This window comes from Aricia agestis, chromosome 13, assembly GCF_905147365.1.
Source record: "Aricia agestis chromosome 13, ilAriAges1.1, whole genome shotgun sequence".
In the NCBI taxonomy this organism is placed as follows: Eukaryota; Metazoa; Arthropoda; class Insecta; order Lepidoptera; family Lycaenidae; genus Aricia; species Aricia agestis.
In genome coordinates, this window is record NC_056418.1 from 1,993,121 (window position 1) to 2,137,299 (window position 144,179).

A 144,179-nucleotide genomic window follows, 5' to 3' on the forward strand; every position below is an offset into this window, starting at 1 on the left:
CTGTATCCTGTATCCTCCTTCGGATCCTCTTTGTAGGTAACCGAAAAAAGCGACCTTTCTTTGGATGATTATATTCAGCGGTATATTTTCGACGATATCCTAGACGTTATATTTACCTAGATTTACTTCATATCCTTAATCCCTTTCTCAAACCGCACCTGCTCTGGAATCTCCTTTTTTGATGAAAATTGGTATGGAAAAAGGTTTAAATCCTGGAAAAGGACCAAGGGTTTGCCCTGGAATATTGTGGGCCGTAATAAACTAAGATACGAGCAACGTTGCAATATTCTTAACTTTATATCGTCAGCCCTGGTTGTAATACGTAACACACAGGGCTGGTATGATGAGCGATTCACAGTGACCTCCTTACCCCGGTATGGCAGCAAATGTCACAGCTTGGTCATCAATAACGAGGTAATTGATGCACTTGGAGTTTTTTTTATTTAAACGGGCTTTGGCCCACCACACATTCCCACCACTGTATCTCCTGTGTCGCCAGGATCGACAGCGGTATCCAACCACGAAAACCCTTTCATATGATCTGAGGGAGCCCGAGGGACATGCTAAAGCTGCCTTGGGACACGCAACGAAATTAATCAGAAGAAGATAGGAGGAGTAGGAAGTATACAGTTTTCCCTCCCCATAAAAAGGGGGAGACAGCACAAAGTTGCAATGGCCGAAAGTCAATGAACTAAAGGGAAAGCACCACGGGATTGGAGACTACCTTACAACTGAAATTCGTATCGATTTTCTGCAATGGACCCACGATGGACCAACCACGAACCTGCAAACATTCTTCGGTCATTGCCCATCATCGACGTATTTTGACCACTAGCATTATTATTATAGTAGAAATTTTGTGTTGTTTTGTTGGTTTCGTTTTGTATTATTTGTATGTATTGTTTTACGTGCTAATAAAAGGTTCATAAATAGACATTAACACCTGCTTGAAAAATATGTAGTGTCCAAACTCGAAAACAACATACCTATGTATTTTTAACTCGACTCGCAGGACGGACCCGAGACTCGTGAGCTCAGGTAAATATAATTTTACCACACACCCCACAAGCCACACTGTATCTCCAGTGTTGCTAGATCGACAGCGGTATCCAACCACGAAAACTATTTGATATGGTCTCGCGGAGCCCAAGGGACACGCTAAAGCTGTCTTGGGCCCGCAAAGAAGTTCTAATTTTTTACAGATTAGGTATGTATATTATGTCTGTTGCCGCTATAGAAACAAATACTAAAAAATCTAAAAATAAAATACATTACATAAAATAAAATTAAAATAAATGAAATAATTAATAAAACCATACAAAAACATAATTGTTGCTCTATAATGAGTTAATGAACTCGTGCTTGGCCGATTTTTAATATACTCCATGGATTTGGCGATAGTTTGCTAATCTGAATTTTGTTTAGCTAACGCCATATAGTACACATGGACCTTGTACGTCACAGGAGTTAGCGGCACGGAGCGGCCTTCGCGCCTCGCTGCTACAAGCACCGGTGCTCCTTGCCACTTCTATGGAAAACGACCTTCAGCATATGAACATGTTTTGATGCAAAAGCAAGTATTAGCCTTTCAGTTGACTCTGAATTTTAAAATGAAGGTTACTGTTTAGACAACTTATGCATTTCTGAGGTTTTCTGGCTAACATCAAAAAGCTAAATGACCAAAATTGAAAAGACACTAATCCTGTCTTAAATACTGGAGTGGACATTTGACTCACTTGCGCCAGATTAATGCCCGTTTCTGGTTCCTCTTGTTTACGATTAGCAATAATTCAGATCAAGGCGCAAGTGGGCATAAAACCTTATAAGTATTTTATAGTGGTTTGGATCCAATTAGCTTTATTCGCATATTCGCAATTTGCTGTTTGCAAAGTGCATATGGCTTCTTTTTGGGGGAATATAACGACAACATAAGACGCAACGAAGAAGAGCCAACGCTTTATGTTTATTGCATTATTTATGTCACCTAGGAGCTTCCATGTCTTATGGAAGCTCCTAGGTCCTTTTGTTTTTGGCATGAAAGTCTAAGTGGTAAAAGTTCTTGAACGGACTCATAAATTGAGTAAGTACGATAATATCTAACATTAGTTATTTCACATTTACGCAAGGCATTCGTGATTCGGATAAACGACATGTTTATTCTGAATATGGCTCGCTCGTGACAGCCAGCCTTACCGGGCTGAGCGACCATATTATGGTGACCATTTTTTTGCCACTACTTTGAAGCAATAATATTGCCAAGTAGTGAGCTACTTGGCAATATTATTGCTTCAAAGGAATCATTATCATCGACCTCAGACCGGCGATTTTAACGTCCAAATAATCTATACTAATATTATAAATGCGAAAGTATCTCTGTCTGTCTGTCTGTCTGTCTGTCTGTCTCGCTTTCACGCCAAAACTATTGAACCGATTGCAATGAAATTTTGTACACAGTTATTCTAGAGTCTGAGAAAGGACATAGGCTACATTTTGATGTGGGAAAATATCTTATTTCCATGAAAATATCGATGAAAATTACTTCGCATTGCGCGTGGCCAGCGCTCATCCCGGGGGTCCTGGGTTCGAGTCCCGCAGGCGGAACAAAAAGTTTTCAATGTTCCTGGGTCTTGGATGTGTATTAAAATAATATTTCAAAAATCTTAAATATATTTGATGTATAATATTATAAAAAATCCAGAAATATATCGACGCGATGCAATGAACATTTTAGTTCTAATACGATTCAACAGATGGCGCTTTTTTTTACTTCGTTGTTACATAGAACTAATAATACTTATTAGTTATTATGTTTTTGTTTATAGTTTTTAATACGTTAGAATATTATGTTTAATAATATTATCACTTGCTATAATAATAATCAATCTATCTTATCTTATAGAACTCCTACTGCATTTCTAAGGAGTTCGAGTGTGTTGTGTTGGCCTATATTCCATCCAGAAAATATATCAATGCAATCAGCAATCAACATTTTAATTCTAATATTTGAAAACAGATGGCGCTTTATTTTTTTACTTCATTATTATAACAGAACTAATCATACCTACTTTATTATATATTATTGTTTTTATTCATAACTAGCTGTTGCCCGCGACTTATAAATACTGCGAAATATACTGCGAAAGTATCTCTGTCTGTCTGTCTGCCTGTCTGTCTCGCTTTCACGCCAAAACTACTGAATAGATTGCAATGAAATTTTGTACACAGTTATTCTAGAGTCTGAGAAAGGACATAGGCTACATTTTGATGTGGGAAAATATCTTATTTCCATGAAAATATCGATGAAAATTACTTCGCATTGCGCGTGACCAGCGCTCATCCCGGGGGTCCTGGGTTCGAGTCCCGCAGGCGGAACAAAAAGTTTTTAATGTTCCTGGGTCTTGGATGTGTATTAAAATAATATTTCAAAAATCTTAAATATATTTTATGTGTAATATTATAAAAATTCCAGAAATATATCGACGCGATGCAATGAACATTTTAGTTCTAATACGATTCAACAGATGGCGCTTTATTTTTTTACTTCGTTGTAACATAGAACTAATCATACTTATTAGTTGTTATGTTTTTGTTTATAGTTTTTAATACGTTAGAATATTATGTTTATTAATGTTATCACTTGCTATAATAATAATCAATCTATCTTATCTTATAGAACTCCTACTGCATTTCTAAGGAGTTCGAGTGTGTTGTGTTGGCCTATATTCCATCCAGAAAATATATCAATGCAATCAGCAATCAACATTTTAATTCTAATATATGAAAACAGATGGCGCTTTATTTTTTTACTTCATTATTATAACAGAACTAATCATACCTACTTTATTTTTGTTTTTATTCATAACTAGCTGTTGCCCGCGACTTCGTCCGCGTGGACTTTAGTTTATAGCGCGCGGTGTCAACAAAATTTGTGTCAAATTTAAAAACTTTTTAAAACCCTGGTAAGTGGTACCCCTCTTAGGGCCGCGCAGCGCGCTACACCGGAATGGCAGCGCTGAAAGTGCTTGCCTCGCCGCTGCCATTCCGGTGTAGCGCGCTGCGCGGCCCTAAGAGGGGTACCACTTACCAGGGTTTTAAAAAGTTTTTAAATTTGACACAAATTTTGTTGACACCGCGCGCTATAAACTAAAGTCCACGCGGACGAAGTCGCGGGCAACAGCTAGTTATACAATATACAACATAAAATCACCGCTTACATATATCTATATATTAATACGTGAGCCAAAAACTTTGTATCCCTTTTGACGAGAAATGGGGAAACGTAGGTGAATTAGATTTTGCACAGTTATAGTTTATATGGTGAAGGAATGCATCGAGCTAATATTATTTTAAAATTATGCTTATATCACACATTTTTTTAACAAATAAAACATTACACATACTACAACACACACACTAGGAAAAATGACAGATTTTTGAGTGCATACGAATTATACTCTTTTATTTATGGTTGAAATCTGTTGACAACAAGGTGATAAATTGAAAATGGATTATAGTTTTTTTTATTTAATCTGAGATACTATTAGACAATGCTTACATGACCAGGCTGAGATCAGCTGAGTCCTAGAGGCAAGAGTTGAAAATATATAAGCAAGTCAATATTTATTTACAAAATATAGTAATCCTAATGTCGTTGAAACTAAGGTCGAATGTCGACCATAGGGTGATCTCTAGTAATAATAATTAAGTCTGAGAGATCACAGTAATCGACTTCTTAACGCAGACTTAAGGAGAGTCGAGAGAGCGTCAAAAGCAACGCACTCGAAAACACTAGAAGTGTCAGTGTTTTGACACCTTCTCAAATCTCTACCGCTCATAGCGACGAATTCGACGAAGCCTGTCTACTAGAGATACCTCTCCACGAATTCTTCTATGACGTCTACCTGTCTGTCACGATAGTAGGAGCAGCGACGCGCGTGCGCGATCACCGGCTCCGAGCGATCCTCCAAATATTTCACGTATGTTTTAGGGTCATCAAACGTTGCCTGCGCAGTGCAAGGGTCCATAAGCGTGTACGGGAAGATGGCGATCGTGTGCACCATGCCGAACTTTCGCGCCATCTCGCACAGGCGAAGAAAAGTGGCGAGATCGTACTGCAAATCTTGGAGACGCATCCTCGTGAGATAATCCAGCCGCTCCGTGAACACGGAGAAGTAGTATTCCATAAGTTTGGCCTCGTTCTCCTCCCGGAAGGTCTTGGACGTGGTGAGGTACAGCAGGCTCATGAGGTCGAAGGCGGGCGGCCCGTAGCGGATGCACTGGTAGTCGATGAGGATGGCGTTGACCGGCGCGCCATCCTGATACTTGAACATGATGTTGTTTACCCATAGGTCCTTGTGGATTATAGTGTTTAGCGTGTCGGGATTCTCTCTCAAGTCCGCGCACCCCTCGAGGAATTGTTTATAGATGTCCTCCTCGAAATTCTTCGTCACTTTATCTCGATTCAGGGAGAACTCTGTAAAAATGTTCGCCGTTAGCTTGGCAGACGCGCGGAGCCAGGGGGAGTCTTTGAAGGTGGGATCCGCTGTCGTATATTCGAGGTCAGCCAGGAGACTCTCTCGCTGCGATTTGATCTGGAGTTTGCGCGTGAACAGGTTGGCTAGGGTGGCGTGGAAGTTGGCCAGCGATCTCACGGTGACCAGGACGTGGTCGAGATCGAGGCACTCGTAGAAGGGCTGCACCCTGTAGCCCTCCACCGACAGGTCGGGCATCACCAGAATATGCTCGTTGTAGATGTACGCTTTCGCGCACCATGGGCTCTCGTCTGCAGAAAAAAAAAATGATGAGCATTCTAAACCAAATATTCTCTCATGATAACAAAAAAAAGGATATGGACGAACAGTCCATAGACGGCCCCAATTTTATAATAATAAAAAAAAACAAATATTCTCTAAGGAAAATAAGCTATGGGTTGTAAGTCTACAGGAATTCACAATCTAAGAAGCCATTCAAATATACAAAAGGAGATGAATATAGGATGTCACCGCTGGATTTGCACTAACTACATAAGATGCAAAAGTTTTACTATAGCTATTCTCATTTCTTTCATACACTCACCATCAGCAGCGCCCGATTCCGCGATATACTTGAACATGATAGACTCCCGTAGGTTGAACTTGTACTTGTGTATGAACTCCGCTTTGGGCGCGTTGAGGCGGGGTACCATCTTGACAAAGATCCTCAACTCCCGGGTCTTGCGACCCTCACGCAGCACCAGCTTCACCCGGTAGTGTTCCCCAAGGAACCCCGACAGGCCTTCGCTGGCCGGCGCGATATCGTATCCGACCACCCGACAACCCGACGACAGAGTTTCATCCAGAATGTTGCCAACCTGCTTCTCCGACAGGATATCGCTCAAGGGCCTGGCGCACTCCATTTTGGATGTAGAAACTGTAGTACCGCTCCATCGACGGCGGCGGTTTTATAGCGGGAGGATGTAAATATTGATCCATCAGATCACTTATCTGTTACATTTCGAATGGAATCTATTTTGAGGTATTGTAAATCAGATTGCGCTATTTGGTTTTTGATAAGTTCGATAGCTTTTGTCGTTTCATTGTTCTCTTGTTTGTAGTGGGGTTAACCACGTGGGAACTTGTAAATAATTATGGTATCACCTCCTTTGCGTATACAAACAAATTGTGTTTACAAACATTATACTGTCAGCGATATCGCTTTCTGCAGGTCTAGACGGGAGAGTGTTAACTACCTATCGGATAAATAGTTCGCTGCTTTAGGTCCTATAGCATAGGTCCTAAGGTCAAACCTTATGGGGGCTTTAACTTAGCCTTGCGAAAATTTAACCGTTCGATAACTTAATCGTTCAATATCTGGCCGTTCGATAACATAGACCACGAATAACTGACCGTTCGATAACTTAAGCGATGAACAAATTAAACGTTTGATTACTTAACCCTTCGATAACATAAACAAAAGACACCTTAATCGTTCGATTATTTAACTGTTCCATAATTTGGCTCTTTCGACAACTTGACCCATTGATGTCATAGCATTATCACGGCTTAACGACCCCCACGGAGTCGTTAAGTGGTCTAGTAGCTTAGAGATTGTCTCTCGGCTCAGAGGTCAGGAGTTCCATACTAAAATCTTGAATAATTTATGTATTCCACAATCATTATGAAAGTTCTGACTGAATTTCAATACCTTCGGTTACAAGGCAGGGGTCAGACATACAAAAAGAATCGATGATTATTATAATATTAATTTAATATTTAAACAGTCGTTAAACGCTTAAAGATACTCTCATATAAATTATAGCTAATGTATAAAGCTTGGAAGATTCTCAGGAAGACATTTGAAGACGTAAGTGGATGAAGTGGATAACTAATATTTCATAATTTATAACATACGGACAATTAGGGCCGATTCACACCGGAATGACAGCGCAGCGGCGAGCATTTTCAGTGTCGTACGATTTTAAACTTTATCTTCATTATTGTAATACATAGTATCGCTTGAGAAACTTGGAAAGTCTCGCGGCCGCGATTTCTCAAGCGATACTTTGTATTACAATAATGAAGATAAAGTTTAAAATCATAATAATATGTCACTGAAAATGCTCGCCGTTGCATTGCCATTCCGGTGTGCTCGGCTCTTACTCTTTTTTCCCTTATAATTTTAATACACTTTATAACTTACCTACTCCATTATCTGGATAGTAATATATCTGGCTATGCATATTGCATACAATCCACAACTTTTTATTTCAAATCATTTCAAATCAATCCCGGTTGGCCCCCATTTATGCAAAAAACGTACATTTTCAAATTGCCAGTTACCCACTTTATCTACTTACGTTTTCATTTATAACTAAATCGTTGGTACCAACTATCTATAATAATTATATTTTAAAGTTAGTTAAAATAGCAGAATGAGTTTTTTTTTATTTGTCGTGACAAAAAAAAATCTATGGTTTTTTAATTTATTTTATGTTAAAATAATTGTAAAAGGAAAAGCAAATATCGTGTAGTATAGCACGATATGACTTTTTAATAAAAAAAAATACGTGTGGCACTCGAGGGCTGCCGCGGTAAAGCTATTGCATAGCATTTTTTATCAACTTATGCAATTATAATTCGCATACGTCTAGTCGCACTCAAACACAGTGCCGAAGCCTGCCGAACTGAAACGATGTTAGACGATGCACGGCAACGCCGCACCGACCGCGAGGGTGTTAGGTTTATTTTCATTACGGAATTTCTTGATTTTTCGGAATTTTTTGATAAGTTCGATAGCTTTTGTCGTTTCATTGTTCTCTTGTTTGTAGTGGGGTTAACCACGTGGGAACTTGTAAATAATTATGGTATCACCTCCTTTGCGTATACAAACAAATTGTGTTTACAAACATTATACTGTCAGCGATATCGCTTTCTGCAGGTCTAGACGGGAGAGTGTTAACTACCTATCGGATAAATAGTTCGCTGCTTTAGGTCCTATAGCATAGGTCCTAAGGTCAAACCTTATGGGGGCTTTAACTTAGCCTTGCGAAAATTTAACCGTTCGATAACTTAATCGTTCAATATCTGGCCGTTCGATAACATAGACCACGAATAACTGACCGTTCGATAACTTAAGCGATGAACAAATTAAACGTTTGATTACTTAACCCTTCGATAACATAAACAAAAGACACCTTAATCGTTCGATTATTTAACTGTTCCATAATTTGGCTCTTTCGACAACTTGACCCATTGATGTCATAGCATTATCACGGCTTAACGACCCCCACGGAGTCGTTAAGTGGTCTAGTAGCTTAGAGATTGTCTCTCGGCTCAGAGGTCAGGAGTTCCATACTAAAATCTTGAATAATTTATGTATTCCACAATCATTATGAAAGTTCTGACTGAATTTCAATACCTTCGGTTACAAGGCAGGGGTCAGACATACAAAAAGAATCGATGATTATTATAATATTAATTTAATATTTAAACAGTCGTTAAACGCTTAAAGATACTCTCATATAAATTATAGCTAATGTATAAAGCTTGGAAGATTCTCAGGAAGACATTTGAAGACGTAAGTGGATGAAGTGGATAACTAATATTTCATAATTTATAACATACGGACAATTAGGGCCGATTCACACCGGAATGACAGCGCAGCGGCGAGCATTTTCAGTGTCGTACGATTTTAAACTTTATCTTCATTATTGTAATACATAGTATCGCTTGAGAAACTTGGAAAGTCTCGCGGCCGCGATTTCTCAAGCGATACTTTGTATTACAATAATGAAGATAAAGTTTAAAATCATAATAATATGTCACTGAAAATGCTCGCCGTTGCATTGCCATTCCGGTGTGCTCGGCTCTTACTCTTTTTTCCCTTATAATTTTAATACACTTTATAACTTACCTACTCCATTATCTGGATAGTAATATATCTGGCTATGCATATTGCATACAATCCACAACTTTTTATTTCAAATCATTTCAAATCAATCCCGGTTGGCCCCCATTTATGCAAAAAACGTACATTTTCAAATTGCCAGTTACCCACTTTATCTACTTACGTTTTCATTTATAACTAAATCGTTGGTACCAACTATCTATAATAATTATATTTTAAAGTTAGTTAAAATAGCAGAATGAGTTTTTTTTTATTTGTCGTGACAAAAAAAAATCTATGGTTTTTTAATTTATTTTATGTTAAAATAATTGTAAAAGGAAAAGCAAATATCGTGTAGTATAGCACGATATGACTTTTTAATAAAAAAAAATACGTGTGGCACTCGAGGGCTGCCGCGGTAAAGCTATTGCATAGCATTTTTTATCAACTTATGCAATTATAATTCGCATACGTCTAGTCGCACTCAAACACAGTGCCGAAGCCTGCCGAACTGAAACGATGTTAGACGATGCACGGCAACGCCGCACCGACCGCGAGGGTGTTAGGTTTATTTTCATTACGGAATTTCTTGATTCAGTCGCCGCGCTCAAATTCCGCGATTAAAGCTATGTAATAACTTAAAAAAACTCACTCTGGATTTTAAAAACCTGTAAGTATAACTACACTATTTTCATAAATAAATATACATTTAAAATATTACCATTTCAATATGAGGTACTATTTCATTATAGGGAGATCGCAGACGGCACACTTTTTGTGTGATCGAGTCTGCGGCGCTCATACAGTCGGCATGGAGCGGCCATGCAGATTGTATGTGCGCCGCAGACTCGATCACACAAAAAGTGTGCGATCTCCCATATTATGATTTATGGCATTGTTCAGAAGTCCCGCATATTACATATAGTTAGCGTACTAAGTTTAGTTTTAAGTTTGTGTCGTTGTCTGAAACATGTTTGGCTTCGATTTTTTTACTTTTGAAATTCCATACAAATTGTAGTTAACTGTTTCATGGCGAGCACCGACAAAATCTCGGTCTGTTTCACAACTTACTGCTAAGTGCCGGATAGGCTATCCACAAGTTATCTGACAGATAGAGTATAGAGTATCTGTCAGACAAGTTCTAGATAGCCTATCCGAAACTTATTAGTAAGTTATGAAAAAGCCCCTTAGTACTGTAATCAATAGAGACATATAAACTACCTATATGAAATCTAATCTAAATAATAATATGATATAAATATTGTTAATATACAAACATAATAGTCTGTCTTACACTACTTAAGGCACATACTGGCAAGTCTAATATGATCTAAATTCTAAACCATCGAGCATTTAACCACAATAGAGGTGTGATGTAAAGTCGACTTTCTGATCTTTGCCGCAAGCGACTGCGAGTGACAAAAATTCAAATAAAACGCCACTTTATGACATAAGCAAGCAAGGTTTCATTTTTGGCGCAGCGTTGGCATGAGTCGCTAGACCAATCTCGATAGAAAAAGAAAGCTATAAACATAGGTCATAAGTGGCATTTTATTTGATTTTGATGGTCGATTTGTGGTTGCCGTATTTTACCAAAAATAAATCCGATAAATAACGAATCACCATCGTGCTGGAGTATTGCACCAATGTCTGCGCGAATCCGCAAATATTGGCCAATCAGAGCGAGTAACCACTGCGGGGTTTAGAGGAATTTGTTTACATTACAACTCTAATGAGTAACATCCTCGAAGTAAACTATAATAATCATAATATACTTAAATATAATTTCTAATCCCAAAAAAATACATTTCTATAATATACTTTACAATACTTTTCTTTTCACTTTGAACGAAATAACATGTCTGAGATTAAAGAAAAAGTGACATAATATTTTTTATCTACAACCACTTCACTACTACAATAATTTCGTTACAAAAAAATCTTAAAATACATAAATGCATGATTATAACAATATCGCTATTCGATGTGTAAATATTGTAAAACTTTCGTGATTTAAAATAATAAATGTCACATAGAATAGTCTATAAACTATAATAATATTTAAATATTAAATTATTACGCAATACACAAGTAAAGCTTATTTGGAATTATTTAAGCTAATTAGTTAGCCTCAAAAAGATTATATCTCTTTCTCGCGTAGCATCATTTAATATGAATGAAAGAGACACTATACAAAACTTTAGTACTATACCCAAGAATGTGGAAGACATACATCACGAGAGAGCAGATATAACTCCCTAATAAAATGTATATAAAGGAATGTCATGTTATACTTATACTAAGTTCGGAAGACAATATCAAAATTAGATTATAATTAACTAAAGTTGATTTGAAGATTAAAAAAGAGAGAAACGAGTGAGATCAAAGAAGGGTAAAAAAATACGATCACTAGTAAGGAAAAGGCTGGCAAGATTCGAAACATAATATTGGTTAGTATATGTACGGACCAACTTACTAAAGCCATAATGATCTTGGCTTTAGACGAAAAAATATAATCAAATTACCTTTCTCGATAAGCGTCATCGTATTCATTGAATCTGGCCAAAGAATAGTAATAAAGATCAATGAAATCCTTGCCTAAACACTGGTCAAGACGAGCCCGCAGCGATCACGTGACGAGCCCGCAGCGATCACGTGATTAACACGCAGCGATCACATGCTGCACGCAGCGGTGACGTCACGCGGCTCTTAGCAGCTGGGTCAGGTCGGCGAGCGTGGCTTGCAGCGCGGCGGGGCTGGCGGCGGCGGCGGAGGGGGGCGGGGGCACGCGCCACGAAATCACGTGCTCGCGCCCGGTCGTCACAGACGCGCTTACCTGCAGAGTTAGAAATGAGTCGTCAACATACATAAAACTTGCGGCACCGCACTGTCAAGAGCGGCGGCAAAAAATTCTATAAAATAAATAAAATAATAAAATAAAAAGCCTTTTATTTCTTGCTATGATACAAAGTGATGGAGCTATTATTATAGTTAAAGTTAACACACAATGGTAATGATGAAATGTAAACTACTCTTAATTACTTACTACATACTATTAACTACTATATTACTACTCTACTACTATTCTTACTTTATTAATATTAATATATTTTTTTCCTTTTGCAAGAACCCCTCTCAGTTGAAGGTGAAGGCCTCCTCTAAAGAGTTCCATTTTTCTCTATCTCGAGCAACTTTTGGCCAGGAGCGGCCGGCTATTTTTATTATTTCGTCTTCCCATCTCGCATATGGTCTACCTTGAAGTCGTTTTCCATACGGGCCAGCCCATTTAGTTATCCTGCTAGTCCATCGGTCGTCCTCTAGCCTCGCTACGTGTCCTGCCCACTTCCACTTTAGTTTTTTAGCGTAGGTTAAGGCATCTTTCGCTTTTGTCATTTTTCTTATGTTGGAGTGGCGGATTTTTTGTATTTTTTTGATGCTGAGCATACTTCTTTCTATGCCGCGTTGGCAGGTGGTAATCTTATTTTTAATTTTATTAGAAAATTTCCAAGTTTGACACGCGTAGGTCAGGCAGGGTAGGAGGCAGGTATTCATCGCTTTTGTTTTTATACTTATGGACAAGTTGCTTTTAAATATCTCGCTAAGCGACCAGTATTTGTTCCACGTATTTTGCGCTCTTCGCTATACTTCCAATTCGTTTAGTTTTCTGTCGAATCCAACTAGTTTTCCTAGGTATGTGTACGTATCAGTGTATTGTAGAGTTTCGTTGTCTATTGATATTTTTCTGTATTTTGAGCTGTTTGTCATGATCATTGTTTTTGTTAAATTCATCTCTAGCCCCACGTGTTTTCTAGCCGTGTTTAAGGAGTCGATCAAGGATTGGGGTTGTGTGCTCGTTTCCGATAATAGAACCAAGTCATCTGCGAAACGTAGGTGACTTAAATAACTCCCTTAGATGTTAAGCCCCATTTTTTCCCATTTTAATATCTTTACTATTTATTCTAGGACCGATATAAATAATTTTGGGGAAAGAGGGTCCCCTTGTTTTACTCCTCTTTTTACAGCAAATGTAGGTCCAGTGGTTTCCAACTTTATTCTCGCTACGCTGTTTTTATAAATATTTTTGATTAATTTTATATATTTTGGGTTTACTTCCTGGTCCTGTAGAGCAGTCCATATACTAGAGTGTGATATGGAATCAAATACCTTTTTATAATCAATGAACGCTATGTAGAAACTTCTTTGTTTTTCCTGGTATTTTTCCATTATTAGTTCTAACGTATGTATGTGGTCAATCGTTGAGAAACTTTTTCGAAAGCCAGCTTGTTCGATCGGTTGCATTGCTTCCAGCGTCCTGCTAATTCTATTGTTTATATTGTTTATAATTGTAGCGAAGAGTTTGTAGAGACAAGAAAGAAGGCTTATCGGTCTGTAATCTTTAGCATTTCCTTTTTTGTAAATCAAAATAATCTCTGACTCTTTCCACTGCGACGGTATTTCAGCAGTTTCTAATATTTTGTTAAAAAGGTAAGTTAAGGGTGGAGTAAGATGTTGGCAAGCAATCTTTATGGCCTCGTTGGTGATGCCGTCCGGCCCTGGACTTTTGTCTACTTTTAACCTTTTAATTGTCTCGGTCACTTCGTTTTCTGATATAGGTATAATATTTTCAAAGTCAGTTTCGTTTGTACAGTTTTCGTGGTTACTGTATTCGTTTGTTCTTGCACTATATAGATTTTTGTAAAACTCTGTTGCTGTTTGAATAATATCTTTTCGATTTTTAACCAATGTGCCACTGCTGTTCAAGCTATCTATCCAACCTCTATTTGTTCGTAGCTCTTTTAGAGGTTTTTTTGAGCTTCCTGTTTGTTTCAAATGGAATTCAAACATCTTTAATCTGTAATTTCTGTAGTCGAGTTTTATGTATTTGCTTATTAATTTGTATAAGGCTGTTTTATTTTCTTATCTTTTGTTTTATTTTTCATACGATGCAATTCCTGCCTTCTCTTTATGAGAGCCATTGTGCGTTCATGCAATATTTTATGTGTCGGTTTTGCTGTTTCTGTAGGTGTTCTGGCGTCTTGTATGCTTAAGGATATAGATTTTAGTAACATATTGTAATATGCTTGTACTGATGTGTTTTCTTCGTAAAGAGTCAAATTTTGTGAGTGATCTAAGATGTTTTGTTTGTATCTTGCTATTTCTTGTTCAGTTTTTAGTGATAAGTGTCTTTTATTACTGTAGCCCGCGCGCCTCTTTTTTTTGTGTTGTACTCATTAATATAGTAATATAATAATCTAAACTCATATAAAAAAACTTAAAGAAATCGCCAATTTTGGCGTTATGGTTACGGTTAAAAAGGACAGCACGACAACCCATTTATATGTATTGCCAAAGTTATCAATCATCAATCGTTAATGCATTTTTTTTTAATGAAATAAGGAGGCAAACGAGCAAACGGTTCACATGATGGAAAGCAACTTCCGTCGCCCATGGACACTCGCAGCAGCATTGCAGAAGAGCTGCAAGTGCGTTGCCGGCCTTTTAAGAGGGAATAGGGTAATAGGGGAGGGTAGGGAAGGGAATAGGGTAGGGTTTAGGGGATTGGGCCTCCGGTTAACTCACTCACTCGGCGAAACACAGCGCAAGCGCTGTTTCACGCCGGTTTTCTGTGAGAACGTGGTATTTATGCCGAAGCATGGCTCTCCCACGTATAAAAAAAAAACTCCACAGCGTCGTTCAGCGCGTGTGTATCTCTCTCTGTCTTTGTATTTCAATCTCTCTTTCTGTGATGTGTGTGTGTGTGCCTGTGAGTGCGTGGCGCGTGCGTGCGTGCGTGTATGTATGTGTGTACCGTAAAGAGCACGCGGCGCTCCCAGGCCAAACGCAGCGCGGCGAGCACGCGGCGGCCGAGGGGCGTGTCAGGCAGCAGCGAATGCCGCGGGAACCCTACGGCGTAGTACGGCGCTCCCGGCACCGGGTGACCCGCACCTTGACGACCTGACTGGAAACTGAAGAACGAAATTAAATAAATAAAATTTTATTGCAGACTAATGTTGTTCATATTTTTGTTGGAAACAATAAATTTATACAGGGTGTAACAATACTAAGTGATAATACTTTGGGGGTGAATGGGTTTCCTTCATAGAGTTCACTGTGAAAATAGCAGAGGTGGAAGAGTGAAATAACGCTTCAGTAGAAATAGGCCGGATACAAGCTTCCAGCCAAGATGCAATTTATGAGCTCCCTCTTTACACGGATATGAAAGATCTACATTATAATATTTATTGAATTTTCTCCCTGTTCGTTGAACAGACTGTAGTTAGACATCGATAGCATGTGCAGTTTACCTTTACTGACCAGGCCGTCAAGCCATGACTTTTTCGTTGTCGCTTCGTTTTCGCTGACGAGTCGAACATCGTCAATTCCATACATTTATCAAAATGTATGGAATTGACGATGTTCGACTCGTCTTATCACTTATGTTAACTCCATACATTTTGATCGGCGATTCTTTACGAGGGCTGCTATTTATGTATCCGGAATTAAAAAAAGAAACAAACATATATCATTTAATATGGTTTTATTGCTTTTCAAAATATTCGCCGCGATGATCGACACACTTTTGTGGAACCAATTTTCATAGCACTTTTTCCATTCTGATTGAGGTATCTCCAAAACGTGCATTTTGAACGCATCAACAGCCTCTTCGCGGCTCGAAAAACGTTGACCACGTAATTTGTTCTTCGCGTATGGAAATAAAAAGAAATCGTTAGGTGCCAAATCAGGGCTGTACGGCGGATGACCAGTCAATTCGATCTTTTGACCCTCCAAAAACTGAGTTGTTTCAGCTGAGGTGTGACAGCTAGCATTGTCGTGATGTAATATGATTCTGCGTTGTCGGTTGTCCTTTCTTATTTCTTCAAAGACTTCTGGTAAACAAATGGTCGTATACCATTCAGAATTAACCGTTTTACGATTCTCTAATGGCACTGTAGCCACATGTCCATTAATTCCAAAAAAACAGGCGACCATTTGCTTCAAAGTACTTTTTGCACGAGTAACTTTTGTTGGTTTCGGCTCATCTTGGAACACCCACACCGTTGACTGTTGTTTAGTTTCGGGGTCATATGCATAGATCCAAGATTCATCACCTGTGTAGATATTATAAACGGCTTTTGACGTACCACGGTTGTATTTTTTTATCATTTTTTTGCACCAATCGACACGAGCCCGTTTTTGATCGATTGTCAAGTTGTGCGGAATCCAACGCAAACATATTTTTTTTTACAGCCAAATGTTCGTGTAATATCTTATGTATGCTCGTCATACTTATGCCTAAGGACGCCTCTATCTCGCGATATGTAACATGACGATCACGCATTATTAGTTCCCGCACAGCATCTATATTTTGTGGGACAACAGCTGTTTTTGGGCGACCTTCTTTATTTTCATCCGTGAGCATAGACCGCCCACGATTAAACTCACTGTACCAGTGATAAACAGTGGTTTTTGATGGTGCTTCATCTCCAAAAGTTGCGGTGAGTTGAATAAAGCACTGTTGTTGATTTAGCCCACGCCGAAAATCGTAGTAAATCATTGCACGAAAATGTTCACGCGTTAAATCCATCGCAAACGAAGACACGCAATTTTCAAAATGACGCCACAATGGAAAAATAATTGACAGTCACATGAAACAAAATGTATTCTTCAACCAAAGAGTTCTATTTTCAAATGTTGTAATTACTTTTTAAATATTGTTCTTGTAAGTGGCCAGTTCCGGATACATAAATAGCAGCCCTCGTATAGAAGCCATAAAGAAAACGTCTCGGCTACAGGCTCTGGCTTTACTTACTTATACGTGACGAGTATAGAAGCAGTGTGGGGCGGGTGTCCCGGCAACGCGGCTGGCTGTAGCCGCCACGCCATCGAACCAGCTGGCTGCTCGCCGTACTGAATAGGGGCGGGGGCGTCGTATTGCGCGGCGGGCGGGGCGGGAGCGGGGGGCGGGGCCGGGGGACGCCCCTCCACGCCCTCCACCCACCGCCACACGCACGCGGAGTCGCGCTCCGACCACTCGCCCGCGGAGTCGTTGACTTGATGGCCTGTGTTTATCAATAATAAGATGACGCCTGTAACTCCTTTGCACCGAAATTGGTTGCGAAAAAATGTACGGTTCCTGCGACCGTACGTTTTTTCGCAACAGAAAAAAATATATATAATACTCCCACGCCCGCGCCGGTTTCAGTGACGGTGGCCGATTTCATTGAAACGCAGGAGTAATTTTATAGTTCCCAAGCGTGAGCAGCAGTCACAACACAAGAGCACTCTCTAGTTCTTTACTCTCATAACACAGTGGGACGGAAGACCGACACGACTGGCGAAAGATCAGGCGCAGGGCCGACCTTTTACATGCCCATCCGACGCATGGATCGTCTTACTTGTCAGACAATCAGGTGATCAGCCTGCATCATCTTTACCAAACTTGGACGTAACATGTTTCCAACGCGGGAATCGGACCCACGACCTCCGAGTCAAGAGCCGCGCTCTTTACCACAGAGGTGAACAGAAAAAATAGTTTTTGAGCCAATTAAACGTTTTCTTACTGCTATATTATAAGAGGGTTTTTACCTGTGACTGGCGCGGGTGCATCAAACACGTCGTCGCTGCCGCCGCTGCAGTTTAACAGCGACCCCACGGCCGCCGCTTGACCCTGCTCACGCGCATTATTGAAATTATATTTTAACACAAACACGTACTTATTTCCATCAAAAAAAAAATGTTTCCTTTTACAAAGCGTCGAAATTTTTACAAAATAATCTTTAATAAGCATCAAACACATTATACAATGGCGGTTAATATCTGCCATGATATTATGTTGTTTTATATTTTACTAGATGACGCCCGCAACTCCGTTGCGCCAAGATTCGTTTATCGCGCGGGGACTTTACATTTTTCCGGGATAAAAAGTATATTATGTCCTTTCCCGGGAATCAAAGTATCTTCATACCAAATTTCAGCAAAATTGGTTTAGCGGTTTAGGCGTGAAGAGGACAGACAGACAGTCAGACGGACAGACAGACAAGACAAACTTTCGCATTTATAATATTATTAGTAATTAGTATGATAAGTATGGATAGTATGGATTAGCAGTCTTAACTTTTTACAAAGCGTAAAAAGTTGTACATACATAATTAAGAATATATTTTGCAACTTTTCTGCTACTATTGCGCTTTGTAATTGTAAACAATTAACTTTCATAAAAGTTAAACAATAATGGATATTTTTAATCCCCAATCAAAAAGCGGCTTTTTAGCTAAGTTTGAAGCGTCTGTGTCTCTGTGTGTGCTTGTGTGTGTGTGTTAGTTCCCGAACCGGTGGTGGGCACCATGTAGAACATTCTGAAAACATTTATTTTAAATTTATTCAGAAATAAAACAAATTTGATTTGTGTGTGTGTGTGCGTGTATGTGCGTGTGTGTGTGCATATCTGATCATGGCATAAACGCGCGTTAAACGCGCGCATGCATGTGTACGCTTCAATAGAATCCGGGGTTCTCAAAACGCGCGTTAGCAAAGCGCGCGCCTAACGCGCGCTTCAAAACGCCCAATGTGTACCCGCTCTAAATGTTACTCCTCCTCACGTCATATAGACTAACTATAACATACCTGGCTATCCTTACTCTCATGGCTGAGGTATGTGGACACTGTGTCGACGCTGTGCCGCCGCCCCCGCTCCCCGCCCTCCCCGCTGTCGCCCGCCCCGCCACCGCCGCCCGCGCACTTGTTCGCCGTACCTGTGAGATTGTTCATTGAGTTATAAAATTATCCTTAATAACATTTTAACAAAAGAAGATCTTCCGACCGAGCGTGGTGGTATGCTCGGTCAGGCCGAAGCCCACCATTTCACACGTTATATCTTGTCGTTCTCCGAAACTTCGATAGCGCGATAGGATTGTGAGGCTAATTGTGGGTACAGGCACAACATTTACGTACTGTAAATCACACAGACATAGATCATGACAGATACTACATGTGTATGTACTTCGCGTGCCATATCGCGCTCCCAAACGACGAGCAATGCTCGTCTTTCGAAAGTCTGTTCTTTAGTCTGCTATCGAAATCGGATGTCAATCGGAATTGTAAAAATGCCTAAATGGCTAAGAGTACTGTATTGAGCTGTAGAATACGTTGGCCTAGGCCCTAGACAATGAACACTTTTCTTATCATCGGTACGTCGCAGTAGCTATAAAAAGTGGCACGCTCATTTTCATACAAATAGAGCGACATGCGATATCTATCTTGATCTATGTCTGTGGTATAACTGTAATGTTAATTAATATCGAACAATGATTGATAAGATATTCAAATTATAGATAACGAAATAGAAGTATGTATATTAAAGTTTGATTGGAATGTATATCAAGATGTAGATGTTACATCTAATATATAAAATTCTCGTGTCACGGGGTGCGTGGTTGAACACCTCTGAAACGGCTCGACCGATTTTCGTGAAGCGAGCGAGCATATCGGCTAGGGTTGAGAATCGGACAACATCTACTTTTTAAATTGATAAGTGCATTTTTTGAATAAATAATAGTAAATTATTACCATGATTGACGACGATCATTGTTTGTGTGACGGGATAGCGATGGACGTTGCCATGGTGACATACTTATTTAGTCACTTCAATAAAATAATATGGGCGAAATACTTTATAATATGGCAAAACAACATTTGCCGGAACAGCTAGTTATTATATAATAATTAATTCGCAATCTTAATTTTTATAAAAAATGTTAATATTATGATATTAGATATACATGTATTATAATTGACTCACTAAATATATTCAAGTTATGGAGCAGCTGCCTCGCCAGATTATGTTTGCGTTCGCGCGGCGACGCACTGCGTGCGCCCTCCGTCCCACGCGTCTCCGGCCGGCCCCGCCCACTCGGCGCGGACTGCACTGACGTCACTGACTGTACTGACTGTACTGATTGTACTGACTGCACTGACTGTAGAGATTGTACGCTGCTACCCGTATGCTGTTGCGGGATGCGCGTGCGCCGAACTGAAACACGGGATTTATGTTGACTTTATGTTTACGTACTGAAAAGATAAATGTTAAGAATGCGCAACAAACAAACAAAAAACTAATATTATGTCGTGATGAGGTTACAATTTAAATATTTACCATAAATGAGGACATGTGTGGATGAAGCAGGTAACTAACAATTTAAAAACTGACGTTTTTTTGCACAAACGGAGGCTTTAGTACCAGGTCAAGTGATTTGAATTAAAAAAAAAGTGGATTCTATGTACAGCTGCTCTTATGATCTAAAATGTTACTTACCCACTTCATCCACTCATGTCTTTAAAAGTGTTATAAAAAGGGCCAACCCATATGTACCACAACCACACCACGTGGTCGGGCGCATATTTCGTATTGTAATTTGTACCACATTTTGCAGTCATAGTCAACCACTTGTATGATACCGACCACATCGAAACCACAACGTTGCGTCAATGCAATAACAGTGCGCGCACACCGCCCGCGCTCTTACCCCCTCCGTTTCATTCACTTTCGTACGTAACCACATCGCAACTACTGGCGACAACGCAACCGTTTGTCAGTAGCGACAGCGACAGTGACGCCATTCACACGTAACCACTGCTTGACGGCATTTTGTCGTTGCGACGAGGTGTGGTTGTGGTATGTGTGGATTGGCCCTTATTTGAATATCAATTTGAAACTCATATTGTTAGTATTTTTCGTGTCTTTGTTTATTTAGTATACTCGCAGCTGACCTTAATACTCTCGAAATTATATGTTCTACAAACTACTGCTGCAGAACGGGTATACTGCAAAATTATACCTATAACAATACTATTATCATGATCTCACCGTCAACAGGCGTTCGGTCCGGCGGGGCGGGGGGCGCGGGGGCGGAGCGCGTGAGCGGGTAGGGGGGATGCGGTGCGCGGCGAAGCAGGCGCACGCTGCCAGCCGCCGCCGTCATGCGCGCTAGCGACAGCGACCACCCGCCCCACGACACGACGTCCACGCCAGCACAGTACGCCTCCTCTAGACGACACTGGACCTGTTAAACAAGCGGTTATTTTATTATTATTACTATTTTAATTTTTAAGCTATTTATTTTAATATTTAAGGGCGACCGAATCAAGAAATTCCATAACTTGTGTAATGTGTTGAGCCAGCGGCCGGTCGCGCTCCACGTTATGCACACGCAGCAAATATTATTAATTTTATTAATTAATATTATTGAGGATCTATCTTGGGACCTTACCTATTTCTCCTTTTCTTAAACGACATACCTATTCAGCCTCATACTCTCTTAGCTTGCTATGCTGATGATACCGCAGCTTTAGCCTCGGACCGCGATATAGATGTTGTGCTAGACCGATTGCAGCTTGCACTTAATCAGTTATTGAGTTATTTCAATCGATGAGTTATTTCAATCGATGGAAACTTAAATTAAATGAAACTAAAACGGAAGCTATACTATTTACTAGAAAGCGTAAACCTCCTGTGCGTACTATTAAAATTAATGACTTTTCCATACCGTGGAGTACTAGTCTAAAATATCTTGGATTAACTCTTGATAAAAAACTAAATTGGACAAAACATATTGAATCAACCAGTACAAAAGGTCTAAAAGCTATGGGAATGTTAAAACCAATTTTTAATCGTAAATCGAAACTAAGCAGTAAAATAAAACTTTTCTTATATAGTACATATATACTATACTATACTCACCTATTCTTGTCCAGTGTGGAGTAGCACTTGTAAATCTAATATGAAAAAACTACAAATAGTTCAAAATTGTTAAGAAGGTCGCATAATATATAGTTTTGAACTATTGTCTATTATTCTTATGTATCCTAGCAACTGTTATTATTGTGTTGTAAAAAAATAGACTCGAATAAATAAAACGATTGTCGTAAGCAGAAATAAGTTCCTCCTTTCTTTCTAATATCTTAAAGTGGTAGCAGAACGTGAAATAATAATGGAACAAGCATTAAATGCGAGCAAGATTCAAATTGGAAAATTAGATTCCAAGAATTACAAAACATGGAGGTTCAAAATTTTCATTGTCCTCAAAGCAATGCCGGGTGGCTTAGATATCCTCGAAGGTAAGAAAATAAGACCATCCTTGGCGCTTACGGCAACTAGCGATGAAAAGGCTAGATATGAAAATGAACTTCAAAGTTTTGAAAATTTGAACAGCGCCATTTTAATTTTGCTAACGACAAACATGTCCGATGATGTTTTGCAAAAGTTTCTGCGATTTGATGCTGCTAAAGACATGTGGGATGAACTTGAGCGCATCTATGGAGGTACGTGTGTAGACAAGACATACGACCTATGCCTGAAATTCTTCAGCTACAAAAAGGACCCAGATCATGACATAATTACACATGTGTCAATTTTAAAGAACATCTGGAGTGAATTGTGTTTAGAACTACAGAACGAGGCAAAATTACCAGAAATTCTCCTTGTATGTAAAATATTAGACACATTACCTCCTGAATATCTTGGATTTAGGGCCAGTTGGCTATTGATTTCAAAGAAGGAACGCTCAGTCGAGAATCTGACAAGTCAGCTATGCGCACATGAGAGAGTGTTGCGTCAGACAGACACGCAAGTTACTGACGACACATCTGCAGAAGCATTGTACGCGAAAACCAAGAGGGGTGATAAGAAAAAGAATAATTTCAAAGATCTCAAATGCAACTACTGCAAGGATAAGGGTCACAGGGTAAACACTTGCAAGCGGTGGATCCAGGATGGAAAACCTCCAAAACCTCCCAAGGAATCCAAGACCGCAGAGGCAATGTCAATACAGCCAGATTTTGGTGATAAGAAGGATTTAAATTGGTACGTTGATAATGGGGCGACCAGTCACGTGACCAATCGGAGTGACTTCTTCCTGACCTTTAAATATTTCGAGAGCCGTCATACAGTGACTGGCCAATGTATTGAAGCCCTGGGCATCGGAAATATTCTCGCAGAGGCTGATATAAACGGTAAACCAGTATCAATATTACTAAAAAATGTATGGTACGTACCCGGCATTAGCAAGAATTTATTCTCAGTCCTCGCCACCCATGATATTTCGGACAAAAGCGTTTTTGAGTCTACCACACAAAAATGCACAATAAAGATTGATGGACAGCTGAAACTGATTGGTACTCGCAGCAAGTTTGGAGGACTATATAAACTAAATTTAAGATGTCTACAACCAACTGTACGAGTTAATCATGTGTCCACAACCTCTAATCTGTTACAGCTATATCACGAAAGATTTGGACATCAAAATAAGAGTCACGTTAAGAAAGTGATAGAGAAGGAATTTGCCATAAAAGTACCAGCAACTAAAGAACTCTGTGAAGGATGCATCTATGGAAAATCCCACCGTCTAAAGTTTGGGACCAGAGATAAAGCGACAAAACCCGGAGAACTGGTATATGCAGACGTATGCGGGCCCTTCCCATATTCTATCACAAACTTACGATACTTCGTCCTCTTCAAAGATGCATATACTAAGTACAGATTTGTATATTTTATGAAACAGAAAGCTGAAGTACACGCAAAGTTGCTGCTCATGCTCGCTGAAGTCAAAGCATCTGGAGTTGTTATTAAAGAACTACTGAGCGACAATGGCGGAGAGTTTGTCAACGCGAAAGTACAAGCTACTCTCAAGAAGGAAGGAATTGTACAACGATTGACTATGCCCTATACGCCACAACAGAACCCAACTGAAAGGGACAACAGGACAGTTGTGGAAATGGCACGAAGTCTAATGTACGCACATGCTGAAATTCCTCCTGCATTATGGGCTGAAATGGTATCTGCAGCGGTGTACATTTTAAACAGGACAGGTCCTACCACTGTAGGTGATAGATCACCGTATGAGCTATGGCACCAGAAGAAGCCCAGAATACACCACTTAAGAATAATAGGATCCCACTGTTATCCACATGTTCCGAAACAAAGACGAAAGAAGTTAGACAAGAAGGCACAGAAGGGTATACTTATCGGCTATGATGCTGATGATGGCTACCGTATATGGGACAGCAGCACCTTCAAATTGATTCGTTCGAGAGATGTGATTTTTGATGAGAATCCTCTAATCGGTCATCCAGAAGAATCTGACGAGCCCATAGCCACACCGAACAGTACTGCTGATAAAAGACCTGACACCACATTCGACTTCGTCATACCTCGTGAAATTGAAAGTTTTAGACCGGCCGTCATAGAAAACCAGCAGCCATTGACAAGCCACGATGAAGGTATAGCACCGCCCTCTCAGCAAGTAGAGCGTGCTACTGAACCATCGCGTGCAGAGAATGGAGCTGCTTTTGAAGATGACATGGCTATGGCAGAACAGACATTTCCTGAGACGGAACAATCCTTTGATGAAGATGTTCACGATGACATCGAAGCAGACTATGAAGTCAACGATGCAAGTGAGTCAAGGGCAGACACCCCACTGACTGCATCTGAGGTTGAAGCTGAAGGTAGGATGATGCTAAGAGAGCGATCAAATCTTAAGCCACCGGCTAAATATCAAGACTTTGTCTGCACCGTTTGTATGAATTCAATTAACGATGAACAACTGATAGAGCCGAACACATTTAAGGAAGCAATAACATGTAAGGATTCAAATGAGTGGAAAAAGGCAATGGATAATGAGATTAATTCTCTGAAAGAAAATGAGACATGGGAGATGGTAGATTTACCTAAAGGCAGAAAAGCAATCTCAAGCAAGTGGATTTTTAAGATCAAGACGAATCCAGATGGGTCGATTGATAAATATAAAGCCCGACTTGTAATTAGAGGTTTTTCACAGAAAAAAGGTTTGGATTATTATGAAACCTTCAGCCCTGTTGCAAAAACAAGCACCATAAGAGCACTACTAAGTGTAGCTGCACAAGAAAACCTGTCTCTATCCCAGTTTGATGTCTCAACCGCCTTTCTGTATGGCACATTAAAAGAGGAGATTTATATGAAGCCTCCTGAAGGATACTCAAACAATGATGGTAAGGTTTGCAAGCTTAAAAGGAGTCTTTATGGACTTAAACAAGCTCCGCGATGCTGGAACTCCACCATTACTGAACACATCCTCAAACTTGGTTTCAAACAGAGTCAGAGCGACCCCTGCTTGTTTAAAAGAGGAGAGGGAAAGAGAAAGCTACTGATAGCGTTATACGTTGATGATGGATTAATAGCTTCAGCGAGTTCAATAGAAACTGAGGTGTTTCTGAACGAAATGCGGCAAAGATTTAAAATCACGACGAGTAACGGTTCCTATTTCTTAGGTTTAGAAATAAACCGGAAATCAGATGGCTCAATAAAAATTGATCAGAAAAGTTACGCAAAGAAGCTTTTACAACGGTTTGGAATGCAGGATTGCAAAGCCGCAGTAACCCCGATCGTAAAAGACAGCGTGCCAGCTTCAAAAGATCAAAATGATTATCATGACTTTCCATATAGACAAGTAGTTGGAGCACTCTCATACTTGATGGTTGGCACTAGACCAGATATTGTCTATGCGGTTGGAATAGTGTCACGCAAGCTAGATAGCCCAACACCAGAAGACGTAGCGAGAGTAAAGCGAATCCTACGCTATGTTAAAGGCACCATAGAGTACGGTATCACGTACAAGTCTTCCACTGCGGGCCAAGGCATAGAATGCTACAGTGATGCTGATCACGGTGGTGATCAATCGACTGGACGCTCCACCAGCGGCATGATTTGCCTCAACGCCAATGGTGCTATAGGATGGCAAAGTAAACGTCAGACTACTGTCGCTATATCGTCTACAGAGGCAGAAATAATAGCAGCTAGCGAAGCCGCCAGAGAGATTATTTGGATTAGACGGATCGTCAAATTTATGCAGGCTAACACTCTGGTAGAGAGCACGCCATTGTACATAGATAACGAATCCGCCATAAGATTGGCTTATGATCCACCTTATGAAACGCACCAGCGCACAAAGCACATAAAGCTGAGACATTTTTTCATAAGGCAGTGTGTCCTAGAAAAGGACATAAGAGTTGAGAAGGTTGATACAAATGATCAACTAGCAGACTTTTTGACAAAGCCGCTATTCAAGCCGAGGCTTTCGGAGCTGTGCAAGCTAGCTGGAATATACAGATAACGAACAGTTGCTTCAGAGGAGAGGGAATGTTAAGAAGGTCGCATATATAGTTTTGAACTATTGTCTATTATTCTTATGTATCCTAGCAACTGTTATTATTGTGTTGTAAAAAAATAGACTCGAATAAATAAAACGATTGTCGTAAGCAGAAATAAGTTCCTCCTTTCTTTCTAATATCTTAAAGAAAATAAGGCTCTAAAAATAGCTTTAAATACTAGGCTTAAAGAAAATCTTAAAATATTGCATAAAAACATTAATTATCCTTATTTAAGTGATTATATCCTGAATATCTCAAAAAGTTTCTATTTATTTAAAAATAAGAATCATAAAAATAGTCTGGTTTCGTCAGTCGGTCGTAGTAGACTACGTAATCTGCCATACGCTCATCGATATCGTACTTATCGACTACCGCACCACACTATTCTCGGCGAGTAAGCCCCTCCCACCGGCCACCGATAATACCGGTCCTCACAATATCGGCGCGCGCGCACCGCGCAGCGCGCTGCAAGTTTTGTATCGATGCGATGACTTGACGTGTTGTCTTAATATCACAATTAAAGAGTGGTAATTCAATATGTAGGTCACCGGATGCCGCGTTCGTCACTCGCCGACGTGGTGCGCAGGCGATCACGTTCAGCCCGTCAGCACTTTCAGACGGGTCAACGTACGAGCACGTCATCGCCGCCGCTGCCGCTGCCCCCGCCGCCCGCACCCCGCCTGTAACGGAGCCGCAGCCGAACTACGCAAGTGTCGCCGCTTGCCATCCGCCTCCTACCCCGCGTTCCAAAAACAAAGGGAAAAAGGAGGCCCCGGCAAAGAAGTGTCCTCCCTCCGAAAAGGACCGACAGTGCGATGATGACGGGTTTATAAGAGTAGAGATGAAGAAAAAGAAACTCGTCGTCCGCAACCATCGCGGCACCGCACCCGAAGGACCCGAGCAGCTGTTGCGGCGTGAGACTCCCGCGACGCCGCTGTACGTGTCCAGGCTGCACTGGTCCACGACGGTCGAGCAGGTCGTGGACTACATCAGGAGCAAGACCCACTTCGTCTTGAGGGACGAGCGCTTGGAGTCCCGCCACAAAGTGAATTTTAGCTCCCTTGTGGTGAGAGTCCCGACGCACCATCTACCGACCTTCGATAAGGAGGAGTTCTGGCCGATTGGAGTCGTCTACAGGAGGTTCCGAGGACGACTTCCGAACACGTCGCGCCCCACGTCGCAGACAATACGTGTTTAGTGTTTTAGTGTTAGTGTTAGTTTTTAGTATAATTGTATGTATGTTAGTCTATAAGGTATTTATAATATGGGCCAAGATTCCTGAGTTAAATAAATAAATAAAAAAATAATATAAATAACGAAAAAAACCTAACACACCCCATAAAGTTAATATACCTAATGGAATAGAGCAACAATGTCGAGCTGTCAAATGTAACCGAAATTGGTTTCATCTGTGTGTAAAAATATGTGTACATATACACTTACGCAAGCATGATTGAACATGATTTCTATGAGATTAAATTGTCAATGTGTGGCACGTGCCGACTTGACGTCAAAAAAAGAGTACTGCCGTCATGTATCACATGTCTCTTTTTACCACGCAGTGTTACTGATAGTGACATCTCTCTTGCTCAGGCCTTAATTTCTCTATTCCGCTAGGTATATTAACTTTATGACACATCCCACTCCGACTGGCATGTCGGTTGGTGCGGCAGTTTGCTACACATAGCTAATTAGCTGTCATATTTATAGAAACAGAAAAAAAACAAGGTAAACACAAAAATTAATTGATAAGTACCTATAATTTTTGTATAAAGTAAAACTAAAACTACAACTACTACTTTATAGTTTTATATTTAAAGTTTGTATATATAATATATCTGTATATTTTAGATAGTATTTTAGTGTTTACATTTCTATCATATATGGACAATAATATTATGTTTTATTTAAACTACAAAAGATATAGCATAATAATTATGTTATTGTTCTAAAACTACTAAACCATAATTTGTCAAATTTGAGTCAGGCGGCTAGGCATAACATATAATTATTGTAGTGCCTAGCCTACGGCTTGCCTTCACCCAATTCGGGATTACAGATACATAATAATGTGTTGAATTAAATGTTTTTGAAAATTTACCTCCATTGGCAGGGGTTCATAGTTAAGGTTGGCTCGAGCAGGGGGCTCAGCTAGACGGGCCCACTCCCAACGTATCCCTCGAGCACCTGCAGACTGTACGCTATAACAGGCTCTCCGCACTGCACACTCCTCTACTCCTGATAAAGAATGTTGATATTTACTTTAAAGATAAATTACTAATGAACAATTTTCTATTGTTTATAAGTACATTCTCGACTTATTGTTAATTTTATAAAGATTTTTTATTATTCATTTTAACTGAATTTTAATTAGGTTCTAGGCATTGTTGGTTTGCACAAGGCAGGTTAAAAATATATACAGAAATGTCACTACAGATTGCTAGAACTATAATTTACCTGGGGTATCAGAGCTCTGTGTAAGAGTGCGTAGGTTTACATAGTGTCCTTTAAGAGCAGGATCTGCATCGGAGAGCACCACTCTGGTAAGTTTCTTGGCATGGGCCCTCTCCAGTGTCCGAGTCACACCTGGGGAGTGCGGTAGCCACTGGCCCTCGTGCTGCCATTCCCACACCACCACACAGTGTACTGATGACATTGTTATATCATATTGCCTGTAAAATAACACAATATAATCCCACTATCAATTTCAACAACGAAATCTCACATAATATACGTCAAAAGGAGTACAGAATGTTACAATACACGTGAGAATATCCATAAATTTTGGGTATAATAAAGTATTGAAATAGTTAATAGCTGCAAAAGTAGTTGTTACCTGCTACCTCTAAATTCCTTGCCTGCTGGCTGCTACCAACCTGCTACTGGCTTACGACAAGTTTTCATCAACAGGCAACAGCTGTAAATAGAACATATTCTATCCTTGACTTCTTAATACCAGCAAAGTTTACCTTACAAAGATAATATAAATTAAATATTTCGTGTAAAATTAAGTTTTAAATTGGAAAATAAAGCTGTTTGCTGTCGTAAAAATGAAAACTTCAAAAGTCAAACTTTTTAAACTGTATTCCGATATCTTTATCAGTTACGATTTTGCACTATGGTCATAATAATAATATTATCATTTAACCATTTATTATAGTTAAAATTGGGTTATATAGATTTTTTACAATAGTTTTATCACAATTATTGTCGAGTAAAATTTTATAAGACAAAATTAAATCAGAAAAACACACAACATACAGCCATCGGTACTAAAAGTTAAAACTGGTATTGCAATAGGAATACAGTCCAGTTATATTTTGTCAAAAGCATAGAGAGTAGAAAAAAGTCGCCGCTGTCATTGTCACTTACGAAGTTACGAGCAGTGTTGCCAACTTAGTGGAATTTCCACTAGATCTGGTGGTTTAGACGTACCTTTCGGCGGGAAAAATTTGGTTTTAGTGGCTAGTGGATTTCTTAGTGGATTAGATTATTTAAGTTAGTGGTAGCTTCGACGTTAAACCACTAGAAGAACTGAACAAGTGAATGACAATGATTCCTCTGAAGACGTTCATCTTTACTCTTTAGTTAAGTATCTACTTATACTAAATATATATAAAAAGGAAAACTTTAGTTACCTATGTACCTATGTACATTGTACATAGGTAACTAAAGTTTTCCTTTTTGTAGTAACAAAAATAATTATTTAATCATAATAATAATAACATTGTTGTTGTATTATCTTCAAATTATATTCAGATAGGTTGTTGTTGTCTTTACTTTATTTAGTAGAATTCTGGTGGTTTGAGAGGCCATTTATGATTTAGCTTTTAGCGGTTTCTGGTGGTTTACGCTGCTGAATTTGGTGGGTTAGTAAAAAAAAGTTGGCAACACTGGTTACGAGCGTCCGCGGTCGCCTGCCATTGCTGTACCTACGAAAAGGTTCTTGTGGCGACTACAGCTGCTAGTTTATTGGTAAAAATCTTTAACAGAACGTGAAACGTGAAATTTATAAATATTTCAACATGTCCTACAATAAATGTAAGTATTTTGATCTTACAATAAATTTTTCTTCATTCAATATCCAAAGAACGAAGCCAACGTCGCCCGCCATTAAGCCGGACAAACCTAATAAATCAATAAAAGCATATTTTGTTGATTAGGACTGAGTTTTCGTAATAATGATTTGAACAATAGCCAATATATTATGTCTAATTTACACCCTCTCCTTTAACAAAACGCAGAAAATTACATCCAACAATCTAGACGGGCATTGACCTAACCAAAAACCTAACTTAGACACTTCCTTTTCGCCTCAGGGCCCGCATCCGGCAAAAATAAGAAATTCACTGTATTACACCACCCAAAATATGGCTCCAAATAACTAGATCAAGTACAAGGACATATCTAGCTAAGCAGCAATTTGAATTTTGAAGTAACATTTTGAGGTGGTGTACCACCACCACAAAATGTTACTACAGTGAGTGTCATGGGCGCCGGCAGGGGGGTGCCAGGTGGTGCACTTGCACCCCTTGGGAATCTCGGGATCAACAGGAATTACTGAAATAAAAAGCCGTCCGTAACCTTATACCATGCCGTACTAAGATAGTTCGTAATGATTCTGAACTAAATGTATTATGTTGACGTAAATAGACAGTCACTGTTGTTCGTAAAAAGAAAAGAAGGAAAACTAAAATCTGCACACCTTGGAAACTATTTCTGCTGGCGCCCAAGGTGAGTGTGTGTGGTAGGCATGCACTATATACATGGGCGTACCCAGGTTCTGGGCCAGGGGGGGGCAAATTACCCAGGTTCTGGTGCGGGGGGGGGGGGCAAATTACCCAGGTTCTGGGCCAGGGGGGGGCAAATCAGATTTTTCATTAGCTAGGTGCTTATAAAGAATAAAAAATTCATAATTTTTAATTGTAAAAATATTGTATTGCAAACAAATGGCAAAAATTAGTTTTCTTAATTTTTATAGATAAAAGTACTTAGTAGGGACGTCAACATGATCCAGGGGGGGGCAGCTGCCCCCCGCCTGCCCCCGCCCCCCCTGCCCCCCCCCCCCCCCCCCCCCCCCGTTACGCCCATGACTATATACAAAACTTTATATTTAATTCCAGACAACACTCGTCAATCTGGAGGACGCTACAATACTCCCGGCCGCTTTGTCCCTGCTGGCCAGGTAGGAAAATATCTTTTTCATAATATTTAAAATAGCCCGGCTTTCCTTACAAAAAAAGTTCATTACAATATGACTATACTTTGCTGAATTTTTTATGACAGTTTTCATAGATTTAAAACGATTTTCAGTTGTTTCATTGCTTTACTCCTACTTTCTAAACAAGTAAGAAGAGTATTATTAATAGTTGGGGAGGGGAAGAGGGGATTTTGGGAGTAGCTCGAGCGTGTCAGATTAAGCTTGCATAGGCTTCTGGCATGTGTCTAGTTATCATGGTATAGAAATCAGATTTCTCAAGTGGTGGGTAAATTTTTTTTTTTTTTTTATATATTGAAATGCGTATCTGTCAGATTAAGATAGGGGATGTTTAGTATACCCCAAAGAAGCTTCCATATGAAGCACTGACGATTCACTGGTTAGGTAAGCCTGTAGGGACATTTTAAAATAATATAAAAAAATAAAGCTTCATATTTTCTTAACTAAGCTTTGCAGATGTTTTATTTTGCTCTAAACTAAATGATTTAGTCCTTGTTGTCTAAAATATATTTATAATTTACCTAAATAAGCAATTATCTGAATATATTTTCTTTTTAAAAACTTTAAAATGGCTGCAGTTTCTGAACCCACCGCTAAAATAAAAGAAACACTCTTTTTTTTTTTTTATCAGCTTTACCTAATATACAAAACCTACTAGGTCTCCATGACGCTCGAGTGACTACAAAAATAGCACCCTCCCCTCCTCTACTATTATACTCCAACCACATCCACAAAAATCTTACAATAGACAAACTGTCTAATCGTATTTGCATTATACAGCACAGGAGAGCCCATATTCCGGAGCTGGCTGCCAGTCCTCTGATTAGTTACCAGTCTTCCTCTGGGTGTGCCAAACTATGCCTGACAAGTTGTACAAGGTGCAAACACAAGTTTGACATCTTATATGACATGTACCTACCGAATAGGTCAAATTAGACATTATATTCATTAACAATAACCAAAACACATACCTCAAAAAGATTATATAATGTGAAATAATGGCTTGATTGGGTATGTTAAGTGGCACTGTGTCGGCCGTCCAGAGGGAGTCTGAGGGCCGAGAATACACTATGGCCGTGAGCCCAAACACTCGCGGACATACAGGCTTCTCTAGACTTAAGTAGACAGTAAGCTGCCACACTTGCCTCCCGTGCCCACGGCCTGCCGTAATTGCAACAGAACTGAAATATGGTTTATAATATCTGCCAGTAAAATTACCTTATTCATATCTCTTTTATGTCATTAGTAGAAGAGCTATGACACGGATGTCATTTTACTGACTGAGATTAAAAATCTGAATAGAAATGAGCATCCATATAATGTTACAATTTTGGTAGTGCTGGGTCATTTGAGGGATTTGTCGGTTTATGTTGGTGTGTACACATTCTTGTTGTGTGAAAGTTGTATGAAAGGCATCTGTCAATTCTACTATTCATACAATCTTAATTTTACCACAGTGTTTTGCCTACACTGCCTAACAACATAATTCATGTTGGTAGGCAGTGCATTACGGCTCCCAAATAACATTGTAGTATAATTTAGACTTCGTAAAAAACTTTTTAATTTGGATATAGACCTGGTACAATGTTGTAGGATTTAGATTCTTTCACACTAAGTTAAATGGTTTCAAAAAAAGTTTTAAACAGCTATCGTCACAGTATTAATCTTAAAAGAATTACACGTCAGTGTGTATGGTGTATGAATGTGTGTGTTTGTTGTGAGTGTGTGCGCACCACCAACTCGGCTGCTGTCGCCAGCTGGGGACGCCGCCAGCCAAGAGCTACGAGGTCCCGGAGACGCCGCAGCAGAACTTCGACAACACACAGTTCAGCACTCAGTTCAACAACGTCGTCTCTGTGAGCAACGTAAGTACCACAGGATAAAATTCTTACTATACTCCACTCGGGCTAGCTTGTCGCAAGCGGTCGTTGACTCCCTGTCAAAAACTTGTCATTTTCCATATAAAACCACAATTATTGTGGTTTTATATGGAAAATGACAAGTTAGATAATGTTTATTATAAACAATATCTGACACTTCATTGTCGATTGCGGTTTAAGGAAAATGACAAGTTTTTGACAGGGAGTCAATGACCGCTAGCACAGTATAGCAATATGACATATCCCTACAGTAGTGAAACGAATGTACTTGCGCAGAGCAACGGAGGGGTACCCGCGGGGAAGCGGGCGGCGCGGGCCCGCGTACACAAACTCGCGGAGTTTGTGTACCTGCGCCCACAGGGGTTACGTTGGCGCGTTGTCTACGAATTTTGTGTTGTAAAACGAGAACTTATCTTATAAACAATGGGATATTATAATAAATGTTCAGTGTACGGATGTAAATCTGATTCAAAAAACAAAAAGGGTTTAAATTTTCATAAATATCGGCTCACAGTTTACACTAATATTGTGTTGGCCTTGGCGGCATGTATTTGCATCTCTGTTTTATTGTTTACGTTGTAAGAAGTGTAACAAGGAGAGAAACAATATAGAATAAATTAAAAATCTGTCAAATACCCTGTTACGTATGTTTTCATAATTTATGGGATAAATTAATATTTATAATATTTTTAGCATCATCATTGATCAACTATACAGGGTGTCAAAAGACCGATTCCGATAACTTCGTGGGGTTATTATAGGGCATGAGATATATCCATTGGTGCAAGAAATTTTCATGTAATCGCCAGTTTTTAAAATAGTCAAAATTTTCAACACGCAATGTATAATGCGTGCAGTTAATGCGCGATAATATCGCCCGCCGCCGATGAATGAAACCCCGGGCCGAGCCGGCCCCCCCGCGCCGCCCGCGCCGAATACCGCGCGCGCGGCTCTGCGCTACTCGTAGTCATGAGTTAAGACAAAACAGCTGATCGTGGTGTGTCCTATACCCTAGCCCGTAGGTAGTGAATAAACTACCAATATTGTAATGATTATTAAATTACAATAGTTTTCACGATTTAACAAAATGTTACAATTTATTAATTACCGTTTCTCAGGTTTTTACTCAAAAATACTCAGTTTTTACTTCCGGCCAAAAAGGAAAAGAAATCATAATTCACATCCGATCATCATCCGATTTACACATCTGTAAAAATACATACACAGTTACCTACTGCACCTCTCAATACCTATCAATGGAAAACATACGTGATAACATGTTCACTGACCTGTGATCAGCTGTCTGCTTTTATGAAATGCAGTTCGAACTGTGTTCCATGATCCATCTAACTCGATGTAGATTGCAGAGTTATTCAACACTTAACAAAAGTAATTACAGGAGACATTCCAATTCTTTAAACACTTTTTATTGCACTGTTTAAACCGCACTATCGTCTATCGACGACGATGTTCACCTGTTCCTTAAAGCATCGCACATTCATCGGACGTATCTTGTCACGGCCCGTTATTAATTACAAACATAAAAAAAAATTGTTAACAATACACAAAACAAGCAATAATATGACATCTAAACGTAAAATTACAAAACTTAAACAAAAACGTCACAGTACCTACACCAGCACGGCGCGTGTTAGACAGCCGACTGAACAAAATTGAAGAAAAAACTTTGTAAAATAATAGGGATGTATCCCTGTGCAATGTGAATATTTTGAGTAATCGATAATTTTTTTATCGATAAATCGTATTAATTGTTTTACATACGAGTACGTATTGATTACTGTCAAACTAAAAATAAACAAATACCTACTCAATATTAAGAAAAGCGACAATAATTAAAAGTTATTTAATTAATTAGGTATTAAAGTATTTTAGACGCGCATAACGCGTACCACGGTATAACAATCACTTTATCACGGTAATGTAGGTATCGAATTTAAAAAAATGAGATGAGATCTACTAAATAATAGTTATAATTTTTATTATTTAATGGTAATTTAAATATCGACTAAATAGTATTGAATTTATAGGGTACAACACTTAGATTGTCCTTGAAATGGATTAGCGACACGTGCGTCGGGCACCTGCAGAGCGGCGCGCTTTGTCGGCGCCGCGATCAAAGCAAGCCGCCGTTCGGTGTCTTTTGACTACTTCCGAAAGTCGATACACGACGAACATTATTTCAAAAATTAAAATAGATTTTTTAATTTAGTAGCCATTTGAGCATTGAGGTAATAGGTTGTTAGAGTTGTTAGGAGATAAGTTTGATTTTTTAACAATTACTTCAAGTATCAAAACGTGGTAGTAGGGTATTGTGTAAAGTGTTAATAATTGATTATTATTTCAGTTGTAATAAAATACTTTGTGGTGTGTGTTTTTGACGTTCTTGGTGGTGACTGGTCTTATTGCTTGGTGTTAAGGACTATTTTCAAAATGCATTAAGAAGTAAGAACACTTGAACTCAACATTTTTCACGTAAGTTAATTGCCAGTTTTATGTATGAGGTTTTTTCGTGTATCATCTGTTATTTCGAGTGATAAGTGACGATTGCGGATAAACAGTTCATCCGCATAGGTTTCGTTACTTACGATGAACTTTTTAACTAGTCTAATAATCTTAGAAGTTTGCCATACTGTCGTAAGTTGTTACACATGCACAGACAGTTACTTACAGTTTTCTACATGAGCTACCATTAAACTCTTAACACTGCAAGTAGCTTAGATGAGAGGTTTCATGGGTTTGAAATTGAAAAGACATACATTAGGGTTTCTGTGTGTTCTGTCGTAAGTCGTAACTCGTAGTGTATCGTCATTCGTCGCATACGACCTTTCGACTTAGCGTGCGTAGGGCGGAGCTAACAGCTGATTAACGCGGTCAACGTTCTCGGGTTTGTACTCGGAACACGAGAACGTTGACCGCGCGCTTGCAAAGGCTTATTGGGGTAAAAATAATAAAATTTAAAAAAATATTTTAAAATATTTTTCTATGTGGTTTATTATCATGTTTAAAGGGTTTTAATTATAAAACAATAAAGAATAAAAAATTAAAAAAATTAAAAAAAAATTAAAAAAAAATACATATTCGTAATCAGAAAATGTAGTATAATCATACCCCAAAGTTATCGGAAGTGGTCTTATTACACCCTGTATATTATTACTAGCTGTTGCCCGCGACTTCGTCCGCGTTAGCATAGTAGATCACATCCCAACTCCCTATTATTTATTATACAAAAATATTTAATGTACAGAATTAACTTTCCTACGATTTTATTATACATATATACTTAGATGTTCCGCGTAGGAATTTTACGCTACCGTTCATTTTTCCGCAAAAAATAGCCTATGTCCCTTCACGTAGCCTATTCTTCATGTTTGCCAAATAACATAAAAATTGCTCCAGTAGTTCTTAAGCCCTTTCAAATGATTTCCCCCGTTTTTTTCATATTTTCCACTATTTCTTTGCTCTTGTTAGTTATAGCGTGATGAAATATAGCCTGCTAGTTGTTGCCCGCGACTTCGTCCGCGTGGACTTCAGTTTATAACGCGCGATGTCAACAAAATTGGTGTCAAAAGCTTTTATAAAAAAAACCCTGGTACCCCTTAAATCAAAACAGCTGTGCAGTGTGCACATAATATTTCATTTTTAAAATTAAACTTTATAATATTTTATGCCAAATTTTAAAGCTTATTTAGCCCCCCCAATTACACAACCTTACCCATAAACTATTTATCATTGATAGGTTTAAGGTTACGTCACAAAATACTGACTTATTAAATAACGTAAAAAAGAAATAACAATCGAAAAAAATCGAAACTCGAACGTATTATGATACCACCTCTTATAGAAAGATGTTGGGCAAGCGTTAGCGCGATGTAAGAGACGCACGGCGCCATCTAGTATGAATTTTTGGAACTAACTTAATTTGAACAAATTTTCGTATTTTCACCCCCTTACAACCCTTTTTTCCAGTAAAAAAGTAGCCTATGTCCTTTCTCAGGCTTTAGACTATCTGTATACAAAATTTCATTACAATCGGTTCGGTATTTTTGGCGTGAAAGCGAGACAGACAGACAGACAGAGATACTTTCGCATTTATAATATTAGTATAGATAGCCTTTCTCGATAAATGGGCTATCTAACACTGAAAGAATTTTTCAAATCGGATTAGTAGTTCCTGAGATTAGCGCGTTCAAATAAGCCCTTTCATATAATTTCCCCCGTTTTTTCCACATTTTCCTCTATTTTTTCACTCCTATTAGTCTTAGCGTGATAAAATATAGCCTATAGCCTTCCTCGATAAATGGGCTATCCAACAGTAAAATAATTTTTCAGATCGGACCAGTAGTTCCTGAGATTAGCGCGTTCAAACAAACAAACAAACTCTGCAGAATTATAATATTAGTATAGATAATATAGTTATATATATATATATATATATATATATATATATATATATATATATATATATATATATATATATATATATATTTAAATCGCCGAAGACTTGTTGCGTCTTTTCAAAGTCGAACCCTATGGCGTCTACCATTTCCAATGACTTTTTAATTGTTATTCGTGCGAATATAGTTACATTGCTGTCATGTGAATTCTATTGTCGACGAGAAATTTTGTTTACGTACGAAAATTAGATATTCAATTTGAAATAATTCTCGCTGGTTTGTTGCTTCCGTTCTCGATGGAAATCATGTGACACATTGTATATTTTTGTATTCGTTCCATGCATTTAATCGTTTTTCCTACATCCATTTAAATGTATGGTTATATTGATACCGTATATTGTACTATATTAATTCCATGCATTCTACTAATTAAATGACTCCTTCCTATATTTGAGATTATATCGGTACCGTATATTATTTTTGTATGTACGCTATAAACTGTTGAGTTTGTTGCTTCCTCCTAACCTTATATGTTATATCGATACATACATAGGTACCTATATAATAGATCCCAATAAATTCATTGCGTGATGTGGTCTCTGTCTACCCCAATGAGGGACAGGAGTGACGATATGTATGTATAAATAGAGAATCATCCCTCTTTATGAAGTCGATTAAAATGAAATACTTATTTCTATAACTTGGAGTACATAACAGACATTAAAAACAAGTTATCCCTATATTACATAGATTAATTAAATTTTAAATTATAATTAGGTAAGTCCGCTAGGCTAACTAAAAAATATTAAGGATAATTATGATAGATATGATCATTTTATTTATGTGAGCGTGTTTCTTCTGAACTTAAGTATGAACACAAAATAAAACAATTGTTTCGGTAGTAGGTATTTTTAAGTTTTATTGTTTAAAATTAAGTAGGTACAATAATAAACCCATAGTCATAATAATCAAAGTGTCGGACAAATCAAATACACCGAAATAGGAACATAAAAGTAATTTAAGAAATTAACAATTTTAAGAACGACCAGTTGAGAGGCTAATTTACTGTGACATTGACTATAGTTAACTTGTGTTTGTAAGCAATACTAGTTTTCAATCGTGGCTCTGCCCACGTGACAAGTTGATAAAATTTAACAAATTGAAATTCGTTATTAGCCGCTTAGGCGTTAAAAAAATAAAACAAAAATGCTTAGAAAAATATTAACCTGAAGAATCACATATCAGACATACCTATCAGTACAAAGTCTCAAAAAAAGGCCCTTTAGGCGTCGAAAAGAAAAATAAAAACGTTTAAAAAATTATTAACGTACCTATCAAAAATAAGATAAAACAGTCCAAAATCTCAAAAAATTACACAACTACACAAAAATTACACAACAATATATATACTTTGTTTGTAAATTTAAATTATGGTTATTATCTATAATAGTACCTATTATTTCTGTTTATTTGTTTTGTACAAAAAGAGGACGGTATTTGATTATAATACAAGTTCACAATAATAATAAATTTTTTCGTAAGTAGTAGGTTAACGCGCGCGCGTAAACAAACACGACGCGACGTTGCGTTCTGTGCTGTGATAGTCATAGTCAATCATGGTTGTCGTGATTGATGTAGATCGTTTCGATCGTTTTTTGTATTGTTTATTGTATCTTCTTCTTCCTAGTCGTATCCTCATGGCTGAGGAACGTGACCACCAAAATTTGCTTTCTGGGATAGGGCTCTCCACTTGTCTCTATTTTTGGCCTGATGAAATGCCTCCTGGAACGTGCAGTCAGCAGCCTTGACAATCGCGTCTGTCCATCGTGTAGCCACTCTGCCTCTGCCTCTTTTCCCCTCTAATTGCCCAACTAGTATGAGACTCTCAAGATTATTAGGCTCCCGGCGGGCTATGTGGCCAAAAAAGGCAAGTGATCGTTGTAGACAAAGCGTGGACAGGCGGGTGGTAATTTTGAGTTGCTGAAGTATAGACGTGTTGGTCCGGTGTGCGGTCCAAGGGATGCCGAGCATTTTACGCCAGCACCACATTTCAAAAGCGTCAATCTTAGCTCGAGTACGTGCTTTTAGTGTCCATGTCTCGGAGGCATATAAAAATATTGAAAAGATTAGGGAACGCATTAGTGTTATTTTTGTGCTACGATAGATGTTCTTATTCTTCCATATCTTTTCTAAGCGCCCAACCGCAGATTTAGCCATCTGAGCCCGTCGGACAACCTCCCTCTCGCAGTTACCATTGTTGCTAATCAACGATCCCAGGTAGACAAACTCCTCTACGGGTTGGAGATCTTGTAGTAAGGATGTCTTTTGTATTTGGTTCAGCTTATCAGTTTGGTTTTATTGCGATTGATTTGGAGGCCAAAGTCTCGACTAATCTTTTCGAGCCGCGCTAGAAGTTCAGCAAGTTTCACTTCGCAAGTACTTATAAGCGTGGTGTCGTCAGCGAACCTTAGGCTGTTGAGAAGGTATCCGTTAATTTTAATACCATCCTCCCAATCTTCCAACACTCGACGCATTATATATTCGCCTACGAGGTTGAACAGCTGTGGAGAGAGGATGCAACCCTGTCTGACACCACGCTCTGTAGCAAACGGCTCTGACAGATCATTGTCTAATCGCACCCTTGATCGACCTTCCAGATAGAGGTTTTGTACCAAAAATATGAGATGATCGGGGACGCCCAACTCTCTCATCACCTCCAGCATTTTGGACCAGACGATGCAGTCAAAGGTCTTAGCGTAATCCACAAAACAGAGTACTATTGGGACATTGAATTCTCTGCTCTTTTCTATCAGCTGACGGATGTTTAGGATTTGTTCTCGGGTACCCCTGCCCTTTACGAATCCCGCCTGCTCTTTGGATATCTGTCTAGTTATATAGTGTGCCAATCTGTTATTTATAACATGGAGAAGAATCTTACTGGCGTGTGAAATAAGTGAGATGGTCCGATAATTTCCACACTTTTTAGTCGACCCTTTCTTATGTAGTGGTATCACGAGAGATTCTGTCCAATCGTCTGGCCATTGTCCTGTTCTCCATACTTTAAGACATATTGAATGCATTACTCTGATTCCAGACTTACCCAAGCTCTTAAGCACTTGTGCCTGTATACCATCTCCACCGCAAGCTTTTGTTTTGAGCTTATTTATAGCTGCTTCTACTTCATGGAGAACGATGTCGGGTTCTTTATCTGTAAAATCTAATCTAGTGTCAGGTTCATCAGCGTCATATTTGTACAGGTCTTGGCAGTAGTTCCTCCATCTTGTCATCACTTGGTTCTTGTCTAAAATCAGGTTACCCTTTTCATCTTCTATGTTCCAAGATTTTGATTTTCGTTCCCGTGTGAGAATTTTTACCTTTTGGAACATGTCTCTTGGATGTAGGGTATCAGAGTGTGTTTGTATATCTCTACATATGGAATTGATATATGCATTCTTGTCATGTCTACAGAGACGCTGTACTAGTGAGTCAAGTTCAGAGTATCGCTGATGTTCTTCCTTTGAACGAATTCCTCCAGTCTTTAGAGCCTTTCTTTGTGCGATTGCCTCCCAAGTGGTCATCCACTCAGATCTAGGGTGTTTTACTTTCCGTCCATTTGTGATTGTTCTAGTTGTCTCTTCTAATGCGGCCTTAAGCTGATTCCATGATGTATTGGCTGAGTCAAATGGGCAATACGTTTCACTGTCCAGTCGAGTTTGTAGTGTGTCCTCAAAAGCTTTCGCTTCTTGTGTTAGAAGAATATTTTTGGATGGTGGAGGCTTTGAAACTACTTTGAGGCGGACTCTGTATTGAGCTATTAACAGCTGATGGTCGCTGCCACAATCTGCACCCGGAAAAGTCTTTGAGAGAGTTATGCACGACTTCCATCTGCTGCTGATTAATATGAAGTCAATCTGATTTTTATGACCTGTTGGCGATCGCCATGTCCATAAGCGTCTTGGATGTTGTTTATATGCCGTGTTAGTTACGAATAGCCCTTTTTCAATGCAAAACTCTAACAACATCTCACCTCGACTGTTGGGGGCTCCTAAGCCGTATTCCCCAATAACATTCCTTAGGTGTTGATCATTATCAGTGTGCCCTATCTTAGCATTAAAGTCTCCCAGGATGATAGTACATTCCTTCTTTGGTAACGCTTTGCAGGTTAATTCTAGCTCGTGGTAAAATTCCTCCATCTCTTCTTCGGTGGCTGCAGTGGTCGGCGCATAGACCTGTACAAAGTTAATTGGGTGTGGATGGGCTGAAATTTTTAAGGATATAATTCTATTGTTGATGGTATTATACCCCAATACCTTGTCTCGTAGCCAGCTAGCAACTATGAAGCCCACACCACTAAAACTATTGTCTTGCCTGTCAGAGTAGATTACCATATTTCCTTCAGGTGTGATGTGGTATCCGTTATCTTTGACATGGGTCTCACTCAATCCTAGTATAGCCAGATTATAGCGCTCCATCTCCGCTTCAACAACTTCGATTTTTCCTGGCCTTAAAAGTCGACGGACATTCCAGGTTCCTATTGTTATTGCCCTTCCCTTGGGTGTTAGTTTGCTAGAGTAAGATGTTATGTTTCCAACAGTAGCAGAGTTTCTGCAAGCAGCCTGCTGGTTAACTGACCTGCAGCCGGTAGCCAATTTCACACCAGTCGGCCCGGAACCAAGCTGGCGCCGAGCGTTAGTCGGGTCGCATGACATCATATTATCTCTGGTGGCGTTCTTAATCATGGTGGTTTTCTTGGGATTATAGTCGCGGTAGTTTCCCGTTGCTTTCCGCGCTAGACTTTTTGAGGGTATTTAGTCCTCAAGGCCACTACTGCCTAGGAGTCAGGTTATCATATCCGCCGCCTGAGACTCGGCGTTGTTACTCGTTTAGCACCACCCGGGGGACACGTGTAGGGTAGTAAAAGGTAATTCCTACGGACGCGAGTAACCACCGCCCCCGTTTATTGTATCAAGTTTGATTAATTTTAAACATTGATTTGATTTGTAATCTAATTTTAATTGCCTGAAATGTAAAATCAGCGATATGCGATCAAAGGGTCCGGTGGCTTTAACACAGGTTATACTGTAACCTAGCTAAGCTGCCAGTTGCGATCTTAACATTCTAATATAAAAAACCATTGAAAATAAAATAATTTGCATGTTGTAATTGTCTAGATTAAGGTTTTTATGTTATCGAGCTGAATAAAAGTACATTATTATTATTATAAGTATGCCATCACAGTTACTATAAATCTTGTCAAGGGTGTCGATTTATGAATGAAGAAAGTCAAGATTAAAAAAAAATCTCAGAACACTGTACAGTGTACAGCCTAGCCCATGACCCGGTAACCACTTGACGTTGAGTTTCGATGCACTTGTTTGGGCTATTTCACTTCTCATTACCGTGGCTTTCTAATAGCGAAAGAATTATTTAAATTGGTTCAGTAGTCTCGTAACTCGTAAGTTAAATAGTAATAAGCAAACGATTAAATATTTCGTCTCTACAATATTAGTAAGTATAGATATTTAAAAATACATTAGTCCCAACCCAATTCGCAGTCTAAACTCAGTCACTGATGGGCTTTTGTTTAAAATATACAATAGGTAAGTACTTATCAAAGAAAATCATATAGGTAGGTATGTAGGTAGGGACATAGTAGTTAATACAATCGATCCAAAATACTTTTAGACAGGTAAGTATATAAACAGTTCAACAACAAACAGGACACTGGACGTCAGGATAATGATCGTAAATTGCATATTTATTTGTAAATAAATATGCTGCACCAGAAAAATGAAGATTTATAAAGCGATTTTATGTTCTTTCGTTTCATAGGTAGAACAAAATGATTTGTAATAATATTGATATTATTCTTGGTCGTTGCACCACAGTTAAAACATTTTTTTTTTTTGTATTACAAAATGGGTCGATGGCCAAGGCCTTATTTTGTCTTTAAAATAGTTTTTAAAATCACTTCTTTTAAAAAAAAACGATCTACATCAATCACGACAACCATTGACACGACAATCTAACACTGAAAGAATTTTTCAAATCGGACCAGTAGTTCCTGAGATAAGCGCGTTCAAATAAGCCCTTTCAAATAATTTCCCTCCGTTTTTTCCACATTTTCCTCTATTTCTTCGCTCCTATTATTCTTAGCGTGATAAAATATTGCTTATAGCCTTCCTCGATAAATGGGCTATCTAACACTGAAATAATTTTTCAAATCGGACTAGTAGTTCCTGAGATTACGGCGTTCAAACAAACAAACAACCTCTCCTGCTTTATAATATTGAAGTGTAGATAACATTTTTACTACTTTTCTTACTATTCTACTACTATTTTTCGAAAATGTGTCAAATAACTACCTAATTGTAATATCGACATTGCATCGATTCGATATATTTGTTCCTGTTTTCCTGAAATACAGTTACAGATTTGATCATTATTCTGAATGATCGTCATTATGTTTTTAGGGCTATTCAGGAAAAAGACGTTCAGGAAAATGAGGAATTCACTAAATTCGTTTATAATTAAGTATTGATATAAAGAAAATTATTAAGAACTTAGAAATGTTGCGGGCCTTTATAACTTGGTATAAAAAAAGTAGTGAAAAACAGACAAATGTTGGCACACATCGAGAAATGTAAATGACGTCTTATTTGGAAATTTTTGTACAACGTATTTCAAAGAGAGAGAGAGAGAGCATATTACGAAGACCTCTATCCACACCAAAGCACTGCGATCAAATAAAGTGAGCCAGCAGATTTTATCGCAAAATAGGTTTCAACCCGTCACGTTGAGTATATCGGCAAGGCATTCAAAACAAACAATGCGCAGGACAATGACGCGAATTTTATGAACATTTTAAAAATATAATTTTTAGTTATTTAATGTAAGTTGATGTGTTATTTGTTGGTATCGGATTCTTCTCTTCTTTATCTTCAAATTAACATTAAAATTTTAATCCTTGCTAGCTCATTTTTTTTTATAAATAATAAATTGTAAGCGGCAGTATCGAAACGACACGCAAAAATTTCATAATTTGGTACTTTTTTTTATAATAACTTTTGAAATATTAACTCTACTTTCAAATAGTTTTAGCAGCATTTTTGTAAGTTAATTAGACATTGAAATGTGTAATGTTACATCAAATTTACGAAGGCGTTGTGAACCCAACTTTGAAGACATGAATTTAGTCTCTCTCAAATATTCGCCCCACTACACAATATTTATACTACAAGCGTCATTACGTCCGCGCTGGCCGGCAAAAAATATAAACAAAAACATGCCCTTGCATGTCGCGTGCGAACTCCGCCCCCTCGCCTCTGTCACCCCCGCGTCTCCTCTGGGACGATGTCGTTTTGTGGGACGTAATTAAATCACACATTAGAATTGATAAAAACTTTATTATATACAGGAATCCACATTATCGGCGTGTTATACGTAAACAAAGTATCGAATATACGCCACCGATATACGGCGCACAGTAGCGACCTCCAAAATTCGCGCGCCAAATAGCGGAACTAAGAAATACGCCGAAAAGCACTCCGGTGACAAAACAACGTCCATGCCAATATTTCACCCAGCCATTGTACTAACCTTAACACTACTTCTGGCTGAATTTGAGAGATGGTCAATCTTGCGTCCGTATACAGGATGCAACAAGTCAGTCGGACGCAATATCATCGGTAAAAACCGCCATGTAGGACGTAATATCAACTCCGGGGTGGAAATATATATATATATATATATATATATATATATATATATATATATATATATATATATATATATATATACTAGCTGTTGCCCGCGACTTCGTCCGCGTGGACTTCAGTTTATAGCGCGCGATGTCAACAAAATTGGTGTCAAAAGCTTTTATAAAAAAACCCTGGTACCCCTTAAATCAATACAGCTGTGCAGTGTGCAAACAATAAGTACTTCATTTTTGTATGTTAAACTTTATATATTATGCCAAATTTTAAAGCTTATTTAGCCCCCCAATTACACAACTTTACCCATAAACTATTTATCATTGATAGGTTTAGCCCCAATTTCACCAACGTCTGTTAGTGTTAACAGCTTGTTAAAATATCCTGTCTTCTCTTTCATTCATATGAAAAACGAAACAGCTAACGTGATACTAATTCGAGCATTAACTTTAACAGTCGTTGGTGAAATTTGGTCTTAAGGTTACGTCACTGCCTGCACAGATAAAGTACTGAGTTATTTAATACCGTAGAATAGATATGACAATCGAAAAAAATCGAGACTTAAATGTAAGATGATACCACCTCTTATAAAAAGACTTTTGAGCAAGCGTCAGCGCGATGTAGAAGACGCACGGCGCCATCTATTATGAATTTTTTGAACAAATTTACGACCCTTACAACCCTTTTTTCCAGTAAAAAAGTAGCCTATGTCCTTTCTCAGGCTTTAGACTATCAGTATACAAAATTTCATTACAATCGGTTCGGTAGTTTTGGAGTTTGGCGTGAAAGCGAGACTGACAGACAGACAGACAGACAGAGATACTTTCGCATTCATAATATTAGTACAGATTATGTGCACACTGCACAGCTGTTTTTGGGTATTTTGATTAATTAAGGGCCGCGCTACACCGGAATGGCAGCGGCGAGGCGAGCACTTTCAGCGCTGCCATTCCGGTGTAGCGCGCTGCGCGGCCCTAAGAGGGGTACCACTTACCAGGGTTTTAAAAAGTTTTTAAATTTGACACAAATTTTGTTGACACCGCGCGCTATAAACTAAAGTCCACGCGGACGAAGTCGCGGGCAACAGCTAGTTATGAATAAAAACAATAATATATAATAAAGTAGGTATGATTAGTTCTGTTATAATAATGAAGTAAAAATAAAGCGCCATCTGTTTTCATATATTAGAATTAAAATGTAAAATATTTTCTGGATGGAATATAGGCCAACACAACACACTCGAACTCCTTAGAAATGCAGTAGGAGTTCTATAAGATCAGATAGATTGATTATTATTATAGCAAGTGATAATATTATTAAACATAATATTCTAACGTATTAAAAACTATAAACAAAAACATAATAACTAATAAGTATGATTAGTTCTATGTTACAACGAAGTAAAAAAAAAGCGCCATCTGTTGAATCGTATTAGAACTAAAATGTTCATTGCATCGCGTCGATATATTTCTGGATTTTTTATAATATTATACATAAAATATATTTAAGATTTTTGAAATATTATTTTAATACACATCCAAGACCCAGGAACATTGAAAACTTTTTGTTCCGCCTGCGGGACTCGAACCCAGGACCCCCGGGATGAGCGCTGGCCACGCGCAATGCGAAGTAATTTTCATCGATATTTTCATGGAAATAAGATATTTTCCCACATCAAAATGTAGCCTATGTCCTTTCTCAGACTCTAGAATAACTGTGTACAAAATTTCATTGCAATCGGTTCAGTAGTTTTGGCGTGAAAGCGAGACAGACAGACAGACAGAGAGACAGACAGACAGAGATACTTTCGCATTTATAATATTAGTATAGATATATATATATATATATATATATATATATATATATATATATATATATTTAAATCGCCGAAGACTTGTTGCGTCTTTTCAAAGTCGAACCCTATGGCGTCTACCATTTCCAATGACTTTTTAATTGTTATTCGTGCGAATATAGTTACATTGCTGTCATGTGAATTCTATTGTCGACGAGAAATTTTGTTTACGTACGAAAATTAGATATTCAATTTGAAATAATTCTCGCTGGTTTTTTGCTTCCGTTCGCGATGGAAATCATGTGACACATTGTATATTTTTGTATTCGTTCCATGCATTTAATCGTTTTTCCTACATCCATTTAAATGTATGGTTATATTGATACCGTATATTGTACTATATTAATTCCATGCATTCTACTAATTAAATGACTCCTTACTATATTTGAGATTATATCGGTACCGTATATTATTTTTGTATGTATGCCATAAACTGTTGAGTTTGTTGCTTCCTCCTAACCTTATATGTTATATCGATACATACATAGGTACCTATATAATAGATCCCAATAAATTCATTGCGTGATGTGGTCTCTGTCTACCCCAATGAGGAACAGAAGTGACGATATGTATGTATAAATAGAGAATCATCCCTCTTTATGAAGTCGATTAAAATGAAATACTTATTTCTATAACTTGGAGTACATAACAGACATTAAAAACAAGTTATCCCTATATTACATAGATTAATTAAATTTTAAATTATAATTAGGTAAGTCCGCTAGGCTAACTAAAAAATATTAAGGATAATTATGATAGATATGATCATTTTATTTATTTATTTATTTATAAATTCTTTATTTGCATTATAAACTATATAAAATAACAAAAACAACATTAGGCAAGGAACATAGCAAATAGGCGGCCTTACCGCTTTCAGCGGTTTCTTCCAGGCAACCAAAATATGGTGGCAGAAAATAATGTTAAAGTACTAAACTTAAACAAAGAAAAAAAAATACACACATACATACATACATATACACACATATATACACATACACTAAATACAATATATTACACATAATAAAATAGCCAAATGAACTACACAAATTTACACAGATATAATAAGGTTAAAAAAGACATGTTGATATAATTACCTACATTACATTAAAACCTACATTATAAAAAATAAAAGAACATTAAAATAATTGTACAAAAAACACCAAGAGTTTTACAAGGACTGAGCCTGATCTAGGTAGTGTGCTTTCAAACGTTTCTTAAAGATGTTAATTGATTCCGATTTTTTTATAAAATCGGGCAAGGAATTCCAGAGACGAATAGCGGAGATGGTGAAAGAAGAATCGTAGAATGAAGTATTGTGAGAAGGAAACGCAAGAGTCAGTTTGTTTGCAGAGCGAAGTATAGGATTGTCATGACCGAGGAAATTGAATTTTACTTTGAGGTAGTTAGGAGTAGAAGGACTAAAAAGGATGTTGTACAGTAAGTGAAGTATGTGAGAGTTTCGACGCAACTTGATCGGGAGCCATTCGAGCTGAGATCGATAATTAGAAACATGGTCAAACTTTCGAAGGCCAAAAATAAAACGAATACATAAGTTTTTAAGGCGTTGAAGGGAAGAAAGAAGATTTTCGTTTATGTCACTGTAGCAGACATCATGTGAGCGTGTTTCTTCTGAACTTAAGTATGAACACAAAATAAAACAATTGTTTCGGTAGTAGGTATTTTTAAGTTTTATTGTTTAAAATCAAGTAGGTACAATAATAAACCCATAGTCATAATAATCAAAGTGTCGGACAAATCAAATACAACGAAATAGGAACATAAAAGTAATTTAAGAAATTAACAATTTTAAGAACGACCAGTTGAGAGGCTAATTTACTGTGACATTGACTATAGTTAACTTGTGTATGTAAGCAATACTAGTTTTCAATCGTGGCTCTGCCCACGTGACAAGTTGATAAAATTTAACAAATTGAAATTCGTTATTAGCCGTTTAGGCGTTAAAAAAAATAAAACAAAAATGCTTAGAAAAATATTAACCTGAAGAATCACATATCAGACATACCTATCAGTACAAAGTCTCAAAAAAAGGCCCTTTAGGCGTCGAAAAGAAAAATAAAAACGTTTAAAAAACTATTAACGTACCTATCAAAAATAAGATAAAACAGTCCAAAATCTCAAAAAATTACACAACTACACAAAAATTACACAACAATATATATACTTTGTTTGTAAATTTAAATTATGGTTATTATCTATAATAGTACCTATTATTTCTGTTTATTTGTTTTGTACAAAAAGAGGACGGTATTTGATTATAATACAAGTTCACAATAATAATACATTTTTTCGTAAGTAGTTGGTTAACGCGCGCGCGTAAACAAACACGACGCGACGTTGCGTTCTCTGCTGTGATAGTCATAGTCAATCATGGTTGTCGTGATTGATGTAGATCGTTTCGATCGTTTTTTGTATTGTTTATTGTATCTTCTTCTTCCTAGTCGTATCCTCATGGCTGAGGGACGTGACCACCAAAATTTGCTTTTTGGGATAGGGCTCTCCACTTGTCTCTAGTTTTGGCCTGATGAAATGCCTCCTGGAACGTGCAGTCAGCAGCCTTGACAATCGCGTCTGTCCATCGTGTAGCCACTCTGCCTCTGGAGGCAGAGGCTGGGCAATTAGAGGGGAAAAGAGGTTTTCCCCTCTAATTGCCCAGCTAGTATGAGACTCTCAAGATTATTAGGCTCCCGGCGGGCTATGTGGCCAAATAAGGCAAGTGATCGTTGTAGACAAAGCGTGGACAGGTGGGTGGTAATTTTGAGTTGCTGAAGTATAGACGTGTTGGTCCGGTGTGCGGTCCAAGGGATGCCGAGCATTTTACGCCAGCACCACATTTCAAAAGCGTCAATCTTAGCTCGAGTACGTGCTTTTAGTGTCCATGTCTCGGAGGCATATAAAAATATTGAAAAGATTAGGGAACGCATTAGTGTTATTTTTGTGCTACGATAGATGTTCTTATTCTTCCATATCTTTTCTAAGCGCCCAACCGCAGATTTAGCCATCTGAGCCCGTCGGACTGAGCCTCTCGCAGTTAACATTGTTGCTAATCAACGATCCCAGGTAGACAAACTCCTCTACGGGTTGGAGATCTTGTAGTAAGGATGTCTTTTGTATTTGGTTCAGCTTATCGACGTACATCAGTTTGGTTTTATTGCGATTGATTTGGAGGCCAAAGTCTCGACTAATCTTTTCGAGCCGCGCTAGAAGTTCAGCAAGTTTCACTTCGCAAGTACTTATAAGCGTGGTGTCGTCAGCGAACCTTAGGTTGTTGAGAAGGTATCCGTTAATTTTAATACCATCCTCCCAATCTTCCAACACTCGACGCATTATATATTCGCCTACGAGGTTGAACAGCTGTGGAGAGAGGATGCAACCCTGTCTGACACCACGCTCTGTAGCAAATGGCTCTGACAGATCATTGTCTAATCGCACCCTTGATCGACCTTCCAGATAGAGGTTTTGTACCAAAAATATGAGATGATCGGGGACGCCCAACTCTCTCATCACCTCCAGCATTTTGGACCAGACGATGCAGTCAAAGGCCTTAGCGTAATCCACAAAACAGAGTACTATTGAGACATTGAATTCTCTGCTCTTTTCTATCAGCTGACGGATGTTTAGGATTTGTTCTCGGGTACCCCTGCCCTTTACGAATCCCGCCTACTCTTTGGATATCTGTCTAGTTATATAGTGTGCCAATCTGTTGTTTATAACATGGAGAAGAATCTTACTGGCGTGTGAAATTAGTGAGATGGTCCGATAATTTCCACACTTTTTAGTCAACCTTTTCTTATGTAGTGGTATCACGAGAGATTCTGTCCAATCGTCTGGCCACTGTCCTGTTCTCCATACTTTAAGACATATTGAATGCATTACTCTGATTCCAGACTTACCCAAGCTCTTAAGCACTTGTGCCTGTATACCATCTCCACCGCAAGCTTTTGTTTTGAGCTTATTTATAGCTGCTTCTACTTCATGGAGAACGATGTCGGGTTCTTTATCTGTAAAATCTAATCTAGTGTCAGGTTCATCAACGTCATATTTGTACAGGTCTTGGCAGTAGTTCCTCCATCTTGTCATCACTTGTTTCTTGTCTAAAATCAGGTTACCCTTTTCATCTTCTATGTTCCAAGATTTTGATTTTCGTTCCCGGGTGAGAATTTTCACCTTTTGGAACATGTCTCTTGGATGTAGGGTATCAGAGTGTGTTTGTATATCTCTACATATGGAATTGATATATGCATTCTTGTCATGTCTACAGAGACGCTGTACTAGTGAGTCAAGTTCAGAGTATCGCTGTTGTTCTTCCTTTGAACGAATTCCTCCAGTCTTTAGAGCCTTTCTTTGTGCGATTGCCTCCCAAGTGGTCATCCACTCAGATCTAGGGTGTTTTACTTTCCGTCCATTTGTGATTGTTCTAGTTGTCTCTTCTAATGCGGCCTTAAGCTGATTCCATGATGTATTGGCTGAGTCAAATGGGCAATACGTTTTACTGTCCAGTCAAGTTTGTAGTGTGTCCTCAAAAGCTTTCGCTTCTTGTGTTAGAAGAATATTTTTGGATGGTGGAGGCTTTGAAACTACTTTGAGGCGGACTCTGTATTGAGCTATTAACAGCTGATGGTCGCTGCCACAATCTGCACCCGGAAAAGTCTTTGAGATAGTTATGCACGACTTCCATCTGCTGCTGATTAATATGAAGTCAATCTGATTTTTATGACCTGTTGGCGATCGCCATGTCCATAAGCGTCTTGGATGTTGTTTATATGCCGTGTTAGTTACGAATAGTCCTTTTTCAATGCAAAACTCTAACAACATCTCACCTCGACTGTTGCGGGCTCCTAAGCCGTATTCCCCAATAACATTCCTTAGGTGTTGATCATTATCAGTGTGCCCTATCTTAGCATTAAAGTCTCCCAGGATGATAGTACATTCCTTCTTTGGTAACGCTTTGCAGGTTAATTCTAGCTCGTGGTAAAATTCCTCCATCTCTTCTTCGGTGGCTACAGTGGTCGGCGCATAGACCTGTACAAAGTTAATTGGGTGTGGATGGGCTGAAATTTTTAAGGATATAATTCTATTGTTGATGGTATTATACCCCAATACCTTGTCTCGTAGCCAGCTAGCAACTATGAAGCCCACACCACTAAAACTATTGTCTTGCCTGTCAGAGTAGATTACCGTATTTCCTTCAGGTGTGATGTGGTATCCGTTATCTTTGACATGGGTCTCACTCAATCCTAGTATAGCCAGATTATAGCGCTCCATCTTCGCTTCAACAACTTCGGTTTTTCCTGGCCTTAAAAGTCCACGGACATTCCAGGTTCCTATTGTTATTGCCCTTCCCTTGGGTGTTAGTTTGCTAGAGTACGAGTAAGATGTTATGTTTCCAACAGTAGCAGAGTTTCTGCAAGCAGCCTGCTGGTTAACTGACCTGCAGCCGGTAGCCAATTTCACACCAGTCGGCCCGGAACTAAGCTGGCGCCGAGCGTTAGTCGGGTCGCATGACATCATATTATCTCTGGTGGCGTTCTTAATCATGGTGGTTTTCTTGGGATTATAGTCGCGGTAGTTTCCCGTTGCTTTCCGCGCTAGACTTTTTGAGGGTATTTAATCCTCAAGGCCACTACTGCCACACGTTTAGCACCACCCGGGGGACACGTGTAGGGTAGTAAAAGGTAATTCCTACGGACGCGAGTAACCACCGCCCCCGTTTATTGTTTCAAGTTTGATTAATTTTAAACATTGATTTAATTTGTAATCTAATTTTAATTGCCTGATATGTAAAATCAGTGATATGCGATCAGTAGTTGGGAAAGGGTCCGGTGGCTTTAACACAGGTTATACTGTAACCTAGCTAAGCTGCCGGTTGCGATCTTAACATTCTAATATAAAAAACCATTGAAAATAAAATAATTTGCATGTTGTAATTGTCTAGATTAAGGTTTTTATGTTATCGAGCTGAATAAAAGTACATTATTATTATTATTATAAGTATGCCATCACAGTTACTATAAATCTTGTCAAGGGTGTCGATTTATGAATGAAGAAAGTCACCAAGTCAAGATTAAAAAAAAATCTCAGAACACTGTACAGTGTACAGCCTAGCCCATGACCCGGTAACCACTTGACGTTGAGTTTCGATGCACTTGTTTGGGCTATTTTCTCATTACCGTGGCTTTCTAATAGCGAAAGAATTATTTAAATTGGTTCAGTAGTCTCGTAACTCGTAAGTTAAATAGTAATAAGCAAACGATTAAATATTTCGTCTCTACAATATTAGTAAGTATAGATATTTAAAAATACATTAGTCCCAACCCAATTCGCAGTCTAAACTCAGTCACTGATGGGCTTTTGTTTAAAATATACAATAGGTAAGTACTTATCAAAGAAAATCATATACGTAGGTATGTAGGTAGGGACATAGTAGTTAATACAATCGATCCAAACTACTTTTAGACAGGTAAGTATATAAACAGTTCAACAACAAACAGGACACAAATGTATGATTCCAGCTCGATAAACGAATTTTGGCACAACGGAGTTACCGGTGCATACGTTTTCTGTAAAGTGTTGATTCAATTAAAGTTAAGTAATCATTTAATGTCTCTGAGTGTGACGTTTAAGTTCCTAACCCTCTTACAAAAGAAATATGTAGTCAGTAAATTACTCAGGAATTATGCCTCTGTGTGCTATTCGACGGAGAGCTGGCAACCAAATTGTGCATGTGGCTTCAGCTGTATTAAAACTCCCTTTAGCTATTTCCCTGAACAACCTTTGTTGATAATCTGTGTGTATGTAATCCCAAAAAAGCCAACACAGCTGAGCCCACATGAAATAATAATAATTTTGCTACTTTTAATTAACGCTGGCAACCCCTTGTGGTGGGACCACCCGATCGATTTTAAATTTTTTTTGGGTGCACAGGAAGTACAGAGCAGCTGTTTGGAAAAAAATATAAGCCACTGAACCTACATTTTTTTCCCCACCCCACTACACCCACATCCATCGCCCACGGCCTACCAGCACACAGATTATCAGAAAAGGCTGTTCAGGGAAGTAGCTAAAGGAAGTTTTAATACAGCTGGAAGCCACATGACTGATTTGGTTGCCAGCTCTTAGTCGATAGTTATTATAGTAAGGGCCTGTTTCATCACTTCCTGATAAGTCTATCCACCAATTAACTTGACAGTTCAAGTATGGAGAATCTGTCAAAAAAGTTGTGAATAGCCTATTACGCACTTTATCAGAAAGTGGTGTTACAGGCCCTAAGTTTTTATAAGGGAGATCGCAGAATCTCCCTAATTGTTTTACTCAATTAAGTTTTATAATGATTTTATGTATATAGCAGCAGCAACCACAAACACCGCAAACACCGAAGCCTTTCAACAACGGAAACTTGACTGAAATTAAACAAGATGTGAGTACAATAATAATTAATAAGTAACAATAAACTACTTCATAAACATTCAAGACAGATTTCAAAGACCTTTGACTTAAAATGGCTTTGCAATCATGTGGCTTAAATAAAATCAAAGATTTCAGCTTTGTATACAGTATATGTAAAACTAAGGGTTATGCTTTACATTTTAACCAGCACATTATCAGACATTAATTTTAAGCCAACATATCGGTCTCATAGAAACTTAATTAAACAGACGTAATTTTCATTGGCAGACATCTGAAATGGATACATCAGGCAGCGGCGAGCAGCAACAAGTGTCTATGGAGGAGGACGCCGCCTCCAGGCCCCACTGGATGAAACCCAAGCTGCAGGGAGGTAATATCATCTTACACCCTGTGATATTTGTTTCCTCAAGATTACCACGAGTCACGACTCGACTCATTTTTAATCGTCTAGAACAGGGGTCACCAAATGGCGCATCCGGATTCCGGACCGCCGACCCATTGTGTGCGGACTGCGGACCAAGCATGTTCAAAGATGAACTTGTTAAAAATAAATTTAGGTCTCTACTTACTGATCTCCAGGATTTAATGTCAATAGCTTGCACCAATTTCACTCCAAACAAGCAACGAAAAATTGTCACTTTTCTCATTGATAAGTATGTAAATAAATGCCTTTGTAATTTCCGTTCATTATTTTTTTATGTGCGGACCGTGAAGGTCATTTTATTTCTTAAAATGGACCCCGAGCGAAACTAATTGGTGACCCCTGGTCTAGAATGACGTTTTGTTGAACAAATGACATAACTTTTGGGGATTAAGAGGATTCCACACCGCCCTTTTTTCCATACAAACGTTGTCCCCTGTTTCCTCCCTGGATAATGCTAGTAGAGTTATAATTTTTTTCCTGAATATCTACGGCCACTAATACAATGTCTCTATGTTTTCTTTTTTTTCATAATTTAATTATTAAATAAGATATGAACGTTCAAAAACCCAAAAAAATGGCCAGATTTTCCGCTGTGTTCAAACGTCCAGAAAACAGATTTGGCTAGATTATACAAAAAAAGCAAAACATAGGAACACAGCTCAAGCCTTTTTTTAATCTTTAATGAAAAAAGTACTTAAATCGGTTAAGTTTTGGAGAAGGAATCAGGGGACAACGAATCGTTGATTTTCTGGATTTTCTGCAGTTGTCTCTATCGCGTTCTGCGGTATAGGCTTGAGGTAAGGGAGACAGCTATAGATATTACACGTACTTTTTTTTCATTTCTCTAGCCCCTGTTGTATCCTCTTAAGGTACAAGTTGGAAGCCGGCTACATGAAGTTGCAGCGGACGACGTGTCGTCGTGACACTATTACGGTTTCTATATATTTCTATGAATAAGTGTCACTAGCTTCGTGTCGCCAGCTGCGGACTGCGGAGGGTATTTCATAGAAATAAATACAAACCAGTAGTGTCGCTGCGACACGTCGTCTGCGGTACGTCGTCTGCGGTTGCTTCATGTCAACCGGCACCTTTAAGGTTGAGTCGAGTGGAGGAAATCTCGAGGGAACAAATAATAATATGGGCGTTGTAGAACTGACATGACATGTGCTGCCAGTTGCCACCTATTGCTGATCGCATATTTGTCAGCACCGTACGCGTCGAACGCACCGTATAGTACCCGAAATGGGGCGCGTACGGTGCGGACGAATGTGTGAGGTTTTAACATAATTTACAACGTTCGTCTCCAACGTTCATACGCGGGAGAGCCATGCTTCGGCACGAATGGACCGGCTCGATCGGAGAAATACCACGTTCTCACAGAAAACCGACGTGAAACAGCGCTTGCGCTGTGTTTCGCCGAGTGAGTGAGTTTACCGGAGGCCCAATCCCCTACCCTATTCCCTTCCATACCCTCCCCTATTAACATATTCCCTCTTAAAAGGCCGGCAACGCACTTGCAGCTCTTCTGATGCCGCGAGTGTCCATGGGCGACGGAAGTTGCTTTCCATCAGGTGACCCGTTTGCTCGTTTGCCCCCTTATTTCATAAAAAAAACAACGAATTTTAAAATGCGGCGCGTTCGGCGCGTGCTTGCTGATAATGTGCGATCACCTTATATAGCAGCACATGTCAAGTAAATTCTCAACTATGTGTTGTACAAGCGACACCAGTTGGCAGCACCGTCGTTGCGCAGGGATCATTCGAAATCTTGTTTAAATCTTGCGCTTTACTGGGAAGTCGAACTGCTAAACTATAGCTTCTGAACTTGTTGCAGTTCGCAAGATCTCGAACAAGGAGCGTCGTCGGCGGCAGAACGAGACGCTGCGGCGGCTGCTGTCGCCCAAGAACGCGCTCATGACGCTCAACGAGATATACAAGTGTGAGAATGTATGTATTTGTCGTTCAAATTTCGTTACATTAAGGGCCTGTTACACCACTTTCTGATAAAGTGCCGAATAGGCTATCCACCACTTAACTTGACAAATCAAGTATGGAGAATCTGTCAAAAACTTGTGAATAGCCCATTCGCCACTTTATCAGAAAGTGGTGAAACAGGGCCTAAGAGCCATGTCATTAAAAATATTTTTTGACTTGTACAATTTTATTTGTGAATTTAATTTTTGTCGTGTTTTATTTTGTAACTTTAGCTTTACACGACATGGACAAAACTAATCATTTGTATGTAACATAATAGCAGCATAAATAATGATCTTTGATGAATGTGTCTGTAGGCCTATTACGAAACCGTTTTGAGACTCAAATAATCGGACGAGAATGTCGCGTCCTGCTCTAACAACGTCACTTCACGTTTGTTAGAGTAGGATGCGGCATTCTCGTTCGATTGTTTGAGTCTCAAAACGGTTTCGTGGTACAAGCCCTGATTCGTAATGGCTCGCGTAAAACTGCTAACACTAATATCGCTACGTCTTTGTATCTTACTCATGTTAGGATTTATGCATGCGAATGTATTGCTATTGTGTAATACGTAATAGCAATACAATCGCATAATAGTGATCTAAACTCGCTATAAGTAACATATACAATTCCATATTACGACCCATGACTTTGCTTGTTACTCTGTCTCACCATGGTGACTATTCCACAGACCTTCTCCGTAGAGCCAGTGCCGGCGGTTGGACAGTTCTACAAGCCGAACGCCACTAACTTCTGTGCCTCGCTCAACCTCCAGCACAACACATACAAGGGATATGGTACGAATTTAAGTTTTCATTATTGTATGTTAAACTAATTTATTTTGTTTGATGTAACATGTTACCAGAAAATAGAAGTATTTTCGAGTCAATAAACTGCATAGGTATTCAATGTAAAATTTGTATGAAATTTTGTGATTCGCCTTGTCTCCATTAGTTAAAATTACCTTTACTATGTATTCACTATTCACGTTCATTCACGTTCAAAAACTATTTTTGAGATTTCCTATAGGTATTTTACGTAAAATATATATTCATAAACACAAAAATAATGTTATTAGCAACATGCACTTTATTATGGTGATGACTTGTTATAACCTAATGTTATATGTTGCACAGTCTAAAATAAGCTAAGAAATATTGGTTTCTCAGTACAATATTAAATGGAGGTGTTTAACAATACATTCTTGCCCTAAGTAATTAAGTACCATCAAAGAAATTGATTTATAGGCAGGAGATGGACCTGCGTCATTTGGTCGGATTAGTAAGTAGGTAAGTCGTCGACTGTCTGCTGGGTTTGTTAAAACGCGACCAAAATACAAATGTCCGCGATTTGCCTATAAAACTGCCTATCAACTTCTCTGATAGGTACTTATACTTAACTATAAGGAACATAATAATGTATCGCAGGCGAGACGAAGATGGCGGCGCGTCTGGCGGCGGCGGAGCAGGCGGTGCGCGACGTGCTGCTGCAGAAGATGAACGCGCAGGCTGATGGTGAGTCTAAAGGTAGGCATTCACGAGGCATCCATATGGTTCTCGCGCCATTGGCTCGATACTCGATGTCGCGCCGACCCAATTCATGGCATTCACGAACACGCCTGCGAGCCGTTTCATTTGATCATTTTGAGTGTAAGCGTCGGCGTGTTTTAAACGCCAACTAAAATCAAAATGGCGTCTTTGGCTCGCGAGTAACCGAGCGAGCCGTATGGCACGACGGCTCATACCGACCGAACCGTTAGTTTCTTGGCATTCACAAGCGCGCCGCGTCGTGAGTAGCGGCGTCAGTGCTACTGATTCACAATATAAATTCGTTAGATAATAGTTGCCGAAGGCAGACAAAAAGACACTGCGCCCGCCCTGGGCGAGCGCAGTGTCGCCCAGGGCGCTGGTAGTGCTTAAACCGGCACTGTTGCGAATTATAGTGTGCCGGTACCCACAAATAACACCACAATCCTGCATCGCGCTATCGAAGTTTCTGAGAACGACAAGATATATACAACGTCTGAAATGACGTCAGTCGGCTTCGGCCTGATCGAGCATACCACCTCGCTCGGTCGGAAGATCTTCCTTTTCGGCCGCCACGCATACCACCACATTATAGTATAGTATAGAACCACAAAAATGTGATATCTTTCTTATGTAACAATTTGTAATAGTTAAGTTTTACTCCTAAACTCTCCAATAGGACAGGCGTCGCCTATTTTGGGGGACCGTTATTTGTTAAAAATGTTTGTAAATTTTATTATGGTCAATAAATATTTGTAATTATATTGTATTTGTATTATTACATCTGAGTTTAAAGTTTAAACTTTTACATTGGTCCAGCCCCTGCGCCGGCCGCGGAGGGAGCTAGCGAGGAGGAGCTGCCGCTGCCGATGATCCAGCTGGCGTCGTTCGCGCTGCACAAGCTGTTCGCCGACTGGGAGTGCCAGGGCTTCCGCGTGCCGCAGCTTAAAGCGCCGCTGGTAAGTGCTTACTGTGCTACATTCACATAGGCGAATGTTAATACTTTTACATTATGTTAAATACTCATCAATTAAACGCGGGAAGAAGGAACTAAAGGTGATTGCACATTTGTCAGCACCGTACGCGCCAAACGCACCACATAGTAAAGGAAATGCGGCGTGTACGGCGCGGACGAATGTGCGAGGTTTCATATTATCATTTCATAAAACGAGTTCTAAAATGCGGCGCGTACGGCGCGAGCGTGCTGATAAGGCCGCGTTTCCACTGACGCGGAGCGGAGCGGAGAGGAGCTTAGCGGTGCGGAATTGACCAATCACCATGCTCGAAATCTTTGCTCCGCTTCGCTGTCATTCCGCTGGAATAGCACAATTAGTCAATTCGGGAACCGCTAAGCTCCTCTCCGCTCCGCTCCGCGTCAGTAGAAACGTGGCTAAATGTGCGATCACCTTATGACTAACTTTGTTCATTACCACAGATAATGATATAAGTTCAAATGGCACTAGTATCGAAACGTTCAACGGTAATAATGCCTTCTAGTGCTGCAATTGGAAAACACTGGTTATGAAAAAATTTTACATTTATGATAATGAAGCCTATCCTACCATAACAATGGTGCGCTTATGGCAGGTACTATAAGCGCATCATTGTTATGGTAGGATATGCAAGAACTATTATAATCTCCGTTACCCTTTTGACTTCTTGATTCTCGATTCTTGATCTATTGAAATTATTCATCTTCCTGACGTATAATTTCAGCTGCCGGCGTCTGATTCGATGTCGGAGTCGGGCAGCCTGCCGCCCGTGCCGCGCGTGCCCCGCCCCCCCAAGACGGCCGCGGACCTGCCCGCTAACGCCGCCAGCATGCACCCCTGCACGCTGCTCACACAGGTATACGAAACTTTATACTTTACTAGGGGTCCGCCCCGGCTCCGCCCGTGGTACTATTAGAGAAGTTAATTCCCAGGCAGATGGGGGACCTACGTAGTTTGGGCGCGTTACTTTAAACCCAGCTGACAGATCACAATTAACATTGAATTGACATGATCCCACCAAACGACGTTGGTCTGTCAACTGCTTTAGAATCAATTTCCTCAATGGTACTTATTTCATAAGTCATCATAACCACTGCACTCAGGGACAACTTTTAAAATCGGTCCAGTATTTCCTGATATTATCGCGTTTAAACTAACAAACTGAAAAAGCTGAAGAGCTTTATAATATTAGTGTTGATTAATATGAAAGACCTCTATGGCCGAGTTGGTTAAGGCGTGGACGCTCAAACCGGAGGCGAGTTTGAATCCCGCCAAGTGGATATGGACACAAACTTACCACTTACCAATGGTTCTGGATCATGAATGTGTGTTAAATATATTACATATTTTATTTATTTATTATGCTTACAACAATCCTTAAAGAAATTCATTGATCACGCAAAAACCGTTCCCGTATTTAGACGTGAAGAGGTGACAAACAGACAGACACACTTGCGCATTCAAGATATTAGTAAGTAATGATTACAATCAGTAACAACGTCAAACTACTTACAGATGCGTCCCGGTCTGACGTACCGCGAGTGCGCGGCCGCCACGCAGCCGCCCAACACCGAGTTCACCATGGAGGTGGAGGTCGACGGTCAGAGCTTCACTGGCACAGGTGACTACTCAATACTATATACCAGCGGGCAGTGGCGGTCCTAGAGGGTTGCGAACAGGGCAATCGCCCGGGACCACGCGCTTGTAGGGGCCTCGCAAGGTGTTTTTTGGAAAGGAAAAGACCTGCCATCCAGCGCCTCGCAAAGACCATCCGTCCGAGGTCTCTCGGGGAAGGCTGCCACTGCCGGCCGGCTTAGCGTGGCCACCATAGAAAGGTTTATTCTTACGGTAAAGTAGATCAAGTGATGGATAAACAAAGGAAATCTTTAAGTTTGTCCGCAAATATTGTCAGCGTGTCTATTCCTTCATATACCTATCGTGGCCGTGCTAAGCCTGCTGGGATGCTAAACCTTTTTGTATCAACGGGCCCTTTTCTGAAGAAGTCATAAACGTGCCATTCAATTATTTTTTTGTGATTCGGTGCGTATTCAAAATTTGCCTAATTTGGTGCTCACTATGCAGAGGTGGATCTATAACCTTCATTGTTGGTAAAATAATTTTGATACTAGTTTTGTGACCAGTAACATGCTCAAGATTTTATGTCAAGTTCCACATGCACTGGTGGCACGCGTGTTATTGGTTCGCCATCCCTGCTATATATTATGTATAGATGAAAAGAAAAGTAGTACTCAATCTTTTATACTTGTATGGGCCACAAACACGTTTTATTCTTGTTATTTTTTGATGTCGCAGGCCGCAACCAAAATAATGTAGAGGTAAAAATAACGTTCAGAAGTAGCAACTATAGCCGAAATAAAATATAGATACTACAATAATTAGACAGTAGAGTCTAAAACGATATCGCAATCTATATATATAAAAATGGATTTTCAATTGTGTTAGTAACGCTAGAGCTTGAAAACGGCTGAACGGATTGGGCTAATTTTAGTCTTAAAATATTCGTTCGGAAGGTTTTAAAGTGACATTAAGTTCACCGGGACAGCTAGTTAAATAATATTTGTGTAATAAATTCCAGCGACGAGCAAGCGCGACGCGCGCAAGGCGGCGGCGCGCGCGGCGTGCCAGGAGGTATTCGGCGTGCGCTTCACTGACGACGGGCAGTAGGCGCGAGTGTGGGAGTGATTGATGTAGTGTGTTGTAGGGTCTAGTGAACAATATACAGTTGAAGATGTAGCTGCGCGACGAAAACTAAAGGGCTTATTCCATCTTACTAAATTTAGTCGTCCTAACTGGGATTGGGATGGGAACACTAATTAGAAGCTTCTGATTCCACCAATCAGAAGCCACACTTCTTCCGATTTAGTACGCTAATTACTCTAATTATTAGGATCCTAACTTTCTAAATGCCATTTCACTTGACTAAATTTAGTTACTGAATCAATTTAGGTGGAATAAGCTCTTTATTTAATTGTAAATTACTGTTAGTGTAAGTACTCACATACGGTTTTGCTCGATTGAGCAATCATGTTTGACAACCTCTGTGGCTCAGTGGTGAGCGCGTCGGTAGCTCAACCCGGAGGTCGCGGGTTCGAATCCCGCCGACGGAACAAAGAGTTTTCAAAGTTCCCGGGTCTGGATGTGTATTAAATATGTGTATGATATAATAAAAATCTTAAATATATGTATAGTATAAAGGTATTAAATATATTTCCGTTGTCTGGTACCTGTAACACAAGTCCTTTAGGTACTTAGCACGGGGCCAGACTGACGTGGTGTGAAGCGTCCATAGATATAAAAAAATAAATATAAATGTAGAGTAAAAACCACGGCTCGGGCTTTCGTACACACATTCAGCATTGCTCGATAGTTTTACTCCTGTTCGAAAGAAATTAGCTACGAATAATAAAAACTAGTGTCAAAAAATTGTCAAGCCGGCTCGAAACCGTATGTGAGTACATTAGGCTGGTTTTAAACTTGTACCGAGCGCGAGGCCGTCAGCGCTGATGGTTCGAGATGTGAAGTATAAGTATGAAATAATTATTGTTGAAAGCGTTTTCGAACAACTAGTAGCGGTTTGTGCTGATATTTCTTACATTGGTGTCAGCGCTGACGATCAGCGAGCAGTCAGCGTGGGAACTAAAATAAGCCTTAGGGAGATCGCAGACGACAGACTTTTTGTGCGATCGAGTCTGCGGCGCCCATACAGTCGGCATGGCCGCGCCTCGCCGACTGTATCGGCGCCTCAGACTCCATCGCACAAAAAGTCTGTCGTCTGCGATCCCATAAGGATTGTGACTCTAACATATTTTGTAGTATAACACCAACATACTTTTAATGAATTCACAAGTAGTACTGTCCTATGACGTGAAAATGCTTAAATCGCAAGTATATTTACTCTAAACTTTGAACCAATATACCGTAACAGTTCGAGTTAAAAAAAACGTGCAAAGTTATATTTTGTACATGAGCACGAAAATATGTCTTTTTTTTTATTTACATTGGAGTAACACTTTACAAAATCAAATAAAATGGAATATTTTGTATGACAATGTCTAATAGTATGTTTATTATATTTTTACTATTATTGATGAAATGAAACTGTCAAAATATCGTCATCGGAAATTTATCAAATACTTGTACAGCTCCTATTTTTTGTAATAACTGCGAAAAAAATAATTAATCATAATTTTGTGTATAATAAGGTCTAAGTGTGTATGATAGATGGATGAATTTAATGTTCTTAGCGCCTTACGACTCTTATTATAAAGTGATCAAAAAGATCTATATTTGTAAGTCTAGACTCTAGAGTAATAAATACTTTAAGGAACGTACTGGTTTTATTTGTATCGTTTTTTGTCACATTTATGCGACGTAATCAAAAATAAAACTACAGTAAACATAATTCTACTTTTTTATTTTAACGTCGTCAAATAATATCTTAAAAGAGGTTAAGATACATAAGGTTTTTTAAATAAAAAATTAGTGAAGTCGCTTATATGCAATATATTGTGTTACTTTAAAATTATTATAATTAAAGAATTACGCATAGATTGCAAGCGAACTAGCGACGATAAATTAGGTTCGCTTAAAAATAATATCAATGAAAATACTTACAAAATATAACAATAATAATGACGAAAACAATGTCAAAACATAACGTCAATACTTAAAACGGAGGAATAACTTGTAAAACATGTATAAAACTACACTAAATTACATAAAACTTGGCACTTCACCCTCCAACAAAGTTATACAGAAGTCCAATTTTTGCAACTACTTGTTTCAAGTAAAATAAAATTTTGTTTGTATTTGAATAGGCTTTGAAATTCCTCGACGGATTTTGATTAGGTTGACACAGATATAAAGTAGACCACGGAAATTACAGGCGTCTTTTTATCATTGGAAAAGTTGTGATTCGGCGGAATGTTCTATAACAGACTGTCATAGGATATTATTATGAATAGTTACAAAATTTGTGCTTCGCATATCTTAACATTGTGAAAACAATAATACATACTTATTATGGCAAAGATTGGGAATAAGGATGCGTTTCCACTGAAGCGGAGCGGAGCTTAGCGGTGCCCGAATTGACCAATCGTGCTATTCCAGCGAAATGACAGCGAAGATTTCGAGCATGGTGATTGGTCAATTCGGCAACGCTAAGCTCCGCTCCGCTTCAGTGGAAACGCGGCCTAAATACTGGAATGTACCATCGAAGAAATTGATTCATAGGTAGTTGGCAGACCTACGTCGTTTGGTCGGATTAGTTAGTTATGATCTGTCGGATATGGGTTGGACATAATGCGACCAAATAACATAGGCGATAGGTCCAGCATCTGCATTTGAATCAAATTCTCTGATAGTATAATCAAAAAGAACATTTTTCTTTATACTATTTTAACACAAAGGAAGTGACGATACCAATTACCAAGGAAGGCTATTGCTCGTATTTCAGAGAAAATATTACCAACTTCTTTCTTCTTCTTTCGTCAAATCGAGCCGAGTTAGATCCTAATTTCTTCATAAATTGTTCAAATGTTTCTGAAATACGGTTTCGCTTAATAATTGTCAACTTTTACGCAAGGTCAGATAGTTTTAATTGTATAAAATGTGTTTTCTATACCTCATAGAAACGCTGAAGAGATTTATCGCGATAGTCGCAACTTGGAGGGAATCAATTTTTTAATTTTGAGCTCCAAAGGACGAATTAATATCTACAGAACACTAGTTCCGTTAATTTTGAACATAACAGTAACGCTACTGTTCCTCTTATTTCCACGACGGTCAGAAACATACCGTACTCCTACAGAACTACGTTAGTCGGTGGGGTCGCTCCGTGAGTGTACTGCACTGAAACACGGCACCGTGTCGGACGCTAGTCCTAGTCACTAGTGTTACTGGTGTCGGGCGGCTACAGCAGGCGGTAGGTCCACAGCGACAGCGGGCTCTGCAGCAGCGCCACGTGCGGCGGCTCCTTCCCGCCCACCAGCAGCAGGTGCAGCCTGCCCCCGCCCCCCGCCGCCCGCCCGCCGCGCAGCTCCCGCAGCTCGATGTCGCCGTTGCCCGAGTCCGGCGTCAGCGCCGCGCCCAGCCCCTCCACGTCGGGGCCCAGGTAGTGCGGGTTGCTGAAGCCGGACGCCGGCCGGAACACGCGCTCGGCGCTTGCGTAGTCCGACGTGTCCTCCTCGCCGGCCGCCGGCGTGAAGCGCACCGCGCGCGTCCGCCGCAGCTCCTCCTCCTCCTCCGAGTCCAGGTACACGAGACGCGCCGCCTCCGCCGGCGTCAGCACCGGCGTCGGCAGCGCGACGTCCGCGAAGTCCGGCACCGAGGTGCGGTCGCGCGCCACGTCGCAGCGCGTCGCGTCGATGGCGTGCGCCGACCGCGACTTGGCCAGCGCCGAGCGCTCGAGGCTCTCAGTGGAGTCGCGCTCGGGCGCCAGCACGCTGTATGCGCACCGCGTGCCGCGCCGCCGGAAGCTCGACAGCTTGGAGATCTCGCGCAGGAAGCCGGCGGGCGGCTCAGGGCGCGGCGGGCGGGCGGGCGCGGGCGCGGACTCCCCCCGCCCCCCTCCGCCCACCAGCAGGGCGCAGCCGTCCACGCGCGCCGACGGCCACTGCGGCGCGTACTCCATCTGCTCCCACGTCTCCGTCGCTGTGGGAACACAGAAGTTAGCTTATAGAAGTTAGATAGATGTCCTCATATTATATGAACCAAAGAGAATAATATGAACTTCAGCCATTTTATTATATAACTTTGATAAGCATGAACTACATTACTACATTGCTTATGGTACATAATTTTGACGTATCATATTTTTAAAAGTTGAATTAAAAAAGTGTGAACTTAAAAATATCAAAGTTACGTAGGTAATAAAGGGGCAGAACTGGAAGCTTACCGAAGTGGAAGCGCCACAGCTCGCGGCAGGGGCGGCCATCGCTCTCGCCGCCGAAGATGTAGAGGTGTGCGCCGGCGCGCAGCCCCGCGTGCCCGCACCGCGCGCTCGGCCACGCCCCGCGAGCGCCGCGCCCGCCAGGACGCACTTGCGTCCACACACGCGTTTCTGTAAAGCGATTTTTTTTATTAGCAGCCTCCAGTGTCCCACAGCTGGGCAAAGGCCTCCCGTCTTTCTTTCCAAAGTGCATGCTCCTGCCAATACCTCTTTATTCTTTGGTCTATTCTTTGGGTGGCTCACGACCCATTGGTCGATTCCCGCATTGGTACAACTGCTGCCTTAGGTACTCCCAACAGAATCAGATTCGAATCGAGAATCGTATCAGCTAGACCTCAAAGCTTTTACTACTTCCGGGCTCCGGCATACATACTAGCGCAAAATCGTGCTGCGGCTCAATTTGGAACTAATTCGATCTCAACGGCTTTTCCCACTCCTGACAGCTATACTAGCGCACGATCTTTCTGCGACTCAATTTGAAACTAATCAGACTCGTAAATCAAAATCGTATCAGTTTTGGGGGTAAGACCGCCGTTTAAGTAATTATGTTTACAAGTTTGTCGTCCTTACCAGTGTCATAGTGCCACAGATCAGCGGAGGCGCGCAAGTCGTGTTGTCCGCCGTGCACGTAGAGGCGCGCGCCGAGCAGCGCCGCAGCGTGGCGGTGGCGCGCCGGCCCCGCGTTCGCCGTGCGCACCAGCTGCCATGACTCCGACTCTGGAATTGGTTCGAATTTACCTTCAGATAAGAAATTCGTTTATCTCGCGGGAACCGTAATTTTTTTCGGGATATTAAGTATCCTATGTGCTTTTAATTTCTCAGTAATAATATACACTTTTCATGCACTTTTTCCACTTTTATTAATAAACAATTATGTTTTACACGACCGGTTTCGATAAAATCATCATCAGGTGTGATTTTAATTTCAGTAAAATCGGTTCAGCGCTTGAGCGTGAAAAGGTAACAGACAGATACACTACCGCATTTATAATATTATATTAGTATTGATTATGCTTAGATTTAACTGAATCCAGAACAGTGCAGTTACGACTTTGGTTGAAACGGCTGCCTATAAATAGTCGCCATAGGGGTACCTGATAACTTTATTCGAAAGCAATAGGTCTCAAGACAAAAATATGTACCGTAGTGAAACGCCCACAGCTCATTAGTGGAGCCGCGCAGATCCTTATAGCCGCCGTAGATGAGCAGGCAGTCGCGCAGCCCGTGCGCCGAGTGCCCGCGCCGCCCCTTGGGGCTCAGCCCAGCCCGCTCCTTTGCCCCCCGCCGCCCCCGAGCTGATAACGTCGTCTGGCCTGGTAGCTTGCGCCATTCCTCTGTCTGAAAGTGTAAAATGATTATGTTAGGTAAGGACTAAGGCTATTGTCTTGTTTACGTTTCCAAAGGCAAAGAGTACAAAAGTTTATGCGCGTTAAGGCTAGTGTGAATCATCAACGCATAGTCAAAGGACGCATTAGTTAATAGGTTCTTAGTCAGTAGTCACTCAACTATTGCAATAGGCCAGGGATGGCGAACCTTTTCGTATCAACGTGCCCTTTTCTGAAGAAGTCATAAACGTGCCATTCAATTATTATTTTTTATGGTGACTCGGTGCGTGTTTCATGCCTAATTTGGTGCTTAATATGGGGAGGTGGATCTAAGTATCTATAACCTTATTTGTTAGTAAAATAATTTCAATACTAGTTTTGTGACCAGTAGCGTGCTACAAATCTTATATCACGTGCCACTGGTGGCACGCGTGCCATTGGTTCGCTATCCCTGCCTATTGCAGGTGCCACTGGTGGCACGCGTGCCATGGTTCGCTATCCCTGCAATAGGCCTTTCAATCGGTGTGTCGCGTTGTAAGTCGAACGTCACGACGCGACGTCACTGTCTTATCAATAGACAATGATGTCCAGCAAGCATGGTACCTGCGTATCGTAGATCCAGAGTGGCGTCTCAGCGGATAGCGCGCCTGCCTCGCCGCCGAACACGTAGAGGCGGGTGCCGTGCGCTGTCGCGCTGTGCTCCTGCAGCGACGGTGGCGGTTCCCCCCGCGCGCCCAGCCGCTCCCAGATACCGCTCGCTGAAATGTACACAAAAATAACCGTGAAATACCTAACTTTTTTCAAAATCTTATTTTCCATATTTGACTATCAAAAAGATAATGATTATTATTCCTCAAAGTAGGAATACTTATTTGTTCGGAATCCACCTTCCCTAATAAGCATTTTTCAGCTTCAGGCCCAGTTGTCTCCACATGAGATAGATTGTGGCGCCCAACGTGGGGCAAGAAATCTTGTAATCGTAATCGTTACTCAAATTCAAAAGTCATGTGATAACTGATAAATAATTGTGGCGCCCAACATGGGGCAAGAAATCTTGTAATCGTAACTCAAATTCAAAAATCTTCCTATCGTATTAAATGGTGCTACATGTTATAAATTGTGGCGCCCAAAATGGGGCAAGAAATCTAGTAATTGTAACTCAAATTTAAAAGTCTCTCTCCCGAATCAATACGATCTTAAAGACGGATTTTTATCTACAACAAAGGCTTCACAAGCAACTTAATCACACGGCCTTGAAGACTAATCTACTAACCTACTGTCACAAGTAGATCTATAAGTTTGTTCTCAAGTCTAGCTCTCGTGTCACGTTTCAGCTAAACATCAGTTAGATTGAGTGGCGGCGGCAAAGTTAAGCAGCCCTCGACCTAATTAGCAGCGCGACACTGTCGCCAGTCTACACTACAACAACTCAGCAATGATCGTATCTTAAGTTTTTAAGCCTTGTAACGTTAGTTTAAAAATTAAACATAATACAGGGTGTTACAAAAATAAGTGATAATACTTTAGGCTGTGTACGTGTTCCTTGTAGAGAGTTCACTGTGAAAGTAGCAGCGCTGAAAGAACAAAAATTTTATTCACTCTTGTATGGGGAAACTCGTGACGCTCGGGCCCTTGCCCATACAAAAGTAAAAAAAAAAACGTCACACCCTAAAGTATTATCACTTATTTTTGTTACACACTGTATAAAAGGCGTGAAATTTAACACATTTCATTTTCTCCTCAAACTTGCAGAAACTTTTACTAAAATATATTTGGTCCTATACCCTCATTGCTTCCCACCCTACTCTCATCCTCATCTGCCTCTCACCTAGACTATACCGCCAGAAGTCCCGCAGCGGTACAGAGCCGCCCGCGCCTCGCCCGCCCAGTACGTACACGTGTTCGCCCAGCAGCGTCGCTGAGTGCTTGGCGCGCGCGCAAGGCGCCGCCCGACCCGCGCCGCCGCTCTCAACTACGGACCACATCTCATCTGGAATAGAGAAGATGGATTAAAGAAGTGTCACAGAAGAATTATAGAAGGTGAATTCAGTAAGCTTTTCACCATCGATCACATGACACATCTCATCTTAAATAGACAAATAGGACAATAAACTCTTGTAGAATGTAATAGAAGAGTTAAAGATTAATTAAATTAGTACCTATTTACATGTGTTTTGGGGTGAATAAACGGCATAGCAGGTCCTACAGCTGGAAAGCCGCGCTTTTCTGAATACTTACCAAGTGTTGTTTATTTCCTTAAACAACACTTGGTACCTATTGGGTATAGTTTGGTCTCCCAGGTACTAATAATAATTTAACACTAGCTATAAGCCAAGCTTTGTGAGGGCTCACGTCGCTTTTCTGCGGGGTAATAATCTTTAAGGCATTTTTTTTTATATTTTAATTAATAGTAACCAAACCTTGACTGACCGATGATAACACATCTAGTTACATACTAAATAATAATTACTATGTTAAAGCACAAATCAATAGGCGTACCTAATAGTTTTTCCGTAAAGTGTACCACAACAGTGCTTAGTTTGTGGGATATACTAGGGCTCGCTTCACTCGCCCTGAATGTTATATCTAACGTTGATTTTAAACACACAATGATGCCATTCAATCCATGAAAATGCGTCTTTGTGTGAGTTCCATTAGGTACTTACACAATATTCCATTATACAGACGGAAACCAGCCTCATTAGGTTGATGTAGGTTTTTATTTTTCCCATGAGTTTTATGCAGCTCAGCATTTTACATCTTCTAACGCGACAAAAAGAAAAACTATTTCCCCAATTCACATCATCATCGAACTACGATGAAAGGAATATTCCTTTCATCTCTTTCTTAAGATTATTTTTAAGATTGCGTGGGGTAGGGGATATCCCCAACCCCACACAATCTTAAGACGGTTCCCCTAGCTTCAGATGGCCCGATTAATAGAACATGAAATACGTCCCCTAGGGCTAGTTGCTGCCCCAACTCCATCGACAGGAGCGGGGCCTGACGCCGTTTATTAGGAAGCAAACATTGGTTACATCTAGTCAACATGTTCGACAATGGGGGCTGCTAAGTCTATTTGATTTATTGTTGGGATGATTTCCTGATCTTATGTAGCATTGCTGATAAAGTAGTAACTGCTACGGTCTTAGTTTTTGCAGTTATGCTCTGGCCATTTTGGTTATAAGCCATCAAACATTTTCTTTAAATACCGTCCAAATTCTAGCATAAACTTATTAAAAGGCTAGGTATAAAGTAAGCTAAATGGCTTGTTTATTGTCAACAGAGCAGAATGAAGTCGTCTTTAAAACGACGCCAGAAATAAAACCTGCATTAAACATAACCTCAATCCGGCTACACAAATATTTGTTTTTTGAGGTCAAGCCCTTAGGTTTAAAGCCGGATAATTAGTAGCTTCTCGCCAGAGGGCCGAGGGGTGAACCCTCACGTCACAACAGGGGACGCTCGCGACAGAATATAACCTCACTTATAAATGGAAGTTGTAAAGCTACGTAACGTAACATAATTTGATCGTTACTTGTATGCAGTAGGTATATAAAAGGACAGACATGATAAGCTGACATTTTAACGGAGAGGATAAGTTTAATTAGAATTAGCGTTGATAAAGCAAGTAAAATCTACTTACCTAATTCTACCAAAGTCTTGGTAGAATTAAGTAAATAGATTTTACTTTTTAACCGACTTCCAAAAAGGAGGAGGTTAGGTTAGGTTAGGTTAGGTTAGGTTAGCAGCATGTTCAGCTGTTTATATTTTTTTTTGTTCTACCAATGGACAAGTTTTTGCCATGAGGCTTTATTAGGACATAGGTACTGGTATCGAATATTTAATTTCGAGATTTATACTTAAATTAGGTATCTTGATAAAGTACATTTATAAATAAAATCTACATTGCACTAAGTAGCTCTCAAAGATAGGAATATAAAATTAAATTTTATAAAGTCTGGTATTCCGTTGAAATTCTATTTGCTTTCGTTGCGTTGTTGACCACGTAACGACGCTCTCGGCGCCGGGGGGTGTTGGAGGCGGGAGGTGGGAGGTGCTAGGACGTGCCGGGAGGTGCGGTGAGGTGGTTATCCTCTCGTCCCGCAGGAGGGTTTAATTGAGGAGGTTTGTGAGCACTTAGCGCGGGTTGATGTCATTATCTCCGATATGTGCAGGATGCAATAATTGGAGGCTTTTGTTTCTGTGCCATTAAAAATTCAATAATTTCTTTCGCGATATTTTATTAATAAGTTTAACAATGTTCAATATACCTGATTAACCCACTTTTTGTTGAACGTGCTATAGGTTGCATATTATTAGCTGCAGAGCTATGATCCGTGTATTGAATTCGTGTGATATTTAATTTTTACAAGTCCACTTTCTCTTCTCTACTCTCTCGCCAGTGTGTGTGTTAGTCGTGAATGTATGAAGGTATGAAATTTTGAGAAAAACAAAGCAAAATGCACCCCTGCTTGTACGATGGGGAACATGTAATGGCCGCGAATCCGCGAGAAAAAAGTAATTTTGTGCGTTGTAAAGGTGGCTATCCGATCTTCGCCGCAAGCGACCGTGACTGACAAAATTCAAATAAAATGCCAATTTATGACTTACAGTGGCTCCCAAAGTGATAATGCGCATATTTTTCGTAATTCTTCGGCAACGGTCGTATTTCTCGAGCGTCGGAAGACGTCGCTGCAAACGCTGTTTTAAACTTAACTTTAAGAAAAACAGCGTTACCATGGTAACGCCGCGATGGCTAACCGGTGAGCTTTTGCCACCGGCTATATGATATTTACTTCTATTTCCTTTGAACAAGGTGCAAAATGCAAGTTTCATAGATTCGGGTGTTATCGTGATTACGACAATTAGCGAAGATTTCCATGCGCATTATTAATTTGGGAGTACCTATATAACTGTACACCAGATTTCATTTTCTACCGACATTAATGGTCTAGCGACCTTGTAGCCTAGGTCATAAAGTAGGTAAGTATTTATTTTATTTTTTTGTCAGTTGTAGTTGCCTCGGCAAGATCGGAAAGTCACCTTAAGTGTTGCTATAAAAAGCGGCGAGTGAGCAAACAGCTATTGCAGTAAGCCTTCAGGCATTCAGCTCTATTACAACCCCTACTCCCCTTTCGTTACAAATGTGGATGTACTTTTGTTGGCTGAAAGCAGCCAGTACATGTAGGTAGATGGCTAAACCTAACGGCCGCACTCAGTGAATTTTAATGACTTGACTTAATGAAGAGTTTGACAGAAAAAGTGTCGGATCATGTAAAGGTAATCATCAAAATTCTCTGATTGCGGCCGTTGCAGAGATAGACTTTGAAAACATTTTATTGCTAAAATAAGATATGGCGCTAAAACATGTGCATAAATTCCTTTGTTTTGCTTTTGTGTGGCGTGCTTATTTTACATCTAATATATTCAATTTTTTGTACATTTGTTAATTTACGTTGCTCTTTTTTGGATTTTTGGATTGGTCATAGTTACCACGTTTATGCAAAATGTGTAAACGATCATGTAATGTGTATTGAAAATGATTTTTCAATACACATGTTGCGTAAACGTTATGTTCCGACCATAATTTGCGAGCAAAACACTTCATAAACAGAACAATAAATACAAACGAAACGGTTGCAAAAGTCTGCCGAAAATAGAGCATCCAACGTCAACACTAAATCACAAATCACAACAGGGGGAATCCCCTGTTTTGACAAAACTTCGCCCATAAACAAAAGCTGACAACCTGCGCCCATCCAGACAAACAGCGAGCTTTCACGAAAACTTTGCCTTCTATATAATATATGTGTAAAATTAAGGTTTCTTCTACTATTCATTAATCTATTAGGCTTCAAAATATATTGTAATGTAATTAAGGTAAGATTGACTCTTAGCAAACTGCTTTTAAATCAATCACACGACGAGAATCGCTAGTCAGCGCCGTCAAATCAAGCGAACGTTCACATGTACTTGTAAATACGTAGTACACGGTACAAGTATATTGTGTACTTTCGCTTACGCTTTGTAGTTTAAAGTCGTTGCGGTGACACATTGTCTACAGTCTACATGACTGTACGAATCTTATTATTTTAGCTACCAAAGAAACCATAACTGAAAAAACGTCCGCAGCTCCACACCAAAGGTCACTCACGAAACAATGATTTTATCCTTTTTTTTTTACGCGGGGACCACAAAGGTTTTTTTAACTCTAACGTACAAACCGAGGAATATTTAAACTGTGCCCGGAGTCCGGACACCCGCGTATACGGAGTACAGACACATGGGGTGGAGAAATTGGATTTACTAGCCCCTCCCCCCCCCCCTCCCTCTTCCCGCCCGCCCTTCCGCCCGCCCAAACGTCGACGCTGAATGAGAGCTTTTTGAGGTACGCGATGTTTTTTTAGTATAGTGTGTGAGAATACAAACTGTATTTTCAGTTATTTTTTAATTTATAGTAAAAAATGGGCCTTCTTGTATCAGTCTATGTTAAAGTAAATGTGTGCTATTTTTTTTGTTTGTTTGTTTAGTTTATTAAAAGACGACAAAATTACAAGTATAAGAAAATATTACTTAGTACTTTTTTTACTATGTTAATTATTATTATTATTTTATACATAAATACGCTCACCAAAAATATTGGCATGTGGCTCACATAATATATTATAATAATATATCATGCGCATCGCTGAATGTGTTGCTAAGCGCAAAACTCGAGAACGGTTGGACCGATTTCGCTAATTCTTTTTTTTAAATATTCCTTGAAGTACGAGGATGGTTCTTACGGAGAGAAAAATTCTAAAAAAAAAAAACAATTTAAATTTCCTGAAAAAGTCTAAAAACAACACTTTTCTATACTCCCATACAAAAGTTAAAGAATCGACTGTTAGGCGATACGAAGTTCGCCGGGTCAGCTAGTAATATTAGATATATAATGATGTTGCGAGTGACAGAAACAAACAGCGAGGCCAATGTAAGTACAAGATTTTTGCTGTCTAGCAACCGTACTATAGAAAGGTCATAGATGTAGAAATATATATTCGTTTAAATTAGTAATAAGGCCTACGTTTGGTACCTAAAAAGAGGTTGATTAGAACATAAACTTTGACATTTACTTATTTAGTTCTTCAACGGAACACTTAACACGCAACTCTGCGACGTGTTACTTTATTTAGTGTAGTAATTTACGATGAGTTATAAACACGTATCACTCATAATACTTTATGCAAAGGAAAATATACAGCATAGTGACTAGCTGCTGACTAGTGCTAGTCTAGTAGTGCTGCTACTTTTACAGTAAACTCTATATACTATATAGGATTTAATAATAAGCAAACCCTTAACCCTTATCATTTTGTTTTGTTGCGCTCTGTATTGTTATAAGTAATAAAATTAATAATATTATTGAAGAAGATTTCATCCATCAAGAAAATTAATATTGCATCTTCCCTAGACTTCGCCAAATTCGTTTTTAATGCAACAAAAACTCGAAATAACTTGAAAATTTGCCAGACTTTGTTAAAAATTGTTTATGAATAATTAAAATTAAAATTTAAATTAAAACTATTAACTTAAGTCATCGCTCATCGCAATCTTAGGAAGATTTTCAAAAGTTTTCAACTGATGTACAGAGACAAAAGAAAGAAATAGAGAAAAACATCTAGATATATTTTTATTCTTGGCTAAGTTTACCCCTAGTAGCCGTGCTGGAATTCAATACAGGGTGTAAGAAACTAAGTGATAATACGTCTTTAGAGTGTGTATGAGTCCCTTATAATTATAGAGTTTACTGTGAAAGTAGCAGCGTTGAAAAAGCGACTTTTTTCACTTTTGCATGGGAAAATTCATGACACTGCATTTCCTTCGTTTCTTCGCTTCCCGTACAAATCACAAAAAATTTTTGCTCTTTCAGAGCTGCACTTTCACAATGAAGTCTGTACTCTGTATAAGTGACACATTTGACAAGCCTGTCTTTTGTTAATCTGGTACTTAGTTATAAGCTACCCCGAAAGACTAAGGGCCTGTTTCACTTCTTCCTGATAAGGCTCGACCTCTCGATACAAATACTTGACTCATATACGTGGGAGAGCCATGCTTCGGCACGAATAGGTCGGCTCGACCGGATAAATACCACGTTCTCACAGAAAACCGGCGTGAAACAGCGCTTGCGCTGTGTTTCGCCGAGTGAGTGAGTTTACCGGAGGCCCAATCCCCTACCCTATTCCCTTTCCTACCCTCCCCTATTCCCTTCCCTTCTCTACCCTCCCCTATTACCCTATTCCCTCTTAAAATGCCGGCAACGCACATGCAGCTCTTCTGATGCTGCGAGTGTCCATGGGCGACGGAAGTTGCTTTCCATCAGGTGACCCGTTTGCTCGTTTGCCCCCTTATTTCATAAAAAAAAGGCTATCCACCAACTTAACCAACTTAACTTGACAGATCAAGTATGGAGAATCTGGCAAAAAAATTGTGAATAGCCTATTAGGCACTTTATCAGAAAGTGGTGAAATAGGCCCTAAGATGAGTTTATGATGTGAGTACTTTTCAAAATATCAAAGGATTCGAATCCCTGACCCTCGCACATTCTGCATATCGATCACTGAATCGCAGCGGTCGTTAACATTCACTGTCGTGTAAGATATGAAAATATACAGGGGTAACATCGCCGCACAAGCTATTTCGAACTCTATCTTGTACAGCATAGGGTAGATATTCCAGTAGGGGAAGAACAGGGGTGGTCGACCCTCGTATTATGCAAGACGTCACTACGTTTGTGTTACGGTTAATGAACCGTAGTCACGTTAATTTTATAACAGTGACAGAACTATAGGAAGTAGGTTAATCCATGCAAATTAAATAAGAAACAAAGAAAATGTTGTTGTTGTTGAAAATTAAGGGAAGAGTTTGAGGAAATAGAAACATCAACGGCTATAACGGTAGAAAGAGAAAGAAAGAGTAAAGCGGAGATGAGAGAAACCTATAAATCTTGTAAAGTTTTTGGGAATAAGGAAAATGTTTGGGAGAAATTGATGGCTGATCTGACGATAACTGATGACCGAAGTCAAGTCGTTAAGGCTCGAAAATGGTTTTCAATCTTCAGCTTTATCTTATCTAGATACCTACTTATACAGGGTGTAACAAAAATAAGTGATAATACTTTAGGGTGTGTACGTGTTCCTTGTAGAGAGTTCACTGTGAAAGTAGCAGCGCTGAAAGACCAAAAATTTTTTTCACTTTTGTATGGGGAAACTCGTGACGCTCGGGCCCTTGCCCATACAAAAGTGAAACATTTTTTTCGTCTTTCATAGCTGTTACTTTCACAGTGAACTCTCTACAAGGAACATGTACACACCCTTAAGTATTATCACTTATTTTTGTTACACACTGTATAAGTGTATGTTTGCCACGACTTACGTTTAAACTTAAACGGATTTTGATAGGTAAGTATAGATAGAGGTTTTATTAAGTCCCATAAATTAGAACAGTTTTATCACGAGAGTATCTAGAGTTGACGAGTTAAGAGACGAGACTAGACGAGTTTCTCTAAAAATTGTGGGTCAAAATGTAAGAAAAATAAACACTCAAGTTACATTATCTACTAACAGAAGTATAATATCACTAATATTAAACAAGTTGGAGACAGGAAAATCTAAATTGACTTTCTTTCCAACTTGTTTGGGTAAATTCCCGCTTTGTCAATAAGTGTCTGCATGAAAGAGATCTGTTTCAGGTTTGCCAATAATTGGATTGTGCTCTATCGAGACAAGAGACAATCAAGTGCTACTCACACGGATGTGTGTATGTACTATACAGTTATGTGTTACCACATCGTATCTCACAAAGACAACAACACACGGGCAACAATTGCGGCAATAATTGCCCGGCGACACGAATGGACCGATCTGGAGCAATCAGTGGAGCAATATGGAGCAATTTCAATAAATTGCCGCAATTGCTTCGGCGATATTGCTCCAGATATTTCATATCGCTCATTGTCGCCGATACGAATTGACCAATATCCGATGGGCTCGTGTATGACAGTATTTCCTAGTAACTAGTTGATGAAAAATTGCTTGATGTAGCCGTGACGTCAAAGTTGACGAGAATTGACTGGAGTGGAGCAATTTTAGTTGCCCGTATAAGCGTACCTTTAGATATCAACAATATTTTAAGTGCTTTCATGTTTAAGGGCTCAAACAACCCGTCAATCATACCACCCTTGGGGTAAAGTTTTGGTAATCGCCACGTCGGGACTCGGGCCCTTCCGCCCTTCGCTGTACTAAATATAACCGCCCTTTGTGGGCCCAATATTATTTGTAAACTGTCAATAAGTAGTAAACAATCGCTCATTCATTAACTTCTGTGAATCTTGGCTGTAGTTTATTCGTTAGAAGTTAGAAAGAATAAGGAGTATAGGATAATTAGTCGTATTTCGTAATTTTGGATAATAATTATAAGAGTAAGAAAAACTAGAAGTTTCCTCAATATTGATCACTCAATGTAGTATCTTAAAAATCTGTTTATACCTAACAGCTAACTCCTAAGCATAGACTTAATATATCTCCTAAGTATTACGCTACAAGCCCAGAAACTTTCTTACTACTTATCTGAATGCGTCGTTACGCAGTTTATTGAATAAAACAATCTAACCTAAAAAAGATTACGATTACTATCACAAACAAACTCTATGTATAATATAAAATCTATCTATAATATAAATGTATGTATAATCACAGAGTAATAAAATTTAATATAACTAGCTGTCCCGGTCATCAGTTTAAAGTGACACGAAGTTCACCGGGACCAAATCCCGGTGAACTTCGTGTCACTTTAAAACCTTCCCTGGACTTCTACGAAAATTTAAGACTAAGCCCAATCCGTTCAGCCGTTTTCGAGATTTAGCGCGACTAACACATTTGAAAATCCATTTTTATATATAAGATATAAAGTCATTGGAAGAATATTTACTTCGCTTGCGCTGTGTTTCGCCGAGTGAGTGAGTTTACCGGAGGCCCAATCCCATACCCTATTCCCTTCCCTATCCTCCCTTATTCCCTTCCCTTTCCATCCCTACCTTCCCTTATTACCCTATTCCCTCTTAAAAGGCCGGCAACGCACCTGCAGCTCTTCTGATACTGCGAGTGTCCATGGGCGACGGAAATTGCTTTCCATCAGGTGACCCGTTTGCTCGTTTGCCCCCTTATTTCATAAAAAAAAAATGAAGCTTAGGTTAAATACGCTTTTCTATCTCAAAACTCGCTTCATCTTAACAAGTGCACATAAATATTATTATTTCTAGATGTAAACACATGCATAACAATAAGACCTTAACTTAGCATATTCATCTCTGTGTTTACGTAGCTACTGTCTATTATCTGATATTCTCTCGCTAGAAATTCACTCGAATGTTTTAATCTAAGTTAATTCTAATTATTAACAGGATTTCTACTATAACATAGTATAAATACAATACGGATCATACGCAGTTATGATCAGTTATCTTGCTTGAGATTCACTCAAATTAATTAATCTAAATAAATTTTACTTATTTACCGGATTTGTTCTATTATATAATGTAATTTACTAAGTATATTACAAGCAGTATTACATAACTCACCGGTGTCCCAGCATCCCGACACAACAATCCGAAGTACGCGGGGGCACGTGCGTGCGTTGCGGCGTCCGGGCCGCACTGCCCGCCGGGCGGGGGTGTTACCAACCCTAAGAAATTATCACCCCTAAATCCAAGATAACGCGACGCTGTTATATACTTTGGGAGGCCTTTGCCCAGCAGTGGGACAGTATAGGCTAATCCATACTTAATATTATTAATGTGAAATTGTCTGTCTGTCTGTTACCTCTTCACAGTCAAACTACTGAACCGATTTTCCTGAAATTTGATATGGAGATACTTTGAGTCCCGGGAAAGGACATGGGATACTTTTTATCCCGGAAAAATGTACGGTTCCCGCGCGATAAACGAGTTTTGGCGCAACGGAGTTGCGGGCGCCGTCTGATTAGTAAAAAATATACCTATTCACTAGCGATCAACAATAATTAAATGTTTATTTTAGTAGCTATGAATAAAAAAATATTAATTTGACGAAAACTCGTTAGTTTTTGTCAAAGAAAAAATTCTATTGACATAGTTTAAACACTCTTAATTTTTACTTGTTTATAGAAGCTTACTTTTCAGGGCATCTTACCATACATAACTTTTGTTTAAATCATAAACAAACATTATGTGACATCATTAAAGCCCTATTAGACGCCCCTACAAAATCCCCATCCCATCTCGTTTTCCCCTAAATCCAGGGACAAAGGCCTAAGCTGGCAACACTGGGCGGCGTGGGCGGTCGGCAGGGCGGGGAGCGCGTCGATTATCACGGTGATAGGTTAACGGGTATCCTGACTATCCTTACCCGTATATCTGTACGGAAACCGGGCATAGACCCGAATATTACGGGCTATATACGCGCAAGGATCTCTAATGAATGATCATTAAACTTCAAGTTTATATAAACAGGGTGTAAGTTGTAACAAAACAAGTGATAACTGATAATAATTTTGTGTATGATTTCCCTGTATAGAGTTCACTGTGAAAGTATAGTACCTGAAAGAGCAAATTTTTTTAAAACTTTTTTTGGGCAAACTCATGACGCTGGGGCAACGGCCCATACAAATCACAAAAAAATCGGACAAGTGCACGTCGGACTCGCACACGAAGGGTTCCGTACCGATACAGAGCAAAAATAGGCTAAAAATTGTGTTTTTTGTATGGGAGCCTTGCATTTTTATTTTATTTTAATATTAGTAGGTATTAAATATTAAAATAAACATATAACAAAAGAACGAAACGAAGTTATTTCTTATGTTCAAAAAACCTACACTCAAAATTTTTTTTTTAAATAAAACGCCATCTATTGACGCCCAGAAATACTTACTAACAACGCCCTCTGACCCTAACATGCAGGTACTAATAAAAAAGTGTCGAGGACAAATCAAGGTCAAATATCGTTCTGTCTAGCTTTCAGATTTACGCCAAACGCGCGATAAGGAACTTCGTTCCAAAAAAGCTGCTACCCTAAATAACACCCTAAATAATTATAACTTAGTTTTGTTACATCCTGTATATTAAACTGATATGGAGAGTTTAGCTTTAACTTATGTCTCAAATATAATAGTACCTGTAAGTTCTAGGCCAAAATTCATTACCGTCTATACATCATCACCCCTCCAGAGTCCAGGGCCACAGGTGCACTAGAGTGCATCCACCCCCTCCCCCTCCTCTTGTATCAATTACCCCCCACCTCCCCACTACCGCCAAGCTATGATTGTTGATGTGTTTATATTGTGAGCTCGGCAAACATTTTAGTGACATGAGCGAGCGGTATAAATGCACATTGAATAACCTAAATAATACATATGTTATTGCATAATATGATTTAAGACGTGGATGGAGGAACCAGGCCATTTAGCCAAAACTTTTACTTTTTAGCTTCGTTATAGAATCGCCGATCAAAATGTATGGAATTGATATATATGACGTTGAGTCGAAAGTCAACGTCATATTAACGAACGCTTATGTCAATTCCTTAAATTATCATCGGCTATTCTATAATGAAGCGAAAACGAAAAGATTTTGGTTCACCCCCCCGGTGAGTAACAACTAACAGTTAAAAAATTGACATTTTTTGCATAAATGGAGGCTTTAGAGCCTATAAAAAATACTGTAGATTATAAGTGTGGCCTATTAACTAGATGATGAATTAGGTAAGTTACAAGATTTGTTAAAATTATAAGGGAAAAAATTGAATAATTATCCTTATGCTATAAAATGTTAGTTATCTGGTCCTTGCTCTCACGTCTTCAATTATTATTGAAGCAATGATTGTATTGCAATACAAAGTCGTCAATTTTATTTAAACCCTTAAAAATAATTCATGAAATATTCCTCTATGAATGCCACAATGGCAAAATCTCGTAAATAACATCAGCCTTTAAGATTACAAAAAAACAATTACACATGCATAATATTAAAGATCAAAAGAGACTGGTCACGGCCCATACAAAATTTACCCAGGCCCGACACGAATGAAACGTATTCCATTTTTTTCGTTATAGTATGGGGATCCAAGATATGTAATTTTTATATTCAATAACAGTGGCTAACATGTTATTTTATTGCTTTCTTTTTTTCTTCAGGCGCAGTATGAAAAGTGCAAATATTAAGCAATTTTATTCAATATCATTATTCATTGGCTAACATGGAAATGTACTAGATGTAGAATACAATCACGACATGTTTCTTTAAAAACGTAGACAAGCCATCCCTCTGTGTAGGGATTATGTATTAAATAACATAGAAGAAAACTAAATAAGTGAATAAAAGTATTATTAAGAATTTTTTTTTATGAAATAAGGGGGCAAACGAGCAAACGGGTCACCTGATGGAAAGCAACTTCCAACGCCCATGGGACACTCGCAGCATCAGAAGAGCTGCAAGTGCGTTGCCGACCTTTTAAGAGGGAATAGGATAATAGGGGAGGGTAGGGAAGGGAAGGGAAGGGAATAGTTGAGGGTAGGGAAGGGAATAGGGTAGGGGTTAGGGGATTGGGCCTCCGGTAAACTCACTCACTCGGCGAAACACAGCGCAAGCGCTGTTTCACGCCGGTTTTCTGTGAGAACGTGGTATTTATCCGGTCGAGCCGGCCTATTCGTGCCGAAGCATGGCTCTCCCACGTATAGATTTTTCTTCTCACCAATCCCCGATAAGGACCATCAACTCCGGCAGTATGTTGCCGCTTATTTAACGCGAGATACAGTTTTCATTAGCTAAAGAAAAACTGCTGGAGGTATCTATAAGTTTATCTCGCCCTCAGCGTTATATCATGCGTTTAATCACCCTCGTATAACATGCTGCAGAGACAGGACGTTTCTAATTGTTTGAAACTCGATGGGCATACTTACTAGTGGAACGTATAGTGAAAAAAACCTTTTTTTTAATTGTACCTAGATAAACAAAAGAATATTTATTATGGTTTTGTGTTTTCCTTTAGCCACGGTATAAAAATAATATATTGATAATATGTGTTAGCCACTGATATTGAATATAATTACATGCAAATAACGATTATTGTACTTCTTAATAGCACTTTTCATACTGCGCCTGAAGAAAAAAAGAAAGCAATAAAATAACATATTAGCCACTGATATTTAATATAAAAATTACATATCTTGGATCCCCATAACATACCGGAAAAAATGGGATATGTCTCTTTTGTGTCGGGCCTGGGTCACAAATGACCCGTCACCTTAGGAACCCCGTTTTGTGAATTCAGTATTTTTTTAGAGTATTTTTACTGAATTTACTGAATTAATTAATATATAATAATAGTTAGAAAAACTAAAAACCAAGCCTTTTTTCCAAAAAATTTTAACTACTTATTGCACTGTCATTGGCTTTTAAGACGCTCCCCCCACGTAGAATGGAGATGGAGATTGAACTTACCGTTTTTAAAGCCTTATTAATTCATAATTTGAAAGCTACAAAATTATAATAAAAATACAGCAATAATCTTCAGCATATGAACGTTCCTTTCATAGTTATTAATATCCTATTTTTGTTTTTTTTATACTCATGACATTGACAGCTTCCAAAGTAATACCAATTTATTCAAATTCAAGCATACATTCAGTATCTCCCTAGTATTTACAAATTACGGTTATTTGAAACACACGCCAATAGATCGACAATTTCATTAACTACGAGCTTTTGCCCGCGGCTTCGCTCGCGTTAAGAAGTATTATTATATACAAACTTTTAATTTGTATTTTAACCCCTTGGAGGTGGAATTGATCAAAATCCTTTCTTAGCGGATGCCTACGTCATAATATCTACCTGCATGCGAAATTTCAGCCCGATCGGTCCAGTGGTTTGGGCTGTGCGTTGATAGATCACCATGTCAGTCAGTCACCTTTGAGTTTTATATATATAGATATACTGGACGTTTGAATTTTTTTAAGTCAATTGTGAACTAAGATAAGTAAAAAAATAGGATATTGGTGCAATCTCGGCAACGCGGCAAATGTATGGTGAAGGTATTAAGGCCATCCCCTGAGCATCAGGGGATGGCCTTAATACGTGTGCAAAGTTTCGAATCAATTAGACTACTGGCGATAGGTAAAAATATGTGAAAATAGTTGCTAACACCAAGTTAACCAAATTTTTGAGAACCACCCATACAGCAAAGCGTGTTAAAATTAACGCCTCTAGTCCTCAGACGCAGTTCGCCGCGAGATCGCGGCGAAACAAATGCGAAACCATTTACTGCCTCATCTGCCACACGACAATGCGTTATATTGCATCTCGCTCTATTCCTGTTTTGCATTTGTTTCGCCGCGATTTCGCAGCGAACTGCGTCTGTGGACTAGAGGCGATATAATATTGTAACAACTTTTGTTGGTAGCGATTTCGTAGCGGCCGCGTAGCGTACGTAGCGCGTGGCAGCGTCGTAGCTCCCGTAGAGGTACGTAGCACGAAGTCTACCACCTAACCTTGCTCAATACTTTTCGAGAAAATATGTAATGAAAGTATGTAAGTATATCTATAATATCTATCTAATAATATCTATGGACGCTTCACACCACGTCAGTCTGGCCCCGTGCTAAGTACCTAAAGGACTTGTGTTACAGGTACCAGACAACGGAAATATATTTAATCCTTTATACTATGCATATATTTCAGATTTTTATTATATGATACATATATTTAATACACATCCAGACCCGGGAACATTGAAAACTTTTTGTTCCGTCGGCGGGATTCGAACCCGCGACCCCCGGCTTGAGCTGCCACACACTCAACCAATTGAGCCACAGAGGTCGTCAAACCTATGTATTACAATAAGTAACCTATGTATACCTATGTATAACAATAAGTAAATTCGGAATACCGTGTAATGTTACGTTTAAATATTGATTCATATTCGTTTAAAGGTTATTTCTGTTACTTTAGACTCTAAAGTTTAGAGTTAAATGAAATATGAAAATTTTAAATATAGACAATTTACTTGAAGACGGGGAAGTCTTTTCTCTCGATTTTAGCTGCTTTATACTTAATATATTTTATAAGTATAAATAAAATATTAAATATACCAACTATAATTAGTGACCACTTCTAACTTTACACGATGCGTTAATCAATAAGTATACATTCTTCAGTCTTATAAGCAGCTACGTATTAGAAATTAGTATTAATTATTTAATTGCATTCAGGAATTCGTTTATGATACTCCCGGGATCGATACTCGGGAGCGCGGGAACACGCGGCGGCCATGTTGCGCGTTGCCTAGCAACCGTGCGCCCTGTACAGCGACAGAATAATTTAAATATTCAAACTCGAATAGTATCTGGTGGCTGTTGAGCATAATATTGTGTGTATCAAACAATAAAAAGTTAGATGTTCAGTTATGAATGCAGTTTTGTTCTAAATGATCTAAAGAATAATAATAATTATTATGATTGAATTCATAACTCAATACCTATGTAATTATTTGTGGGTTGATACCACGTTGATACCATAAAGTTAATATATTCCGCTAGGTATATTAACTTTATGGTTGATACACGCATCCTACACTGATGAATGGACACTTAAGGCGGGGACTAATCTCAATCAAAAACGATAACCTTGCACACAACCAAAGACCAAGCGTATACGCATCGCAATAAGATTCATTTTAGCTTAGCATAAATCTATAGGTTCTCGGGCGGATCTTCTCTATTTTTCATGTTTTTTTTAAATATCTTTGGAAATAAATATTAAGAAACAAAATTGTTCGGTTAAATAATTTTTAATATAGATTTACTAACAATTTATTCAAATAAAATGTACAATTATCCTAGTTAATACTTATATTTCGATGAAATAGAGTTTTTTCAGAGGTAAGTTTGTAAATTAATTACAGCCAAAGTATTACGTTTTATTAAAATGTTTATGGTTTAAGGTATTTTGAATATTATGCTTTATATCTCATATTTTTAACACTTCGTTATTATATTGGAACTAGGTAAACCGGGAGTCACGGAATAACAAATTGGGGTTTATCCTCGCCTTAAGCATTTATATGTTATAACATTGGTACATTACGTATAGGTATAATATTTTATAACTTAAGTAGATACATTGCATATAAAAAAGTATTTAAACCTTTGTGGCTCGTTCCAGGGCTTTCACCATAGCAATGTTTTGTTTATAATACTACCGGTTGGCGATTTCAATAAATAAATTAAGCGCTTTAAATCCAAGAGTAATAAATAAAGAATTGGTTATGTGTATAGCATCCAAGCATTTGGCTATACGTCCATAACCATACTAACGCTAAGTATAAAATATGTGAATGTGTTAACAGTTAAACCATCTATTAACATGTTTAAATATTTAATTAGTACTTACATATAATATTCTTATATGCTGTATAGGTCAGGCCTAATAATAATTATAATATTATGATCCTAATCCCTGTAAACATAATGTACGTTATTTTTTTACCCGATTACAACGCACAGTCTACGCAGGAGACGAAAAATCGGAAATTTTCTTTTTTCTTCCATTTTGAAAAGGCATTAGTATTGTGAATATGAGAGTAGAACACCCGCGTGACAATTCGTAATAGTTTTGATGCTACGGGCTACCAAAGTCCACCATCTGCCTAGGAATCAACTTCTCTGATAGTAGGTACTTATCTACTGAAAAACCTACAGTTGGTTCGGTTGGGTGGGCTTTGTGCCATTGGGATGAAAATAAAAAATATCTCTTTGATGCTGTGCATTCAAATGTACGATGGGAATGGAATAACCATTTACTACTTTACCATTGATATATTTTAACGAAACATATTTGATAGTTTCAACTTCGAGTTTTGGGAATCTGTGCCAGACAAACTTAGTTTACTTAAGATTAATTCATATAATACTTACTATAACAAAGCGAATGTTATAATTATGTTTCATTCATTCATTCATTCAAAATATACTACTTAATACTTACTTAATTTAAATAATACTTAAGTAACGTTGGTAGTGTTTTAATATTAATATTACTTATGACTTAGAATTTAGTTACTTAGTTGAATATTATTAAGTAGACAAGGCGTGTAAAATAAACCACGCTGCATAAAAACATTCTTATAGAAAAAATAATTAGTGTGTCATACTCATAGCTTTAAGAACATATTATATTTTATATCAGCTATTCTATTTTATTTGATATCCATGCAGCGAAAGGATTACGGAATGGAACACGATGTTATGAGTTAGCAGTTAGCACTATTCAGAAGCTAGGGCATTACGCCCTAGTGTGTCTGAACTGTATATTTTGTTGTCTGTTTTATTATACTTAAGTATTATTATTACTTGGCGGTAAGTACTTATCATAATATTTTGTATTTATAGACCGTTATTTATAATGAATTTGGAGGTTATGGAGAAAGAGTAATAAAATATTTTGATTGGAAAAGAAATTGTTTTAAATGAAAGGTTTAATGATTTCTTATAAAATATAATAAGTACTAATTTTCATCTCTCCTGAATTGCTAAATGTGACCATTTTAGCTCTGCAGCAGGGCTAAATTGCTAAATGTGACCACACATTTAGCAATTTCTCTCAATCAATTCAGCAAATGAATTGTCAAAACTGTCTAACTGACAAATGTCAAATCAGTACAAAAATACAGAAATGAATTGCAAGCAGAGTTGCATTTTGCGATTTAAGAAAAATGAATTTTCTTAAATCAAAGTAGGTATGTGGTTTGTTGGTGGTTTGTTATTGAAATATGATTCAATGTGAAAACTGAAATATACCCAATAAAAGTTTAACTTTATTAAAATATATGATTACTTATGTAAAAAAATGTAATAAGTACTAAAAACGAAACAAATTTAAATTATTATGTATTTTATTTGTAAAATAAAATATGTAACTAAGTATAAACAATTACTTTTATTTACGACTTCAAGAAAAGGATCGTAATATCCAAGTTCTGTTCAATGTAAACTTATGTAGGTATAAAAAAATATTATATGTTCTTTTTTTAAACTTTTCTCAAAACGCTCCATAATCCGTTCCACTTGGGTTTGTATCACTGACGCTCACATGCTAGTGGAACGGGAAAAACTATGGTCTTGAGCGTGAGCGTTTTTAACGTCATCTGGAACGCGGGGTATATGTGGCTGATTCTCCAAACCGCAAAATTTAGTTGTCCGGACGTATAAACTACCCGCAGAGTTACATATGTAGACCTTTGTATTTTTTATAGTAATATAAGGTGTGATCTAACTGGGCCACTTAGGTTCTGTAGAAAAACTTAATTGTAAATATAATTAAAATTAATTTAAAGGTCGAAAAATTGATTGCCTGGACGTGTCCTGTCCCCAGAATTCACTATAAATTCCCAAAAAAATCCTACAAATACGATGAAATTCTAATTTCAAAGTAAATAAATCGTAAGAGTATAAACAAAATGTTTATAAAACAATTGTATATAAACGTATATATCGTTATATAAATAGTAAAAGTCATTTTAAGATTTGTCCTGGCTTACATAGTGATTCCCTATACGCTTCACTTGGAGGCTCGTACCTCTCTAGTTATAAGAAGCACGTGGTTGCGGGTGCGCAGGGCGGGAGGTTCGGTAGCCCTCTAAACATCATGGAAGGAGGTCACACAATTCGTTGCTCCGTTTCCAAGTTACAAAGGAAAATATCTGATTCCTTCAACCTTGGTTCCTTACACAATTGATTCCCTATTCGCTAATTACAATGTAATTTCCAAAGTTAAGTTTGCTTAGACACGATGTAAACGACGATAATGAGTATGGTTTTTAGTTAGACTATTTATTGTTTAACCTACATGCACAGTTTTTGTACACCTCAGGAAAAACTAACTTTTTATTGATTCCCTCTACATACATTTTCATGTTTCCCTGGGTATTTTAAGTAGGTAATAAAAATATTTTACATTTATTTATCTAATTGGTACATATCTGTTTATTTTTATTAAAATAAATTACATTATCTTCATATACTGCTACAAATAAATGACACCAATAAGTAAAATATATTAAAAAATATATTCTTAAAGTCAAAATATTTTAAATAAATTCATTTTCCATTCATTGTATTTTGTTATTTTTATTCATTGTATTATATGTTTTAACGAACAAGTTTAGTTTATAGACAATTTTATACATGTTTATATTTAAATTAAACATGTTTATTTAGCTGAAAAAGCTTTTTTCTATTAGCTTTGTTGATTCCCTAGGTTAGAAAAATTTAAATCAAAATATCTTCTAAAATTGTGAAGTGAAAAAGGGCCCAAATAAATAATTATTTTTATAATTCACTTAAGAATAGTATGCGATTATTGATTTTAAAAATATGCAGAAATTAAAATGTACTAGGGAATTAACTAAATAATCCAAATCTGGAGAAATGCCCATGTTATAACTACTAATAACAAGAAAAAAAAATACTTACTTTCAGATTTTTTATCTGTATTCCCTTCTGTAGTCTGTCCTTCTGACAGCTCTGTCATTTCAATTGACATTGACATTTCCAGTTTGGCACTTGACACAATATCAAAAATGGAATAAAAATTAAAAACAACTTTGAAGAAACGAAAAAAAGGAATTGATTTAGTAGTTTATGAGGTAAAATCGAGAGATTTTTCGTTAAACAACATAATTTACGAGTTTAGATTATTGTTATAGTGAATAAACTGTTTTGGTGTGGGATCAGGTGGTCTTGACGTTCAATAAAATATATAATGTTTTTAGGAAACACTTCACGTAGCAGTCTTCTGGCTGACGAATATGTTAATACTAATTTACGTTAACGATACGCGAACGATTTAACAGTGCCTTGAAGCTGTGCCTAATCTATTTTGTTTCATCTGTGACAGGTCGTTTGAAAAATTGGATTTAATATGACAAGATCAGGTCCTCCTAGTGAAAATATTCCCACGGTAAGTTAAATACTCTTTTGTTTGTATACTTACTCACTATAAATTACACCTTTAAATTATATAACTAGCACAATTTTTATCAACATAGTTTTGAGCTTTAATTTTAGATATTCAAATATAGTAGAGTATTGCAGATAAAAACACTAAGATTTTGGCTCTACTGGCAGCACTTTTATATTTTTAAAGATTAGAACATTTAATTTTTTGCATTTAAGTAGATAAAACAGTAAAAATATACTCTTCGTAATCTTTACATATTATATTATATATAATATATTATCAATAATTATTAGCTTTTGTACAATTATATCTATAATTTGATAACATTTTTTGTTTATGTTATACACATTATGTGCTATGAATATAATATTTTAATGAGCGAAGCACACATAATTTATTCTTAAACATAAAAGAAACACTAGCACATTCAAGACTAAAACTAAGCATAAATAATTGTTAATCTATTGGTCTTGGCACTGCTCGTCACTGCTTTTACAGTTTTTTATTCTTTGCTTACATTTGCTTGGCTTTTTTCAGAGCTGGTTGTTGGTGTGATGTCTTTGTTCACAGGCTGTGACAGTGTATGTGGCTTCTCAGTTTTATCCGTGTTGTTACACCCATAGAATTTCCTTTGACTGTAGCTTGCATCATTAGGATATAAATTTTAAAGGGTATGTTCAATGTTGTATCCTTATTTAAATTTAATTATTATAAAAGCAATATGCTTGTAAATGTGGCTGATTTTATTGTTAACTGATATAAATTATCATAAAGTCAGTTTTAAACTCATAAATAAAAAATATAGATATTGTTTTATGCAATTCTTTATCACCTCTGGGTGGCAATCGAGGCCATCTTCATTAAAAGTTGTCCATGTGTTTTGCAAGTTAACAGGAAATGTGTTTCATGGTTAAATATCTTTAAAAAAAATTAAGTTTATTATTATGGTGGCCAACACACGGCCCGTGGGCCACATGCGGCCCGCCATCTGTTACCTTGTGGCCCTCGGAGCCAATACATTTTTTAAAGTAAAAAAGTAACTACTAAAATTACCTAAATATCATACCTACTATATAAAGCAAACAAACACTTTTCTTTTACTTTTAAAATCAACACATGCTTTACCTACATAAAGTGGGGCTAAATTTAAAATAACGTACTGAACGAGTGACTGGGGTGTTTTCTTTGCTTATTACAGTACATTTTTTTGTTCTAAGCTCTAAGTTCTAATAGGAAAAATTTGTATCCTATTTTGACTGTGCGCAGACTTATCTGGCGCGCACTACGAGTATACATAAAATTTGGTAGTGTGTCCCGGGGTAAAATTCTACTTCCGAATTTTGGAAGTGTCGAAAAGGTTGGCCACCCTTGATCTATGGCAATAAGAAGGTTTACTGAAAATGAAAGTCTAATATTCTGGATATCCCTGATAACACCTGCCCTAACATCTTTTTGCTTTTCTGCTATCTCCGCTTTAAACAAACATTTATATTGACTTGGTACAACCTAAATTGCTAGAAAACAAAGAGTCAATAACAAGTGTTATCATAATAAGTGCAGTGTAATGTTGTGTATGTCACTGTACGATTGTAAACACCGCGAGATTGTAATATGACTAAGAGATGGATTGTAAACAACCTGGTTTCCGGTGGTTTCAAATTAATTATTTCGTATTTAAAATAATTTCAATTGCCTGAAAATTTGATGTATAACATTGAATAAAATTTAGATATATTTAAAGTGCAGTTGGAATTATAAATTAGGTTAATTTTAATAACCGAACATTCAAACAGCACTTTAAATATATCAAAATTTTATTTTATGTTATACATCTCATACCATTGGGCATTGAAGTTATTTTAAATACGAAATAATTAGTTTAAAACGCCTCCGTGGTCCAGTGGTTCAGAGCATGGCTCTTGACTCGGAGGTCGTGGGTTCGAATCCCGCGTTGGAAACATGTTATTTCCAAGTTTGGTTTGGTTTGGTCTGACAAGTAAGATGATCCATGCGTCGGATGGGCATTAAAAAGTCGGTCCTGCGCCTAACCTCTCCCCAGTCGTGTCGGTCTTCCGTCCCACTGGTTTATGAGAGTAAAAGGAATAGAGAGTGCTCTTGTGTACTGCGCACACACTTGGGCACTATAAATTAGGTTATATAATTACTCCTGCGTAACTGGCCTGGTTTAAATGAAACCGGCCACCGTCACCGAAACCGGTGTGGGAGCTATTAATTAGTTTAAAATCACCGGAAAACTGGTTGCTTACAATCCATCACTTTGTCATATTACAATCTCGCGGTGTTTACAATCTTACGGTGACATGTACAATACATTTACACTGGACTTATTATGATAACACTTGTTATTGACTCTTTGTTCCCCTATGTACTTGTAACCCTTCTATATTTTTTATTTAAAATATATAGAAGGTAATGGCTTTGATATAATTTTAAATACTATGTATAAAATTATATCAAAGCCGTTTCTTATATTTAGACCCAATTTCACCAACGTCTGTTAGTGGTGACAGCTTGTTAAAATGTCATGTCTTCTCTTATGAAAAACGAAAGAGGTAATGTGATACTAATTCCAGCATTAACTTTAAGTGTCTGAACCACATCATGCCGAAGTTCTGCTGCGGAAGTTCGACATGATTACGCCTGCAATGTATTTTAAATTACCGATGACACACCTTGCCGAAATTGAGTCGCGTTATATTGTATGCGTTTGACATTGCTGACGTAATCATGCCGAACTTTCGCCGCGGAACTTCGGCATGGTGTGTTTAGTCACTAACAGTCGGTGAAATTGGGCCTTAAAGGAGTGAGCATACTGAGACGGGCCGTGCCGGGGCTCAGCGTGCCGGAGCGCATCGCAAAAATCCGCCTCCATACAATTTGTATGGAGGCGGATGCGTGTATCGCACACTATGCCAAGGCGCATCGGCGCTGATTTTTGCTCGGCGGATTTCCGTCAATGCGACACGGCCCGACAAGACCCGCTGCGCCCCTGCAACAGTGTGCTATAGCAAGCGGCGTGCGGATGTGATGTTATGCGGCCCGGCAAGCCGCGGCTCAAAATCCGTCAATGCGTTGCGCGCCGACCCGCCCCGGTACGCCCCGGCACAGTGAGCGTTAAAATCCGTCAATGCGATGCGACCCGACCCGGCAATAGTGTGCTATAGCGCATTTTGCGCTGTGCTGCGCCCCGACCCGCCCCGGCACGCCCCGGCAAGCGCCGACAAAGTGAGCTTAAAGTAACAATTTAAATTTCAGATAAAACTCGTAGTAGTTGGCGATGGCGGCGTGGGAAAGAGCGCGATCACGATCCAGTTCTTCCAGAAGCTGTTTGTGACAGACTACGACCCCACCATCGAGGACTCCTACATACAGCATACCGAGGTCGACGGCCAGTGGTGTATACTTGACGGTGAGTGTACCAGCCTAGTCTTCCAGAAAATTACGACTTTCCTGTCATAATGTCAACTTGTAATTTTTATTAACCGATTCAGTGCGGATGACACGGGAGCCGTGTCATACGCGTTTTTAACGTGTGGCGTATGACACGGGAGCCGTGTCATTTGAAAAACGATTGTATCTCCCTCAAATTACACTTTAGAAGGTTCTACTCTGAACAAAATCATCTTAATTTTCCACGTAGAACAAGCCTATAGGCTTCGCCTCTGAATATTCTGTGATTTGAAAAAAAGTAGGGGCCGTCAACCTTTTTTAAAAGGTGCATTCATTGCGGATTATACGGCAGCCGCGTTCTATGGGTTTTTAACGTGTGGCGTATGACACGTGAGCCGTGTCATTTAAAAAGCGATTGTTCTCCCTCAAATTAGACTTTAGAAGGTTCTACTCCGAACAAAACCGTCTAAATTTTCTACGTAAAATAAGCTTATAGGCTTCCTCTCTGAATATTCTGTGAATTGAAAAAATTAGGTGCTGTCTCCTTTTTTAGCCCACCGTACATTATCCGAAATTTCTGATCACAAAAATTCGGACGCCCGCCGGCTAACTAGCCGCCAGCTAACCTAATCGCCAGGTCTATGACAGAATAATGTAATTGAGAAAAGAAATACTGAGTACAGAATAAGAATTATTATTTAATACTTTTTAGTTCAGTTTAGAAAGTTACTATTGTTTTTACCTTGAAAGTCTGTTTTAATTTTTTTGTTTTGGCGTTTTTTATTAACATAATTGTCACCAGCACACCTTGGTAGCCATAACATCAAATTCGAATAATAGTAATATTATGATTTAAAATAACAAAATAATATTAAAATCATTAGACAAACTACAGAATAATGATCAAAAACATCAGTCTCGATCTATTAGACTATGAAAAGTACTAATAACAGGGTCATAATTTGATGATGCATGGTGTAGTGTTGATGATGATGATTAATGTAATCAGCATAGTAGCTTATGATTTTGGTATTTTAAACAACAGCGAAACTCCCAAACACGTATCTATAAGGAATCAGGAGTTCTGTTCAGCACCTTCGGGACCGTGGTATACCATGGTGCAAAATTTTACTTTTTGGTAGCATAATATAATCAAAACACATCCCATAAAACCAAAATAACCATATGTTCCCATTTGATTTTCAAGAAGTCCCCTGGATTCCTCATGGTTCCCATCATCAGATCACCACTTTTGTGAACATGGTACCAACTCGGAACCGGATCAATCGGAACAAATACCCCATACAACAAAAGAAAAATTTTGAAAATCGGTTCACCAACGGCGGAGTAATCGTTGAACACATCTCCTCTTTTTTTAAAGTCGGTTAAAAAAACTTAACAACGAACTTCTTTAAATTTATCTATTTATTTACTTTGGAAACCCAGATCTATTTAATATAGGTAACCGGTAGGTACTCATTTTTCTAACTTTGAAACCTACAAAAGGTTTGCAACATCTGAATAAAAAAATCGCTTACCTACCATTTTCAGGTTTACACTTAGTAAAACTACTCGAAATCAACTCAAAACAACGTAGCCTTCCGTCAACAACAATGGTTTGGGCTCAACTAAATAAATCAAGTTAATACAAGCGTAAAAACCAAAAAAAAACCATAAAGCTTTTTGAACGTGGCGGATGACACGGTAGCCGTGTCATTTACTTCTATCGCGTATGACACGGCTTACGTGTCACGGAAAAATTGTATGCCGCCACGACAGAAAGTCTTCAAAAAGGTGCGCCGCATTGAATCGGTTAATGTGCCTTTAGGCTTCAGTCAATCGGAGAGGCAGCGGGGCGGGAGAGGCGGCGCGGCGGCGCGTGACAATGTATTATGTATCTAAAGGTGCTCCCACACAGCAGTTTTATAACGTTATGAAACATTGTGTAACACGATAACATTTTGTAACAGCGTGTAACAAACGCTTCAAAATGTCAAGAAATAAACGTGTGTTTTGTTGTACTTTGTAAAAAAAGTTAGACAAAAATGTTATCGAACGTTATACATATAACTGCTGTCTGGGAGCACCTTAAGATTTGCCTTATAAGTTCCAATTCAGAGCCTTGTCTTGGTGCATACATCTTGCCTATTTAAAAGACAACAGCTGTGTAAGTACTTGTTCAGACCATAAAGTTATTATACCTAGCGGAATAGAGCAACAATCTCGAGCTGTCAAACGAAACCGAAATGCGGCACGTGCCGACTGGACGTCGAAAAAAGAGTGCTGCTGTCATGTATCACACGTCTCTTTTTACCACGCAGTGTTACTGATAGTGACATCTCTCTTACTCAGGCCTTTGTTTCTCTATTCCTCTAGGTTTATTAACTTTATGGTTCAGACACAGCGGGAACCGCGCGTTTCCCGCGCAGAAACGCCTTTGTAATAGGCGGCGACTTAGTGGTTAGATCGCGCGGGTCCGCACCGCGCGGTTCCGCCTGTGTCTGAACAAGCACAAAAAAATTCAATATTATGTATATTGCTTACAATGTAAATCAGTCATTCATTACGAGAGTGAAGCATCAGGACCACTTTGTCAGATTTTTTTAGACACAATATATTATTTTTTGGATGTTTTCTGGACGTCGGTAATACTGGTGCCTACCATCGACATAAAGTTAATATACCTAGCGGAATAGAGAAACAAAGGCCTGAGCAAGTGAGATTTCACTATCAGTAACACTGCGTGGTAAAAAGAGACGTGTGATACATGACAGCAGAACTCTTTTTTTGACGTCCAGTCGGCACTTATCGGCACGTTGACAATTTAATCTCATAGAATTCATGTTCAATCATGCTTGTGTAAGTGTATACCGTACGTATACATATTTTTACACACAGATGTAACCAATTTCGGTTTCGTTTGGCAGCTCGAGATTTTGCTCTATTCCGCTAGGTATATTAACTTTATGACCACCGATTATGAAATATTAAAATCAATATTAATGAAAGCCTGCTGAAAGCTGAAATCGGTGCTTTAACTGCAATGTTTAATTGTGATTTCCGTTCCAGTGCTGGACACGGCGGGGCAGGAGGAGTTCAGCGCGATGCGGGAACAGTACATGCGCAAGGGGGACGGCTTCCTGCTCGTCTACTCCGTCACCGACCAGCAGAGCTTCCAGAACATACGGCACTTCCACACGCAGATACTGCGGGTTAAGGACCGGTTAGTGCTTGTGTTTGTACCATCGAGAAAATTGATTCCTAGGCAGTTTACAGACCAACGTCATTTGGTCGGATCATGTCAATTTAATGTTAATTGTGATATGTCGGCTGGGTTTGACGTAACGACCGAACTACGTAGGTCCCCCCTCTGCTTAGGAATCAACTTCTCTTATAGTACTAGATATCCCGCCTGCTACTCCGTTGCGCCAAAATTCGTTTATCGCACGAGCAGCGTACATTTTTCCGGTATAAAAAGTATCCTATGTCCATTCTCTGGACTCAATGTATCTCCATACAAAATTTCAGCGAAATTGGTTCAGCGGTTTGGGCGCGAAGATAGTCGGGTCCACATCAAGCGAGCAGCCTCGGGCAAGGCATGCGCCGTACCGCTCGCTTGGTGTGGACGTTGCTCGCCCGCGGCAGACGCATGCTCATTGCTCAGGCTGAAAAAATGGACCACCACACACCACAGGTACACAAATGGAAGGGACACAACCCACCCAACAACATGATACACAAGCTCAGACCAGCGCGGCGTTGCAAAAATCTTAATGTAAAAAAATTTGTGTTAATGATATAATATAAGAAAATAACTGACAATACAATGTGTACAGTGATATTTTCGCGTATTCCAGCGAGACGTACCCGATGCTGGTGTGCGCGAACAAGGTGGACCTGGTGGCGGCGCGCACGGTGAGCGAGGAGGCGGGGCGCGAGCTCGCGCGCGCTCTCCCCGCCCCCTACATCGAGACCAGCGCCAAGGAGCCGCCGCTCAACGTCGACGCCGCCTTCCACGAGCTAGTGCGCATTATACGTGCGCACCCGCCGCGTGACCGCAAGCCGCGCCGCCGCCGCCGTCCCACGTGCACGCTGCTGTAGGCCTCGCCCCGTCTGTACGCTGGCGTAGGCCCCGCCCCGTCTACACTGGCGTACGCCACGCCCTGTCTGTAGGCTGGTGGACCACAGAATAAAATGCGAAGGCTAAGTTTTTACTACCCCGGCCCCGGACTCGCCGAGCGTACGTAAACTACATCTTTATAGAAAAATAGCGCCCCTGGTCGGCTTAAGGTTGGAAATCTTCTTATTGACGTTAAGGGGGGGCTAAATTCTAACAGCACAAACTGCCAAAGAACGTAATATGAGGTGTTAAGCTCGGTCGAAGCCGACTACATTAATTTCAGCTGTCATAATATACATACCGCGGTTTTATTTATTAAATTTTTTCATCGCCGTGTTTAGAAAACTTTGAAATGTAGTGTCGCTGCGACACGTCGCTTGCTGCAGCTTTTTGTTGCTCGCTACCAATTTGTACAATTAGTTAAGGCTTTTAATTGAATGCTTTTCCGTTAGCTTAGATTTTACCGACAAGATATATGTAACTTTGTACTTTACTATAATATTATGTAAAGTACAGTTTCGAAGTTGTAACTTGTAGCTAATATTTTATTTTCAATACTATTTATTATTAATATTACATTACGTAATGTAATATTAGCTTGTCAACTTTAATAAATAATAGATAGGTCCTGAATGACAATTATAAATGTATTTTGCCCCGATTCGACCAAACTGGAAGTTGCACGAGTTATCATGGAAATTATTGAATTTACTCTAGAATATCTATGTTTGCGTTTTACCAAGTTACTCAGTGTACCATCGAGAAAATTACCAACGAGGTAGTTGACAGACCAACGTCATTTGGTCGGATCACGTCAATTCAATGTTAAATTGTGATCTGTTGGATTTGACGTAACGCGACCAAACTATGTAGGTCCCCCATCCTAGGCGGATGGGGGACCTACATATCAATTTCTCTGATAGTACAAAATGAAATGTTAATTACATTGCACAATAATACCGACCGTGATAGTTGACACCCTGCTGTGCAACTATTCTCAGTTTAATATTTTACTCCGTCAAAATCGCTCAGTGTAAATATTTACTACGGTGTACAGTGCTCCCAAAGTGATAATGCGCATAGAAATTTTCGTGATTTTTCGGCAACGGTCGTACTTCCTGAGCATCGGAAGACGTCGCTGCAAGCGCTGTTTTAAACTTAACTTTAAGAAAAACAGCGCTTTGCAGCGAGTAGAGGGGCCTGACGTTGCTTGGACGTTACCATGGTAACGCCGCGATGGCTTCCCGGTGAGTTATAGCACTTATGGCTGGTTTACACGTATTAAGTAGATAAGTATTTAATTAAACTAGAGATCGCCCAATGGTCGAAATTCGACCTTACTTTCAACGACAGTAGGACTACTACCTATATCTATTTTGTAAAAAAAATATTGACTTAATCATGATATTTTTTCAACTCTTGTCTCTGGGACTCAGCTGATCTCAGACGGGCCGGGGCCGTGTAAGTCTTATAGAATCTAAGATTCAATAAAAAAAAACTATAATCCATTTTCAATAGATTTTCAATTTGTCACCTTGTTGTCAATGTTGTCAACAGACTTCAACCATAAATAAAAGATTATAATTCGTATGTACAGGCTTGTCACTCAAAAATCTGTCATTTTTCCTAGTGTGTGTGTTGTAGTGTGTGTAATGTTTTATTTGTTAAAAAAATGTATAATAAAAGCATAATTTCAAAATAATATTAGCTCGATGCACTCCTTCACCATATAAACTATAACTTTGCAAAATTTCATTCACCTACGTTTCCCCATTTTTCGTCAAAAGAGATACAAAGTTTTTGGCTCACGTATTAATATATAGATTTTAACTAAATTTTAAGTTATTTATTGCATGTAAACACAAATTTTAGTAGCAAGTAGTAAGTTAAAATTTAGTTAAGTACTAAACAAGGAAATTAGAATTTTGACTATTTTCTGTAAGGTTGGCAGGCGGGGCTTGTCACTTGACACATTTCGGGCAGGCACATCAAATTAAGTTAAAATTTAGTTACTACTTATCTACTTAATACGTGTAAACCAGCCCTTATTGACGGACCGGCGACAGCGGACAGTCACCGGCTATATGATATTTACTTCTATTTCCTTTTAACAAGGTGCAAAATGCAAGTGCATTGTTTGGGGCTCTTACGTTTCATAGATTCGGGTGTTTTCGTGATTACGACAATTAGCGAAGATTTGCATGCGCATTATTCATTTGGGAGTACTGTATTTTACTTTATTCTGAGGTTAGATGTTGGTGAAATGCAAAACCAGCTTACTCTTAAATTAAGAAACAGTTATTCTCGACTAAAATTTTACTCCAGTTTGGTCGAACCTGCCCTCAGAAATGTAAGTAACGCTTGAATGAAGCACAAAATATGAATGTATAAAAGTATAAAAGACATTATATATAATATGTTAGACATACGTTAGCCGAGAGTGACCCCTCAATGGTTCGTCCATGAATGAGAGAGACGAAAATTATTATAGTCTGTCTGTGCAAGGGAGACAAAACTATGTAAATACTGAATCACAATAGTAGTAAGTCAATACAAGGGATACTTTAAGAGCTTTAGCTGATGTAGAATTATTGAATTATAAACATGAAAATTATTAATATTTTCAATAACAGCCATAGACAATTATAGTATAATAGATGCCAAGTCAAATGTGTGTTTATAATATTGTTAGTTCAACTTGACTGACTAAAACCGGCTATGAATTTCATAGAAGTCTTAGTTGACACTACCTCCGTTAGGTGGCGCTGACATAAAGGGACCTTGAAGAAACTTTACAGAAAATTATTATGTTGACTAGTTACAATAATTTAAAGCGATAATTAACACATAAAGCACCAAAATACAATATTATGTCGTATGAAAGATATATTATTGTTGATGTTTTGTTTGTTTGAAATATAGCAAACTGATATGTATGATATGTATATATTCTACTGATTATGTTTTTTTTTTTTTTTTTTTTTATTTAATAAACAATAAAGAAAATACAATCACAAACTTAATCTAATACAGTGTAACATAAACCATTACTGGTTTTTCCGCACACTGCCATTCGTCTTCGACAGCTCTTTTTAAACAATAGTATTTATGATACCAACTAAGTATGTAAGTACTTGAATATAATATTATGGTCGCTTGTTAAGCATCAGTGCCCCAACCCACAATTTTTTGATATTAAAATATTTTGAATGCAGTCTTGTTCTAAATCATCTAAAGAACTCAATACGTAAATTTTTGTGGGTTAGTACACAAATGCCTAAAGCGTCCATATAGCAAAAGATATATGTTTTTTTTTCAAAAACAAGTTATTAAGGATAATAAGACTGTAGTGACTTAGTTTAGCAAGCGATTTGTCACACGGCTGCGTAGGTTTTTAGTTTTAATTACATCAGTCACTACATCACTCCCCCCCAGAGCCCGTGCCTACGGGCGATAGTGATTTGGAACCTTAATAACGCGACCGAAACGGGTCTTTTTAACAGCTGGGGTCGTTAACTCAGGACTACCGTTTAAAATAGGTGTGGTAGTAGGTTCAGGTGTAACTATGGGAGGAACGTAGTTACTGAGAATAGGTTGGGGAGACGAGTCAGCTAAAATGTAAGCTGGTTTAAGACGGTCTATGCTGACGGAGACCACTTTACCCTTAATCAATAGTTTAAAAATTTTATCACCCCTTTCGACTACCGGGTAAGGACCGGTATAAGGCGGTTGCAGGGCGGGGCGCACTGTATCATCCCTCAAGAAAACCTGCTCAGCCGTTTTGAGGTCTTTGTAAATAAAAATATTTTCCTTACTATGGCGAGAAGGAGGAGAAGGCTGTAATTTAGCCGAGAATTTACGCAAATTAGCGATAAAATCGGGAATATCAGCTAAGCCGGGAATGCTAGGATTAAAAAATTCCCCTGGTAAACGCAGAGGCTCACCATAAACTAGCTCAGCTGATGAGGCGTTTAAATCCGATTTAAATGAAGTCCTTATGCCAAGAAGAACGAGTGGCAATGCGTCCACCCAATTGGAATCCGCGTGACACATAATGGCCGCTTTAAGTTGACGGTGGAATCGCTCCACTAAGCCGTTGCAAGCGGGATGGTACGCGGTTGTGCGACGATGTTTGAATCCCAGCACTTTCACAATCCAAGATATTGGAAAAGTGTGGATTCAAACTGTCGCCCGCGGTCCGTAACGATATCTGTTGGACATCCAAATCTGGATGTCCACGACATCAAAGCTTTACCTACGGACTCAGCGGTAATATCGACCATCGGTGTAACTTCCGGCCAGCGAGTGAAGCGATCCACAACCGTCAAGCAATACCTATTACCCTGAGATGGGGGTAAGGGGCCAATTATGTCCACGTGGATAAAAGAAAATCTTGCGCGGGGTAAACTGAACGTGCCTAATGGTGCAGACACGTGACGGTTTACCTTAGAACGTTGACAAGGGAGGCATTGACGCGACCAATTGCGACAATCTTTTCTAATGCCGGGCCAGACGAAACGTTCAGCTACCAATTTTGCTGAAGCGTTAGCGCCTGGATGGCTTAGATTGTGCAAGCTGTCAAAAATCGGCTTCCGGAACGGGGTGGGAACAAATGGCCTAGGTGATGATGTGCTCACATCACAATAAAGGTCAGAGCCACTCCCGTGGATTTTCACCTTTTGCAGTCGAAGGGAAGATTCGTTTTTTAAATAATGCTCAAGTTCGGGATCACTTTCCTGAGCGACGGCAAGCTCGCTTAAGTCAATAGGCACGTGAAGTGCATCGATCCGGGACAATGTGTCCGCGACAACATTGTCCTTTCCTGAAATGTGTCTCACGTCCGTGGTAAACTGTGCGATATAGTCAAGATGACGGTGCTGACGAGGCGTACAGTTGTCTTTCCGATGACGAAAAGCAAAACTAAGTGGCCTGTGGTCAGTATAGACTATAAAATGCCTAGCTTCGAGCATAAAGCGGAAATATTTGATGCTTTCATAAATGGCTAATAGCTCCCGATCGTAAGGAGAGTATTTACGTTGAGCAGGGGTTAGATTGCGCGAGAAAAATGCAAGAGGTTGCCAAAAACCATCTTTCAGTTGCTGCAAAACTGCACCAAGGGCTGTGTCTGACGCATCAGTTACAAGCGTAAGCTGAGCACTGCAGTCGGGATGCGCCAGTAAAGCGGCATTTGCACTTCTCAAAAGCTAGCAAACTGTCACCTGAAAGATTAACTGGATGCGAGGATTTCACTGAGCCGGAAAGCAAGGAATTCAAAGGGGCCTGTAATTTAGCAGCATGAGGCAAAAACCGACGGTAAAAGTTTACCATTCCCAAAAATCTGCGAAGCTGTTTTACGGTTTTAGGAATGGGAAAATCCCTTATAGCTTGTACTTTTGTGTCTAGAGGTTTGGTACCTGCTGCAGAAATTTTGAAGCCAAGAAAGGTAACCTCACTAGCACCGAAAATACATTTCGAGGTATTAATGAGGATACCGTACTTCTTCATCCGGGAGAAAATTTCACGAAGATGCTTTTCATGCTCTACCTCGTCTCTACTAAATATTAAAAAGTCATCTAAATAACAGTAACAAAAATCTAATCCCCTAATTACCTCGTCAACAAATCTCTGAAAGGTTTGCCCTGCATTCCTAAGACCAAACGTCATAAAAGGGAATTCATAAAGGCCAAAAGGAGTCGTAATGGCGGTCTTAGGAATGTCCCCCTCAAAAACAGGGATTTGATTGTACGCGCGCTCTAAGTCGATAGTTGAAAACACTCTACAACCAGATATCGCATGGGTAAAATCATGTATATGTTTGATTGGGTAGCGATCAGGTACGGTTCGTGCATTCAACATACGATAATCGCCACACGGACGCCAATCACTATCTTTTTTAGGGGCCAAGTGTAATGGAGAAGACCATGGGCTTTTAGAGGGTCTCGCGGTACCATTATTAAGCATTAGCTCAAATTTTTGCTTGGCTATTTTAAGTTTGTCAGGCGCTAATCTGCGAGGGTTGCAAAAGACGGGTGGTCCTGGTGTAGTCTTTATATAATGAACTGTGTTGTGTTTGACATCCACAGGTGTGCCTGAAGGGCGTGTAATATCTATGAAATCTTTTAAAATACTATGATATCTAGAGTTACCTAAATTAATTTTAACAGAGGATATATTACATCTATTACTAACGGCACAAGCAGAAGTTGACAAAGTTGTAGTATTATCAATTAAACAATTATTCCGACAATCTACAATTAAGTTGTAAAATTTTAAAAAATCTACGCCAATTATTGCTTGGCTCACATCAGCAACTATAAATCTCCACTGAAAATTACGTCTTAAACCTAAATTTAAAGTTTGTTCTAAATAGCCATAAGTATTTATAATTGTACCGTTTACAGCAATAAGGCTAAAACTAGTTTTTGTGCGGTATTCACAAAGGTAGGAACGAGGGTAAACACACATGTCACTTCCGGTATCAATAAGATAACGAATATTAGACTTACAGTCAGTTATGAAAAGACGACCACTAGGAGAAGAGAGGCAGTGGCTTGTCGCCATCAGCGACTGCCCTTTGCGTTTCCCGCACTACCGAAATCGCAAGGCTGTATGCAGTATTTCGCGCGATCATTAAATTTAGCGTGGTACCAACACAACGGACGTCGACGATAGCTGGAATTTGACCTTGACCTCGGGCGTTGATCTGGATTGCGCCGATGCTTGGGACGAGACTGGTAGGCTCTGCAGTTTGCAGTGCGAGTGTGTTCTTCTAACTTCAAGGTAAGATTTTGTACCATCTTCTTTAGCTCGGCAATTTCAGAAGAAGCACTCGAAGACGCAGGTACGGCAGGAACAGAAGATGTGGAGGCCACATTACCAGGTAAGGTTATTTCTTGAATTTTATCAGCCAGGTCTGCTAGCTGCTCCAAACTGTGCGAGGGCTGAGAAGCTAAAATGCTCTGCACATTACTTGGGAGACGGTTTGTCCAAATCGGGCGAATAAATTCTTCCGGTGGTTTAGGTCCCGCAAGGTCAAGAAGGTGACGGAGAAATTCCGACGGTTTTCGGTCTCCAAGTACTTCATGGGTAAGAAGCTGCTTGACCTTCAATTCACGTGACGCGGAGAGTCTCCTTACTAGTTCGCTTTTAATCTTTTCATACTTGTTCACAGCTGGAGGATTGATAATAATATCCTTAACAGCTTTCGCATGTAAAATATCCAAGTTGTTCGTAACACACGAAAATTTCGCTGAGTCATCTGTGACATTATAAATATTAAACTGGCTTTCCAGTAATGCGAACCACAATTCGGGATCATCCGAAGAAAACTGCGGTACCTTAATATTCAGTTTGGAGTGGTCATACGACATGTCGTAATCGTGTCGTGTGCTGTAGTGCGGACTTTTTTTCGTACGACGCGTGACGTGGACCGATCCTTTGGATTTCACGGTGTCGTCGCTGCTGCTCATGGTTGCGTAACTTATGTTCTTGGGGTCACCAGTGTTGGGTTGCGGTGGTGGCGATGAAGATGACATGAACGATCGGTGATAGGTGAAGATGTTGAGATGAAGATAACGGTGATAGGTTATTGAAACAAATAACGTAATCACATAAATCCACTTTATTCTCATGAGTCACAGTTACCAGTTCACTAACGTCAATATTACAAAGTACATAACCACGCACAACACAATATTAATAAATTAGTTTAGCAAGCGATTTGTCACACGGCTGCGTATAGCACGGTTAGACGCTAACTGAAAGCCCGCGGAGCGAGCGCCGTACGGGTACGAGCGAGCGCGGCGGTCGGGCTGCACAACGTACATCGATGCCTATTGTACAAACCGGTATCGCTGCGCAAGAGTCGCGGGATCTTACGACACGATATTTAAATCTAAGTATTAACTAATAACAGATTTTAATTATTACTTAGTTATATGTTGTAAATAGTTGTAAATATATTTTATTTATAGTATTTAGTTATTATTTAATTGGTATGTGAGAGTGATTGTATGTCTGAGTACGCGTGAATGTGTAAATATGTGTGAATAAATAAAATAGGTTTTTAGTTTTAATTACATCAGTCACTACAAGACGTTTAACTGGCGAACCAAGGCACAACACTTCATAGGTTGTGGGCTGTGGCTCGGTTCATCCTTTCTATTTTTTATACACAGCAAGCAGCACACCGACGCGCTGCGATTAGAAACTAGTTATTTTATGCTCGCTGAAAACACACGGTTGGTGATTCGCGGGTTTATTTTAATCAATAATATTTTTTATTATGACTTATTTATTTTATGTTTTGTTAATATTATAGTAATTTTTTAGTTTTTACTTTATCTTACACTTTATATTTATGTTAGTTTGGAGAGATAGTAGTTTTTTAATTTATACTTGATATTGTTTTCTCGTATTTCTTTTTTAATGTGCATTCGGAATCGTTATACGGAAAACGTATGTATGCGGCCAGCCGATGCGTAATCGCCCAGCCAGTAACACCAATTAGGGGCCCCTTACTTTGAGTAGTTATTGAAAATTCGCTGACAGAGCTTGCACAAAATATGTTCAAATGTTCCTCATTACAAGCAGTCAACATCACAATTATTATGTACAATACTATCAGAGAAGTTGCTTCATAGGCAGAAGACGGACCTACGTAATTTAGGTACGTTATGTGAAACCCATCCGATAGATCACAGACTAACATTGAATTGATATAAACCGACCAATTGAAGTAGGTCAACTGCCCATGAAACAATTTATTCGATGGTACGTTGAAGCTAGCCGTGACCACATTATTTATAATGTCAGTCAGTAAAATGACTTTTTGTCAGTCAGTCTCTTTTACTCGTGCAGATTATACTACTACTAAAAAGATAGGTAAGTACTAGATAACGCCCGCAACTCCGTTGCGCTAAAACGTTTATCGCGCGAGAACCGTACATTTTTCCGGGATAAAAAGTATCCTGTGTCCTTCCCCGGGATTCAAAGGGAAATCGGTTCAGCGGCTTGGGCGTTAGAGGTAACAGACAGACAGACACACTTTCACAATTATAATATTAGTCATTTTCGCGTGTTAAAGAGACTCTATGTGTCTAAACACACTAGGCTGAATTACGCCGGCGTAAATTCCGCCGCAAATGTCAAACGCATACAAATACGCGTCGGAATAGTGTGTTGTCTCTCGCGTTCCGGCCGTATTTAGTATGAGTTTGAAACGCGGCGGAATTTACGCCGGCGTAATTCAGCCTAGTGTGTTTAGACACTGTGACTAGCCAAGTTATATTCTGACGGTCATTTTACTGATTGACTGAGATAAAGAGTATAGTGTAATAATAGGATAATCAAAAGGAATTGATTGTACTAAGTGTTCCCCCTAGTTGTAAGTGTTGCATGAAAATGCTTGTACATGTATGCGAGAAATTATAGACAAAAGTATATAGGATACGAACGTTGATATTCACCGTTGTGACGAACACATTAAAATAATATTTTATTGAATTTTCATACGTGGGAGAGCCATGCTTCGGCACGAATGGGCTGGCTCGACCGGATAAATACCACGTTCTCACAGAAAACCGGTGTGAAACAGCGCTTGCGCTGTGTTTCGCCGAGTGAGTGAGTTTACCGGAGGCCCAATCCCCTACCCTATTCCCTTTCCTACCCTCCCCTATTCCCTTCCCTTCCCTACCCTCCCCTATTAACCTATTCCCTCTTAAAAGGCCGGCAACGCACATGCAGCTCTTCTGATGCTGCGAGTGTCCATGGGCGACGGAAGTTGCTTTCCATCAGGTGACCCGTTTGCTCGTTTGCCCCCTTATTTCATAAAAAAAAAAGAATAAAACAAGTTTTTGAATAATATGATTTAATATAGCAACGTAATAAAACGGTGTGAATATTATTTTAAAATTTTCAATTGAAATGTCTAGCGATTTCTAGCATTTCTAATGCTCAATGTACACCGCCGCGGAATGGAATCGAAGCGACTTTTTACAACGAAACTGTACATAGCACAATGATCTTTATGTCAACAGCATAACACACAAATTGTATACGATGCGATACGCGAGTCTTCCGTGGAATTCTCGAGAGAGAACAATTGAGCCTTACCACACTTTTTTATTAGATAAAATATTATTTTCATTTGGTCGATACTCGATACAATGGTGAAGGTCGACCTTATTTCGGATACTGTCCTATATATGAGATTAAAATGGCCAAAGGTTATTGAATATAGTAGTATTCTTTGTTGTTTTTTTTATTCAGCCCTGCTTTACAGTCGCCTTGAGGCCTTTCTTCATGATAATCGTGATTGGTTCTGTATGTAGCATGCACAATAATTGACGTCGATGATGAGCAATCGTAGACGAATATCTACAATTTTATGATATTTGTCCATCATGAATCTAGGTGCAGACGCCGCAATATTGCGGCCTCATAGTTAGGAGGGTTCGATTCCCGCGTTGGAAACATGTTATTTCCATGTTTGGTTAGGACAATGCAGGCTGATCACCTGATTGTCTGACAAGTAAGACGATCCATGCGTCGGATGGGCATGTAAAAATTCGGTCCTGCGCCCTCGCCAGTCGTGTCGGTCTTCCGTCCCACTGGGTTATGAGAGTAGAAGGAATAGAAAGTGCTCTTGTGTACTGCGCACACACTTGGGCACTATAAATTTATTCCTGCGAAACTGGCCTGGTTTCAATGAAGATGGCCACCGTCACCGAAATCGATGTGGGAGTTATTCCTTCTAGTCTATTCCTTTACTGTCATAAGCTAGTGGGATGGAAGACCGACACGACTGGCGAGAGATCAGACGCAGGACCTTTTTTACATGCCCATCCGACGCATGGATCATCTTACTTGTCAGACAATCAGGTGATCAGCCTGCATTGTCCTAACCAAACTTGGAAATAACATGTTTCCAACGCGGGAATCGAACCCACGACCTCCGAGTCAAGAGCCACGCTCTAAACCTCTGGACCACGGAGGCGTTTTTTTTTAATTTTATTAGTAAAGTGTGAGTAGATAATACAAGGCGATTGTGAAACAGATATAAGGCAATGAGCACAAGTTATATATAATGTTGCTTCAGTATTATTCAAGTACAAGTCTGTTGAGTTTATATAAGTCATATTTTATTAAAATGTCAATAAAGTTATTGTTTTGTTATGTTTATATATCATTGTGTTATAAATTTAAATTTTATATTATTTTTTACACTTGAGATCACGTTTTTATAGCAATATACAGTTTTAATTTTCTGCAAATTCGTTTATTATTTATATTACTTTGTTGTGACATATAGTATTTAAAAATGTCTTAAAACAACAAGAAATTATAATTAATACCTATTATAAATTACGGTGATTTCAGTTATTACAGTATGTAAAGTTCATTTCCTTTTCCTGGTTGTATATTGCGCGTAGCTCTCAGACTGATTTTAGTCTTAAGATAGCTTTTTGATCTTTTCCACAAGCGACCGCGACCGATTTTTTTTTTATAAAGTGGCATTTTATTCGCTGACACCGAAATGTACAAAATATCAGCTCTGACGACCAGTGGCGGCCTTAGCCAGTCCACACGGCGCGTTGCGTCAGCGTTGCGTCGACGCAGCGCTGCCGTTGCGTTGTTTTACATACAAATAACCAAGGTGTTCACACGGCGCGCTGCGTCGTCGCAACGCACACATGACGGACAGCAGCCCCCGAGACGAAGCGGGAGGGGGTGTTGACGTTAAGACTGCTTCGTAATAACGCTGCTATGACGCAGCGCCCGTGTGGCCGGCTATGCGTCAAACGGCAGCATTGCGTCGACACAACGCGCCGTGTGGACTGGCTCTTACCCATTGCGAGGCCCCGGGCGAAAGGTCTTTGCGAGGCCCTTAGTCTTAGGAATAAACACCTTGCGAGGCCCCTGCATGAGCGAGGCCTTGGGTGATTGCCCTGTTCGCCATCCCCTAGGGCCGCCACCGCTGACTACGCGTTATTCAAAAACGCTACCTGAAATTTCATAAATCTCGAGCCATCAGCGCCGACGGTCAGCGTGGGACTAAAATCAGTCAGAGGTTGCGTTGTGCTTGTCGAATACCTGAAATGTGATTGATAGTCAACACTGCACTGAACTAGATATTTTGTTAGATGTAAATAAATGTTAATAATAATTTGTGAATTGTTTTATTCACTAACCTAGGAACAGAAAAAAATTAGCAACCAAGATATTAAACAACCAAAATGCGAAGATTAGAAAAAATAAAGTTTTTCTAAATTAACGATTTAAAAGTGGATTAAAAAAATCAACGACTTTCACGAAGACTTTGCACTATTTTGCCGATGGGCGTGAATTTTAACTTTACGTGGGCCGCAGGTTGAGTATAGCTGTACAAGCGACACGTTTTTGTTGCGCGACCGCTCAGCCCCAAAGCTGCTCGCTAATCGCTAGTATGATAACGGCCTTAGTAACTGATGTTTGTAACCTGTAGCGTCGCCAAACGACGTCGCGTCATCAGGCGCCCGCCAGTAGGAAGTCGGCGAGCCTCTCCCCGACAGCCACAACGGCGGCCGCCGTGTTGCCGCGCGGCAGCAGCGGCAGCACCGACGCGTCCGCCACGCGCAGCCCCCTGACACCGCGGACCCTGAGCCTGTCGTCCACCACCGCCCCCAGCGCCGCCGTGCCCACCGCGTGGTGCGACGCCAGCGTCATATGCCGCACGTAGCAATCCCAGTAGTCCCGGACGCAGCCCGGGAACCGCAGCCGCAGAAGCCGCGCCCCGCGCCCCGCGAACGCCGGCGTGTCCACCAGGTCCTGCACGACGCGCAGCGCGCGACCCAGCTCGGCCGCGTCCTGTCGCTCGCGCAGGAAGTCGGACAGGATCTCGGGTGGCGCGGCGGGGTCGGCGCTAGCCAGCCGCACGCGCCCGCGCGATGCCGGCCGCAGCAGCACCGGCGACGCCGCCATCACACCGCTGCGCGCGTTCGCCTCGAACAGCTGCCGCCGGACGTCGGGCTTGTAGGGTATGATGCGGTCCACCACGCCGCCGAGCAACTCCACGGCGCCCTTGTCCATGTAGGAGAACACCGTCTGCACGGTCGGTATCTCGCAATCCGCGCTCCGGTTGTGGAGCTTTTTTCTCTCGAAGTCGTAGCATTTCGAGTTGAAGAATGCGGTGACGTCCCCCAGGCCGACGGTCGCCAGCGGTCCGCTCCTGGTAACCATCCACTGCGCCATCTGCAGACTCTTGTCTATCAACATCGTGATATCGCTCATGCTGCGCGAGTCGTGGTCGACCAGCACCATCGCCAACGCTACCACGTGATCCGACATGTTCTCACCGACGGGTAGATCTGACCTCACCGTTATGTTGAACCGCTCCAGGTGCCGCCTCGGTCCGACTCCAGATAACATCAGAATGTGAGGCGTCCCTATCGCTCCCGCGCTCAAGATGACCTCGCGCTTCGCGAACACGTCGAAAACTCTCTTCTGCTTGTGCAGGACGGTCACCCCCCGAGCGACGTCGTTCTCGTCGATTATAACTTTTACACACTGCGTATTTTTCAGCACTTTCAGATGTTTCAGCACTCTATCGCCGGCGAGGTATGCCCGTGCCGCGGTCACTCGCTCGCCGTTGGACACGTAGCCGGGGATCTGCGAGACGCCGATCTGCGACGCGGCATTCACGTCCGGGTTCCACGGGAAGTTCAGGGCCCGGAACCCCTCGATCAGCCTCGGGTGCCACGGGTGGCCGGAGTCGACGAAGTTCTCTATCGGAATCGCACCGGAGAAGTTGTGGTACGGCACGGAGGACTCGGGTAAATTCGGCGGTCTTTTCAGTCTCTCGGCGCGCAGGAAGTAGGGCATCATGTCGTCCCACGACCAGCCGGGGACGTCGAAGTCGAAGTCGCGCCTGTTGCCGCGCGAGTACATCATCAGGTTGATGCTGGTGCTGCCGCCGAGGGCCTTGCCGCGGACGAAGCGGCAGTACTCGCCGTCGAGAGCGAGACACGATTCGTTGTTGGGGAGCGTCCGGTAGGCCCAGTCCATCTCGGTCCCGACCAACATCAGAGCGGCGCCGGGGATCTGAAAGGCAAAGGAGATAATATTATTATTATACGGTAGATAACTATGCCAGGTCAAAAGATCAGCTCAGTTTGTATGTTCAACCTTGGACATGAGTCCGGGTTCGTCCCCGGCCTCGACGAGCAGCACGGAGCGGCCGGCGTGCGCCAGCCGCCCGGCGACGGCGCTGCCGGCCGCGCCCGACCCCACCACGATGTACTCCCACACAGAACCCTCTGCGGAAGACGAAGTAATATTAACATAAAGAAACCAGTAAAATTAGGGTCAGAATAAGAAAGTTGGAACGAGACAAGTTATCTTGCAGCAGGATTCACTATTGCACTGCAATCATAAATTAATATGAGTTTCGGAGATTTTAATGATATAAGGGGGCAGATGAGCAAACGGGTCACCTGATGGAAAGCAACTTCCGTCGCCCATGGATACTCGACGCATCAGAAGAGCTGCAGGTGCGTTGCCGGCCTTTTAAGAGGGAATAGGGTAATAGGGGAGGGTAGGGAAGGAAATAGGAGAGGGTAAGGTAAACTCACTCACTCGGCGAAACACAGTGCAAGCGCTGTTTCACGCCGGTTTTCTGTGAGCCCGTGGTATTTCTCCGGTCGAGCCGGCCCATTCGTGCCGAAGCATGGCTCTCCCACGTCAATGACACACACGGAGATGTGTGCTACCCAAGCGTAGGACTTTTGACTGTTGTCACCTGTCGCACTGCGGGTGCGTACAACCTTGTAGGTACAGCGAGAGTGTAAAAATAAGACAGTGTTTTTAGGGTTCCGTACCCAAAGGGTAAAAACGGGACCCTATTACTAAGACTTCAATGTCTGTCCGTCTGTCTGTCTGTGTGTCTTCAGGCTGTAACTCAAGGACCGCTATAGCTAAATTTCTGAAATTTTCACAGATTATGTATATCTTTTGTCGCTTTAACAACAAATAAGTACTAAAAACAACATAAAATTAATATTTAACGGGGCTCTCATACAACAAACGTGATTTTTTGCTATTTTTTGCTCGATATCAATAACTGCAACACATAGGCACTTGAAATATTAACGAAATACTCAGTTATATTTGTACTTTAATAATCAATAATAAAATTGAAATAAATTAAATAATTCAGGGGGGCTCCCATACAAAAAAACACAATTTTCAGCCTATTTTTGCTCGATTGAGGTACGGAACCCTTCGTGCGCGAGTTTAACTCGCACTTGGCCGATTTTTTTAAATACTGACTGAATGTTATAAAGTTTATATAAGGTCGACAGGTTTGCAATGCGATCAAACCATATAATAAAAGCAGATTTAATAAAGTGACTGATAACATTCTCGTGCGTTGAATAGTATTAATATGGTTTAAGTCATTAACCACTTTTCTAACTTTTACTGTGTTCTTAAAAACCGACATAAATTTTATTAGTATCCGTTGGATAGTGTGAAAAATTTAAGAATAAGAAAAGCATGTGTATTATCGATGAGCTCCGTGGAATCGGAAAATGCGGTAGAGGTATTCGGGGTCAACGCACGCATTTTTTTTTCTAAAGCTTATAAAATTGATATAGGTGTAATACGCCTTCTACTCGTATTCCATGATTAAGCACACGTATTTCACCGTATGTAAATGACAAATGTAGAGTTTGGGACCATTTTGGTTCCCGTTAATCCATAATTAGTATTTCTATTTTTTTTTACTTCTGCGCACTTTTACCTCAACTTGTGGGTAAATGTACGCTGTCCTTTTTTTCCAACATTCAAAAGTCCGGTACTCAATAAAGTTACGTTATAAAACAGCATTGTGGCAAATTGCCTAATGAATAATCATCAAAAACAAACGAAAACACTTATTTTCTATAATTGCCTTCGTAATAATGTGACACACTTTCCCTAGCACAAAAAACTTCGAAAAACTTAGTACCGATTTGTGTTTTTTTATATTTTTTTTCGGAACCACTACACGCACTGCGCAATAAATGACAGCTCAATATGTCGGATCAAGTGCCGTTGTTTTTGTCAAGAAAGCCCCCCTCACCCGCTCTCCCCTTACCGAGATATTGATACTGCGTACTTTTACCCAGTGCGGCGTTTTACCCCGAATGCCTATAAGGGAAATTGCGGGGGATTCCTCCTCAGCAGCATTCTTCGGAACTTTTGTATACAGGGGTATCTCACCAATATTCCCGTGTTGGCTGGCGGTCGAGGCCAGCCCGACGCCCAACAGTATCACCAACAACTGTAGGCACATGTCGCGCCGTCGCCAAAACTCTCTTTAGACTGAAACCTCTTACTTTTTTGCTGCCCTTTAAATATATTTAAATATTAATAAGTTTTATCTATACCTAACCGTAAATATTAAAACTCGATGACGCCCGCAATTCCGTTGCGAAATAATTCGTTTATCGCAAGGGAGACGTTAATTTTTCCGGGAAAAAATGTATTTTCCTATGTCCTTTTCCGGGAGTCAAAGTATCTCTCAAAGTAATATAAGCAATATCGGTTTAGCGGTTTGAGCGTAAAGAGGTTTGGGGAACATTTACAGGAGACATTTTCACACTTATAATATTAGTATGGGTTTTGTCAGAAAAATAATAATTGAATGCTCGAAAAAAGATACCTACGACTAGGGTTGCCATCCGTCCGGATTTCCCCGGATTTGTCATTTGTCCTAGCCTGTCCTGGCCGGGTTTTTGAAAAGTGTCCGGGTGAAATCCAGGCAGCAATAAACGAAAGATAAAAACTCGCTAAGCATACACACTTTCTTTCTTCTTTGATCAAAATCAAGTACGATTTCAAGGACCTAAGTTAATCAAATTACAAATTTTTGCTGAAAAAATTGGGACGTAATAGTAAATAGTTTTTAATGGGTGTCCGGGGAAATAGCCATATTTCGGTCAAATGTCCGGGATTTTTGTCGTGCTAGACCGGCGACGGCAATAAAGGTGATGGCAACTCTACCTACGACTAACTTTGTAAGGTCAAAACAGTAAAGAAACTTCGTAATAGAGTCAGACAGGCAGGGGCGTCTTTCCCTTAGGTGCAATGTGTGCGGTGCACACGGGCGCCGCGGTCCTAGGGGCGCCGAGCGCCTCTCGCACTCGGCGCGCTGACCGGCCGCCACGGCCCACGCTTTATTGACCAACGTAAAAAGAACTGCAGTTTGCAAACATAGCGAAACCGCGGGCGCAGGCGCGTGCGGTTCCCCTTGCAGCGATAACGTAACTACGATGACATCGCGAGCATGCAAGCGCGCTGCATCGAGGTCCCCGATCACCGCGGACTTGAGCCCCGCCGACACTGAAACAAGTGTTCTAGCCGAGCTTCGGACTTTTCGTCGCGAAATGCTAGACCATAACTCTTGCCTATTCGAACGAATTGACAAATGCCTAGAAAAAATTGATTTTTTCGACCGTAAAATAAAAGAATTGGAACAGCAAGTCTCAGTCATTCCGCAACTACAATACTATCACTGGATTAGAGCTCCAGCTCGCACAGCAAGCTCAAAGTGCAATGAAAAATGAGATAGAAATAATGGGCCTTGAAGAATGTCAAAACGAAAACCTGTCCCACATCACGATGGTTATTGCTTCAAAGATAGGCGTAAACCTCCAGGACTCTTACATTGACTGGGCTACTCGCGCTGGACCTAAAAAACTAGCATCCTCACACAGCAAAATACGATCAATACGACACTACCGAGACCTGTCATAGTTAGGTTTATACGGAAAAGTAAGAGGGACGAATTTGTTAAAAATGCCAAGACCCGTCGCGCATTGTCATCTAATGATATAAATGTGTCAGGGCCGAATCGGAAAATTTTCGTCAACGAGCACCTCTCGAAGCAAAAATTATTACCTGAATTTATTATCAATTTATTATTATTAATATTACCTATTCATGATATATTATTGCCAAATTATTATCCAAAATTACTATCTACTACCACAAATAATGTTAAACAACTATATTTTGTTAGACCTAAATGTATTAGCCTAAAACTTATAAAACATTTCTCTTCACAAACCCTTCCCTTCCGAAAATATCCAATACCTGAAGGAATTCTATACAATACAACCCGCAGGGCTATCACGTAAAAATAGCGATTAACAAACCATCAGCAAAAATCGCGCGATGATCGCGCGATCGATTGCTGGGTATAAAAAAAAATGGTATCATGTAAGCGATCGCTCGCGGATCGCTCGCTTATCGTTTCAATGCACTTTTGCGAGTACACTAGCGCCAAAAACAATTTAGTAGCAATCAAAGGAACTATTATTGGAATGTCAAATCAAACAAACTTCGACAATATTTACAAGTGTTCACGTTTCTAATGTATACAAAAGTACTCTGCGTTCGCTTTAGTTGTGATTGTTTCGTGAACAAAATAACAAGTGAGCGAGATTATACAAGTACAATGCTGTAAAATGTAAAATCTTTGGTATTTCACCAATGTATTAGCTGGATTTCCTTGTGAAATAGCCAAAGGAGTAGATCTTGGGTCAATCTGAAAAGAAAATGTTGAAAACCGTAGAATAATCTTGCCCATGAGCCTAAAGCTCTAGAATCTAGATCAACAAAATCTTGAGAACAATAGAAAAAGGTAAGCATCCTTAATTTGTACTTTCCTGATGTTACTTCTCCCTTTTTTGCCTTTTCATAACACTTTTCTATTTTTGTAGTACTGGGCTGACCTTAAAAGTTAAAAGCAATAGCAAGATGAAGCTATGGCTAACAGAGGTGGTACCTACTTTGGGGCCTGCTGATGCTGCTGGTAATCAAAGATGATGATATGGCTTACCAATAAACAAAGTCGACAATGAAGTCTTGGCTTTCATCGCAGAGCACTAGTATTTGGTGATGGTGAACATAGAATTTTATTATACTCTGTAAGTACTAAGTAGGTAAGTTCTACAATTTCTAACTAACCTATTAAAAACATAATCTTAATAATTACCTATATTTTTATTAGATAAGTGAGTTTATATAGTGAGGCTGAAATGCCAAACCATCCAATACAATATTATCGGATGATTTCTGTGAAAGTAGTTGTTCCTTACAGTAAATTTTAAATAAGTTTTAAACTATACAAAAAAATAAGTATTTTTTATTAAATTAACTTTATTTTGCAGATATGGATTTCATGGAAGCTGGGCTGTCTGATTCAAAGTACCATACCGATGACAAACTACGGAGTGCTGCTGAATCAACAATATTTGACTTGTCTTATTAGTTATAACAAATATTTATTATTGTTAAAATCATTTTAAAATGAAAAACTTTGTGTTAAAATAGATGACTGTGTGAAACTACATATTATACTTTGTCATATTAAAATTATAATAAAAGTTGTCATATACAGTGTTACCTATAGTTTGGGGTTTATATTAAATAAAAAACTCACTTTGTATGTACTTTATTTCTTTATTTTGTAAATTGACATTTTATAACATTATATAACTGATATGTACTGATAATAATTATTAACTGTTAACAAAACATATTTTAGTGAGAATACAATAAAAAACCTTTAATAATTTGAATGTAATTTTGTTTTTGGTTCAGAAACCCACATTAGTATTAAATATGTAATTGATTATTAGGAATACTAAACAGAATACAGCTATTAATAGAGTTACTATAATTGTTAATTATTAACAAATGCAAAGTAACAACTTTAAAGACTATATAGAGTTATAGACTATACTGAAGGAATTGAGTGATATTGATAAATTTACATAAGTAGGTACATAATTGATAAAAACTTTACTTTGTAAGTAGGTATTAAATAAATTTGTAATAAAAATAATAGTTGTATTTTTATTTTAATATATAGTACATGTTAATATTTACAATATTGATATTTAAAACATCAGGATGAAACACTAATAAAGAAATTAACATTATTCATAAGAGCTTGTAGCACCTCCATCGTGGGTATCGCAGACCCCAGACACAATAAATTTTCAATTGTTATGCGGCAGCCAGCTGCCGCTTGGGGATTGATAGGTTTTAAGCAGTATTCTGATTTTAATAAACCTTTTTAACATTGGTTATAATATATTTCTGTTATTATTAAATAATACAAGACTAAATCTTTTATTTACTGTTGCACATTTCATTATATTGGAGATTATGCATAAAATAATTAGTCATAAAGAAAATGTTTTACTTACTACTTAAAAATAAACCTTATTTCTGATGTAGGTTTAAAAGTACTTATTCCATTTAATTCTACTTACATGAAGATAAATAACAATAACTTAATAGTAAACTACATGCAAATGAAACAAGTAACACTGTTTTACTGCTTTATTTTTCACTTCATAAAGATCACAACCTCTGCAAGTTCTTTGCGGTCTGCCACTCACTAAAAGCTGGTTCTCACTTTTTCAAAGAAACTGTAACATCCTGCAATGGCTTAAGTGTGGTCCTAAACTTGTTGAAGCACTTGGAAGTCGTCGTACTGGCAGGCGACGTGATAGTTGTTGCAGATGTTTCGCAACAACACAGCACATGTGTTAATTGTTGTTTTTCTTGTCAATGTGTTTAACTCGTCACAAACAGCTCCTTATTCAACCCTTGTAATGGGTTTTAAACTCAGAGTCAGACAGTTCCAGTGCCTGGGCTCGGTCGAGATTGCGAGGTCTTATTTAGCTGTATTTCTGGCTACATCTCTTGTTTCTCCTTCAAGAATGGCTTCTAATATGAGCACTGTATGCGCCAATGTTATAAAAATACGTTTTACAGTTTAAATATTGACGCAAAACACAACTAACCTCTCAGCGATAAACAAGCAATCGGTAAAAAATCACCTTTGTTGTGATCGCTATTTGACAGTTCAAATTGCTCGCCGATCGCGATCACATTGCTGTCAAAAGCCTTACGTGATACGAAATAAATTGCAAAAGTATGGAGATTTAGCGATTGTAATGCAATTATAGTTCCTTGATTGTTCGGCAGAGGGAGTACTGTCGCTCGATTGCAATCGTATTGTTTTTGCTGATACATAATACGAAATTGCGATTTTTGCGCAATTTTTGCACAATTTTTGCTATCGTTTTGCTTTCGCGAGATACATGATAGCCCTGCCGGTTACACAAATCCGCACAATTACTGAAAAATAAACACTCAACAATGTTATCACGCTGCACTAATATTAAAGAAATCACATATTACCTACTTTCCATTGAAATTCTATTCTTTGATAACTTCATCTATCAGTGCAAAATTTATAGACATAACAAATTAAACTTCAAATCTAAACTAAATCAACAAGTTATTCAACCTGTCGCTAATGACAACTACAATTATTGTTATTATTTAGTTACTACTCTAATGTTACTCTTTAACTATGTAAAAACCTCAACGTCTCCTATTTTAACATTAAAAACAAGACTTTTTAACGGGCTAATTAGATCGTTGGTTAGACTTCTCGAGCTTGCTCACCGAATAAACTTATACCATGTGTTATTATTGATATTCAAAACAATATTACCACTTAACTTATCGGACTATGGATAACTCGGACCTGCTTAGTGATATTGACGATACTCTTTCTGTTAACTGTCGCTTACTAGACAGGCTCGAGGGCTGTGGAACCACTTTGACAAACCTAAATTTTAAGATTCTGTCGTGCAATGTGAGAATCTTAGGCCATAAGGCTTCTTCTGGTGAACTTTATGCCATGCTGAAGCGGCTTGATACATGTTTTGACGCGATGGTTTTTACTGAGTGTTGGTTTAACTCTCCAGACCCTCATATTCCAACGATACCTGGCTACTTCGCCTTTCACACAAAAACGGTAACAAATAAATGCGGTGGCGTGACTGTCTATGTCAGAGACTGTTGGTCTGCTAGCGCCCGGGAACCAATCTTTACCGATGCAAACTGCCTCATTGTAAACATTGAAAATCAGGTAAATATTATTGGTATTTACCGATCTCCCTCAATTTCGAATACGGAAAACTTTTTGACCTCCTTAGAACAAATTCTTGAATGTAATAAGGAGATGTACTATTGGACGATACACGCAGATCATCCAATAGTATCGGTTTTAGCGCGAAGCACTACGTATAATATGCGGCCGCGGCATCAGAGTAGACAGAATTAATTGTGGCGACATTATAGTCTGTCAGGAAAGTCATGACAGGCGGGTTTTTTTTAAATGAAATAATTTTTTATCTCTCTTATTTTTAAGAGAACTTTATTAATTCGAGATAAAATGTGCAAAAGGTGAGTGGTGACAATATTTAAAATCTGTGAAAATACAAAGAAAAAAATACACGTTTTAAGCGTGATTACGTTTAGAAAATTTTCCCGCCTGTCATGACTTTCTTGACGCACTATACTTCGAACACTGTGCGTAAACATTTCCGTTTATGATTTAGATATACGAGTTCTATCAAAATGTGCCCAGTAGCTTCGAAGCTGGAGAATTTCATCTATAATTATTTGAACTATTAGATACAAAGAAATTTCTTTTAGAGATAATCCAGTACCTGTTGTGTTGTTTCTCTTCTAATATGTTACTTTTTAATTATTGTTTTTGTGTGAAATAAAGTGTAAATAAATAAATAAAGCAACAATTTATTTTTTGTGGAGCTTTAAAGCGTCTGACATAAGTTTTGGCCTATGAAAAGTGTCTGACACTTCATAATACTAGACGTTCAGAATAATATTCTACAAATATAATATATTAAGTATACTTAAGTAAATATAATATCAGCCATGACAATATTTTAAGTTAAAGGTGGCGGTTGGCAGCGGGCGACATGAAGCGGCATCAGATGACGTTTCGTGGCGACACTACTGTTGTCTGTTTCTATGTAGTTTTCTATGAAAGTGTCGCTAGTTTCGTGTAGCTATAGCTGCACAGGGTATTTCATATAAATACACAGAAACCAGTAGTCTCACGACGACACGTCGTCTGCTGCCGCTTCATGTAGCCGGCTTCCAACTTGTACCTTCAAGACTAATTTTTAGTTACCTTTCTCGCCTGGTCTCGCCAATTGTTATATCCACAAACAGGTATTCTAAGTACACGAGGCATTACTACCTGAGGTTTCATCGATGTGAAAATAAGTTAGGTCTGATCGCTCTGGGATCTGTGACCAATTAATTATGCTGGCTAAAACATGTTTAGAGCCGGCGGCTATTCAAAACGGAAGACGTAGATCACCATCATTCATTAGCAATTTTTAAGCATTTTTTAATTTATTTATTTTCCGCTTTAACTCAAACTGGAACTGGAAACTGGAACTGGAGACTCAAACTGGAAACTCAATGTAAGGGACCCCAATAAAACATAATATAGTTATTAGTTAATATGACCTTTCCTCGTAACTCAAGAAAACAAACTAATTATTATGTATGCCGCCAATAATTTTTTACGCCAATATCAATTTACAAAACTTAAAAACACTAGGCTTTCCTTGAAGGTGTGATAGATTAGATCATTGATTCTCAGATATAGTAACAGTAGCCTTTCGACGCCAGAGTGATCTACACTACATTGTATACCGTATAACAAAACAAAGTGAATTACTTTAGGGTGTGTGTTCCTTATTTATAGAGTTCCCTGTGCATTTTCACTGAGAGCATTTTTATGTGATTTGTATGGGCAAGCGCCTGCGCGTCATGAATTTTTCCATACTAATGTGAAAAAAAATACTCTTTCATTGCTGCTACTTTCTCTGTATAGGTCACCCATACACCCCCAAAAGTATTATCACTTAGTTTTGTGACACCTTGTAGGTAGGTATATTATTCGGTCGGTACCTGTGCGAGATCGTCGGAAGGGAGGAGAATACACGCTGTCACCATTGTGACGCGGACAGGGATACGGCCGATCACACTGTGACGGCCTGTCCCTCCTGGATTAAACAACACGCGGCCCTGACCGCCGCAATCGGACCTGACATCACGCTGCCAGCATTAGTGCGAGCCTTGCTGCGCGGCGACCCGGACTGAAAAGCGGTGGAAGACTTCGCCGAAGAAGTTATCTCCGCCAAAGAGGAGGCCGAGCGCATAAGAGAAAGGGAGGCGCTCGACCCCAGAAGACGGCCAAGGCGAAGACGTCGTGCCAACAATGGCGACAATAACGTCACGCCATAACCGGGGTGCTCAGGGCGGCGGTATGGTGATGCCGTCGCCCATTGCACTGAGTCCCCGAGAGGGTCGCGAAGTGCAGTGTGCTCCTGCGCATCGCGACAAAACGCAGTGGAATGGCCTAGAAGCAAGCCCCCAATTGGGGCCTCTGCTCGGCCTGGGGAGCGAGTCAAACGCTCCCATCGAGAAGAGTCTGCAGCCCACTAAGCAGACGTCTGCTGATAAAGTTGTGGTGTCGTACAGTTCCCGCGACTTCGTCAGGAAGCGGCGGCTAGGATCACCGTAGAATTTTAGTGGGTAGGGCCGCGGCACACACCATCTTTGCCCGCGGCGAGTCCCACATATCCGCCGTGGCGAGTCCCCATCCCCTGCGGAATGCATCACAGCATTTCTCTATGTAAAAAAAAAGGTAGGTATATTATATGTTACATTCTTGCAATAATGGATTTTATTCATACCACTGGATTGGACCACTTAACTTCCGTGCCACATAACTTCTTTAATTTTGAGGATTAAATAAAAACAATTGCTGGTATTGTTTCAAATCAACTTTATTAATATAATATTTCACGGAGGGGTAAATAAAATTGACAGAAAATTGGAAAATTGAGGTAAAGCGTTTCTGTGGTCGTTGCCTTCTTTGGACCATAGTCGCTTTGATTGGACTACTAAGTTGCTAGCAATGGACTTAGACAAAAAACGATAGTGGTCCATTCAAGGCTACTTACAAAAAAATCAATAAAAAATAAAATGTCGAATGTCTAAAGGTGTGACACCATAAAAACTACTTTCCATCTCGAATATGTTGACATAGATCATTTTCCAGTTCTGGTGGTAGATCTCCTTCAGACCCTGCTATTTGAACATGCTCCTTGGCTCTTTTATTAACTCCATCCAGTCTTCGTTTAAGGGAGGCCATAGGAACTCCATACATCCGACTTGCCCTTTTTCAAACCTGCTTTATTTTTTCTAACTGCTTCAATGACTGCGTTCATGCTCATTTCATTCCACGCATAATATTTTCGTTTTGTCTCCATTCTGGAATAGTGAATTACAATTAACATATTATTATTAAATAATTTATATTTTGAAATCATCAATAGAAAAAGTTTCTATCATTGGACCGGTCCAATGATCGAGCCATGCTAGTGGTCCGATGATGGCAACAGGGTCCTTAACCGGGGTTTTGAGACAAAAATAACTCATTCCAACGCAAGCACAAACAACTACTCAAAAAATTTTAACATCTACTATTAATCAAATCAAGGTATTAAAATACTTACATCAAAGTTAAGAGGTCGTATTTTTTCTATCCGGAGCGCCGTAATCACACTTGCATACGTCACACACTAGCGGGCGCCGCGGCGAAACTGAGGTAGCGGGAGCCGGGGGGCCGCTTTTACCGCGCGGAGCAAGGATTTTAATGTACCTACACGTTGCTGGAGTTGATATTTTACGAAATATTTAAGCGGTCCGATGAAGGAAGCGGTCCAATGGTTGCAACCTTCCCCTACTCGTAATAGCGAAAATTAAAAAACAATCATAGGTAGTTATTATTTCGGAACACAGTGACCGGTGCTTCTTCATAGTTTTGTATCGAAATAACAAGAAACGAATATAATATTTAGTTTATATATGGGAGAGCCATGCTTCGGCACGAATGGGCCGGCTCGACCGGAGAGATACCACGTTCTCACAGAAAACCGGCGTGAAACAGCGCTTGCGCTGTGTTTCGCCGAGTGAGTGAGTTTACCGAAGGCCCAATCCCCTACCCTATTCCATTCCCTTTCCTACCCTTCCCTATTCCCTTCCCTTCCCTACCGTCCCCTATTATCCTATTCCCTCTTAAAAGGCCGGCAACGCACTTGCAGCTTTCTGATGTGTCCATGGGCGACGGAAGTTGCTTTCCATCAGGTGAGGTCCGTTTGCTCGTTTCTTTCATTAAAAAAAATACTATAATAATAATTATATTATAATAAATCTGAATTAGAGTTTGTTCGTTCACTTGAACGCGCTGATCTCAGAAACTACTGGTCCGATTTGAAAAATTCTTCCCATGTTAGATAACTTTAATTTATCTAGGAAGGCTTTAGACCTCAATGCTTTAGACTTAGACTATGTATTATCACGCTAAGACTAATGAGAGCGGAGAACCAACGAAGAATGTTCTCAAAATCTAAGGATTTTCTCCCCAGATGAAGATGAATCCAAATCGAAAAAACCGAAAAAAAATTGTGGAATTGACATAAGCTGGCGAAAGTATTATCTGGTATTATGTACGTCTGTGAATTCCATACATTTAATTCGGCGATTCTATAAAGAAGCGATAAAGAAAACGTGTTGGCTAGGGGCTTTGATCTGATTACAGTTGTTCGAGTTACTGACACAAAAGATAAACTTATTCTGTGACCTGTGTTATTACAATCTTCGTAGTCATTACTAGTAAAAGTTCTGGGTTTTACGTATTATTTATGAATGATATGATGTGAAAATAGAGGTTGTAAAAGCTAATCAATGTTGGACATGGGATTGGTAGCATCATAAAATAAGTTTTAATATATTATCTAGTAGGTATTTAATATCTTTATTCTTCAAGTTGTAAATTTATGGACTATGATGTAGATACTATAATATAAAAATGTAGATAACACGTCTGAAGTGGTTGCCCATACGTTTTCGACGAGATGCTCGTATCCTATCTCTTGTACTGTATCATATAATATGACCCTTGTTTACCTTTATACCTCAAGGAAAAAATATATTTCGCCAACCCACTGCAAAGGAGTTAAGATCTGCGACAAATTATCATCTAGAAATGCCTGTGCATCAAACCAAATATTACGGTTCCTCGTTTGTCGTTACTGGTGTAAAGCTCTGGAATTCGTTGCCTAAGCATGTCAAAGTTAAAAATCTGGTCAAGCTACACTATTTAAATATCTGTAAATAATTTATGTTTATGTTTCAAGTTCATGGTATGTCCTTGTTGTACTATGTCATTCCGTATTAATATAATTACTATTTGACCGAGCTTTGCTCGGTATTCGATAAAACGCGAATAAAATTACATTTTCTAAAAATGGTTCCTAGCTAGATCGATTTATCGCCCCCGAAACCCCCTATAACATGAAAATCGTTGGAGCCGATTCCGAGATTCCAATTAAACATATATGTATAAATATAAGATATGCATATTTATTCATATACTTACTTATTTATAATTTTTGTATTCTTTTGTCCACAATATCACCTTCGCTCGTGGTTGCCTGGAAGAGATTGCGACCTAGTAATAAGGCCGCCATTGTGACACCTATGTAATCTTGTTTAAATTGTTTGTGTTCTCTCTGTATTGTGTGCACAATAAATAATATTTGAATTAAATAGAAATTGAATAATATAGTCCAGTATTTTTCAACCTTGTGAAAAAATAGGTATTTCACGAAAGCCTTTCCTTTTTTATCATAATAATAAAAATAAATATTTAAGGGTTGTATGGAAGCCCCCATACAATAAACGTGATTTTTCGTGTAATTAACACTATAATAATAACGGTATAAATAAGTTCTCCCACAAAATATATCCTCAAAAAATTCTATGTCCTGCCGCTAGCCGAAAACCAAGTAAAACCCATTAGTCTAACCCATTAGGGCCACGCGGGTCTCATCATATTGACAAAAGCTAAGTTTGCATGTTCGTTGGCCTGCCAGAAGGGTTTGAAGTAGTCATCACGGTCATAATATGGTGTCCCCCACGGCCCGAACGGAACATTCTAGTGTCGCTCAAGTGGTGCCCCCCATGGCCTAAACGGAAAGTCGTAGAATTTCGGTCGGCGTTTAACGTGTTAAGGGGGCAAACGAGCAAACGGGTCACCTGATGGAAAGCAACCGGTGCCCACGGACACTCGCAACATCAGAAGAGCTGCAGGTGCGTTGCCAGCCTTTGTGCTACTATTGTGACGCCACTGGCGACCCAATAGTGGCCGCGAGCTTAGATATATTATTTTTTACAAGTATCTACTGGGGCCTCTGGATTTGACACGGGCCTCTGCATAGCTAGCACAAGATAGCACGTAGAGAAACGAAAGAAACTAAATTTTGACAGTTTTACCGGAAAAACATTGGAAAAAAGTTTCTTTCGTATCTCGATATCTTCCGCTCAGGTGGGTGAAACTTTCGAACAAAAAAAAATTGGGTTCCAAATTTAAACGTAGCAACTAAATTAAGTTGGATAATCTGTGCAATTTTTAAGCAAGATCGACTGTGATTGGTTGATAAAAAAGACGAAGAAGAGTTTAAAACTCAAAGTTCGATTTTCAGTTAGTGAAAATTATTTTGTAGCAACTCTTTCAAAAATTGTAAATTAGTGGATTAATTATTGAAAAACAAAAGGTAAGCCATTGTAAAATGTAAATATAACCGTAAATTGATAAATTGAAGCAAAACATAACTATGTCATACTGTGTTCTAATACAAAGTATGTCATAGTGATTATTTGCATATTTGTATAATAATTTACAACTTAAACTATAATAATATGAAAAAGATAGATTATTATTTCATGGAAAATATTATAATGTATCAGTATGTATGCAGTTAATTTCGAAAATGTTGAAATGTGTCTATTGATTTATTGTAGTAATTAATTGCACGTTAAGGTTATGAACTATAATAATTTATGTATGGAAATGTAGTAAATGAAAAACTTTTCATTAATTTCAGATTTTTAGGTCCCTGTACTAGTTTGCAACATTTTAGTCTGCAGGCAATGGTTGTTAAGAAGATTTAAGGAGGAGGAGAAGAAGGAAGGTATGGGATTATGAGAGGTGCGGCCACTAAGGGAAAATCCTCTGATCAAGTGAGGTGGTATACAGCTGGCCTGAGCCCACGCGATATATTTCAGCTGTCGTATGTACAGGGTGTAACAAAACAAAGTAATAATACTTATGTGTGTATGTATAAAGATGCGCGTCCACTGGATCGGAATCGGAGCGTAAGCAGCGGACGGATTTGTTGCCTAAACCTTGTGGATTAAATCTGTTTTATTGTTTTGTGTTGATATAGCTATGTACAATAATTTTATTGAAATAAAACATTTATTTGAGCTCATTTCTTTTTTTTTAATTTTTGGCATGTTTAGAGGGGAAGGTTTTGCACTTAAAATTTTTAACTTTAGTTTCAATTTAAAAAAATAAGAAATGTTAATTTTTTTTCTTCTAAGTCCGACCTCTTGTTAAGTAGTATATGACATTCTCTTTGCTTCCGCTTTTGAAAATCTATAAGTCAAGCATGACGAACCGCTTTTGACATTTAGTTTCTTGATTCTTTTTTTATTTTTATTATGGCTATAAAACCATGGCTAGTGTCAAGTAAATGACGGCAAATTCAAAAATTCGATGTATAGCAACCTTGTCTATAGCCGGAATTATAGTTTTGATCTACAAACTACGAATAATAAAGTTACTTAGTTTTTATTATTCGTATTTCGTAGATCAAAACTATAATTCCGGCTATAGACAGTTGAGTTATAAATTATAATTTATAACTCAACTTACAATTTAGCTTAAATACTATTATATCGCCTGAATATTGAAGCAGGCAATATCACTTCTACAACTTCTCAATAGAATAGTAATATCGAGAAAAATGATTCCTAGGCAGTTGACGGACCTACGTCACGTGGTCGGCTTATGTCAATTCAATGTTAGCTGTGATCGGTCGGATGGGTTTGACATAACGCGACCAAATTACTTAGATCCGCCATCTGCCTAGGAATCACCTTCTCGGATAGTACATAATCCATACTAAACTATATTATACAATATGCAATATTGTGTCTGTCTGTCTGCTACCTCTTTATGGTTAAACTGCTTACATTAAGATGAAATTTGGTGTGCAGATACTAAGTCCTGGGATCGGGCATAATATTATATTATAGTTTTTATCCCGGAACGGTTCACGCGCGATGAACGAATTTTGGGGGAAAGAATTGCGGGCGTCATCTAGTCCATAATAAATTAAAGAGCCTTAGCCTTAGCCTCTGTAGCTTCTTCTCACAACTACTAAATTGAAACGAAGTTTAAATAGAAAGTTTTCGTCTTGCACCCTCCATTCCTTTCAAATGATACCTCTCTTGCTCTATCAATACACATAGCGTGAACATAATATTATTATTGTGATAGGATAAGTTTAATAGTAAACGCCGGCTGTGAAGAATAATTAATTCAATTAAAGTAAAATCGATGATTATTAAATAAGTCGCGTAACGAGGGACATTTGTGCGACAGAACTCGACGACTCTGAGTTTTAAAAATCAAAGTTTTTTGATCAATTATTTACCGGCCCAGCTTTTAGATAACTTTTCTTAATGTAAAAAACTTAAAAGTTTCGCGGCCTTATATTAATAAACAATGTAATCTTAATGGACTTTTTTAACCTAAAAATGTATTTACGTTAGTAGATAATTATAAAACCTTTGTTTTTTCGATATTCTTCGTGTAGGTAGAGAAAAAACAAAGGTGGCACTTTTTTTTTTTATGAAATAAGGGGGCAAACGAGCAAACGAGTCACCTGATAGAAAGCAACTTCCGTCGCCCATGGACACTCGCAGCATCAGAAGAGCTGCAGATGCGTTGCCGGCCTTTTAAGAGGGAATAGGGTAATAGGGGAAGGTAGGGATGGAAAGGGAACTGAATAAGGGAGGGAAGGGAATAGGGTAGGGGATTGGGCCTCCGGTAAACTCACTCACTCGGCGAAACACAGCGCAAGCGCTGTTTCACGCCGGTTTTCTGTGAGGACGTGGTATTTCTCCGGTCGAGCCGGCCCATTCGTGCCGAAGCATGGCTCTCCCACGTCTAATTGGTAGACCAAGACGTGGAGGACGTAAACTATTATCTCGCTAAGACGCAGCGCACACGACGCGCAGCGCGGACGTGTGTTACTGCATAATATAATTGCATACGTTCTATTTCCACGGACTAAAAAGTGCGTCACGGATAGTCTGTCGTCTGCGATGCGCCTAACGGCGGTTCCGAATATTTGATCTATCTCTGGTTTGGCCCTACTAGAGATAGGAATAGCTCACATTAGACATTAGAGACATATATTTTATGTCAATTGTGAGCTATTACTATCTCTAGTAGGGCAAAACCAGAGATAGATCAAATATTGGGAACGGCCGTAAGTGTACGGTTCCCGTTTGCGCAGACAATACCTATTGAATATTCATTCCACTCTCAGTAAAAAAAACTCGGTAAATCAAAATCTAAGTAGTGTATCATTGAGTGGAGTTTAGCTCGGTAATCTATTTACTGGGCTTTTTACCACGAGGGGGAGGTAGGTGGGTGAAAGGGGATGGCCTCCCCCTTTTTTAGGGGACGAATTGATGAAATAAAAGCAACAGTTTGGGCGTCCGACTACCCGCTGCCATCGAACATAAAACGTTGATAAATTGGTCTATCATACTGTTATTGGTATCGATTTGTATGTTGCTGCTGTAAAGATAGGTCCTGTGTGAACATTGATTGCACACAATTCTAAGATCGCTCGAAAATAGTGGTGGGAGCATATGTACAAAAGGTTCTAGGCACAATAGCTTTCATTAAGCAATAACGTGTTATCACCAATTATTATATTCAATATCCTCTGATTTTGATCTAATAGCGTGTGTCAATACGTACGTGCCCCCAATTATTTTACCTTCCACTTTTGTGTAACGATCTTAATGCTGTGCTTGGTCTAACGTCACATCTTATCTAGTTATTAGATTATTTTTTAAAGGAGTAATCTTCAAAATAAGAAAGTTTTTCCAAAAAAGTATGCCATAGTAGATAATTTAATTATTATTGGCCGATGATAGTAAGTAAAACATGCGAAAGCTTCTTGGGGCGCATCCTTACTCTCTAAATCATTGTATACGTAGGTACTATTGTGTGACGGACGAAGGGACGTTTCTAAATTGGTTTTGAATAGTGGTTTGTGGTTTCTGACCACGCTTAGCTGTAGTGCCTGTAGTGGTTTTATGTCACATAATTTATTATGCTTTTTATAGATTGATACAATTTCAACGACGGCATTCATACTTTACTATTACTTATATTATAAATGCGACATGTCTGTCTGTTACCTCTTCACGCCCAAACCGCTGAACTGATTTTGCTGAAATTTTGCATGGAGAAACTTTGAGTCCCGGGAAGGAATATGATACTTCTTATCCCGGAAAAATGTACAGTTACATTGTTAACTAATTTTGGCACAACGGAGCGTCTTCTATATTCCAATAAAAACATTAGAGTTTCAATAGCTATGTCCACACTGTGCACTTTCATCTTCAATTTTCGTCATCAACTTTCATATTGGCGCATTCAATAATTGAATGCGTCAAGGAATGCAACGCCAATATTGTCATTTTTGAAGTTTTGGATACGGTCAGAGGGCATGCGTCGCAGGCATGCCTCACGTTCGCTGTTGACTGCACTATAACGCATGCCCTTGACGAACAGAAAAAGGCACAGTGTGGACAAAGCTATTGAGAATCCTCTCGACTCTCGTGCGGTAGTGAACAGTCCGATCGCTGACCGCAGACCGCGAGCCGTAATTGCGTCATTCGGGCCCGGGACACCGCGTGCGAATTCCCGGGATATCTGGGATTGCCCGCGAATGTGCCGGATATTTGGGATCGCCCGCGAATTCCCGGCGTGCCTTCAGTCCCATCCCGCTGATATCCTAATTGACCAGATGATTTGTACTAAATGTTTGTTGTCTGACCGTTTTTTAAGGTTACGTACATAAAGGGTAAAAGCGGTCGGCTGTCCGTCCAGGTCTGTCTGTCAGTTCTGTCACCAAGCTGTATCTCAATTCTCATGGAACGCGATTGCTAGACATTTAAAAATTTCACGAAATGTATCTAATATAGATATAAGTACCTGGATGACCGAGCTTTGCTCGGTACTCATCTTACTTCGTGTTACTTAACAACGCGATCTGCTGGAATAGCTTTAGCTGTTGTTGTGTCGTTAAAGCAATTAGTTGCTCACAAAATAGTATTATTATTCGCCAATAGATGTCAGGAAGAGTCATATTTTTCAGTTTATCGATAAAACAAGAATAAAAAGACATTTTCTAAAAATGATTCCTAGCTAGATCGATTTATCGCCCCCGAAACCCACTATATATACTAAATTTCATGAAAATCGTTAGAGCCGATTCAGAGATTCCAATTATAAATATATATAATATATATACAAGAATTGCTCGTTTAGAGCTAATATAAGATAGAGAAAATAAGATATATGTTTCCCCTATAACAATAAATACAAAAAATATATATTTAAGAGGATCCCATACTTACAACAAACGCAATTCTTTTGCCCTTTTCGCCATATCAATAGGAAAAGATATCGGTGAGAACTCTTTGTGCGCGAGTCCACACTTGGCCGATTTTTAAAGAATTATGTTTGCCTACGTTTATTATTATTTTGTGCATGAATAATATAGTGCAATTATTTTGTGCAAAATAGTAAGATTAAATCAATAATAGTATTTTAAAAAGATAAAACCAACTTAAAATTTGTACGTAATTGAAAATTAAAATTCCGTATCTCAAAAACTACTGCACCGATTTCGATGAAACTTGCACTATTCCCTAAGTTGAACAATACCTAGTACAACAAAAATACCTAGTACAGAAAAAAGAATTACTTAAATCGGACTTATAGTTCCAGAGATATACGAACACAAACATAAAAACATACATACATACATCCAGACACGTTTGAAATTTGGCACATTTGCTCAGATGCTGATATAGACTAACATATACGAAAACTGGGTAGTTCTGGGAAAATTACATACATACGCGTCGAATTGATAATACACATACATACATACATGTACCATCGAGGAAGTTGATATCTATGCAAATGACAGACCAACGTTATTTGGTCGAATATGTCAATTCAATGTTAATTGTGATCTGTCAGCTGGGTTTGACGTAACGCAACCAAACTACTTAGGTCCCCGATTTGCATAGGAATCAACTTCTCTGATAATAATAAAATAATAAATAAAAATTGTTTTATATAAATATTTTATATAAATATGATAATAATAAAATAATAAATAAAACAATTTTTATATTGTAACAAATACTTTCAGAACGTTGATCTAATGGTGCCTACCACCGGTAGTACATACACTTTTGAAATTTGGCACATTTGCTCAGCTGCTGATATCTAACTAACATATACGAAAACTGGGTAGTTCTGGGAATCTAAAAATAAAAAGTAAAATCACTCACTCGGCGAAACATAGCGCAAGCGCTGTTTCACGCCGGTTTTCTATGAGAACGTGGTATTTCTCCGGTCGAGCCGGCCCATTCGTGCCGAAGCATGGCTCTCCCACGTATAATATAAGTTCTGGGAATATTACATACATACGCGTCGAATTGATAACCTCCTTTTTTGAAGTCAGTTAAAAACGGTAACGACGGAGGCTATTCATCGCAAAAATATTTTTCCCTCAGATTATAATAAAAGTACTAGTTTAAAATACATTTTTGTGACACCACACAAATCACAGTACAGAATTTTATTTTCTTATACCTACTATTCGAAGAATACTTTCCCCACAAGTCAACTCAGATGGTATTTCTTTAATCGAACTCCGGCGTCCCCAGGCGCCGCAACTTTAATGTGTCATTTCAGCTTCAATTTTTGTGGGTCACTTCTGATTGTGTTGGCACGGAGCGGTAAAAAGTCAGAGGGTGCGTTCCGAAATACAATTCAGTGTACGGGCCTGTGATCATGATGTCTAGTCGACGCCATACTGTTTATTCGTTACATAATAATTATTATAAGCTATTTCATAGCTTTTATGGCGGAATTTGAGTGCGGCGACCGAATCAATAAATTCTGTAACGAAAATAAACATAACACCCCCCCCCCACTGACCAGTATGTAGCATTTCGGCATTGAAAGCCGTGCATCGTCATTTCAGTTCGGCAAACTTCGGCACGGTGTTTGTGTGCGTGTGACTAGACGTATGCGTGTAGACTAGCTGCTAATTGCAATAGCTTTACCGCGGCAGTCCCCGAGTGCCACACGTTTTTTTTAAACAAAAAAAGTTTACCCAAAAAGTTTCATATTAACTTATTCTATTTTAAGTGCCTTTTTCAGAATTCGCTTAATTCTAAACTATTTCTGTTCTCATTCTTCATAATTTTGAAGCCGGTATCAGCTCTTACACTGAGTTTATAACTGGCACCGATTTATGTCCATTTCATATTGATAAATGGTAGCGATCTGTCGGCTTGGGTTTGACATAACGCGACCAAATTACGTACGACCACAATCTGCCTATGAATCAACTTCTCTAAGGCCCATAGCGTAGCACGGCGTATTTTAAACTCGCAGAAGACGCGCAGATTACGCGCGTATACGCGATTCAAACGAGATTCGATCGCAACTTTGTAAATTTAGCACACGGGGCGATCGTGAAACGCACCCCTACTGTGTACGTATACGCGCAGATACAGCGATAAGATGCGCTGTAGCCGCTCGTATCTTTTTCGTTTTGATCAGATACTCTTTTTGTTCAGTTGTACAATGGGGTCGGTTGAGACAACACTGCTTACGTTGGCTTTAGTACTTCTTTGAAAAAGAAAAAAAAACATACAAATAAGCGAATCTATTGGATAGACTTATTATTGGATAGATTACGAGTGAAAAAAGATTGAGTGGTCAATATCATACAACGTCTAAAAAATTGGTAATACATAGAAGATGGAAGAAACTTACTAATATGATACAAGCGCGCGCATAGATTCATGAGCGCTTTTGTTTTATCAATGCAAACGCAACAATCAGCGTCTACGGCGCCGAAGACGCGCGTTTCAGGAACGCGCGTCTTCGGCGCGTTTAAAATACGCCGTGTGCTACGGGCCTAATAGTACAATATGGCGATTGGCGTCAGATACATGACGTCTGAGCATTGGTATACTGGGTTGCATTTCGGAACCTAGCCTATACATACTATAATACAGGCTAGGCTAGTACATTATAACAAATTCTATTACGCCATGACGAGACAGATGAAAGAAAATATTCGATTTGCATAAATACTTAAACGGCTAAGTACTTTGTACGTGAACAGAATAAAAGAATATTATTGGAGGCCCTGACTTTTTAATGGCTACGAGTAGCATTAGTGACATTATGTCGAGACAACGACGTGGCTTGCGTTAAATTATGAATCCATACTAATATTATAAATACGAAAGTGTGTCTGCGCGTTCCTGAAACGCGCGTCTTCGGCGCGTTTAAAATACGCCGCGTGCCTAATAGTACAATATGGCGATTGGCGTCAGATACATGACGTCTGAGCATTGGTATACTGGGTTGCATTTCGGAACCTAGCCTATACATACTATAATATAGGCTAGGCTAGTACATATAACAAATTCTATTACGCCATGACGAGACAGATGAAAGAAAATATTCGATTTGCATAAATACTTAAACGGCTAAGTACTTTGTACGTGAACAGAATAAAAGAATATTATTGGAGGCCCTGACTTTTTAATGGCTACGAGTAGCATTAGTGACATTATGTCGAGACAACGACGTGGCTTGCGTTAAATTATGAATCCATACTAATATTATAAATACGAAAGTGTGTCTGCGCGTTCCTGAAACGCGCGTCTTCGGCGCGTTTAAAATACGCCGCGTGCCTAATAGTACAATATGGCGATTGGCGTCAGATACATGACGTCTGAGCATTGGTATACTGGGTTGCATTTCGGAACCTAGCCTATACATACTATAATATAGGCTAGGCTAGTACATATAACAAATTCTATTACGCCATGACGAGACAGATGAAAGAAAATATTCGATTTGCATAAATACTTAAACGGCTAAGTACTTTGTACGTGAACAGAATAAAAGAATATTATTGGAGGCCCTGACTTTTTAATGGCTAGCATTAGTGACATTATGTCGAGACAACGACGTGGCTTGCGTTAAATTATGAATCCATACTAATATTATAAATACGAAAGTGTGTCTGTCTGTCTATTACTGCTTCACGCCCAATTCGCTGAATCGACCTTGCTTAAATTTGGTGTGGAGACACTTTGAGTCCCGGGTAAGGACAAAGGATACTTTTTATCCCGAAAAAATGTAAGGTTTTGGCGTATCAAAGCAGTATAATTCAGTAAAAAAAGTAATAGCATATTTTAGGATATTTAAATAATAGCATTTTTAGGATCACATTTTCTTCTGTGTGCGGCCATGGGCCATCACCGGTGGGATCAAAAGTCCGTTGTAAATTGTAATATGGGGCATAGGTGTAGTATGGTGGGCAGCCAATGCGTTAATCAACTTTAGGGCGACGCGCGACGGCTTGATAATTTGGCTGTAGCGATTTCGATTTTTCTCAGCAATGACTAAAGCTTAGAAATTAAAGTTTATTGTCAATATTCATCGTCATTGTCTTTGAATTACCCATAGCATAACACGATTGGTCAACTTTTATAACACAGAATAATCAATCAAAAAGACCTTTGTAAAATAAGGGATTCCTATTTTGCCAACAGAGGAGAGTGATTTAAGCTTCCAAAATTTGTACATAAATTGGTTCAAGCATACACTTTAATTTGCCCGTAGCTTATATGAAATGTATTTATGGTTGTTAAATTACGCGACAAAAACTATTTTGTCGCTTACACGCTTTCCATTTTTTTGCTGTTCCATTGCTTGTTTTCTATGAGAGGCTGGGCCGGCCTCTCATAGAAAACAAGCAATCTAAAATATATCCAACACGGTTTTTTACTTTAACGCGGCTGGTACTAACACGTACTAACATGAATTAAAAAAAAACAAATTATCGCATTGTCATTGGTTCGTAATACGTATGCAAAGTTTTTAATTAATAAGACTAAGCGGAGATAGGTAAAAATCGTGCTCAATTTCCATTACATACATATAATAGTCCAAGCTTTATAAAAGCGTGTTAAAAATTACGCTTAAACTGTAAAACATTTGCATTAAATTATACTCTTAGTAGAGCATAATTGATTGCAGAAGATTACCTTTAAATAAGTAATCGGAGCCTTTCTCTGCCATTAACAAGCTCAATCTCGTTTGATGCTGGAAAAATAATCCCTGACAAACAAGGAGCCAGGTTACCAGGGCCGGACTGTGAGTTTAGGGGGCCCTAGGCTTCTTTCATGAGCTCTTAAATCCATTCACTTTACGTCCTTATACAGTCAGATAAGGACGTAAAAAGAATGGATTTAAGAACTCATGATAGAGGCCCTGGGCTAAAAGTGGCATGCTGATCGCAGCACGCGACCGCGACCGAGAAAAAAAAATGACACTTTATGCTACCAGTCTATTGGTTTAATTTTCTACCGATATTTGTCTAGACTCTAGAGCATGGGTCGGCAAGTAATTTTAGATGGGGTCCGGATACTGTGGGAAGATTTGTTGAGGTCCAGAAAAAATCACACTTGTCCTATATACGAGGGCTGCTATTTATGTATCCGGAATTAAAAAAAGAAACAAACATATATCATTTAATATGGTTTTATTGCTTTTCAAAATATTCGCCGCGATGATCGACACACTTTTGCATACGCTGGAACCAATTTTCATAGCACTTTTTCCATTCTGATTGAGGTATCTCCAAAACGTGCATTTTGAACGCATTAACAGCCTCTTCGCGGCTCGAAAAACGTTGACCACGTAATTTGTTCTTCGCATATGGAAATAAAAAGAAATCGTTAGGTGCCAAATCAGGGCTGTACGGCGGATGACCAGTCAATTCGATCTTTTGACCCTCCAAAAACTGAGTTGTTTCAGCTGAGCACACCTCAGCTGAAACAACTCAGTTTTTGGAGGGTCGGCTCAGCTAGCATTGTCGTGATGTAATATGATTCTGCGTTGTCGGTTGTCCTTTCTTATTTCTTCAAAGACTTCTGGTAAACAAATGGTCGTATACCATTCAGAATTAACCGTTTTACGATTCTCTAATGGCACTGTAGCCACATGTCCATTAATTCCAAAAAAACAGGCGACCATTTGCTTCAAAGTACTTTTTGCACGAGTAACTTTTGTTGCTTTCGGCTCATCTTGGAACACCCACACCGTTGACTGTTGTTTAGTTTCGGGGTCATATGCATAGATCCAAGATTCATTACCTGTGTAGATATTATAAACGGCTTTTGACGTACCACGGTTGTATTTTTTATCATTTTTTTGCACCAATCGACACGAGCCCGTTTTTGATCGATTGTCAAGTTGTGCGGAATCCAACGCGAACATATTTTTTTTACAGCCAAATGTTCGTGTAATATCTTATGTATGCTCGTCATACTTATGCCTAAGGACGCCTCTATCTCGCGATATGTAACATGACGATCACGCATTATTAGTTCCCGCACAGCATCTATATTTTGTGGGACAACAGCTGTTTTTGGGCGACCTTCTTTATTTTCATCCGTGAGCATAGACCGCCCACGATTAAACTCACTGTACCAGTGATAAACAGTGGTTTTTGATGGTGCTTCATCTCCAAAAGTTGCGGTGAGTTGAATAAAGCACTGTTGTTGATTTAGCCCACGCCGAAAATCGTAGTAAATCATTGCACGAAAATGTTCACGCGTTAAATCCATGGCAAATGAAGACACGCAATTTTCAAAATGACGCCACAATGGAAAAATAATTGACAGTCACATGAAACAAAATGTATTCTTCAACCAAAGAGTTCTATTTTCAAATGTTGTAATTACTTTTTAAATATTGTTCTTGTAAGTGGCCAGTTCCGGATACATAAATAGCAGCCCTCGTAGCTTAAAAATATTATTTTAATTAATAAAGGTATTAATTGATGGTATAAAATACATTATAGGCCTGGAGATGGTGACACAAAATTCTTGGTCATTTGTACCAGGCTGGCGGTTCTACAGGGAGGGATATAATTACGTAAAGGCAAAAACGTAAAATATGATGGTCATAGCGCTCGCGCTGGCACCCTAAACACGCGTGGGCGTTAATCGAACGTGTCGGATAAATAACGAGTGTCGAATGATTTGTTTCACAAAAATGCTTGTATTTTCAGATAGTCGAAAAAAAAAGTAGGCGGTAGCGTAATGTCATACTTCTCGGGTGTGGCCTAAAATAATTTGAAAGATATAAAATTATAATACAGCAATAATCTTCAGCATAATAATATGATCATTCCTTTCGCCGTTATTAATTTCCTATTTTTGTTAATTATACTCATGATATCAGCTTCCAAATTAATACTAATTTATTCAAATTCAAGCATACATTCAGTATCTCCCTAGTATTTACAACTTACGTTTATTTGAAACGCACGCCAATAGATCGACAATTTCATTTTTCATTAACTACATATATTTTGTCGTTTGAATTTTTTAAGTCAATTTTGAGCTAAGATAAGTAAAAAAACAAGATTTTGGTGTGATCTCGGCCACGCGGCAAATGTTAGGGCGACTAACCCTAAAGTGTCGAATTTATAATTCTTTTTTATACTTGAAAATAAGCCTCGAATTGTTTCATTTTCTAAAATTAGATACTACATTATATTTCCGAGAATTCGATCTGAGCAAAAACACGATATCTTAAAATTTTCTCGATAGAAAAAAATCACAAAGATGCATCTAATTTTCACGAATTTTTCATTTATTGCCATAGCCGTGCATTGCACTAAGTTAATACTTAAACACGTTGTATAAAATTCTATCATTGAGATATCGACCTAGCGGATTTTTAAAATGTTGTATATTTATCGAGTTATTGAGAAAAAACTAATTTGGCGATGAATCCGCGTCGTTCTTTTTCACCTGGCATATGAAAGACGGGCGTGAGTGTGAAGAGAGAAGGACGATGTTTATTTTTTGGGGTTAGTCGCCCTCTTAGCTAGCGTTATAAAACATTGACAGTTCGTAATACCAACAAACCTAAGGCACCATGTAGACTTTTTGAAATATTTGTTTCAATATTATTAAAAATAAAACAATTTTTTTTTATCATTCGCGCCCTCCTCGAAGGTACGATGGTAGATCCGGCCCTGCTGCCTTCCACCTCGTTATCCACGAACAACGTCGCCGGGGACATAGGGGACTAAACGGGGGGACATCCGTCGCGGGATAGCCCGGATATTGCTATCGGGTTTCTCGCGTTTTTCACCGCAAATCCCGGATCCTTGGAGACGTTGAGCCAACGTCTGCCCATCTCCCGTGAAGGATCTGAATATGAATCGCTATACAATACTTTGTATTATCTGTATCACTAGATGATTACCGCAACATTGTTGCATCGCACGGGAACCATACACATTTTGAGATAATAAGTATCCTTTGCCTTTCCCGGGACGTGCAGAGGACGAGGACGAGTTTATAATATTAAGTATGGATTATAATAATAATAGCTCCCACACCGGTTTCGGTGACGGTGGCCGATTTCATTGAAACCAGGCAAGCTACGCAGGAGTAATTTTATAGTGCCCAAGTGTGTGCGCAGTACAGAAGAGCACTCTCTATTCCTTTACTCTCATAACCCAGTGGGACGGAAGACCGACACGACTGGCGAGAGATCGGGCGCAGGACCGACTTTTTACATGCCCATCCGACGCATGGATCATCTTACTTGTCAGACAATCAGGTGATCAGCCTGCATTGTCCTAACTAAACTTGGAAATAGCACGTTTCCAACGCGGGAATCGAACCCGTCGTGGGTTCGATTCGACCTCAGAGTCAAGAGCCGCGCTCTATACCACTAGGCCACGGAGGCGTTAAGTATGGATTAACTGATTCAACAAAGAAGGACCACGTTCCACGCGAAAAATAAGCCATCCTCATTCATCAGTCACCTTGGTTGGCTTCCACCGTGTGTTTTTAGGATTCCGTACCCAAAGGGTAAAAACGGGACCCTATTACTAAGACTTCGTTGTCTGTCCTTCTGTCCGTCTGTCTGTCTCCAGGCTATAACTCAAGAACGGTAATATCTAAAGAGGTGAAATTTTCACGGATTGTGTATATCTGTTGCCGCTATAACAACAAAATATACTAAAAACCTACAAATAATAAAAACTACTAATGTGTACGGTTCCCGTGCGATGCAACAATGTTGCGGGCGTCATCTAGTAATACAAAATAAAATAAATATTTAAGGGGGGGCTCTCATACAACAAACGTAATTTTTTTGGCCTTTTTTGCTCTAAGTATATCAATATAAATGGCAACAGGTAGGTACTCGAATTTTTCACAAAATCCTTAGTTATAATATGTGTACTTTAATATTTAATAATAATATTAAAATAAAATAAAAAATTAAAAGGGGGCTGCCATACATAAAACACATTGTTTGGCCTAATTTTGCTCTATATTGGTACGGAACCCTTTTTTTCACTGATCGTGTCTAGTCAGGTTGACCTATAGGCTAGGTTTATAATAATAATAATATTAATATCTGTGGACGCTTAGTATTTAGCAAAGATGGGGTGAAGGGGACACGGGGCATTAGGCTGCCTTTCCACCAGAGCTGAGCGGAGCTGTGTTGCGAGGAATGTGTTTTTGAAAACCAATAGAATTGCTTCATTGACAGCTCTGGTGGAAACGCAGCCTTACGTGCGGGCACAGTAGCCTTACCATGAGTTTAAAGCTATATAGTATTTATCGATACTCGATACCAACTACTAGTATTATTAGTATCTAAGTATTGTAGTATAAAAGTATAGTTTAATTATTGTATTTTAATGTTGTAATTTAAATTGTTCATCAATATTAATTATTATCTGTGCACGCCCTATCTGATGTTTCTGTTCAAATTTCTCTAAGCTTAGGACTGCTGGAGGAAATTTCTTTTAGAGATAAGCAGTACCTGTGTGTCGTCTTTCCAATATTATGTTACTTTTTAATGGTTTTGTGTGCAATAAAGTGTAAAATAAATAAATAAACTACGTAAATATTTAGTATGGCGATTTTAGTTCCGCAAGTAACCGCTAGAGCCGCTGTAAAATTTGCCATCCTTACTAATATACTAATATTATAAATGCGAAAGTGTGTCTGTCTGTCTGTCTGTCTGTCTGTTACCTCTTCACGCCCAAACCGCTGGACCGATTTTGCTGAAATTTGGCATGGAGATACTTCGAGTCCCGGGAAAGGACATTGGATACTTTTTATCCCGGAAAAATGTACGGTTCCACCGCGATAAACGAGTTTTGGCGCAACGGAGTTGCGGGCATCATCTAGTACTAAATATTTACGTAGTCGGTATCGAGTTACGAGTATCGATAAATACTATAGCTTTAAATTCATGGTAGAGATACTGATTCCTAAATAGTTACTATGGTGCGGGGGTCATCTAGTAATTTATAAATATATTTTATCTCTCGTAGTAGATTAAATTCTTTAATGATAAAAATAAATTCTTGAAAATATTAATTCAAAAGTTCCGCAACTGTTTATGCGACTTCACAAAAACTGTAATTATTCATTAAGTCTTGTTTAGACTTAATTATACTTTTAGATTTCAGATTTCATAAACAAACCTTTGTGGTAATTTTTTTATGAAAATTTTAATTTAGTTTTACTTTATCAGATGAAGAAAACGTGACGTGATCGGCTGAGAGTCGTTTTGAAGGTTGAAAGGAAAAAATCATTCTTTAGCACTAGAGCAGTATTTCCCAAACTGTGGTCCGTGGACCGAGTACCTATATGAAAATGAAAATCTTTTTTATTTCCAAATTGGTGAAAAATTAACACTTTTCGAACTTTTGTCATAATATGTATGGGGGACCATGATACATAATCCGAATTTATTTGCTACGTGTTTTATTCAGGGGGTCTGGGAAAACCACGGAATATAATAAATTATAACAATAATATTAATATTATGTATTCCGTGGGGAAAACTGTGCTTGTGTTCTAAGGGGTCCGTGGCTGACGGTTGGGCAACACTGCATGTATTCAAAGCGCGTTTCAATAGTGTTCAACTTGCGTCTGTATCGATACAAACGCGCGTTTCATTTGCGTCAAAAAAAGCGTGTAATATCTGCCAAAACGCGATGAAAACGCGGAGATGACACTCGCATCAGAAACGCGCGTCGACAGCGCGCAAATGAACGTCGTGTGAAAGGGCCCTTATAGACATTTAATTGATGAAGATAGAGGTAGTTATGTCTATTGTGATAGAGATGAAGATATTGACAGTTAATGTAAGGAGCTAATATGTCAAAATTTTAATTTTAAATATACAGTTGAGGTAGCAGTGTTAAATTATTCTTAGTCTCTAAGGCCGGTATAAATAGTCAGTACTTAAGATGCGGTCTCAAGACGCGGTTCGGTCCAAATTTTGACACCCAACCAATCACAGAGCCGGAACCGTGTCTTGAGACCGAGATGCATCTTCAGTACTGACTACTGACTATTTATACCGGCCTAAGTACGGCAGTAAATTCGACTTCTACGGCCTACTGGTTCGTTCTGTCTATTGTGATGTTATCAACAACAGCCGCTGTTCTACCTGATCCTATCTTTCATCAAAATATATTATGATACAACATGAATAGAAGAAGGGATACGTTGTGAAGTACAATGCCTGAGCTCTAAGACGTAGAACAATACTATTATACTCAAGCTATCAAGCTGTTCAAGACGTTCCTATAGAAGCGAAGGTCCTATAGAAATTTCAATGAATAATTTTCCATAACACACAAATCACTGTCTATAATGCCTCGGTTTCCCTTTTAGGGTTGTTAGGTATACAAAATTAGAAACTGGGTGTTAAGTAAAGTAAATTTAGTCCGGTTAACGAATGACTGAAATAAAAAAATGAAAAATAATTTTACTAAATGGGCGACTGCAGGAATTAAAATAAGCAGGCAAAGATTGTATAGTCTGTATGAAGAAAAATGTTTTAATAATAGTGTAGCATTTAAAGAATACGTTAAAAACTATTCTAAAACTTTTAGAAAAGTTTGCAAATCTGCTAAGGCTATGTACATAAAGAAAAAGATTAAAAATTCCAAAAATAAAATTAAAACTACTTGGAAGGTAATAGCTGGTGAGACTGGAAACGTCACCTGTCGTAGCTCGGATTTTCAACTGTATTTTGAAAATAAAGAAATTACCAATGACCTAGAAGTTGCGACAGCCTTTGAAAAATTCCTTGCTGACATTCCGGTTTCAACTACGAAAAACTTAAACTCCTCACCTGCAGCTGCCGAAAAACTACTCAAAGATAATGTAAAGGAATGTAATGTCAATTTTAAGTTTAGAGAGATTGACCCCAAAGACATTATTGATACTTTTAAATTATTAAACATTAAGAATACCACCGATCTTTGGGGATTGTCTACTAAAATTATTAAATCAGTAATTGACATCATAGCTCCTCATCTAGCAATGATTTTTAATAACTGTATAGAGAATGGTGTTTTTCCTGACTTAATGAAGCACAGCAAGGTTATACCTTTATTTAAAGCGGGAATTAAGTCTGATCCGACAAATTACAGACCTATATCGATTTTACCGACTCTTAGCAAAATATTTGAAAAAATAATTTTAAAACAGCTATTGGTACACTTTAATTCAAATAATTTATTACACGAAAATCAATACGGTTTTACTAAGGGTCGTTCCACAACGGATGCTGGTATAGGTCTTCTATGTAGTATATTTGAAGCTTGGGAGGGATCGCAGGATGCCTTAGGTGTCTTCTGTGACCTCTCTAAGGCCTTCGACTGTGTCGAGCATGCTACATTGATTAGGAAATTACACCACTATGGCATAAGGGACTCAGCACTCAACCTTTTGACATCTTACCTCAAAAATAGGACTCAAAGGGTTGAAATCAATAATAAGAGATCAAATGGAACCAAAATAGAATTAGGTGTCCCACAGGGATCTATTTTAGGCCCGTTTCTTTTTCTCGTCTACATAAATGACCTACCTTATCTAGTTAAGGATAATGATAATGAAATAGTACTTTTTGCTGATGACACTTCACTTATTTTTAAAGTGAAGAGACAACAGTCTAATTACGACGAGGTAAACTGTACTCTTTCAAAAATAGTACATTGGTTTAATGTTAATAATTTACTTTTGAATTCTACGAAAACTAAATGTTTAAAGTTTACTTTGCCCAATGTACGGCAAGTTCAAACCAATGTA

At 39.1% G+C, this 144,179-nt stretch overlaps 6 protein-coding genes and 1 long non-coding RNA gene across 14 annotated transcripts; 2 read left to right on the forward strand and 5 right to left on the reverse strand.

Annotated features, from left to right (window-relative positions):
* Positions 1-4,698: 4,698 nt before the first annotated feature.
* On the reverse strand, positions 4,699-6,413 carry LOC121733107. The gene is made up of 2 exons (XM_042123260.1): positions 6,076-6,413; positions 4,699-5,782 (listed from the first exon to the last, which is right to left on the reverse strand). Exons 1-2 carry the CDS (start codon positions 6,392-6,394, stop codon positions 4,863-4,865), a joined length of 1,239 nt encoding a protein of 412 aa, XP_041979194.1. The 5' UTR covers positions 6,395-6,413; the 3' UTR covers positions 4,699-4,862.
* A 5,043-nt stretch (positions 6,414-11,456) lies between these two features.
* LOC121733296 (protein deltex) lies at positions 11,457-29,563 on the reverse strand. Its single transcript, XM_042123511.1, has 10 exons — positions 29,381-29,563; positions 29,002-29,216; positions 28,646-28,782; positions 21,227-21,422; positions 20,162-20,392; positions 18,988-19,115; positions 17,950-18,031; positions 17,174-17,423; positions 15,173-15,329; positions 11,457-12,199 (listed from the first exon to the last, which is right to left on the reverse strand). The coding sequence occupies exons 2-10, from the start codon at positions 29,198-29,200 to the stop codon at positions 12,062-12,064; spliced, it is 1,518 nt and encodes a 505-aa protein (XP_041979445.1). The 5' UTR covers positions 29,201-29,216; positions 29,381-29,563; the 3' UTR covers positions 11,457-12,061.
* Positions 29,564-30,450: 887 nt separating this feature from the next.
* LOC121732973 (double-stranded RNA-specific editase 1-like) lies at positions 30,451-62,992 on the forward strand. Of its 6 annotated transcripts, none has more exons than XM_042123022.1 (12): positions 30,451-30,585; positions 31,668-31,729; positions 33,520-33,627; positions 54,988-55,059; positions 55,314-55,419; positions 57,307-57,419; positions 58,138-58,243; positions 58,874-58,972; positions 59,786-59,931; positions 60,689-60,820; positions 61,480-61,585; positions 62,561-62,992. In XM_042123022.1, the coding sequence occupies exons 1-12, from the start codon at positions 30,570-30,572 to the stop codon at positions 62,647-62,649; spliced, it is 1,155 nt and encodes a 384-aa protein (XP_041978956.1). In that variant the 5' UTR covers positions 30,451-30,569; the 3' UTR covers positions 62,650-62,992. The 6 variants fall into 6 exon arrangements, with proteins under 6 accessions (XP_041978956.1, XP_041978960.1, XP_041978957.1 ...); XM_042123026.1 differs by having other exon boundaries at positions 58,874-58,960; positions 59,792-59,931; XM_042123023.1 differs by having other exon boundaries at positions 55,317-55,419.
* Positions 62,993-65,206: 2,214 nt separating this feature from the next.
* LOC121732972 (kelch domain-containing protein 3-like) lies at positions 65,207-79,941 on the reverse strand. The gene is made up of 7 exons (XM_042123021.1): positions 79,880-79,941; positions 70,088-70,249; positions 68,863-69,017; positions 68,077-68,272; positions 67,505-67,651; positions 66,881-67,045; positions 65,207-66,636 (listed from the first exon to the last, which is right to left on the reverse strand). The coding sequence occupies exons 2-7, from the start codon at positions 70,242-70,244 to the stop codon at positions 65,897-65,899; spliced, it is 1,560 nt and encodes a 519-aa protein (XP_041978955.1). The 5' UTR covers positions 70,245-70,249; positions 79,880-79,941; the 3' UTR covers positions 65,207-65,896.
* Positions 79,942-84,421: 4,480 nt separating this feature from the next.
* On the reverse strand, positions 84,422-100,662 carry LOC121732976. The gene is made up of 3 exons (XR_006036469.1): positions 100,588-100,662; positions 84,594-84,596; positions 84,422-84,432 (listed from the first exon to the last, which is right to left on the reverse strand). It is a non-coding gene; the product is annotated as an uncharacterized LOC121732976 (long non-coding RNA).
* Positions 89,902-98,345, forward strand: LOC121732975 (ras-related protein M-Ras-like). Of its 3 annotated transcripts, none has more exons than XM_042123029.1 (5): positions 89,902-89,972; positions 90,224-90,286; positions 93,563-93,716; positions 96,767-96,920; positions 97,555-98,345. In XM_042123029.1, exons 2-5 carry the CDS (start codon positions 90,248-90,250, stop codon positions 97,796-97,798), a joined length of 591 nt encoding a protein of 196 aa, XP_041978963.1. In that variant the 5' UTR covers positions 89,902-89,972; positions 90,224-90,247; the 3' UTR covers positions 97,799-98,345. The 3 variants fall into 3 exon arrangements, with proteins under 3 accessions (XP_041978963.1, XP_041978964.1, XP_041978965.1); XM_042123030.1 differs by having other exon boundaries at positions 89,923-89,972; positions 90,099-90,286; XM_042123031.1 differs by lacking the exon at positions 89,902-89,972 and adding an exon at positions 90,824-90,867 and having other exon boundaries at positions 90,223-90,286.
* A 9,318-nt stretch (positions 100,663-109,980) lies between the features above and the next one.
* Positions 109,981-114,134, reverse strand: LOC121732971 (glucose dehydrogenase [FAD, quinone]-like). Its single transcript, XM_042123020.1, has 3 exons — positions 114,057-114,134; positions 111,981-112,111; positions 109,981-111,896 (listed from the first exon to the last, which is right to left on the reverse strand). Exons 1-3 carry the CDS (start codon positions 114,127-114,129, stop codon positions 110,325-110,327), a joined length of 1,776 nt encoding a protein of 591 aa, XP_041978954.1. The 5' UTR covers positions 114,130-114,134; the 3' UTR covers positions 109,981-110,324.
* Positions 114,135-144,179: the final 30,045 nt, after the last annotated feature.

Bases quoted from the DNA above. Each gene is read 5' to 3' on its own strand.
- LOC121732971 (XM_042123020.1), bottom strand. From the start codon at position 114,129: ATGTGCCTACAGTTGTTGGTGATACTGTTGGGCGTCGGGCTGGCCTCG. The intron at 112,112-114,056 runs GTGAGATACCCC...CGTCTTCCGCAG, and splicing joins CAGCCAACACGGGAATATTG to AGGGTTCTGTGTGGGAGTAC. The intron at 111,897-111,980 runs GTTGAACATACA...TTTGCCTTTCAG, and splicing joins AACCCGGACTCATGTCCAAG to ATCCCCGGCGCCGCTCTGAT.
- LOC121732975 (XM_042123029.1), top strand. From the start codon at position 90,248: ATGACAAGATCAGGTCCTCCTAGTGAAAATATTCCCACG. The intron at 90,287-93,562 runs GTAAGTTAAATA...TTTAAATTTCAG, and splicing joins CTAGTGAAAATATTCCCACG to ATAAAACTCGTAGTAGTTGG. The intron at 93,717-96,766 runs GTGAGTGTACCA...TTTCCGTTCCAG, and splicing joins CCAGTGGTGTATACTTGACG to TGCTGGACACGGCGGGGCAG.
- LOC121732973 (XM_042123022.1), top strand. The intron at 33,628-54,987 runs GTAAGTACCACA...TTATGTATATAG, and splicing joins ACGTCGTCTCTGTGAGCAAC to CAGCAGCAACCACAAACACC. The intron at 59,932-60,688 runs GTAAGTGCTTAC...GTATAATTTCAG, and splicing joins CGCAGCTTAAAGCGCCGCTG to CTGCCGGCGTCTGATTCGAT.
- LOC121733107 (XM_042123260.1), bottom strand. From the start codon at position 6,394: ATGGAGTGCGCCAGGCCCTTGAGCGATATCCTGTCGGAGAAGCAGGTT. The intron at 5,783-6,075 runs GTGAGTGTATGA...TTTTTTCTGCAG, and splicing joins GGAATCGGGCGCTGCTGATG to ACGAGAGCCCATGGTGCGCG.
- LOC121733296 (XM_042123511.1), bottom strand. From the start codon at position 29,200: ATGTCATCAGTACACTGTGTGGTGGTGTGGGAATGGCAGCACGAGGGC. The intron at 21,423-28,645 runs GTAAATTTTCAA...CTTGTTTAACAG, and splicing joins ATGAACCCCTGCCAATGGAG to GTCCAGTGTCGTCTAGAGGA. The intron at 19,116-20,161 runs GTGAGTCAATTA...ACAATCTCACAG, and splicing joins CCATAACTTGAATATATTTA to GTACGGCGAACAAGTGCGCG.
- LOC121732972 (XM_042123021.1), bottom strand. From the start codon at position 70,244: ATGTGGTCCGTAGTTGAGAGCGGCGGCGCGGGTCGGGCGGCGCCTTGC. The intron at 69,018-70,087 runs GTGAGAGGCAGA...TGTACATTTCAG, and splicing joins CTTCTGGCGGTATAGTCTAG to CGAGCGGTATCTGGGAGCGG. The intron at 67,652-68,076 runs GTACATATTTTT...AACCAATTCCAG, and splicing joins GCTGTGGGCGTTTCACTACG to AGTCGGAGTCATGGCAGCTG.